The sequence below is a fragment of the Ctenopharyngodon idella genome, chromosome 15, assembly GCF_019924925.1.
Source record: "Ctenopharyngodon idella isolate HZGC_01 chromosome 15, HZGC01, whole genome shotgun sequence".
NCBI classification, from domain to species: domain Eukaryota; kingdom Metazoa; phylum Chordata; class Actinopteri; order Cypriniformes; family Xenocyprididae; genus Ctenopharyngodon; species Ctenopharyngodon idella.
Genome location: NC_067234.1, coordinates 37597804 through 37741982, shown reverse-complemented (window position 1 = coordinate 37741982; position 144179 = coordinate 37597804). Strand labels below are relative to the sequence as shown.

Sequence of the window (144179 nt, the reverse complement as noted above, 5' to 3'; positions counted from 1 at the left end):
TATAAAGTTATGTTAGCAACTACCAAATCAAACATCCAGGCCAGTTGCATAAACTTAGCCATTATGTTAAGACGAGTATTACCAGTTAGCAGTTAGTTAGGGGGAATCAGTCTTACTTTTATGAACAGTCTTAAAGAAAAAAAATTGGATGACTAACTTGAAAGACTAGTCTTAGCAGTTTATGCATTAATCACATCCATCATTGTATCTGCACAAAAATAGTAAATCATGACACACACTCTTTTACTTTAATCGTGGAATGTTTCCCACATTTGTATTAGACCAGAAGAAGGAGAGAGAGAGACAGAGATAGAGGACTTTCATAGAGACCTTACAGCTATAATGCATTAGAAATATCTGCTCACTGCATTAAAAATACAGCCCTGTCAGCATGTAGCTTTACATTAACACAGAAAAGCCATCCATCGCCCTGCCTTTTTATCTAAAACAGCCTAATGTTTCAGTCTAATGGGGAACTGGCAAAGAGTCACATGCATAAATAAAGAACGAGAGATAAACACAGAGAGAATGTTTTTATTGCTCACAGGCTTCTCATTCGAAGCTTGGATGAGTTTTCTCCAAAACTTCCTCAGGAGAAATAAAAAGGCTGAAATTATTCTCCATTTTTTTGTCATTCTTGTCTAGGAAACATACCTGAGATATTGAAGAGATCTCGTTAGAGATTTTCTGTCATATGGCGAGAGAGATATCAATGTATAAAATATTGTAGAACAAAAATACTTAATTCAGAACACGTCATGCTAATTTCTATGTGCTTTATCTAATTAGTCGTTACAGAACATAAAACATTTGAGCCTGAAGGATTTATGAATTTCATCACTGTATTACAGGATTTAGAATCTAAACAATGACACACACACACAGACACACACACTCTCTCTCTCACACACACACAGCGCGTCACGGCGATGTAATTAGTGGCATTTGCAGAATGAGCTGATTATGTTAAACGGTGTTTAATGCTTTGGATGGAATGATTGCGTCTCCAGTAATTATGGTCAAACGGTTTATTACTGAACATTACTGTCACACACACACACACACACACACAGTGAAACAGAGGAGAGCAAACAGTTCATCAGGGAATAAAAACACTAAACAGAATTTAGGTGTATTCATATTTATGCATCAAAAAATTCTAACAGGTTTGCATTTTGACGTATTTTAATAGAGTGAAATAAACAGTTGTTATATTTTCATTCAGTCTCTCTCTGGCCCTTAGAATAAAACAGGCTAATTGCTGTGTACCAGTATAGAGTGCAACAGTCAGGTTCTGTAAGCAAAAACTCCATTCATTTTCTCCATAAGGAAATTGATTTTGAACAATAACTTATAAATCTTTAAAGACAGCCCTACTGTGAGCTACGAGGTTGTTAATTGATGGTATTTGCTTCATTTGAAGCCGTCAGCCCGCAATATTTCAGCTTATTTTTAAAATAATTGTGTTTAACAACGGAATTCATGGTGAAAAACTACATTACCCATGATGCTGTAAAGAAATTCCACCAATCAGAGAGGCAAAAAAGAAAAAGCTCTTTAGCGCCGCCTACTCCCATGAAGCACTGCAAATGACGTAATCGAGATAAAAAAATACTGAAATGTTTGTGTTAATATGCAAATTTTGCAATAAACTTAAAATATATTGTTTCTATACATATAATCAACAATTCTAAATGATTAGTTTTCCATTGCTCCATAGTTTTTAACTCGATTATGCTGTTCTCAATGTTTCATTGGATTGGAGTCAAAATACCCCACAGATCATTTATTATAGCTTGTCAAATTTGCCCCTATTTGGGTGTGAGCAAAAACACGCCGTTTTTGTGTGTGTCCCTTTAAATGCAAACGACCCCCTTTTTCAGAAGAGGTCGGAGCTTTAACAGCTCGCTTCGGTTGCTCAACAACAACAAAGCTGGACAATCTCACGCAGCCAAAAAAGACGAAAATATACTCAAAATACTGAAATGTTTGTGTATATGTTTTGCAATAAACTTAAAATATATTGTTTCTATACATATAATCAACATTTCTACATATAAACAGTCATTTTTAACTCGATTATGCTGTTCGCAATGTTTCATGGGATTGTAGTTCTTTCCCCTCACTAAAGACGTTAAGTTCACAGTCTTGAATTTTTGTCTTTTTGTCTGATTTTAAAAAACTTTTTTGCTTCCAATCAAAGTTTGTAGTTTTGTGATTTACATCGTAGCTGATTAGACTGGTTCATGGCTTATAATACTTTAACAAGAACTATTTTAAATGAATTAAAAAAATACTACACTGTTCCTCATTAGAGCGGGTCAGATTACAGCATATTGAATATGTATTGATATATAAATGTGGGTGGACATATGTTAATGAGATGTTCCACTTGTTAGTCCAATCACCTATCTATCTATCTATCTATCTATCTATCTGTCTGTCATTTAAAGATTAGATTCTTATTTAAGGATATCATCCTCTTGAAGGCAAGAAGCAGAACAATACAATGTATTTGTGATGTAATGGAATCTAAGACCCTTGTGCGACTCTAGTCTTGTGTGTTTGATAACGCTGAGTGTATTTTGTCAAGTGCTCCTCCAGATCTCTCGTGCTCGGTGTGTAAAGAGCAGTGAACACTCTGTAGGGACCCTGTGTATCTGAACGCAACTTCTTTTCTCTCTGTTCTTCCCTCCATCCGTACAAAGAGAGAGAGGGAGAGAGAGAGAGAGGTAGGCGGGGCAGTTCGAGGCTTTCTGCAGTAGGACGCTCTCTGAATAAAGAACAGATCTCTCTCTCACACACCGACGTGTGTCCTATTGTAGCACAGTGTGTGTGTGTGTGTGTGTGTGTGTTGGTCTGAGCGCAGAGACTCTGTCTGCATTCAGAGGGACTCTTTATCTGTCTTCTTAATTCAGTTAGAGTGCAGCGCACAAACTCGTTACACACTCTGCTTTAATTAACTGAAGCAGATAAGAGACTGAGCGCGCGAGCATTGTTCCTCAGTTTTGTTCTGTCATCTCTCCGAAGTTTGTGTGATAAAGATCATTCATCCACTGATTCTTCAGCACAACAAAAGATGAGAAAAGCCTCACGCAGACACAAACACACACAGACAGATCAAAGCGCTGATGCTTTCTGATGCTGCAGGGTTTTGAAGGAAATCCACTGTCACAGGATTCCCTCTCCTTCCTCGTCATCTTTCCTTTTATCTTGTTGTACAGTATGTCAAATTATCCCATTTTTTGTTACATTTGATGAGTAAAAAATGGGGATTTATATTTTCTGATAGTTTCAGCTGTAAAACCATGCATTACAGTGATCTTACCATGGTTAAATAAGTAAAATGTGGTCAATTAAATTACAGTAAAATACAGTCTTTAATTACTTTTTGCTTTAATAAAACTGCTGCAGTAGTAAAGAGATACAAACAACACTATTTTGACCATTTTATTGTTTTTAAAATGTCAAATATATCAACACCTTTGAATATCACATTTTTTGAATTCTATATTAATGTATATACTATACTATATTATTATTATAAATAATATAGTATAGTATATTACTATATTATACTACTAATATTATAATATATTATTATTAATAATAACATTATATTATTAATAGATACTATATTATTAATAATAATATTTTATTAACTATTTATTACGCACTGTTTTTTAATAATTTTGCTTTTGCTGCCATTTTATCAGTGTTATTTTAGTATTATTTATATATTATATTTTCATTAATATTTTGAATTTGATTTAATTTTTTATTTTCATTTTAGTTGATTTTTTAGTAATTTTGTTATGTACTTATATAATTTTCATAATTTTTTTAAACTTTTTGTTTTAATTTGTTTTTATTTCAGAAATGATAAGAGATTTAGAAATGGTAAGAGATAAAAGATGTTGCCTTGGTAACTAACTGAAATAATTTTATTGTATTTCAATTACCAAAAATATTTTTAATAGTTTTAGCTTTAGATTTAGTTCATGAAAACAACACTGTGTTTTATAAGTCACGAGAGGTCATAAGTCACAATGTTTTTATCTGTCGTTAAGTACAGAGTGAAGTTTTGTTTAATTAATAATACTAAGAAATTCTACAAAATATGTCTCTAATCAGCTGCAAATATCCATAATGAATCTACCTGGAGATGAAAGAGATATAATAATCTATTCCATATAACCAGGAGCCAAAAACAGATCCATTAACACATACACCATTGGTGTTATACGAGAGGTGTTGGTTGAAAACAGTGAGAGATGAAGAGAAGATGATTAGTGTGTGTTCAGAGTCTGTTGATTTCTGTCAAAAGGCTTTTTGTTGTTCCTCTTCATGGAATAGTGTTCTATTGTAAGTTCATTAAATGCAATTTGCTTGTTTGTTTTTTTAACTTGAATCAAACCCAAAAGAAACATTCCTTTAATTCTTATGAATCTTTTGGCAGCTCTATTATATTGTACGGGTGGTATAAACTGGTTGATATTCAGCAAGCATGCAGCGTCTGACGACGGTTCTGACTGATGAGTTGTGATTTGTGCGGTGGATTTCATCAGGAAAAGGCCTGAACTCTTTTGACAGTGAAGCTCTTTATTATGGTGTTTAAACTTCTGCAATGGCATCAGCTCTGTTCCAAAACCTGGTGAATGTAGAGCAATAATAATTATTAAATATAAGGTTAAAATATAGCTGCGAGCAGCAATTATTGGGATTCAAGCACGCGCTTTAAGGCCTTTAAGCACATGTGTAAAGAGGTATTATATTTTATTTTGCAAGCATGTTACCACCTAGGACTAGTTCGCCAAAGTTGGTTTTTTTTAAAATTTCCTCCAATATTTAAAGAACGATTTGATGGACAGAGGCGGTCCTAGAGGCAAAGTTGCTCAGAATGAGGAGTTCTACAATGTGGTACGAATGTCGTGGGCATGTGCGGAAAATCGCACGACACACGACCCTTTACGCACGTGAAAAATGTGAAGGCGCCCCCCGGTGGCCGATTTCTTTCGAATTTCTCACAGGCCACTAGGGCTGTGAGTCAAACAGGCCCAGAGAGTTTCGTTCCGATCAGCCTCCGTTAACCTTGTCCGTCAGCCACTCAAATTTCATTGGCCGATTGTGGACATGTTTTTTGAGATGCGTCAATGTCCTCATAGACCAGGGGTCGGCAAGTAAGTTTGGCATTGTGCCAAAAAAAATTCAGCCACTAGATGGCAGGCCAAAACATAGTCAAAGGATAATTTAAGAAATTAATTGATGAAAAATGCAACTATAATTGCCTGTGACAGACTGTTACAGTGTCTTTTGTAACTGGTATTGAGCTGTTTCTCTGTGTTACTCTGTCGAAGTTGTCACTGTTTCCAAAGAATACAAAGAAACTGGACGCGAGCAGCGCGACGCGACACGTCAAAAGACAATAAAACCCATTCTAATCAGTGATATTATTGTCTACAATGGATGCGACGTGACACAACAAATTCCCGACAGTAAACGGATTCCCCGTTCTATTTCTGATGTAGTCCAAGTGCTTTGCAACGGTCAGTTTGTCGATTTCAGTACAGCTTTTAGCTGTTGCGGCACGGCGCAACGCAACGCGAAAAAAGTCGCGTCTGGTGTAGACACGGTGATAATATTAGATGGCACCACGAGACGAAGATCTATTTCAGAACCAGCCGCTATCAAAATAATCTGGCTGCGGACACGGGCCAGATATTATTGCTGGCGGGCCAGTTTCGGCCTGCGGGCTGCCTGTTGCCGACCACTGACATAGACAGTCATGGCACCTCAGACCAAGACACTGCATGCCAATTTTCAAGTCAACTGTACTAACAGTGAAGTAGCTATAGCCATTTTCATGTTTTTTTTCCTGTTATAGCGCCACCAAGTGGCCAGTTGCCATGTCCTTTTTCACACGACCACAAAATGAGCTCTTACATAAGTGTGCTGAGTTTGGTGAAAATATCTTATTCCATTCACGAGTTATAGCCATTTTAGTAAAAGTGGCTCCACCCACTTCAAACGTTTTGGCAGCCCTTAGGGATCGTGAATCAGAATTTCAAGTTTTTTTTAGAGAACTACTGACAATCAGAATCCAGAGAATCTCACTTTGGTTTGGTTCCGATCGGGTCAAAAACTTCAAAATACCGAAAATTCCGCCACAACGACCAGTGAATCAAAATCCATTTCGTACTTTTCACCGCTGTAGCGCCCCCGTCAGGCCGATCCTTGCTGACGTTGTAGATGGTGTGAGTACTACCAGCCCTCAAATTTTTAAGTATCTACGACTAACAGTTTGTTCTGCCCAAAGTATTCATCTTTAAAAAATAACAGTAGTGTACATTTATAATTTTTCATGTCATCCAGGATGGATATCTTCACTGAGCTTGCCGCAGTGCATTCTGGGATTGCCTTCTGCATTGGAGAAATATGATGCTGCTTTATCATTTGGTGATAAGAATGCATCTTAGAAGGCAGCATGACGTCACTGTCTACCTTTCGGAACAGCCTTTGCATTTTAATTGCACCTACAAAGCCTTAAAAAGATGTCTAGGTAGGCAACTCACTGTGTGCAAGTGTGTGTAATGGATAGAAAGGGAAGCTGGACACACTTTAGCTGAACTGAGACAGACCTTCAAGGTCACTGCACCAACACACACTGTTGTGCATTTCTGCTTTCTCTCTCCAACACACACACACACACACACACTCAAGCAGATAGCTATACGTTCCCGCCTCTTTAACCGAAGTCCTGTCAGACAAACGATTATGCTAATAATGCTAGTTTTAACCAACCGCATTGTGTCCAGTCATGAAGATTTTGTTAATTACGAGCCAGCTTAAATGATGGACTGATGAATTATCTAATTAAGGCTGCAGAGCGACAGAAGACTCTGTGTATATGGGTTAAAGTACCTAGTCAGCATTTTTCCCGCCATCTGGCAGGAACACAGGTGAGATCTGATTAAATAAAGCTAATGTGATAACCACACACACACACACACACACACACACACCGAGCGCTTACGTCTTATTATTCATGTTAATCTAATCGAGTTTGGTTACTGTTGAGGGAAATTCTAAACAAACTCACTGTCTGACATGTATTTATCGCCCATCAGGACGTCATAAACCATACAAATCCACTCAATGGTCTCAATCAATAACACGCTGCGCGCGCGCACACACACACACACACACACACACACGTGTCTGAGTGCCTTCAAATGAGGTCCGAGCTCTCACCTTCCCGCCGTTTGTCAGATTTATCTCACGCGAGAAGCGACTCCATAAACGCGGGACAGAATTACGCCCCACCGCTGCGGTAAAGGACTGATATTTATCCGCGTGCGTGTGTGCGCGCGCGCGCTGCGGGTGAGCTTAGTTATCAAACCTCACATTAATACGACACCGCATCCTCAGCCTGATCATAAATCACACAGAGAAAATGATCTTGATATAGCATTGATGGGAAGATAAAGAGAATGTGCGCGCACGCACGCACGCACGCGCAGCTCTTGGTTCTGCAGTGCATGCAGTGTGTTTTCTTTAATCGCTGTTTATATTGCCTATAATGCAACAAAAGAGTAGGGTTAGGTCAGAAACATGCAAACTGTTGCGCTAATAAACCTCAGTACTCAAGGGGGCGATAGAGATTCCTTCAAACGTCTGTCATTAATATGTGTTGTCCAGATGTATATTCATCTCTCTATCTCTCTCTCTCTATATATATGCATCAAAATAATACAATATTAATATTTTTTATAAAATATTTCATAATTACTTGATTTCCAAGTAATGAATAATATATTTTTATGTAATTTATTTTATAATATAATCTCAAATTTCATAATTACTTGATTTCCAAGTAATTATTAATATATTTTTTATAGTATTTTTTATAATATAATCTCTAATTTCCTATTATTTCATTTCCAAGTAATGAATAATATATTTTTGTTATTTATTTTTATAATATAATCCAAAATTTCACAATTACTTCATATCCAAGTAACTAATATATTTTGTATTATTTTTATTTTGATAATTACTTAATTTTCAGGTAATTATTAATATATTTTATAGTATAATCTCTTATTTCCTAATTCCAAGTAATTATTGATATATTTTGTATTATTTATATATTTTTGTAATATAATTTCATATTTCATGACTTGATGTACTTATTAATATTTTTGTATTATTTTTTTATTTTAGAATATATTTCCATATTTCACAATTACTTGATTTCCAAATAATGATTAATATTTTTAAATTATTTATTTTTACAGTATAATCTCCTATTTCAGTTACTTTCCAAGTCAACAGGTCATAAGATAATTCTGAGCGCACACATTTTGAACCAATCACTTGAGCCGTAAATGTCATGTGACTAAAAACTTTGGTGCTGCAGGAAAAATTACATCTTAACATTTTAGCCTGCTGTTTAAAGCTGCTGTGTGTGATGTTCAGAAGTTCATCTAGTCTGTGCTTTGACTTCCTGAAGAATGAAACACTGTGACACTTTCAGAACACTGACCTGTTTGTCTGAGCAGCTTCTGACTCAACCAATGACAAGAGTTTGGGGGCGGGACTATCGGTTTGTCTAACCAGTGCAAGACAGGGGGCGGGATAGAAGAGGAGACACAAGTGTAATTTACTTCAGTAGTAGTGCATAAATTTCCCACTTCACCTGTAATTGTCTGGCTAAAGGCTTTGAGAGCTTTAACCACTGCACCACACAGGAAATAATTACAGACCAGACTGATCATGTGACTTCTGAGTGCTGCCATAAAACCTTCCACATACTGCATGTTAAAAGAGAAGGAACTCGTTTAAAGAAATGGCTGGATTCACTGTACAATCTTGTGCGTGTAAATGTCACAAAAAACACATCATTTGCCACCAAAAAAGACCAAATTAAAAAAAACACACACACACACACAAAGCCTTTAATGTATTATAACATTATTTTCATGACAATGAAGCTGTTGTGTGTGTGATGTTGCTCTTCATCAACAGTGAGACACACATTTCTTTGAGCGCCGCTCAGTCTTTCTCTCTGTGTCCGTGAGTTTGCAGTTGTTCAATGCCACACTGGGCGTCTTTGTCACCCGCCGTCTTTGATTATGATGTCGCCCCTGAGGAATCCCGTGGAATGTGGCGGAATGCTGTGGGAATCCAGGAATCATTCCAGAATGTCTGAGCATTAACTCTTTCAGGACAATAGAGAGAGAGAGGGAGAGGATGTTAGAACTAAATTTAAACATTTTATTTTATGGACAAAATTTTAAACACGTTAGAAGTGCTTGCACATGCGTAACTCACCACTACAATGCTAATGGTTGCTAGGGTGTTACTATGCAATTCTGAATGGTATTACAGTATGCATGTTGCATGGGTGTTCAAATTGGTTGCTATGCCATTGCAAGGTGGTTACTAGGATGTTCTGAGTGGTTTTAAGTGCATTGCAAGGTGCAATGCCATGGTGTTGCTAAGGTGTTTTAGGTGCATTGCTATGTGGTCACACAAATGTCCTGATTGTTTAGGTGTTCTGAGTAGTTTTCAGAGCATTGCTTAGTGGTTGCCAGGGTGTTGCTATAATGTTGCTAGAGAGTTCTTAGCTGCATTGCTATGGGGTCACTAAAATTTTCTGATTGCTAGGGTGTTCTGAGTGGTTTTCAGTGCATTGCTTAGTGGTTGCCAGGGTGTTACTATGATGTTGCTAGGGTGTTCTAAGTGGTTTTCAGTGTATTGCTTAGTCGTTGCCAGTGTGTTGCTATTATGTTGCTAGGGTGTTCTGAGTAGTTTACAGAGCATTTCTTAGTGGTTGCTAGGGTGTTGCTAGAGAGTTCTTAGGTGCATTGCTATGCAGGTACTGAAACTTTCTGGTTGCTAGGGTAATCTGAGTGGTTGCCAGGGTGTTGCTAAGTTGTTGGTAAGGGGTTGTTAGGTGCATTGCTATGCGGTTACTAAAATGTTCTGGTTGTTAGTGATCTCTGAGTGGTTTTCAGAGCATTGCTTAGTGGTTGCCAGGGTGTTGCTATGATGTTGCTAGAGTGTTCTGAGTGGTTTTCAGAGCATTGCTTAGTGGTTGCCAGGGTGTTGCTATAATGTTGCTAGAGAGTTCTTAGCTGCATTGCTATGGGGTCACTAAAATTGTCTGATTGCTAGGGTGTTCTGAGTGGTTTTCAGTGCATTGCTTAGTGGTTGCCAGGGTGTTACTATGATGTTGCTAGGGTGTTCTAAGTGGTTTTCAGTGTATTGCTTAGTCGTTGCCAGTGTGTTGCTATTATGTTGCTAGGGTGTTCTGAGTAGTTTACAGAGCATTTCTTAGTGGTTGCTAGGGTGTTGCTAGAGAGTTCTTAGGTGCATTGCTATGCAGGTACTGAAACTTTCTGGTTGCTAGGGTAATCTGAGTGGTTGCCAGGGTGTTGCTAAGTTGTTGGTAAGGGGTTGTTAGGTGCATTGCTATGCGGTTACTAAAATGTTCTGGTTGTTAGTGATCTCTGAGTGGTTTTCAGAGCATTGCTTAGTGGTTGCCAGGGTGTTGCTATGATGTTGCTAGAGTGTTCTGAGTGGTTTTAGGAGCATTGCTTTGTGGTTGCCAAGGTGTTGTTATGATGTTGCTAAGGTGTTTTAGGTGCATTGCTATGCGGTTACTAAAATGCTCTGGTTGTTAGGGTGTTCTGAGTGGTTTTTAGAGCATTGCTTAGTGGTTGCCAGGGTGTTGCTATGAGGCTGATAAGGTGCTTTTAGGTGCATTGCTATGCGGTTACTAAAATGTTCTGGTTGCTCGGATGTTCTGAGTGGTTTTTAGAGCATTGCTTAGTGGTTGCCAAGGTGTTGCTAAGGTATTTTTAGGTGCATTGCTATGTGGTTACTAAAATGTTCTGGTTGCTAAGATGTTCTGAGTGGTTTTCAGCGCGTTGCTTAGTGGTTGCCAAGGTGTTGCTATGATGTTGCTAGAGTGTTCTGGGAGGTTTTCAGAGCATTACTTAGTGGTTGCCAGGGTGTTGCTATGATGTTGCTAAGGTGTTTCTGAGTGCATTGCTATGTGGTTACTTAAATGTTCTGGTTGCTAGACTGTTTTTAGTGGTCGCTAGGCTCAAGTAAAAAGAGACACGATTTGAGAATCATTCATGTCTGCAACACAAACACCGGGACGTTTAATACTTAGTGCTGAAACTGTAAGTATGAGCAAACACCACATAAAATTACACATGCAACTCTTAGATAAAACACTCATTTGATGTGTTGTCCGTTAGTGTAGCCGTGCAATCGTGCGTTTAGCGCAAAGGGAGAATATAAACAGGCAGTTTGCTGTACAAACACATTTAGGTAAACACATAGTGTATATATTTGTGTATGTGTGTGTGTGTGTTAGTGTGTGTGTGAGAAACACAAAGACATGAAGATAAACATCAGGATGTACGCTAGAGTTTCTGTGTCAACACTGTGTACACTTGCCCTGGTTACCCACAACACCTCTCACACACACACACACACACACACACACAGCGTCCCTCAGGAGGTAAATCAGGACACACCCTCCGTCAGCTGAGGTCAGGACAGGACCAGGTCAGATAAAGCGGGCACAGTCTGGATCAGACCAGCTTTCTTACTCTCACTCAGGCCTAGACCTGAATTCTGTTTTTTCTCCACACTTGGCAGAAATGCATGTGAGAGCCTGTCAAGTCCTTTGCCCTCGTTATTATGCATGCATGATATAATCTCTTTTGTCCTCCTGAAATCTATACTGGGATTCAGATTAAATGTTTAAACATTGACACTTTATGAATCCAAACTGTCTAATCTAATAGTTAATGATAATGCTGCCATTGTTTCATTTAGTAAGATACATTTGAATTATATGAGTTTTATGCTTTATGGGAATGTTTACAGAACCAAAACAATAACATTTTGTGCATCCAAAATTCTTGGACTTAAATATTCTCAAAAGAAAAAGAAAAAAAACACATTTTAATAGGTTGAATCTGAGAGTATGATGCACATTTAATCTGCTGTGTTCAAGTCTTCTTGGGAAATTCCTGTAGTGTAGATAATTACAAGTTTGGAAATTGCAAGTACTTTTACCCAGATGACATCAGACATAATGTGCAGTATAAAACATACTGTATCCCACAATGCAGTGTGCTCAACTTGACCTTCCATTTCCAGTGACAAATGAGCAGTAGTAATATCAACTGTGATTTTAATATTAATGTAGCATATTGCTACATTTACCATTGCAAATAGGCTACTATTTAAAGTCCCCCTGTAGTCAATAATTTTATCCCTTAAAACTCATCTATGATCACCAAAAAAAAAAAAAAAAAAAAAAAAAAAGTGAAAACATTTTTTTTCATGCCTTAAAATAGCTTGAATGTAACGCTACATTTAATATACCCGCCGGATCAATGAATATGCAAATTAGCCCCGCCTCCACTCAGTCGCACAAGCTCAGAGATCCACTCGGTCAACTTACTAATGTAAACACTGCACAATGGTATCACTCTTTACAAAGTCGGACACGTAACGGTAATTAATATGATTAGCCTTTAGCTTGACTACGTTATCAAACAGCTAATAATGTGTTGCTAATGTTACACAAACCATGTTCCCGTTCGCCATGTCAGAGTCAGACAGCTGTCTTCTAACAATCAGTATCTTTAGAAATGCTTTGAACAACTCAGAACGTCGGTGGAGAAAGACATATAGTTCATCATAACATCGTAATATACATAATACACCAATCATATTGCTACATGCTAGTTCACTGTTAATGATATGCTAAAGTCCGCCGGCACATTAACGTGATTGGTTACAAGGTAGTTTGTGACGTCACAAACACCAGCGATTTCAAATCGCGGGTTTGAGACTGTCTTTTTCACTGCAGTTTTAAGGAGAAAATACTCAGCAATGGTTTTGACATATGAATTTGCACATGGTTTGTTTTAAAGCATATTAAAAACACCACATAGACATATCAAACAACATTAAAAACTTGATTTTCACGTATACAGTGAAGAAAGTAGCAAGTTATTATTTCATAGCAACTACAGCCCATAATTCAGATCCCAGAGAGCGGAAATATCCTCATCTGATAAGGGCTTCCGTCAAGGTGCAATTGTTCCTCGGGAAGCCCTTAAAAGTGTGCAAAAGCACTTATTAAACTATTTTTCTCTGTATTGTAGGCTACTTTGTATTTCAACACAAGTCTCAAAGCCGATCATGTCATGGCCTGCAGTTTGCAAGTGTGAATCCTGTGCGTTTGTTTCTCCTCAGGGAAAGTCCTCAAAACTTTCCTCGCGGCGAAACAAACAGGAAAAGAGTGGCAGCGTTACGCACCAGGGGAAAGTATTCCACCAAACAGTAAGTAAAACGCGCCCCACGGGCGTTATTTCCTCGTCCTGACTGGATGAAGGGGGTCCAGCCCTCCTGGGCTTCCTTTCTTTCTCCTTCCATCTCTCAGCAGCTCGATCAGCCGATCTTTCAGCAGGAGTCTGATGTGTGAACTCTGGGAGTCCATCAGCACCGCGCGCGTTATTGTTGGCCACTTTTCCAACAGGACACTCTTCGCGCGTCCTCGAGTTTCAGTGAATGTTCAAGGAATGGAAAGTATTCTGCTGGAATTATAAGCTCGAGGTCAAACGGGACAGAAGCAGATAAAGTTGAAGTCTTTGGATTCCGGGACTTGGTTTATATGAACCTGTTCTCTGGATCCGTGGACGCGTTGCGCAGCGGTGGAAACTCCGGGTTCATGTCGCTCTCCTGGATCATGGATCAGCGGACGGTTCGGTTCCAAATCATGTGGCTGCTCGTGTGCTCCCTCATCGCGGTGCTTAGCGGTGAACATTACCCCACACAGGCCCAGGTGATGTCCTCCAAAGCGCTGAGGGCTTCAAACACACGCAGCAATGGTGAGTTTTGTGACTTCAAAAGTAGTAGAAACGCCTGCGTGTCACAAAGCAAGTGTCATCTGAGCTCAAATGCTGTAATTTTTGAAGTCCTTTAATAAACATTTGGTGTTTTTGGTGCATGTATGAAGTCAAGTTCACACAGGTGTCCTAGTTAGCAGGTGTAGTTGATCACATTAACACACACAAAGTGGCTTTTTGCCTTTGTTTTAAACCCTAAATCGATTGTTTTTGCCGAATGTTTAACTTCTAAAAAATGCTTGTGTTGTCTGTCTTTACAATATGACATTTGTGTTTTGTTATCTAATCAATGCAATGACTAGTGCCTGCTGATATACTCAGACAAGTGGCATTAGTTCAGCTCGCATGGCTCTTGCTTTGATGTTTTGTGATCTTCTCACGAATGACATTCAGGCATTCTGGAGTGCGAAAGCGTCCTGTGGTCACTGTGGATGTGAAAGTTACTCAGTTTGAGTTCGTGTTGTGATCAGCTCGAGCTTGTTTGGACAGGTCTACAGCTCTCTGATCTTCTCTGTTCATGTCACATGCATGATTTCAACAGCTTTGTTCCTCTCTGCACTGATATAACCTGTAAATCTTAACCTGTTCTTGTATTTCTGGAGCTCAAACAGTCGAGCATGATGCAAGGTCAAGGGTTCGATTCCCAGGGATTGAGTGAACTGATAGAAATGTGTAGCTTGAATGCGGTGTAAATTGGTTTTGATGCATTAGTTTATACAAACTGTCATCAATAATGTGGTGATGTTAAATACTTAGGAGACTTTTGAGGTCAGCTGTGTGTGTGTGTGTGTGTGTGTGTTCTTCAACAGGTGTGTGACACCTGTAATGAATGTCTGAATGTCCTCTGGGGATATTAGGGTAGTTGATAAATAGGCTACCATGGATTTTTCAAACATTAAGATCTTTACTATTTGGAATTTTGGAATTCTGCATTTTATTTTGGAATTTTGAATTTATTTTGGAATCTTTGACTCTATTTTTAGTCATTCATGGTTAATTTAAATAGTCTTGCAGTGCGACAGGTGAATTATTTCAAGCATAAATATTCATTTTAGTCTCTGAATTAGTGTTAGATACTATTATTGTAAGTTTTTTTTTTTTTTTTTTAAATGTAATTTTTATTTTTGTGTTTTTCGTATTTATCTTAATTTGAGTTAATGTTTTAGCAATTTTAGTTTTTTTGTCATTTTTAAAGTGTCTAATTTTTTTTTAATTAACTTTAGTTTTAGATATTTTAGCACATTGTTAAACTAAATGAAAATGAGATGTTGCTCCAGCAACTAGCTGAAATGTAATAAGTTTTTTTTGTTATTTTATTTCAGTTAATGTTTATTTTATTTCAAATAACAAAACTTTTTATGGTTTTAGTGTGTGTGTGTGTGTGTGTGTGTGTGTGTGTGTGTGTGTGTGTGTGTGCGTGTTTGATCATTTATGACAGAACTGTTTAGCAGTGAACGGGGTGGGTGTGTGTGTGTGTGTGTACATGTACAACTATCTTTGTGAGGACCGGTTTGAGTTTTAAACCATCTGAGTGTAGTGAGGACATTTTGGCCATTCCTTCCTTTCTGAGAGCTTTTAAAGGCCTGTTTGAGGGTAAAGACTTGGTTTTAGGGATCAGGTTATAATCGGGTTAAGGGTTGGTTTAGGGTAAGGGTTCAGGTGAGGCACTTAGTTGTGATGGGTAGGGTTAGAGTAAGGAGCTAGAGATGTGTCAGTGAATGTCCTCACAAAGACAGATGTACAAGAATGAGTGTAAAACAGCTGAAATATAGTTATTTTAGGGCAGTGAGTCACAGGGTGTCCTGGACCCACACCCAGCCATCAGTGTTGAGGAATCTGGTGTGGGATTCCCCACAAAACACACACACACACACACACACACGCACGCGCACACACACACACACACACACACGCACACACATCTTCCTGTTGCATTGTGTGTGTGTCTGTGTGCAGGTGGGCTTCTGTCTCTGAGTTTGTGTGTTTTTATATTGACAAAAAAATGTCTTTAATGTTTGAAGGTGTTTCCATCTAGTCGTTTGTGAGCGACAGCCTGTTTCTGCTTCAGAAAGTGAGACACATTCTGCCATTTTTATACACAAACAGGAAGATGCATCTTTACTCAGCAAATTTTTGTCTGTGTATCTCTCACACAGCTGTCTGCTAGCACACATTATTTCATCATCTCTCTGTGTGTGTGTGTGTGTGTGTGTGTGTGTGTGTGTGTGGAATCCATGAGAAACTGAAACCTTGACAGACACACTATGACAGACCCCTCAGCTGCAGATCTGTGTGTTTAAAGAGTCTTGATGTTGTTTTTGTCTCTACTAGAACAGGTTTTCCTGCTTGAATGTTCATTATTTTCCTCATGTTCTCCATTGTTGCAGCTCCCCGCCCCTTACCATAACCACCAGTTTCAACACATTACTAACTAACTCAACCAGGCCCCGCCCCTTTATACTGTGTACGAATTATTTAAATGAGGAATATTGTGACATGTTCGTTCCCGGAAGAGAAGCAGCGCTGTGTGTGTGTGTGTGTGTGTGTGTGTGAGAGTGTGTGAGTGTGTGTGTGAAATATTGAGCAGCAGTGGTTCATGTCTCAGGTTTGGCATGTTTCAGCAGTGGGTGTTTCATCTCCATTAGCTCAGTGTTTCCCTCATGAAGTCAGACATCTGTGAGCTGCTTGTCTGTGTGATGACACACGCCTCTGATTCTCATTATATCTGTGATTTTTAAAGCATGCAAATGACTTTATGGCTTCTTATCCTAGAAACAATGGTGTGATGAGTATACACAAGTGTATCAGGAAAAAATAGATCAAGCTCTGCAGATTTTAAATGCCATACTTCCTACATACTCCAAACTGTCTGCTTCAGCACTTTATTTGACAAAAATAAAAATGCAATGTATTGCTGTAAAGGAATTGTTGCATTTCCATTTGAGTAAAATTTTAAAGGTGGATTAAATTGTTAGTTTAATTAAAATGGTAAGTTTTATAAATTAATTTGATTACCACATTTTTTGATGATGGATTTATATTAAATCGTAAAATACAGAATCCAGAAAAATTTCAAACAGAATTTGTGGGAAAATAAATTGGAATTTGTGAAAAAATTACATCAGTTTTCTTAGGGCCCTTATATGGATAAAACTGTATTAAAATAATAGATTGGTAATTAAATTAATTCATAAAACTTTACCACAGTTTTTGGTGGTAAATCTGTATAAAATAGTAAAAACAGAATCTAGAAAAATTAAAACAATTTCTGATTAAAATAAAATGAAATTTGTGACAAAATTAAAAGTTTTCAAAGTCCCTAATATTGTTAAAAGTTTATTAAATTATCAAAATATTAAAGTTTTATGAATTCAATTGATTACCACAGTTTTTGACAATAAATCTGTGTAAAATCGTAAAATAGAATCTTGAAAAATTAAAACAGAATTTTTTTTATAGGGCCCTAATATTGTTAAACATTTATTAAGTTATTATTATAATTAATTGATTCAGTTATTAAAATGGTAATTTTTTATGAATTAATTTAATTACCACTGTTTTTGTTGGTAAATATACAGGATATTTAATTATAAAACACAGAATGCTGAAAAAAATGAAAACAAGATTTGTGGAAAAATGTCATGAGGCCTTATTTTTTAAAATGATTTATAATTAAATTAACATTTAACAATGTAATAAATTAACAATGTAATACATTATTATTGAAGTTTGATTAATTCAATTTATTAGACATGATTTTTGATGATTAAAACTTAAAGAAGAATCCAGACAGAAAACACAAAATTTGGGAAAAATTAAAAGCGATTAAAACAGAGTTTATAGAGCCCTAATAAGTTGTTTTATTGCTGTCAAGAAGAAAACCATCCATTATTATTCCCATTTATTGCAGGGGCAGTTGCTCCATGTTTGCTTCATCGTTGCCTTTTTAATCAGTCAAATGCAATTGAACTAAAACACAAGGGGTCAAGGTTTAGGTGTGTGTGTGTGTAAGTGACACGAAGCACAGAAACTGGCCATATAAAGAGAGATCAGATGTCAGAACAGATGTGTTTAGTGGATGTGAGTGTGTTCAGTATCTTGTGTTAATAAGAGCTGGCTGGAGTGTTAAAGGCTTCATTTTCATGACGCTGCAGTTGAAGCCTAATTGATTTACTTCCTCACAAGTGGTGCCCTGGATTTTGTGTGTGTGTGTGTGTGTCTATTGTCAACACTCTCCAGATACTAATAAGAAGGATCTGATCAGGGATGCAAAATAATACAGACATATGCTTCATTATCTCAGTTAAACATGTGTTCGCTGCACCAGAGGCTTGTTTCCTGCGTGTCACGTGTTTTTATTTTTGAACTGTATGTTTGTGCTGTTCAACATCAGCGTGTTGTGAGGAATAATATCAGCCAGTTAAACTCTTTCCTTTGCCAAATCCTCCCAGGAACATACGGCGCTTGTGTTTGGCATAATATAGTTAATGCAGGAAAGTGAAAACATTTTACAAAGTGATTCAAAGTCAGTAACAAACCCAGTACAGTCAAACAGCTTATTTAAAAAAGTAAACAGACTTCAGAACAGCAAAATAACAATTATGTACTCGAAATTAACAAAAGGTAAGGCTTTATTTATTGCATAAATTTATTGTTTGATTAAATCAAGAATTATTTTTGTAACGCATAAGCCCTTTGGTTCTCATTACCATAATTAAAAAAAATAATCTAATTACTGTTGTTTTCAAGTACATTGCATTCTATTCAGTGCAGAAATGCCTTATTTTTTTTGTAATTTTACCATAAACATTTGTATGGAAGCTTGTTTCCACCACTAAATAAAAAAATACAAAAGTTAATTGTGACTTTATCTCACAATTCTGACTTTTTTTTTTCTCGCAATTGCGAGTTTGCATCTCACAATTTTGACTTATCTCAGAATTGTGCGTTATAAAGTCAGAATTGCGAGAATTAAAAAGTCAGAATTGCACGAAATAAAGTCAGAATTGCACGAAATAAAGTCAGAATTGCACAAAATAAAGTCAGAATTGCGAGAATTAAAAAGTCAGAATTGTGAGTTATAAAGTCAGGATTGTGAGTTATAAAGTCAGGATTGTGAGTTATAAAGTCAGGATTGCGTAATATAAAGTCAGGATTGCGCGTTATAAAGTCAGGATTGCGCGTTATAAAGTCAGGATTGCGAGAATTAAAAAGTCAGAATTGCGAGTTATAAAGTCAGGATTGCGTGATATAAAGTCAGAATTGCGCGTTATAAAGTCAGAATTACGAGTTATAAAGTCAGGATTGCACGAAATAAAATCAGAATTGCACGATATATAGTCAGAATTGCACAAAAATAAAGTCAGGATTGCATGAAATAAAGTCAGAATTGTGAGTTATAAAGTCAGAATTGCACGATATAAAGTCAGAATTGTGTGTTTTAAAGTCGCAATTCTGACAATTGCGAGTTTTTACCTCACAATTCTGACATTATATCGTGCAATTCTGAGAAAAAAAGTCAAAATTATGAGAGAAAAAGTTGCAATTACCTTTTTATTTTTTATTTCATAGCAGAAACAAGCTTCCATACATTTGGGGTGAAATGTGTTTGATTCCATGAAAATAGTCACAGTGAAAAAAAAAAAAAAAAAAAAAAAAAAGGCTTTTTTTTTTTTTTTTTTTTTTTGCAGATTTAGCTTTGCATGTAGTAATGACTCATCATAAAATATATTTTTAAATAGAATGTACTGGTACTGCAGGCACGAGTCTGTTAATGATGTCGTTCAACTGTTCTGTTTAATCTCCACAGTAAATTCTAATGGAACATTTGGTTGCCATGGGTACAAGAACAAAAGTTCCAATATAATATTAGTACACTAATATACTGAGATGATTGTGCTGATATAACGTGTGTTTAGTGTGACTCTAGATGTCCAGGAATAGATTCTGCTTTGGGTTCCAACTGTGTAACAGTTTCAGCATGATCTCTCACTCAAGCACAGAGCAGCACGCGAGGTGAGAGAAACTAGAAATAGATGCGCACACACACACACACACACACACACACACACTCGTCTCGTCCTCAGGGTGGGAGTCTGAGTGTGTCTCGATGCTTCTCTAAGTTCAGCTGAAACCGTCTGACAGCAGGGTCACACCGATGCGTCATAAAGTTTTATGCCTCCGGTTGACCTCTGACCTCTATCTGTCAATAGAAACACATGCTTTCTGAACTCCTGTCCTAGGAAATTCTTCATGTCTTATAATGGATTTAACTGTAGAGGAATGTGCGGGGTGTATTTCACCCCAAAATCAAAAGGAAGAAATAAAAAAATTTTACATAATCAAAATGGTCCTGAAATAGCCATTTTGTTTATGAAAAAATATTAATTTATTTGTGAAATGTTTTTTTTTATTATTATTCTATTAATTAATTATTTTTTTTATTTGTTTTAATATATATATATATATATATAATATATATATATATATATATATATATATATATATATATTAAATAAATAAATAATTTTTATTTCAATAATAGTAAGGTGTGAAATATGACCTGGGCATGTTTTTACTGAATCAGCCAATGATTAATAAAAAATATATATTTTGCATAATTTTAATGATCCTGAAATAGTCATTTTGTTTATAAAAATATTTATTTATTTATTTAATTTTTTTATTTTTTATTATTTGTTTAATTTATTTTTAAAATTAAGTAAATAAATAAATTGTATTAATTCATGTACTTATTTGTTTGTTTGCTTGCTTTTTAAAAAAATATGACCTGGGCATGTTTTTATTAAATAAGCCCATGAGTAATAATAATAATAATAATAAACATACATTTTGCAAAATTTTAGTGGTCCTGAAATAGTAATTTTGTTTATGAAAAATAGTTATTTAATTAAATATTTTTTATTTATTTATTTTTAAATAAAATAAATCATTAATTTACAACTAATTTAATATAATTAATTTAATAATTTGTTTGTTTGTTTAACTATGACCTGGATATGTTTTTATTGAATCAACCCATAAGTAAAGGTGGAAAAATAACATTTTTGTTCTTTCTCGGCTTTTACAGTCGATTGTTTAATCTGGTTCACCTCTGGAAACTGATGTGCTATTGTTGAAATATTGAGGGAAAGAAACACAGAGACACAACGTGTGAATTTCATGAACTGGACAGCTGTAAAATTTACTGTTTAGTTATTGTTAAACAGTGAAATGTTTTTTTTACCAGCAGATTCTCATTTCACACTCATGGATAGGCTTTTTATGTTTTCCCTACAACCACTGATGTTCATAGTCATGTTATTGATTGAATGTTTTTTTTTTTTATGGAACCATTTATTTGTGATAAACCCGCCCCTAAAAGACACATTAAAACACAGTGAACTGTGATTGATTACTTTACATGTCAATCAGACAGTCTCTTTCTAAGTAGGCAGCTCTTGACCAGAAAAACCTTCACTGTCGGCCAGACACACACACACACACACACACACACACACACAGTCAGCCATTATTCAGGATCTCACACACGAATGCTCACACATGAATGCATGTCTAGATTTGTTGTAATTTTTCCGTTTATCAGCGATGTAGAAATGTGTCTGTACAAATCAATTCAACAGGCTGTTATGCACGCGCACATTTTTACATGCTGTGTCATGAGATTAGTATATTATTTATTCAGACTATAATAAAAGACTCATTTATCACAGACCAAATTCTTTTGACTAAATTTTAAGGCAGAGTTGCGATAAATTTTGAAAGGGAAGGCAACTCCATAATGCACTGCAACAAGCTCAGTAAAAGTAATCCATCCACGATAAAAACTCGGGCGGACAAAAGCTAGAGACATTATCAAATATACTTGTAAAGAGAATCCTTAAGCGAATCAGAAGTAAATTGGGTTATTGTCCTGAAGAGAATCTGAAGTGAATTCAGATCACTTCCCAAAGAGCATTTTCCCCAAGAGAATCAAAAGTGAATTGGGTTAATGTCCTGAAGAGAATCAGAAGTGAATTCAGATCACTTCCCAAAGAGCATTTTCCCCAGTAAAATCAAAAGTGAACTCTGTTCTTTTCCTGAAGAGAATCCAGAAGTGAGTTGGGTTATTTTCCTGAAGAGAATATGAAGTGAATTCAGATCACTTCTCAAAGAGCATTTTCCCCAAGAGAATCAAAAGTGAATTAGGTTATTTTCCTGAAGAGAAATCACTTCCAAAATAGCATCAAAAGTAAATTCACGCTTCCTGAACAGAATTAAAAGTGAATTAAGTTATAAGACAATCAAAGAAAACTCAATTCACTTCTGGATTGGAAGAGGATCTAAAGTGACTTGTTTTTCTGAATAAAATAAAATAAAATAAAATAAAATAAATAAATAAAAAATAAATAACCAAGTGAATTGGGTTAGTTTACTGAAAAGAATAAGAAAATAATTCAGATAACTTCCCAAACAGTAAATTCAGTTCGCTTTGGATTTGAGAAGAATCAAAAGTGATTTCAGTTCTTTGTCTAAAAAAAAAAAAAAGAAGGAAATTAGAAGGGGAAACCATTCCCAACAACAATTCAGATTACTTCCCAAAGAGCATCATAAGTAAATTCAGTTCACTTCCTGAAAATAATTTATAATTATTCTTTTTGTGTGTGTGTGAACTTAATCAGAAACGAATTTGTTTGCTTTGGATCAAAAGTGGTTCTTTTCCTCAAGAGAATTTTATGCTTATTAGATTGTGTTAATTGTGCGTTCTAAATCAATCACTCACAAGGTTCAGTTTCCATTGGGATTCTGTCTTAGAAGTATGTACTGTAGGCAGCGAGGAAGCTCACTAAGTTTTGGAACATAACCTACTTTATTCTGTCATGGGCGTTTACTCTGATGAATTTAGCTCTTCACAATCACAGACAACAGCTCAAACTTTAACACAGCAAACTTTAAGAGCTTTTACAACTCTGTGTGTGTGATGAGTGTGTATTTACAGTGTGTATTTGTTCTCAGAAAGTTGAAGCAAATTGGTGTTAAGGAAGTACAGTGTGTGTGTGAGAGAGAGATAGATGAGGCTGTTAAAGCTCAAAGCTGCTAGACTGTCTGTCAGTATCACACTTACAGAAGTGACACAAGCGAGTAGTGTGTGTGTGTGTGTGTGTGTTTGTGAGCTAGAGTGGCCTTATTCCTGTGTGTGTTAAGTTCATTTAAAAGCTCATTGGTCAGCAGGTTGTCATGGTGATGGATGGTGGCCCTGTTCCTGCAGTATAGCCATAATCACAAGTGTTTGCTGCATGCATGGATCAGTAATCACTGTGTGTGTGTGTGTGTGTGTGTGTGTGTGTGTGTGTGTGTGTGTGTGTGTGTGTGTGTGCGTGCGTGCGTGCTATGGTGGTCATGATTCAAGGAGCTTTTAGAAATGAAAACATCATTGTGGCTGCATCATTTTGACATTGGATCAGGTCATCGCCAATGTCATCACTTTCGATTAGTGTATCATGAATTCTTTAGCTTTCTTTAAAACGATCAAATGTGCTCATTGGTCTAATTTAAAGATTCATGAACTGTCACATTGAATGATCTTTGATTTCCTGTTGCATAACTTCTGCTATTTTTAATATTTTACCTTTTGTGGGCTAAAAGCGTGTCTGTTTCTGTAGACCTGTCGTCCCCCTTTTTCTGTCTTACTTCTCTTGTTGCTTATGTTTGTATGTGTTTGTTCTGTCAGAGATTCTGTGGTTCATTTCAACTCAGTTCAGATATTAGGATCAAAATCCAACAGTGAATTGATTGTTTTCCTGAAGAGAATCTGAAGGGATTTCAGATTGTTACTTCAGATGTAAATCAGATGTAAATTCAGTTTACCTTTCTGAAAAGAGTCAAAAGTGAGTCATGTTCTTTTCCCCAAGAGAATCAAAAGTGAACTCTGTTCTTTTCCTGATGAGAATAAGAAGTGAATTCAGATCACTTCTCATTTTCCCCAAGAAAATCAAAAGTGAACTCTGTTCTTTTCATGAAGAGAATCAGAAGTGAATTGGGTTATTGTCCTAAAGAGAATACAAAGTGAATTCAGATCACTTCCCAAAGAGGAAAATCAAAAGTGAATTCTGTTCTCTTAAATATTTAACAGTTTAACAAGCTAGGGCTTTAGAATAAAAAGTGAATTCTGTTCTTTTCCTGAAGAGAATCAAAAGTGAATTCTGTTCTTTTCCTGAAGAGAATCAAAAGTGAATTCAGATCACTTCCCAAAGAGCATTTTTCCCAGGAAAATCAAAAGTGAATTCTGTTCTTTTCCTGAAGAGAATACGAAGTGAATTCACTTCCAAAATGCCATCAAAAGTAAATTCATATTGCTTCCTGAACAGAATTAAAAGTGAATTAAGTTAGAAGAGAATCAAAGCAAACTCAGTTCGCTTCTGGATCTGAAGTGAATTGGGTTAGTTTACTGAAAAGAATAAGAAATGAATTCAGATAACTTCCCAAAGGGTAAATTCAGTTCACTTCCTGAACAGAATTAGCAGTGAATAATTTTTTTTGTGAAGACAATCAGATTAAATTCAGTTTGCTTTGAATTTGAGAAGAATCAAAAGTGATTTCAGTTCTTTGTTTAAAGAAAAAAAAACAAGGAAATTAGAAGGGAAACCAGGTTACTTTCCTGAAGAGAATCAGAAGTGAATTCAGATCACTTCCCATATTGCATCATAAGTAAATTCAGTTAATTTCCTGAACAGAATTAAAGTGAAATGTTTTTTTTTTTTTTTTGTATGTGTGAATCAGAAGCTTTGGATCAAAAGTGGTTCTTTTCCTCAAGAGAATAAGAAGTGAGTTAGTCTATTTTCCTGTAGAGAATTAGATTTATTTTCTGAGCTGAATTTATCCTGTTCTCCAAACTGAACTGGGATGAACTGAAATGGGACAGATTCTGACCTTTGTATGTGTTGTATTTGTTTATATCTGTGTGTGTTTGTTTGTCTCCGAGAGTAAACGCACTAACCTGTCCAAGTTGTGACCAGTAACAGACAGCAATCGCCTCACAGACTTGTACCGGAAGGAAGAGGTCATAATGGTCAAGAGCGGAGGTCACGTCCAGAGCCCGCGCTTCCCCAGCTCATACCCTCGCAACCTGCTGTTGTCATGGAAACTGCTCTCGCCTGTCCACACACGAATCCTGCTGGAATTCGACGCTCAGTTTGGACTGGAAGAGGCGGAGAATGGAGTCTGCAGGTGAGGGCGGAGCTTCGGACTGATGAGTTCATGAATACTTAATTAGATCTAAAAGTTTTAAATGGAGGCGGAGAATGGAGCCGGCAGTTGAGGGCGGAGCTTTGGGCTGATGAGTTCATGAATAATTAATTGGCGTTTAAGAGTTTTAAGTGGGGGGTGGAGATTGGAGTCTGCAGGTGAGGGCGGAGCTTCAGACTGAGGAGTTCATGAATACTTAGATCTAAAAGTTTTAAGTGGAGGCGGAGAATGGAGCCTGCAGGTGAGGGTGGAGCTTTCAACTGATGAGTTCATGAATATGTAATTAGATCTAAAAGTTTTAAGTGAAGGTGGAGAATGGAGCCTGCAGGTGAGGGCGGAGCTTCAGAATGGATGAGTACACGAATAATGAATTTTAAGGGGTGTTGAGAAAGTGTCACTTTCACTCTTTGGGTTGGTCTAGATGGTAAATATTTAAAGGTTTAACAAGCTTTAACAGTTTAACCTAAAGCCCTAGCTCTAAAATCTGATTAATTCATAGGATCGTTGATCCTGGACGTGGTTAAATCATGTTGTGACATGTGGTAGAGAATAACAGGGTTAGGTTTTAGATTCCTGTGGTTTTGATTCTGCATTTCTGGACTAGAAATAATGGCCTGAAGAGTTAAAACGTGATATGAATATTTAATGAGCGGAAAGCCAATCAGAGCGAGTATCTGACCACAGCGTGTGTGGAGTGAGTCTCGGGTTACGAGTTTGTCCTTGAGGTTAGAGGGTTTTACTGTGGATCTGATACTTTACAAAGACCCCCGGGACATCAGGACTAAAAATAAAGCAGGAAAAAACTGAGATGAGAGATGAAGTGAATTTAGAGGATGAGAAAGGGACAAGAAGTCAAAGAGGGGAAAGAAACTAAGAATATAAAAAGAATATAAATAACTAAGAAAATAAGAAAGATATACATTTCTGTGTAAAATCTAATAATTTATATGATATAAATAAAAAAGCATAATGTCATTGTCATCACATTCCCAATCACTGCATTAGGAATAAGACTATTAAAAATCATTTTCTTTAATTGAAATGAAGCTGAAATAAAATAAAATATAAATATCAAATGAAAAACTTGAAATATATATATAAAATATTATTATTATTATTATTTTAAATGTAGCCTTGGCAACTAACTGAACAGTATCAGCTCTTTTCTCACAGTGTCTGAAATGGTTCATTCGAAGTTCCGGTCTCTCTAAACCCCACCTTTCTGAGAGCCTGCTCTGCTCTGATTGGTCAGATGGCTCAGTCTGTTGTGATTGGTGGACCGCTTACAGTGCGTGTCGGAAACCAAATGCCCATTACCATATCTGTACTTCAGCTCTTCCTCAGCACTTTTCAGGCCTCAGCTACAACTACAGAATCAATTCTTTCTTTTGAGACAATAGCTTTATTTCTTGTGCACTTTGATATTTAAAACTTTGCAGAACTTTTAAACAGCTCTATTACACACTACATGAAAGCGAATATTGAAAAAAGCACTTTAAAATAGTTCTTTAAAAAAAACAAAAAAAAACAACAACAACTGCACACCTGTTTGAACAGCTGTATATCCTTTACCTGTGCATGTGATGTACTGACAGGCGTGTGTGTGTGTGTGTGTGTGTTTTGCAGGTATGATTATGTGGAAGTGGAGGATATTTCAGAAACCAGCACAATCATCTGGGGCCGCTGGTGCGGTCAAAGATCTCCATCACGGATCACATCCAAAACAAACCTCATCAAAATCACCTTCAAATCGGACGATTACTTCGTAGCAAAACCAGGATTCAAAATCTGCTATTCGCTGTTGGTGAGTGTCTGTTTAATCTCCTGTGCGGAACATTTGCATCATTTCACACGTTAAATCATGTGTTTTTGTTTTAAATACACTACTGTTCAAAAGTTTGGGGTCAGTAAGATTTTTATGAAAGAAATTAATACTTTTATTCAGCAAGGGTGCTTTAAATTGATCAAAAGTGACAGTAAAAACATTTATAATGGTACAAAAGATTCTATTTCAAACTTTGTAGTCATCAAAGAATCCCGAAAAATAAAATGTATCATGTTTCCACAAAAATATGAACTGTTTTAAACATCATAAAAGTTTCTTGAGCATCAAATCATCATATCAGAATGATTTCTGAAGGATCATGTGACACTGAAGACTGGAGTAATGATGCTGAAAATTCAGCTTTGATCACAGGAATAAATTACACTTTACTATATATTCACATAGAAAACAGTTATTTTAAACTGTAAAAATAATTCACAATTTTTACTGTTTTACTTTTGATCAAATAAATGCAGCCTTCTTTCAAAAACATTAAATAATCTTTTGAATGGTAGTGTATATATGACATTTTTTTTGTGCTCAATATACTGTAGCATGGCCTCCAGTGTCTTGTTGCTTTAAATAAAAATATTACACACAAAAATTTCATTAACTTAATTTTATTAAGTGTCTTCCCAGTGGATCTAGTAGTGTCATAAACTAAAGTTAATCGTTGGTCTAGTTTTATATCAGATGTATTTACTGTATCTGTTGTGCAAAGCGGATGCAGCGGATGCTGGAATGATAGCAGATGGATGGAGAAATATTTTACAACATTCACTGGGACTAAAGCCATCCTGCTTTACGACTGCCTCATGGCTTTTTCTCCACACAGGCCAAATCAGCAATAATGTGGTGCTAGCTGTTAGCATAAATATGCAATATGTTTTCTGTGTCTGTAAAACTGCAAATTTGTACATTTCAATTTGAGCTCATACTGGGAAACAGAATTAAAACAGACACCTGCACTGGACATAAACAAGATGAAATCACAGTTAATGGACAATAAAGCGACAAAAAAACCTTGGTGTAGGAACAAAACTTGCTCAAAACTTGCTAGTAAATTTGACAATTAAAGATTACAAGTTTTGAAGTAGAAATCCTGAAATAGTATTTTCTTGCTCCAATAATCTTAAAGTCTCTTCTTACCTGAAATGCTCTTTTACCTTAGATGAACTCAGAAAAGTGTGGCTTAATTAAGACGTCTGTTTCTGAGGCAGAATAAGAGAGAGACCGTATAAACAAAGAGAGAGACGACAGAGAGAAATGAGGTGTGAGCCACACTGTTCGGTGTGAACCTGTGAGTGTTTTACTGCGGTAAAAACACTGATGTAATGTGAAGAGATCTGAGAGTTTAGTTCTGTGTCTTTATCACATGCACATGGAGAAGGTCTATAACGAGAAATGACAGCTAACGATGTGTTTTGTCATTGTTCTTGTTAAACTCACGCTCGTTAAGGCCCTTGGTGTCGGTTAATGACACAAACAGATGTGGAGAGCTTTTCTGCAGGGAAGATGATGTGCTCTTTTCTCCAAATGTCGTTTGATGTGCTCGTAAAATTCGGTGGGTTTTCTTTGGGGATTAGCGGATGTTTGTAAATCATAATTGTGCCTTTTTGTTCAAGATCTTTAATTGTAATTGGAGAGTTTTCCTTGAATGTTTTAGGATGTGCATCTTTGATGTTCTTTGCCGTAAACTAATGATTTTAGTTCTTATGTTTGTTTATTTCTATTCTGTTGAAGGCATGTTGACCTCAATTGAGAACTTTTTTAGCCATGAAATGAATTCAGTATCCGTGTGATCCATGTAATAATTCACTAATCTAATTCACATATTTCATTTTACTGTATAAAAGTGATATTTAATATTTAGAAATTGAACCTAAAGTTACATTTTTAGCTTCAGTGATATAATGAATAATGCATGGACATATTTCTGAGTATGCAGCGGGAAATAATGATGCGTTAACATTGAAATTTAATTGATTCATGGAAATAATTGTAGGGATTACATGTGTGATTATTAAGTGTGTGTAAATTAAACTATTGCCATAAAACGTCACATAATTAGCATTAGAATATGAGAATTTTTACACGAGTTCAAAAAATGTTCTGCTCACCATCAAAAAAACACTAAAAACAGTATTATTGTAATATTATTACAGTTTAAAATAACTGTTTTCTATTTAAATATATTTCAATAAAGCAATAAGCCCCAACAAACCATGGTTTACAGTGAATTTAAATTCAATATATAATTTAAATATAAATTATCTGTAAACCGCGTCTTCACGGGGCTTATTGCTTTTATAAAACAGCTGCCAAATAATACAAATAACTTTTTAAAAGCCGAAAAATGTGTATTAATGCAACTTTAATGAAGTCAAATTATTTAAAGCCTTCCTTCCGCTGGAAAAAATAGTCCCTGACCGTGAACAGCAGCAGAAGTTACATTTATCATGCCATTAGATGGCGGCAAAGATTGTCTTTTTGAGCGAGTCACTCAGTCAAAGACTTTTATATTGAAATTTGTTGTGAACACAGAACAAGACGCAAATGACAAATGCTTTGACTAGCGCTGGCAGTGTCAGCAGGGCGCGGGAAACCCCGTTAACCTGTTAAAGGGACAAGATCGCAGCAGACATTCAAACGGATTTTTATTATAAACATAGGACTGACCTGAAGGAAAATGCTAAATCTGAATGCAGGTAATACACTCGGTCACTCGATATCTCTCTCACAATACTCTTCTACATAATACAGTAAGCTTTGCGAACAATATCAATTGAGAACAGACATATGTTTACGTTGCTAAGAGTGGTTGCTAAGGGTGTTGTGCAGCGATACACAGAACCGTTGGGTGAAGCGGTCATGGCCGTGTTTTATCGTGAATAAAACCAAAGACTTTATATATAGAAAGACGGTGCACTCGTATTATTATGAATAGGAGAAAGTGCAACGCGCAAAATGGCGGAATAAGTCCTGCTTTCTAAATAAGAGCCGATCGCCGATTGGTAAAGTCATCGTGTCACTGCAGCTGTGGTTAGAAGATCCGGTTCCTATAGAAACAGTCAGACTCGCGCCTTAGGACTGCGCATGCGCATTAGCTTGATCCAGCCTTGAAAAATTCCGTTTTTTTTGTTGTTGTCATGATTAGAGAGTTTAGAAACATTTGAGACCGCTGTTGTCAGATTTCATTGGTAATTTCAAATATGAAATTTAATTTAATTTGTTTCAAAGATGGCCGCCGTGTGAAATGACTTGTCTTAAAGGGACTTTGATAAAACACAGCTATTGACCAATCAGAATCAAGGACTGGAACTAACCGTTTTATAAAGTGTAATTTATTCACGTGTTGCTCTAAAATTTCGTTTTTTAAGCATTGTTTGCTATGGTAATGTGTTTTTCCTCCTCCCACATGGTCATGGTTGCCAGTGGAAATCGTTTCAGAGGTGGAGCAAGTTATTATATTTTGATGAAAGATTATTCAGAAAAACATGCACTGATGAATCCTGCACAATAAGACCAGGAACATATGAAGAAAGTAAACGGAGTGGCTTCTGACTCCACCGCGTCTTTAACCATCGCTGAACCCTGCAGCTGCTGGACTTCAGGTTCAGGGGTGACAGTTTGTTCGACCTGGATCCGTCGTGTGTAATTCCCTGAATCTGCGGTATTCCTGACATTTCCACATTCCCGCTCTGCTCCGGACATCTCTGCTGAACACGAGCAGAAGGTCTCGCTGTGTGTGTGTGTGTGTGTGTGTGTGTGTGTGTGTGTGTGTGTGTGTGTGTGTGCATGAGACATCAGAGGCCCATACAGACGTTATCTCTGATGGGAAACATCATCATAACAGACCGCCCACGACCTCTGATCTCCTTCTATTGTTTGCATTGCCACAGGAGCAGATTTATGTAACAAGAGTGGCAGCACAGGGAAGTGTGTGTGTGTGTGTGTGTGTGTGTGTGTGTTCTTAGCATATGGAGATTTTAAAGTAAAGGTTACAATGTAAACAGAGAAAAATAGAGAACAAGTAAGTCTTCAGACTAAGGTTATTATGCTTTTTGCACGTGTATTTTAATACTTTTTTTTAATTGCTTAATTTGCTTATAGTTTTTTATTTCACTTTTATATCTTTAAATGTTTTCAGTAAATTCAATGTAATATGTTTTTGTTCAATAATATTTTTTATATAGTGTTTTGTATTTTGAGGGAATTTTATACTAAGCAATATTTATGCAATTATTATGATCCATTTGTTTCCACATTTTTACAAAATTTTTAAAAATTTTTCCCCCCCAGTCATTTCTATTTTTGACCGTATTTTTTCAGGACCATTTAACCATCTCGAATCATGTCCACAATTTTTTGTGTGTGTGTGTTAACATGGCAAGTGCCACAGAAGTCACCAAGTGTCATACCATTCTGATAAAGTAAACAAAATGGTCCAAAGTGATCAAATAGCACCAAGAGGGTTAAATACACTATATTGCCAAAAGTTTTGGGATGCCTGCCTTTACGTGCACATGAACTTTAATGACATCCCATTCTTAATCCGTAGGGTTTATTATGGAGTTGGCCCACCCTTTGCAGCTATAACAGCCTCAACTCTTCTGGGAAGGCTTTCCACAAGGTTTAGGAGTGTGTTTATGGGAATTTTTGACCATTCTTCTATAAGTGCATTTGTGAGGTCAGGCGCTGATGTTGACGAGAAGGCCTGGCTCAGTCTCCGCTCTAATTCATCCCAAAGGTGTTCTATCGGGTGGAGGTCAGGACTCTGTTCAGACCAGTCAAGTTCCTCCACACCAAACTCACTCATCCATGTCTTTATGGACCTTGCTTTGTGCACTGGTGCGCAGTCATGTTGGAACAGGAAGGGGCCATAGCCAAACTGTTCCCGCAAGGTTGAGAGCATGAAATTGTCCAAAATGTCTTGGTACGCTGACTCATTAAGAGTTCCTTTCACTGGAACTAAGGGGCCAAGCCCAACCCCTGAAAAACAACCCCACACCATAATCCCCCCTCCACCAAACTTTACACTTGGCACAATACAGTCAGGCAAGTACCGTTCTCCTGGCAACCGCCAAACCCAGACTCGTCCATCGGATTGGCAGACAGAGAAGCGTGATTGGTCACTCCAGAGAACACGTCTCCACTGCTCTAGAGTCCAGTGGCAGTGTGCTTTACACCACTGCATCCGACGCTTTGCATCGCACTCGGTGATGTAAGGCTTGGATGCAGCTGCTCGGCCATAGAAACCCATTCCATGAAGCTCTCTACGCACTGTTCTTGAGCTAATCTGAAAGCCACACGAAGTTTGAAGGTCTGTAGCTATTGACTCTGCAGAAAGTTGTATGTATTTCATTTTAGTTCATTTTTCAATCAGTTTTTTTTGTATTAATCGCACATCAAATTTGACAGAAAAATGAAAAAAGCATCAAATAGACATTACAAAAAGTTGCTTTAACAGCCATGATTTTTTTATTTTCAGAAGCTGCATCTGAATTGGTATTATATATATATATATATATATATAATATATATATATTATAATTTTTTTTTTTAAAATCTTTTTTATGTTTGTGAATTGTTATATTTATGTTTAAAACGACATTAGGATGAGTAAATGTAAATAAACAATTAATTTTTTGGCAAACTATCCACAAAATATGAAATTATTTTTTTAATGAAGTGATACTCTAAATAAGCAACTAAAACTGCCAGTAGGTGGCAGTAAATGTCTAAATGAGTAAGTCATTGAGTCATTAATTTGATTCATTCAAACGGCTGATTCGTTCCAGAATGAAATAAACGGGTGTGTTCGTCTTGCGTTGCTGTGCAGAACGATCGGTGTACGACAAAGTACCGCAAGAGCGATTAGAGAGCATGTGTCTGGTCTTTAATCGCTCTCGTGGTACTTTGATGTCATACACTGATCGGTCTACGCAGCGTCGCTTCAAGTCGACCACACCTGGGTTGTGTTTAAGTCCAATTTTTAATGCCCTTCCCTCGCTAACTTCCCTTCATCTCGTTCACTCGGATATACATCATTGCTTACGTTGCATGAGTGCCCACTACTGGCGAAATGTTGCATGTTGCATTGTGGGATATGCCTGAAGTGAACATATTGAGTAGACTTGCTCCCTTGGTCAAAATCAAAGAGCCGAGGGTCTTTCCAAATACACTTCCCTCGCCCACTTGACAAAGTTTAAGTTTAGTTTTGTTCTGAACACACTCTGTATATTCTGTCCATCTCTCTCTCTTCATTACTGATGTGTAACAGTGGACTTAGATTGATGGTCTTGTTAATTCAGGTTGTATAATGTTCACCTTTAGTGTTGACGTTTACCCGCTGGTTTTAAATGTCAGCGCTGTGATGTCTGTAGCTCCGCCCCCTCAGCCGGTGATATCATGAGTGATGGATCTAATCTGAGCGTTGGCTGAATGTGATGGTGTTTGTGCTGCTGCATGTCAAGAGTGCTTGAAGACAGGATTTATCAGAGCAGATAATGACTTTCCCAGAGTTCCCCCGGCACTGATGCTGAATGAATAAGAAAATTTGTGTAAGAAAATTAATGAAACTGAAAACAAAAGTTTGAATTCTCTATGTTTTTCAGGACAGCTCACCTCTTGCATCTCTGACCAACTGGGAAGCGGTTACAATGACGTCAGTAAGTGTTTACTAACTCAATAGGTTATGTTTAGCGTTATTGTAATTTACAGAATTTTTTTACAGAAATTTCTTCAGTAAATCTCAGATGTTTAGCAGGATGTTCATGCTGCTCTTTGGTGCAGAAAGTCAGTGTTTTACATCCGTCATCTCACGTCTGTGTCCCTCTAGGATCTGGGGGGGATTTCTGGGACAGGACACCCCGCTGTCTGCGGCCGCGCTGGACAGCGATATCGCCAGTGTCAGCACGGTGGAAGAGTTACTGAGACACCTGAATCCGTTCACCTGGCAGGAAGACCTGGAGCAACTGTACACACAGACACACTACTACAGACCACGAGCTTACCACACCGACCGCAAACACAAGCGTGAGTCACACACACACACACACACACACACTACAAACACACTACAAACCACGAGCTTATCACACCAACCACAAACACAAGCTTGAGTCTCTCACACACACACATACAGACACGCACACACACCACAAGCTTGCCACAAAATGTCAAACACATTGTCAGATAACTTCATAAATCTAATTTTGAGAACAAAATTTGAATTTATTGATTTGGAGTAAATTAGATGATCCTGAGAAATTAAGTATTGTTCCATCAAGGTCCATAAATTAAAGTTAATCTATTTTATATAATTTATGATTAATTGATTTGTTTATTGATTTAGAGTAAATTAAAGGATTCTGGGAAACGAAGTATTCTTCCGCCTTGGTCCATAAATTAAAGTTCATTTATTTTATCTTTGAAAGTAATTAATTTATTGATTTGGAGTAAAATTAGAGGATTCTAGAAAACTATACACACACACACACACACACACACACATAATACATTATTATTGGAGTATTACTTAAAACAAAGCAGTGATATACATTTTCTTTAATTCATTCGAAATGAATTTAAGGGGGAACTATTATGCCACTTGTTTCAAGAAGTCTCTGGTGTCTCCAGAATGTATCTGTGAGTTTCAGCTCAAAATACCCCACAGATCATTTATTATACCATGTTATAAATACCCATTTTTGAGTGGAAGGAAAAACATGCTGTTTTCGTGCATGTATTTTTAAATGCAAATGAGCTGCTGCTCCCCACCCCGCTTTCCAGAAGAGGGCGGAGCCTGTACAACTTGTGCCTCGGATACTCTGCCAAACACTAACAAAGCATGCATACAGAAAGCTGTCTATCAGATGGCACGTCCTGTGAGTATTAAACTAAGTTCTCTTTCACGGCATATTGCTCTTAACCTTGTGTATATTTGACAGTTTGTCAAAAACACAGTTGGATTTGTCTGTGAATGTAAACATTAGAGAAAGAAGTCACGTGTATATTAGATATCTGTGTATTAAAGTGACAGCAGCGTAATATACAGTATCTACTGCTGTTAATATGAATCGAACAACAAAAGAAAACCAGTTAATTACTCACTGCTCCTGACTGAATAACTTTAGTAGAGAATACATTTCTTACTTGAATGTTGCTGTTAAATGCTCTGGAGAGGAGATAAACATGGCGGACTGTGTCCAGCTCACTCAGGGGAGGAGCTAAGCTAATAGGGCGGAGTCTATTGCCAGTCGTGGGCGGGGCTTCTGAAATCTGGAACCGCTTGTTTGAAGAGACTGTTTATGATTTATGGAGATTATAAGAAAAGTAGTGGCTGTATTTTTACCATTATAGGCTGATTGTTTACACACACATCTGTGTTCAAACACTTTATAAAAGTGAATTTTGCATAATCGGTCCCCTTTAAGGCAGTAGAAACACTGTATTCTATGCACATCCTGTTCAGGAATTGAATTATAATTATAAAAGCATTCACAATTCATTTCTGTATGGCACACACACACATACACACACACACACGCACACAAACAGCACAGAGACAGGCGCCGTTAACCATTCACTGAGTTTTTATGAGGCAGACGGAGGTGATTTCCTCCCGTCTCCTCATTTATACCTCCCTTCCTCTCTGTCCATCCAGAAGATTGCGATTATGTGAGTCATAAGTGAGAAAAAAAAACTAAAACAGCACACTGGAATGTTGTTCACAATGTACACACACACACACACACACACACAATGACCTTGCAGCCCTGACAAAGTTAAAACATTGTAGGTTTTGAGTAACTTTGCCAAGAGGAAAGTATGTGTGTTAGGGTTTGCACGACTACTTGTTTTCATTACTCCACAAAGTAGTCATCAGGATGTAGTTTGCTGTGGTTTAGCAGTCTCTTGGTAAACTCATCCATCTCGGTCTCTTTCCTCCTCAGTTGATCTCGACCGTCTCTACGATGACGTGAAGCAGTACAGCTGCACTCCGCGCAATTTCTCGGTGAATCTCCGCGAGGAGCTGAAGGTGACCAACGCCGTGTTTTTCCCACGATGCCTCCTGGTGCAGCGCTGTGGGGGAAACTGCGCCTGTGGCACCGACAACTGGAACTCCTGCAGCTGCAGTGCCGGAAAAACCGTGAAGAAACTACACGAGGTATCCCACAATGCACTGTTTGATAAATGACTGTTTTCAAACAGGTTTCCCCAAACACTCCCTCCATCTGCCATTTGCCAGTCAAAAATGTAGTACCGCCCCCAAACTTACTTCATTGGTTGAGTCCAGTGGTGGACGAAGAAATCAAGTCACCTTTATAGCACTTTATACAGTAGAAATTGTTTTACAGCATCAACAGGAAAGTAACAGAATCAATGATGCAAACTTCATCAAATATGAAACTGATTCAATTCAGCTGTAAAGCAAGATGATAGTTTCATTATTCAGTTCAATAAATCGTTTTTTTCGCTCCATCAGTCGTGTGTGCGCTCAAGCTCTGGAGACATCGCGGTTCTTGGCTTATTTTGAATCAGATATGAAGATTCACACCGACTGGACCATTGAATCAGTTGTTGACTCAAGTCAGATTCGCAAATGAATCTTTCAGTGCGATTCACGAACTGATTCAACAGGTTCACTGAAAAGAATCATCTCGTTCATGAATCGGACCTCGCTCTTGCATGTCCGAGGGGGTGCCGATTTCTTTAATTCAAAATATTGTGGGACAATATGTTTTTATGAGTAAAAAGTACAATATTATGCTTTGGAATGTAAAGTAAACGTTTCCTAAAATATAAATACTTGGTAGCACTTAATTTTACAGTGTCCTTGTCACACGTTACATGTACTTATTATAGTAATAACATTAAATTATGCATAATTACATGCAACTAAAGCTAAAACAAGTCCTAATCCTAATTTATATTAACATGTTGTTAATTAATATTACTCCTGTAATTAATTGTATACTTACACTAACAAAACAACTCTAAAAAAAAAAAAAAAGTACAGATACTGGAGAGTATAGTAAAGTAAAAATACTACTCAGGCGTTAGCATGTCAGGCTGCTCAAACTGACTGTTTTACTCTTCAACATGAAGTTTTGAGCTCTCGTTTCTGTTTGTACTGCAGTATGATAGAAATGACACATCTACTATTGCAGGCATGAAATGTTGAAGTGTGTCAAAAGTGGCGTTAGTTTTTTTCTGTGGAGTCTGAGCAAGTAAAGTGTGTGTTCCTCTCTGTCCTTATCAGCTCCAAACACACACACACACACACACACACACACACACACACTGCATACTGTACAATGTGTGCTGAATCTCTAGTGTATCTCTCCATCCACTTGCTTTCCATTATCCTATAGCTCTCACACACACACTTTATTTTCCCTGACTGTCTTCACTTATTTTTGTCGTCTGCTGCTGTTTTCCTTTCATCAGTTGTGACCAATGTGACATTTGTTGTTCTGAGAGATTATCAGCAAATGACAGATGAAATCCACTGAGACACACAGCAGTGTTTCATCTGAACTGATGACAGCAGTGAAGTGTGCCGTCTGTCTGTCCGTCTGTCTGTCTCTCTGTCCATCTGTACTGTCTGTCTGTTTATATAATATAAAAACATAATTTCTATTCGAATTAGAATATTGATTCAGTAGCGGTGCAGGAATGTTGGATGTCAAAAAGAAAACTGTGATTGCGTGACAATTTGTTGACAGGTCCCGTATTGAAACCTGAATAATGTTTGCTGCACATCAGCAGTCAGCTATTCTGTTTTAACTCTATTAGCTTAATACATTGTAAACAAATTGTTAAAGGAGGCCTATAATGCCCCTTTCACAAGATGTAATATAAGTCTCTGGTGTCTCCAGAATGTGTCTGTGAAGTTTCAGCTCAAAATACCCCACAGATCATTTATTATAGCTTGACAAATTTGCCCCTATTTGGGTGTGACCAAAAACACGCCATTTTGTGTGTGTCCCTTTAAATGCAAATGAGCTGCTGCTCCAGAAGAGGGCGGAGCTTTAACAGCTCAAGCTTCGGTTGTTCAACAGCAACAAAGCTGGAGAATCTCACGCAGCCAAAATGAGGATTGTCAGTAACGGAGTTCAGCCTTACATTGTTCAAACCGGAGTCGACACTGATGGAGAGACTCAGGAAGAAGTTACAACTTTTAGAATGAAACTGGACGTTTCTGAATGGTCAGTGGATAAATTTATGTAGTTGCTGTGGAGTTGATTCAACTCATCCACTAGCATGTGCCGTCATGTTAATCTTTTGTGCAAATCCAGCGTTGAATTGACCCTCGTTTGTGAAGCAGTCCGGCGTAAAATGACGGTAACAACACTCTACTACAACAACTCTTCCTCTTCTCTAAAGCAGCCCAACATGGCCACACCCCCTTTGTTGTGTGTTCTCGGGGGCGGAGTTTATGTAAATTTTAGGGTTTCTGATGTCACCAACCTGGGAAGATGCTTGTTGTAGTCCCTACCAGTCGTTTGTTGTAGTCCTTATAAAGCGATTTCTGTAAAAGAAAATATCTCTCTTTACATTGAACTTTGAGGGTCGTAACTTTGCAGATGTTGTTTATGCTCAAACAGCAACATTACACACTAACTAAAGTTAAAAAAGTGAAATCATAATCAAGGACCCCTTTAACACAATCAGACACAGAGACTTTAATAAAATTTCAACCTGAACCTAGTCTGACCCAGTTTAGTGTTGATGATCTGAGTGAAGCCTCATGGGATATTCGAAGCGTTCTGGGTGTTGTAGTTGCTGTAAACACCAGGCTGACATCAGCATGACCCGGTGATTGACAGCTGTCACAGAGCTGTCAGGAAACGTTCATTGTGCTGCTGTCGTGTAGAATAACAGACTGTTACCCACGGCAACATCTGCTAAATGTGATTGGCTCCGGCTGTCAGTGCTGACTAATGCGAGACCACCACAGCTACACACACACACGATATATGAGCTTCAGTACAGAACATCCGGAGGTTAAAGGTCAAGGACAGATATCGATTGGTAAGCAAATCAATGAAGACAAATCGAACAATAAATCTCTTTTACTTCCTGCCGTGATCAAACTAACAAACATCAAGGCTCCAGAAACACCTGCATCAGTTTGGTTTAGTTATTTTGATAAGGAATAAATATTGTGACACACCTGGAACATTATATACAGTGACTGTAGTTTACAGCATGTGTTGCCTCTTAACAATTAGCACAGAAAATAATTTAGATTTGTATTTTTAGAAAGCAGAAGTCATAGTTACAGTAATGCATCTAAACCAGGTCTGCATTATGAAGGATTGAAAAGCACAATCTGAAGATATATATATATATATATTACAGTCGGCATGAAATGCAAATGAATCGATTTTCTAAATGCATGTTATAGATCTTGTTGTGAAAGACCTATCTGTGCATGTTTTTTAAACAATAATTATTAATCAGTGTCATAACTGGATCATCAGACTTCTCTCCGCAGGACTTCTCCAATCATTTAGTCTTCTTAAACCCCAGCCTTTGGATTCTAATAATGTATTAATAAATGTTTACCTTAACGAAGATTAATAAATCATTTAGGAGAAATTTTCATTGTTCATGTTAATTGATGGAGCTGGAAATGGAAGTTGTCATTTATGCCACAAAATAATGTTGATGACCACAGATTTTTTTTGACTTATCCTTTTTATTTATTGCTGTTGAATATATATTTAATATTTAGAGGCCAAGCACCTATTGTAATCGTTAGCATTCTTATTTTTCTTCTTCTGCTCTGGGAGTCTATGGCAGCCCATAGAACCGCTTGTGGGAAAGTTAAGAAATTTGGCACACTGATAGAGGACAGTCTGAACTGTCACCATAGCAAATTTGGAGTCTCTAACTCAATCCCTCTAGCGCCACCACCTGTCCAAATTTGCACTCATGTTTATGCTGACTTTTGAACCATAAGGGCTAGAAACAAAATTCTTTTTTTTTTTTTTTTGTCTGATTCCTTGGGGATTCGAAATGTCGTCATTTTTCATCATAACTTTTCCGCCATTTCGAATTCCTTATAGATGAGTTGTCCGATTTTTGCGAAAATTGAACCACATCATCCTCAGACAATGCCGGCAAAAAGTTATGGAATTCAAGTCGATGAGTTGCTCATAACTTCTGAATAATTTGCCCAAAAATAAGAAAAGTTAGATTCAGGGCAACATGCCGAGTCCAGTGATATCCAATTTCCCATGTCTGCCATTTTGTGCGTTGGCCATTTTGAATTTTGTAGAAAAATTCTGTAATTTACGAAGGCATAAACATATAGTTACGAAATTCGGTATGGGTCATCAGCACGATGCCCTGAAGGACTCTGAGAAGTTTCGTACCAGCGCCAACTAGTGGTGAAATTTTTTTACATGCTTATATCTTCGGATGTGTTTGACTTATTTTCATGGGAGTCATCTCCTTAGACTCCTGAATCCTTGCCGAGTCCAACGATACCAAACATGCTAGGTTTCGCCTTATGATTTGTGTAACGTTGTGATTTAGCATTTAAACAACTTTCGCAAATATCTTCGAAACCGTTATTCTGATCGAGATGAAACCATGGTAGGAAAATCGGAAACATAGGTTGTTGGCTATATTTTAATGCCCAAATGTCAATTTTAATAGTGGCAAAAAAATGCAATCAAAGTCGTGCATGGGTTTTTTTTTTTTTTTTAATGTGCTCATATATATATATATATATATATATGTCTATAACGACTAAACAAAATAAGATATTTTCACCAAATTTGATGCACTTATGTATGGGCGCACTCGGAGGACACAAAAAAACTGACAGTTTTGTGCCTCTTGGTGGCGCTATAATAGAACAAAACATGAAATTGCCACTAACTGCAATACAGTGTTATGATGTAAATTGCTATATTCTATGAATGCATTGGTGTATCATTACAAAACTCAGTATTTGCCATCAGCACTCAAAAAGTTTCAAGACAGCGTCACCTTGTGGTCAAAAATTATAATGAAATTTTTTTTAAAAACTGTTAATAGCTTTTGATTAATTAAGCCTATTGTCATGAAACGGTCTCACCGAGAACAGAGATACCAATGTTGCCATAGTTGGCCAAGTTTCCTGTCCGCCATTTTGGTTTTCTTTAAAAACTTTTTTGAACTCCTCCTAAACCGTTTGTCCGATTTTCAACACATTCGAGTCAGATCCTCTTCGGACTGTGCCGACAATAAATTATGGATTTTGTGTCCCGAGATGAAACAAAAAGTTTTCGCATAGCTCCACAACAAATTTGAGGCATGATGCCAAAATGACTCAGAGGCTCTATCTTTACAATGCTTTGGCATACTGACACCAAACTTTGCATGTGTCTTTGTTACCTCACTCTGACCACACCACATCAGTTTGGTCACAGTGCCACCTATTGGTTTAAAGTATAAACCATTAAATCAAATTATTAGTGACTGGATTTGATTTCTCAGTTATTTTACTTAAAATGATCTTAATATGTCTTTAATTGCTCATTGTTGCAGTCGGTCTGATGCTCCCAGCTGTGCTGATATGACTTAAGCCTTCTTTGTGCTTGGCCCCTTAATTGCTGCTTGCAGCTATATATTTTTTTTTATTATAATTCATTTTTTATAATTTATTTTTGTATATTTTGTTTCTATATTTGATTTTTAAATATAGCTTTTATAGTTTAAAAAAAGATCTGTAAATATTTCATGTGTGTGTGTTGTCGTCAGGTGCTGAAGTTTTCCCCGGGTGCGAGTTTCTACAGGAAGAAAACACGTGCTCACTGGGTTCTGGAGGAGATTTACCTGCAGCATCATGAGAGATGTGACTGTGTGTGTCAGTCCAGACCGCCGCGATGAACACACACACACACACGCACTGTCACTGCACTCCATTCAGACGTATATCTTCAGGTCATGCCTCCATCTAAACACAAACCCTTTTGATAACATAAGACACACACAGCGTTGGGAGACTTTGATATGTAGCTTTCTCTGTTTCTGTTTTATTCTTGATGTTAAGTGTTATTGTGTCCAGTAAAGTTCTCACCAATGGAATGTAAATGAATATTAATGAGGCTTTTGCTCTCTGAGACCAATCAGAAGTCAGAGCTCCCTGAGGGGGCGGTTCCTCCTCCAATCTGATCTAATCCCGTGTTATTTATTAAAAGAAATGTCTTTGTCTTTTTATAACTGTGATCATGCTGTCGCATGTGGGTTTAGTTTTCATATTCTCTTTGTTGTCTGATCAAAGGTCTTATTGAAGTGAATCTCAAAAACATGTCCAGTTCACCCTAAAATGTAAAGAAAGATAAATAAAGAAGCCTTGTTTTAGGTCTGATTCTGTAAGTCTGTTTAGAAAATTTCTCATAATAATGACTTACCAACCATATCATGCTAATGAGAAACTTTAGCATGATATGGTTCAAAGTTGATCAAAGTTATAGCTTGGTATTTTATTAATTCGTCATTAAGTTTCAGTTTTATGTAGTAAAATTTAGGGGGAAAAATCTTTGATTCTGTGTCTCATAATGATGTGAAGCTGATAATAATGATGATAGTTTCTCATTAGATGTTTTCTCAGAATAATGACATCATCAATGCAATTAATGTAATAAAGTAATTTCAAGAAAGTTTCTCAATATGTTAAATCATTTTTACGAGAATGATTCTCAATACATATCATTAGAAAGTTGCTCATATTTATGATAGTCATTATTATGTGAAATTTTCTTGTCATTATTATGATTTAGAGAATCATTTTATTTACTCAACTGAGACAGAAACATTACTGTATTTTTTGACATTTTTATTCTCAAATTCTCATTACTCAATATTTTTACTGCAGCAGTAACAAAAATTTAGCAATTGTATTATTTAACTCAGCATGATGGAAGTACATCAATATTACCATTATGTATAAATATTTTTATAATTTAATCTTTTTTACATTCCAGCAACAATTTAAGATTTATCTTAATGATCCTAAAAATGGGATTTTCGTCTAGCAAAATTTGTATTTATTATTTTTGGTGTGAAATATCACCTGGACATGTTCTTTGTCAGATATCATGACATGAAAACACATGAGGTGTATATGACAGTGGTCTGTTGATGTTTCATCAGCCAACTAAAGCACTTCATTACACACAAACTATTATAATTGTCTTGCATAGCCTATTTATTGTGTGGACAGATGACATGATGTTCTCCGTCTTTTCTCTCGTGTGCGATGATCCGCTTCAGTAGCGGGCGGTCCCGGACTCTCCTTTATCTCCCTGTAAATCTGCGGGGTTCCTCTGTTCCCTGATCGGGCTTTAATTTACCGGCGGCGCGGCCCTGCGGGACTCGTTCATTCTGCTGTGGTTCAGCGGGAGCGCCGCGCCGCAGGGACGGATGTTGACGGTGTGGATTTAGCCTTTAATTACGAGGCTTTTAAAGCGCTTTTATTAAACTTCAAGACACGCAAAATGAAACCAATGATTCTCTCTCGTCTCTCAAAAGCAGTCTGTGGAGTAGAGTCCGTTTTGCACCATTGATTGAGTCGAATATGATGTCTGTAATTAGCCAGACCAGTTTTCCACATGTATTGTGTCATAAAAAGCACCAAAATAAACGAACTCTGTCATGTTTATCATGGTTGTGTTTGTCTCTTTGATATATAGAATATGGCTCCTTAAAAACAAGCAACAAAAGTTTATTTAAGGCAATTTCGCAGAGGCTAGCAATAGCAAGCTAGCTTTGAAAACATGAGATCCCACCCTCCCTTCGCAGCGCCCTTTAAAGCCACGCCTACTTCAAAACACATGAAATCTTGTTCCGGGGGTAAAATTCGCGTTTTTGGCTGGTAAAATTTGCATTCCAAGGGGTAAATATCATGTTATTTGGGGTCGCTTCAACCCGCAGACATGGAAAACAACAACCGCGGCAACAGTGTTAAAGTAGCCCAATTCCACGGGAAAACCGAGGACTTGGCAACACTGGCAGAGGTATGGAAATGCATATGTTGACAGGCAGGTAGGACATCATATCATTGCATTTAGTCCTTCAGTCAAATAATTTTTTGGTCCTGAGACTTCCACAGAAGATTTAGACCACTTCTAATATTTATAGCTATCAGGATGTGAAGAGAGCTTCAACTAGTATAACAAAAAAATTGCTTACCCTACCTTTAACTTGCGTTCGTTATCACGGAGCAGAACGATTGCGAGCGCCACCACACATCCGTAATTATGAGTGAGAAACGAATTTTTCTTTGCGTCCTAAATTCCGAGATGGGCCGTGGCGTGAGAAAACATGGCGGTAAACTGAGTTAAATGACATTATTATTTACAGTAAACTAGCTAAGTTGCATGTACAAAATATCATACTATTGTGCAATACATAACTATTCACCTTTATCAATTAAATAAAAACCTGCCAAAACACACCTGATGCAGTCTATATTCATCATTTTGTAGCATTTTGCTCAGACTAAAGTTATTTTATTGCACCTGACCAATGTTATTTTAGTATCGATTATAGTTTTTGTGAAGATTTTATTTTTTTATATTTTTTCAATTTAATTTTAGTCAAATCTTTAGTAATTTTGTTGTATTTTTTGTCATTTTTATTAGTTTTTAAAAGCTTATTTTATAAAACACCTTTGTTCCACTTAATCTTCACAACCCCTCACCCAGGCAGGCTCCGTGATGACTGGTTTCCCCACCCAGAATTACCTTCCTTTCTTTCTTTTTTTCAATCATTTTTCATATTTATCTTTTTGCTTCTCTCATACACTTCAAAGACACTTGAGAGACAGTACCTGTTAAGAAAAGTACAGGCTACAAGACACATGCAGTCCCATAGAAATGGAATTCTCTCCACTAATTCATTGACAACTCTGTCTGATGAATGAACATGCATTTCTCCCAGGACATTTTGTGTGTTAATACTGTTTGTATACTATATTGTATAGTGTTATGCATGCCTGATGATTAAACTACTGGTTAATGTAGCCCCATCTGTATGGTGTCTCCTATCAAAATAATCATCGTTTAATGACTCACACTTTGGTGGACATCACCATCTCATAGAATGCATTGTATGTTTGTTATATTTATTAGAGTATAAATAGACACAAACTTTCAGCTTACTCCAAAGGAATTTTCCCTCTTGAGAATTGCACCTTTCTCATTGGTCAAGCCAAAACTCAAAGGTGTGACCTCTGTGGAACTTAAAAGCCAACACAAAGTTCCCTCCTCTCGCTCTGGGTGTCTGTTCCTGATTGAGACCTCACCTGACCCAGAGCCTCATCAGCAAGCCATGCTCAACTTCCTGGACCACAGACTCGAATTAACAGCACAAGTCCGTATTCAACGCAGAAGACACTGATTACAACTTCAGCACCCTCGGACCGAACCATCAAGAATTTCTCTGGACTTTAACGTACCATCAATACAGATGGAGTTCATCCACCTAGAACAAGTTAGAACTTAAATAATTTAGTACAGAATAATTAACATAAGCACTTTCACAAACTTCATGTTTGCTATACTTGCCCCATTGACTTCCATTACATTCTTCATTACAGTCTCTATTATTTTCAGTGGTAATAAACACATCTCACGTGTTGATGTATTGAACTTTAAGGAATTCTTCAAGGAATTCATTAGAACAAACTTGTGCATCTGCTAATGAGTATAAAAGCATCTATTTTGACACGCAGGTTTTTCATCATCACAGCTCTGAGACATGAGAAGATGAGGGATATTACACTGTGAGTGTTTCCAGGCGGTGTGGCGTTTCTTTGGTTGCCGCAGACAGATGGAGAAAATGAGGTCAGGTGTGGGTGGAAGTGAAAGTCAGGTGACCTTTGACCTCTCAAGGGAACGCAGCGGGGGTGAAGACTGTCACATCACGGCTGCACGCTGCCACTCACACATTAAACTTTCATCTAAGACAGAAGAGCAGGTCGCCTCTCGGAGTTCATAGATTTGAACTCTAATTCCCCGTGAAACTGTGTGCGCGGCGAGTTTTCACTGGTTTACATCATTGTGTGTGTGAGCCAGAGAAAATGTGTGTTAGATTTCATCAGCGTTGCATCAACGTTGAAAATAACCAGAGATGGAGCGATAAAATGGTGAGTAAAGTGATGACACACTCACATCAGGCCCTGAGAGTGTGTGTCTCATGAGAGACATTAAACACACACACTGAACGAGAATCTGAGAGACACGTTTATGCTCAAGAATTCATTAAAATCATCATGAAACAGCATTTTACTTCTGTAATATGACGTATTTACAGGATGCAAGATATGCAAAGAGAAAAAGAAAATGAATCATGTTTTTTAAAGAAAAATCGAAAAATGAAATTAAATAGTAACATTTTTATACATTATGGTCATATTTATGCACTACTATCATGCTGATTTAAATAATAATAATAAAAAATAAAACATATTGTGGTTTATTTCCTAAGTGCATGTTATAGATCTTATCGCAAACAATTCATGTTTCATTTTTAAATGTTTTGACCTCGTAATTTTTAATCAAAATGAAAATGACAGACATCACTCAGGACTTCTTCAATCATTTACTCTGCTTAAACTCCGCCCCCACATTGAGTGCCACGCCCACATCTCAACATCCAACTGATGCATAAAAGCAAGTCTCTGCCCAACATTTTTTCTTTTTCGCTAATTTGTTACACTCAGATGTGTCACAATACAGAAGAAAAGATCTACTTCTGTTTCATCGCGATTTTAAAAATAAAGGTTCCAAAATGGGGTTTCGCATTTTTGGTTTTTGCATTTCATAAAAGTCCATTTTTTCTTAAGGTGTGGTCACATTTAATGTTCAGTGTTTGGTAAATTTTCGCGGGTTGAAATGCAGTTTTAATTTCAATAGGAATCCATGCAATTGGGAATTATATGAATTATTATATAAATAATAAAACATTAAAAATATGAACCTTCCGTCTTTAAAACAGTCTAGCATTACATGAGCGGAGACACACACAGTTAATTTTACTCATCTTTCCATCTGTTTGCGTCTTTCTCTGTTGATTTCTCCGTTTGACGTCTCATTTCTCATTTTCTTTCCATCTGTGATTGTTACATAAAGATCCTGCAGCAAAACATCCCAGGAATAATTCACTCCCAAATGACAGTTCTGATCATTTTCTCACTGTCATGTCATTTTAAACCTGTAGGACGTTCTATGAGAAACACGAATGGAGATGTTTAGCTTCCCATTCACTATGAAAAAGAGCAGCGTGAACATTCAGATAAATATCTTCTTTTGTGCTTCATGGAAAAAAGAAAGCCATTGGGGTTTGTAACAACATGACGGTGAGTAAACGTTCATTTTTGGCAGATTTATTTCTCTAAACCGAGCTCATCCTCACACTCCTCCAGGAGCGCTGTCGTGTCTGTGGTGTATTATAATGGGAGCTGCTCCGGGCGTCTGCTGACAGACAGCCATGAGAAAAATTAACTATGACAGGAAGAGGGAAATTAATGAAGAAAATCAATCAAAATCACCGCATACACACACACACACTTGGCCCGCAGGTCTCGGGTTTCCTAACGCACGGCATTCCTCTGTTCTGTTTCCTGTTTTGCAGTTTGATTGTGTGTGTGAGAGAACAAGAGACAGAGACGGTCACCTGCTCTCATAAATAACACACACACACACACACACACACACACACACACACACACACACACACACACACATTTATGTTCAAGTCCAAGTATCAGACAATCACAAACTTAAAAGTACAAAAAAGTACCTTTTTTTTTTTTTACATTTACCCTCGAACTACCATGTTTTTTTTTACATTTACCCTCGAACTACCATGTTTTTTTTTACATTTACCCTCGAACTACCATGTTTTTTTACATTTTCACTGTAAGTACCATGCTATTTTAATACATTTACCCTCGTACTACCATGTTTTTTTACATTTACCCTCGAACTACGATGTTTTTTTACATTTTCACTGTAAGTACCATGTTATTTTAATACATTTATCCTCGTACTACCATGTTTTTTTACATTTACCCTCGAACTACCATGTTTTTTTACATTTTCACTGTAAGTACCATGTTATTTTAATACATTTATCCTCGTACTACCATGTTTTTTTACATTTACCCTCAAACTACCATGTTTTTTCAATTTTCATTGGAACTACCATGTTTTTTAAATTTTCACTGGAACTACCATGTTTTTTTTGTTTGTTTTTTTTTCAGATTTACCCTCAAACTTCCATGTTTTTTTTTTTACATTTACCCTCGAACTACCATTTTTTTTACATTTACACTGGAACTAGCATGTTTTTTTTACATTTTTACTGGAGCTACCATGTTTTTTTTTGTACATTTACCCTCAAAACTACCATGTTTTTTTTACACTTTTACTGGAACTACCATGTTTTTTTTTTGTACATTTACCCTCGAAACTACCATGTTTTTTTTTACATTTTTACTGGAACTACCATGTTTTTTTTTTTTTTTCACATTTACCCTCAAACTTCCATGTTTTTTTTTTACATTTACCCTCGAACTACCATTTTTTTTTACATTTTTACTGGAACTACCATGTTTTTGTACATTTACACTGGAACTACCATGTTTGGTTTTTTTTTACATTTACCCTTGAGCTACCATGTTTTTTTACATTTTCACTGAATAACCATGGTTTTTTTTTGTTTTTTTCCCCCACATTTTCACTGGAACTACCATGTTTTTGTACATTTTCACTGGAACTACCATGTTTTTGTACATTTACACTGGAACTACCATGTTTTTTTTTTACATTTAGCCTCGAACTACCATGTTTTTTTTTCACTTACCATGTTAATAACATGTTTTTGTTGCATTTACCATGTAAATACCATATTTTTTGGACATTTACCATGGTAACACCATGTTTTTGTCATTTACAGTACCATGGTATTATCATGTTTTTTTGACATTATAGTAATACCTTGCTATCACTAAAGAACCATCATTGTACCATGGTATTTTTAATGATTTTTTTTACTGCTGTCCAGTTACAGGTGGACGCTGTTGCTGTGTGTGTGAGAGAGGATTAAAGGTCAGCGTTTTGATTTATGTTGCAGTTCAGATTTAAAATTGCACATAACCACCAGAATTCCGTATTCACACACAAACACACACACTGACCTTTGATGTGCGGATAAAAAGCCTCTCCATCTGAAAAGTCAAGAAGCTCCAAAACTCTGAGTGTGTGTTTGTGAAAAGCCTCCAGCAAAAGGGCAACTAATCAGATCGCACGACTCACCCTCAAGAAAAGAGACACGGAAACAGGATAATGTCAGTCTAAATGAGTGTGTGCGTGTGTGTGTTCTGACGTCACGGCGACTAGACACACACACACCTCAACACACTGCAGACCTCATATAAAACAGCAGTACTGTGATTCAGTGATGGTATCAGATGCTAAAAACCATGGTACTGTGTGATCGCCAGATTTTAAACACTACATTAGTATTTAAATCTGATGTTAACTTACAAAAAAGTCCCAAAAAGGATAATAGTATGTCCAAAAAATATGGTATTAGCATAGTACATGCCCCAAAAAACTAGAGAAGAGCCGTGACGCTCAGGAATGAATGAGGATGTTTCTGTTCCTCTGTAAAGGAAAAGGAGGATCAGAGGAGAAACATTTACCAGCATCTGCATCCTGATCTCACACACAGCACAGAGGTCAAAGGTCACGCATCATACCTGCTGCTGTACTGATCAACCCAGAGGGCAGGTGGCCTCTATAACATGAGTGTGGGTCAAAGGTCGTCACTGGAACCTGCTGACGTTCAGACAAACTGACAGATGAAAGTTGCATACTGCACAGTACAAACTACACACTCACTACTGCTGTTCTGAACAAGTATGTTGAACAGTATGCAAAAATAAAGGTTTCAATCAGTAGTACAGTATGTTACACTGTTGTCACATGACCTGCTTATTATACGAGAAATAAACCAATCAAATGAGTTAAGCAAGAGATTTTGCCGTGACATTAAAGTATTAAAATTGCACTGAAATTGAATGGAGAGAAAGAGAAGGATCTTGACGAAAAACTCTTTTATTTGATAATATAAATATCTGCATCAAGACTGAATAAAACTACAGTCTTACAGCAGCTTTAATGCAGCAGTCGTGACATAAACACCCCCAAATGAAGCCAAAGACTATTACAAAACATGTAGTGTGATGACAGAAAATGATTATAATATCTGTGTGGATCGCTCACATTGATTGTGGAAACGTCTCGGTGTGTGTGTGTGTGTTACTGCTGTTTGAGGAAGAGTGCCGCTCCGCTCTGGATCCACGTGTCATGATCTCCGGCACACGGCAGCTGCACGTTTGTCACCACACACAGACGCTCGGCACTGCTGTACACGGGCAGAGAGATGCGCTCGTCTGGAGAATAACTTCCCACAGCGCTCTGAAACACACACACACACTCTCTATAACCTTCAGCCAACACTGGAAACATCATAGAAATGTAACGATTACACAGCTCTCTGGAATACTTGATTCTGATTGGTCAGTCATGACATTCCAAGGTGTGTTATTCCCTGATAACAACGGTCATCAATAGAGTGAAACGGTCTAAAGTAAAAACTCCATTCATTTTCTCCATAAGGAAATTGATTTTGAACGATAACTTATAAACATTTAAAGACAGCTTTACTGTGAGCTACGAGGATGTACGAGTCGATGGTGTTTGCCCGTCAGCCCGCATTATTTCAGCTTAGCTTTTAAAATAATCGTGTTTAACAGTGGAATTCCAGGTGGAAAACTACATTACCCATAATGCTGTACAGAAAATTACCACAATCAGAGTCACAACAAGCTGCAAAATAGCTCTTTAGTTCCACCCACTCCCATGATGCACTGCGAATGACGTAATCGAGTCGATCTCCCTATGCTCTCAAAATACTGAAATATGTGTATATTAGTGCTTTCAAAATTAACGTGTTAACGCATGAGATTATTTTTTTCAGATTAACACGCTAAAAATATTTAACGCAATTAACACATCTTTTTTTTTCCGTCACCCTTTAGCTAGCGTTACATTATATGATCACACTATCATTCGTTCAAGTGCTATTAAACAATTCAAGCATGATAAGACGCAAAAAAGAACTTAAATCTGTACTAGAGCGCTGTCTGTGACAGTGCGAGTCATTCACGTGCACAGAATGCCGCTTCAGAAAGTGCGCCGGCCGCAATAGAGTTCTCTTTCATGCTTAAACTGACAAAAACACACAAAAGTATGCCAAAATGCCTATTTTGTCAGGTATGCTCATAAGCACAGTCTTAAAAGAGTTAAATAAAGTATTAAATGACTGTAAAAAGTTGTGAGGACACAAAGTGAGCTCTTAAAGTGACAGCAGCCTAATAAACCTGCTGCTGTCTGTCATTAATGTTAATCAAAGAACAAAATACAAAGAGAAAATCACTCACTGCTCGACTGAGTAACTTTTGTAGCTTTAATAAGGATTAATCTATATTTAATTTATGCAGTGAAGACTGTGAAGTGTTTGATAACTATTCAAATATTTCAAATATACTGTCTTTATGTTGTTTCTACATTAATTTGGAGATTAAAAGTGAAATTATTAGAAAATAAACATATAGTAAAAACTTTAATGTTAGATGCGATTAATTACAGAAAAATGTGTGATTAATTAGTTATTTTTTTAATCGATTGACAGCGTTATTGTACATATATGCATATTTTGCAATGAACTTAAAATAAATTGCTTTTATATATATATAATCAACATTTGTAAATGAGTCATTTTTTTTCATCGTTTTAACTTGTTCGCAATGCTTCATGGGATTGTAGTTCTTTCTATCACTAAAACCATACACAGTCTTGTATCTTTTTCTTTTTGTCTGATTTTCAAATCCTTTTTAGCTTCAAATCAAAGTTTGTAGTGTTGTGATTCACCTCATAGCTGATAAGCTTGATTTATGGCTTATAGCATTTTAACAAAGACTATTTTAAAATTAAAATGGGAAAAACGAAAAAAAAAACGAAAACTTCCAGAACCAGCACCGCTGAAAAGAGGGCGGGCACTAATGCACTCGATATCAATAACATACTTCCCGTCCGGGTATCTAAAGCTTGCTGCCATTTTGTATCTCTGTTACATTTATCAACTATATTGAAAATGAAATCGGAGGACTTCAGTATTAATAGTACTGTAATATTGTGTGTGTTACCTGTGGGATCCAGGCCATGTAACATGCAGGGACGGCAGACACACTGGGAGAGTCATGATGGCTTTCAGACAGATGGTTTCCATCGAAACTACAACCTTCCAACTGCAAACCACCAACCTAGAGAGAGAGAGAGAGAGAGAGAGAGAGAGAGAGAGAGAGAGAGAGAGAAGTTTAGTTAACATGGACCAGAGAAATTCAGTTTAATCATGTTAAACAAACACATTCTTCAGAGGAGAGAGTGTTTGTACCTTCACTTGTAGTTTGGCTTCAGTAATCTGACCCCTCCATGATGCAACAAACTTCAGACTGTCCATAGAGCAGCTCATCAACCTAAAACACACGGCATTTAACAAATCAAATAAAATCTATAATTTTACTCTAAACTTCATAAGTCACTTGCTTTGACTCTTTACTACTGTACCTTTAAGACTTCTGTATATGAACAACATCTGCTGACTGCTTTATTTTCACACACTGCTGTATGTCAGGTAGGTTACATCATTTTAGCTTAGTAAATGTGCAAGAGTTATGTTACCTCATGTTTTAGTGCAGCAGGTGTACGGTGGGTACATTCCTGCAAATGTAGTTTAGTAGATGTATGTGATAAATGATATCTCTAAATTCAGATTAGCAGGTTTAGGGGACTCAAGCTACCTCGGTTTAATTTAGCCTGTGTATGTGACGCAAGTTCCCACAAGTCTTTAGTTTAGCAGGATTATATCAGGCTATTTACCTCAAGTTTACTTTAGTAGGTGTATGTGTACAAGTAGGGATATAAACATTTTGGCCGATAACTGATAATTCTTTATATTTGAAAGCCGATAACCGATATATTGGCCGATAAATCTAAATCCAAATTTTGATATCATTTTTGAGAGCCTGATTATAAAAACAAAAGTCTCACCATTAAAATCCATGTCCCGAACACACAATTATAATGTTCTCTTTATAATATTATGTAGCTTATATGACAGACTTGCACTGTACATGTTGCACTTAACAGTATTTTCCTTTTTGAAGTGATTTCAATCATATTTCAAGCAATTCAAAACCATCATGGTGGATAATCCCACATCTGAAGTGTCTCAGCTGAAGGAAATCCATTTATTATTTATCGGCTTTAAAATATCGGCCAAATTTTGTTATCGGGCTGATACCGATAACATTAAAAATGAACATATATCGGCCGATGACCAAATACTCGTGCATCTCTATGCACAAGTTTAGCAAGTGTACATGACTTTAATGTACATCATCTAAGTTTATTGTCAGCAGTTATTTTGTGTTATAGTAGGTAAGCTAGCTCATTTATTTAAAATATTTACAATATATACAATTAAAAATATAAAAAATAAATATAATAAAATGTTTTAATTTAATGTTTTATTTTAAATTGTATATTTTAAATGTTTTAAATATTTTTAAAAATATTATATATATATATATAAATAAATTTAAACATTTAATTTTTTTTTTAATTTTATAATTTAGATATTTTACATATATGTATATTTCAATGCTTTAAATGTTATTTTTATTTTTAAATATTTTATATATTACTATTATATATTAGATTTTTCATTATAATACTATGTTTTTTTCACCATTGTGTTTGCAAGTACGTCACCTGGCGGTCTCTTGTCTCAGGGCGTTCAGGAAAGTGTCCGGGTGGAAAAGCTCTGACAGATCTAGCATCTCCGACAGCAGTCCACCCCTCTCAGCCCTCTCTACCCAGCCCTACACACACACACACACGGCAGTGAGTGGTCACAGAGATTAGCGTGTGTGATGACAGAAGTGATTTGAGTGCTGCTGGTGTCAGTTGTACAGTAACAATCGCTGCTTCTTTCTCAAATCGCTTCCCGCACCTGCTGCTTCTCCTCACAGGCCGAGATTTTCTGTGCGTTACGCTTCAGAGCGGCAGAGAATCTGATGCTGCGTCTTTCTAAAAACATCAGGAGACTGTATGTGTCCATCTCTACGTTTAACAGTAGCACGACTAAGACAACAACATACACTCTGATGAACAACAGTGCAATTGTGTGCCTAGAATAAACAGAACGTTATCATCCACTGGAGTGGACACGAATATATACAAGCGTTCAAAAGTCTGGGGTTGATAAGAATTGTTAATGTTTTTGAAAGAGTCTCTTCTGCTCACCAAGACTGCATTTATTTGATCAAAAATACAGTAAAAACAGTGAAATATTTTTACAATTTAAAACAGCTGTTTTCTATGTTTATATATATATCAAAGTGTAATGTATTCCTGTGATCAAAGCTGGATTTTCAGCATCATTACTCCAGTCTTCAGTGTCACATGATCCTTCAGAAATCATTCTGACATGATGATTTGCTGCTCAAGAAACATTTATGATTATTATCAATGTTGAAATCAGTTCATATTTTTGTGGAAACCGTGATACATTTTGTTTTTCAGGATTCTTTGATGAATAGAAAGTTCAAAAGAACAACATTTATTTGAAATAGAAACTTTAGTAACATAAAAGTCTTTACTGTCACTTTTGATCAATTTAATGCATCCCTGCTGAATTATGCATTGCTGTTTATTTCTGCAGGTGTGTGTTGAGATCTGTCCGTCTGTCTCTCGTGATCCGCGGTGAAATACAGCGCTACATTTACAGATTTGACTGATCTCTGTAAACAGCTGCTGTTGTAGAAATGTGACACACTGGAGCAGGTGGGCGTCATAACAGTGATGACGGATAACATCCAATTATCTGTTACAGGAGCGCAAATGAGGAATCTGTCCTGGGCTCGATTACAGTCGATCTCGGGGTGAGTTTCGGCACACGGACCTCGATGACCTTCATTTTGGTCAGTTTCAGTTTTATAATCATTTAAAGAGCCACATTTGATAAAATTATTATGTTGGTAAAGTTTTCTTGAACCAAAAACAATTCATTTAAGTTTTCAGTTTCATTTCAGACCCTTAAAGGTTAAGTATGTAAGATTTTTTATGTTAAAATATATTCTCTTAAAGGGGATCTATAATGCCCTTTTCACAAGATGTAATATAAGTCTCTGGTGTCTCCAGAATGTGTCTGTGAAGTTTCAGCTCAAAAAACCCCACAGATCATTTATTATAGCTTGTCAAATTTGCCTCTATTTGGGTGTGAGCAAAAACACGTCGTTTTTGTGCGTGTCCCTTTAAATGCAAATGAGCTGCTGCTCCAGAAGAGGGCGGAGCTTTAACAGCTCGCGCTTCGGTTGCTCAACAACAACAAAGCTGGAGAATCTCACGCAGCCAAAATGAGGATTGTCAGTAACGGTGTTCAGCCTTACATTGTTCAAACCGGAGTCGACACTGATGGAGAGACTCAGGAAGAAGTTACAACTTTTAGAATGAAACTGGACGTTTCTGAATGGTTAGTGGATAAATTTATGTAGTTGCTGTGGAGTTGATTCAACTCATCCACTAGCATGTGCCGTCATGTTAATCTTTTGTGCAAATCCAGCGTTGAATTGACCCTCGTTTGTGAAGCAGTCCGGCGTAAAATGACGGCATGGCAACAACACTCTACTACAACTCTTCCTCTTCTCTAAAGCAGCCCAACATGGCCTCACCCCCTTTGCTGTGTGTTCTCGGGGGCGGGGTTTATGTAAATTTTACGGGTTTGTGATGTCACTAACCCGGGAAGAAGCCCGTTGTAGTCCCTACCAGCCATTTGTTGTAGCGATTTCTGTAAAAGAAAATATCTCCCTTTGCATTAAACTTTGAGCGTCGTAACTTTGCAGATGTTGTTTATGTTCAAACAGCAACATTACACACTAACTAAAGTTAATAAAGTCAAATCATAATCAACCACCCCTTTAATATTGTATATTTGCATCAAGCAGAAGCTCCGACACTCTTTCACCTAAATTCTCCCTCTCAAGTTCCACGCCTCGTTCCTTCATGTTTACTAGATTATTTGCTCGCTCCTTCTCTCCGAGGCGTTTGGTTCAATGCCTGAGGGAGCAGCTAAAATCATCATCATCATCATCATCATCATCATCATCTCAGTTGAAGAAACACATTCATCATGAGGAGTGTTTCTGTCGGCTCGCTCCACAGGACTAATTACAGTCAAACTAACTCACATCACTAGCAGCAGAGAGTTCGGACCCGCGTGACAGGTGTTTTGCGGGCCGCGGTGGATCATATCCAGCTCACACACACTTGAGATCTCGTTTCAGGCTCTGATTGGACAAATGAGAGTCGATGACCCCATGACTACATCTCACGAAAAAAATGTGCATGGGTCACATTGTCAAAAATACAATAAAAATAAATCTTAATGGTTCTGTTTTCTCATTTCTGCCCAACAGATCAATGCTACCCAAATATATTTTTTGAGATTCATGTCTATAAAAAGACACTCACACAGCTCTATATACACACATCAGCAGATCACAAACACACCTGCTAACATTTACACGTTTAGTGTTTACAGTAGGTTGGAGTTTCAGTGGCTCTAACATCTAAACAAACAGAGCAGCAGCTCAAGTTCTCATAATCACACAAACACACACAATCACAATGTTACATGAAGACAGTCATGTGATTAATGTACATGATAATACACACGGTACTGTGTGTTCTGCTGTAATCAACTCTCCCTTAGGTGATGTTGATGTGCTAATGAATTATTCATGAGTCCTTGTCTGATATTTTTAATATTCACGTCACGTAGCTCCTCCCCCTTCCTACACTCAAGGTCAGTGTTTTAGTGTGTGATCTATCTATCTATCTCCATCCATCATCTACCTATCTATCTATCTATCGTTCTATCTGTCTGTCTGTCTATCGTTCTATCTATCTATCCATCCATCCATCCATCCATCTATCTCCATCCATCATCTACCTATCTATCTATCTATCTATCTATCTATCTATCTATCATTTTATCGTTCTATCATTCTATCTCCATCCATCCATTCATCAATCTATCAACCAAACTATCCATCCATCTATCTAGTTTTATCTATCTATCTATCATTTTATCATTCTATCTATCATGCTATCTATCTCATCCATCCATCCATCAATCTATCTATCTATTGACGTGAATCCATCCATCCATCCATCATCCATCCATCCATCCATCCATCCATCCATCCATCCGTCTATCTATCAACCAAACTATCCACCCATCCATCTATCTACCTATCTATCATTTTATCATTCTATCTATCATGCTATCTATCTCCATCCATCCATCCATCAATCTATCTATCTACTGACGTGAATCCATCCATCCATCCATCCATCATCCATCCATCTATCAACCAAACTATCCATCCATCCATCTATCTATCGTTTTATCTATCTATCTATCTATCTATCTATCTATCATTTTATCATTCTATCATGCTATCTATCCCCATCCATCAATCTATCTATTGACGTGAATCCATCCATCCATCATCCATCCATTCGTCTATCTATTAACCAAACTATCCATCCATCCATCCATCCATCCATCCATCCATCAACCTATCCATCCATCCATCCATCCATCCATCAACCAACCTATCCATCTATCCCTACATCAACCAACCTATCCATCCATCCATACATCAACCAAACTCTCCATCCATCCATCCATCCATCCATCCATCCATCCATCCATCCATCAACCAACCTATCCATCCATCCATACATCAACCAAACTCTCCATCCATCCATCCATCCATCAACCAACTTATCCATCCATCCATCCATCCATCAACGTGAATCCATCCATCCATCCTTCTGTCTATCTATAAACCAACCTATTTATCCATCCATCCATCCATCCATCTATCCATCTATCTATCCACAAGTCTAAAGGACACTATAGGAACAAATGTATGTTATTTTAACTTTATATCAGTTAATCACTACTCAAACAAGATTATTGAGTAAAATTAGTGGTTTTGGACATGAAAAATGATATATATTAAAAGCTGTAATGCACAGCCAGTTGTGGATTATCCCTTACATACACACACACACACACATAATATAATACAATATATATATACAATAATTGTACAACAGTAGTGGGTAATACCCAGTTAATGAGGCTTTATCGTAATAACAATAAATGTCAAAAAATAACTATGGTATTATGGTTAAGTTACTATGGTAAATGTTTTTGTGACTGCTTCACAGAATAGTTGTTAAATCAACAAACTACATTGTGGAATATGAGAATGGGAGCGCTGTGACCCAGTGTTATCAGCAACGGCATGCCATGAGCTTCAAGAGCTGGAATTTATGGTAGGGCTGCCATTCAGAAAGCACTTTTATCCAAAGCCAAAGCACAAAAGAGTGTAAAAGCACGGAAAAAGCCTTCATATAATGAGATGAGTCATCTCTGACACTGCGGCCTACATTCCGACGAGTTTACACTCGGAAAACAACGAGAGATGCTTCGACACACGGCGTCGGCTGGCAGCTGTTGAGCATGACGGGAGACCCGTGGCAGTGCGGGCAGACGTCTCGTGAGACTCATTAGGTCAGATGATCGCTCTGCATGGCCCTATTACAGCAGGAAAATATGTGGCCGATTTACAAGGCCAGGTGCATCCTGAAAAAACATGGCTCCTTCGTGGCATTCCCATATTTTAGGATCATAACGCTCCCATAGACACGGCTAAACAAACTCAAGAACACCTGGAGAAGGTCAAACACATTCCACAACCTCTGAATCAACACATTTAAACATCTGCCTGAGTATGTTTACCTGAATCGCGAGTGCTCGGAACACTACGGCTCGCAAATACTGCATCGGGTCTTCAGGGCCTTCCCATTTATTCTGCCAACTCAACGGACACTGAGAGAGACAGAGTGAGTAAGCTTTGGTAATTTAGCACTGTTTTGCTTAATAAAACTGTAAGTGATGCTGAAGTGGAGATTTCTGTCTTCTGGCCTTTATCTATTTGCATCTACAGATGCAAATAGATAAAATGCAATAAAATAAACATTTGAAAGTGTATTTTGATAGTTTTTTCCCACTAGTCTGAAACAACACTTAATGAAAAGCCTAATAACCCAAAATAACCTTAATTAAATAACGAACACTAAAATAATATGCAAGAGACAGGGTTTTGGTTCACTTTCTTTACTCTTACCTCTTGGTTCAGGAGTGCAGTGGCCAGCTTGTGTACGTCAGCAGTCATGAGAGACGTGCCTCGGATGACCTTACTGAGCGAGGCCAGCGATTGGTGAATGCTCTGGACCAATCGTATGCCATTAAACTGCTCCAGCTGGACGAATGAGAGAACGGGAGAGCCGGCGCCCTCGCTGGGCAGAGCCACCTTCTGATGGATCAATGAGGAACCCTGAGACAAGACAGAAAGAATAAATGCAAGAGCCAATCAGAGAGCGGCAGGAATCAATAACCAATCAGAACCTAGACTCAGCCCAGAAGGACACGCCCACAGAACATTTAATGCATATTGCACACAATACGGCTGGCGGAAATTGTCTGTCGTAGTCTGACTGGCTTTTCACAATTTCCAGGAGTGAGGCTGCACTGGTTTAAATCTGTGTGCTCGGAAATAAAATTGTGTTTTGCTGAGTTTCCAGGATACTCCAGCATTTTAAGCGGCACATTTCAGCTCTGATTGTTTTATGATATCTGTCACAATAGGCCGTTATTTTAACTTTTGAAAAACAAAACTGAACTGACAGAAAACCTACAGAAAAGTGCGGTTATTCATTTTACATGCAACATTAAAACATTGTACATGAGACAGAAAAAAAGTATAATAGGGCCCTATGAAATCCGTTCCATTTTCCATTTTTTTCAAAATTCTATTTTATTTTTTTCCAAATTTTGTTTTTTCCGTTTTAATTTTTATGGATTATGTTTATTTTTTTCTCGTTTTAATTTTTTGTACTCCATTTTAATGGTTAAATTAAATTTTAGTAATCAAAAAGCATGTCTAATTAATTAAAATCAAGTAAACTTATAAAATTTAACATCAATTTATTAAAAGTTTAACAAAAATTGTTGTGTTATGTTAAAAATGTTTTTTTTAGGGACCTATGAAATATGTTTTATTTTTTTCTCAAATTCTGTTTTATTTTTACCTAATTCTGTTTTCTGTTTTAAATTTTCTGGATTTCTGGATAATGGTTTAATTAAATTTTAATAATCATAAGGCACGTCTAAATAATTGAATTCATAAAAAACAACAAAATTCAAATGAAATTTCTATGAAATGTTTTCTATGAAAATTTTTTTTTTATTTTTTAATCATGACATTAAACAAACTTTTTTGTCAAAGTGCTGCACAACAGAGCTTTACTGTTAAAATTAAAACTTTTAAAAAATATTGTGATTATTCCTTTAAAAATCAAGTTTTAATAATAATTTATTATTATTATTACTGTTAGTATTATTATTTCATTGAGACATAGCTAAATTCTATTGTACAACAAAAATATATTTGTCACAATTTCTTCAAGTTAAACCGAACTTTTATTTTGACGAGTTGCCGTGAAGACCTTTGAGTTTCTGTGTGTTTATGATATGAAGATAGTTTTTTTAAAAATGAAACAGTAAAATGTTCATGAAGTGACTCTCAGAGCGGCTCTGGAGATGAAGTTCATGTGTTTTCTGCATCAGGAAAATCATAAGGCCCTAGTATAATAAATATATGATATAACATGTTAAAATGCTGATAAAATACCTGATTGAGACGCTTCCACAGGTTGAGTACGGGTGAGAGTGCATTAGACCAGATCTCTCTGTCGAATTTGGAGCCGGCTGCTACAGACCTGCTCAGAATCCTCAACTGAGAGATCACCTGCGCACACACACACACACACACACACACACACACCTGAGGTGATCTCATCATACACTATCCTCCTCCTCTCTGTGATTGTGGCAAACTGCAGTGAAGGGGTGGGCGACTCTTACACATGATAAATTGGTCTCATTACAAGAGCTAAACACACACAAGGAGTCTCTACAGCAGTGTGTGTGTGTGTGGATCAGTCTAAACCTGACAGTGACAAATAGGAGCGCAGTGTAACGGTCTGAATACACAAAGAGAATGTGCATGTGAAGTCAAGAAAGACCGACAGTGAGCTGAATGGGAGTGATTTGCGTATTTCATTCAGTATAAAGCAGGATATTCATTCAGCCACATAGAATACCTTAGCAACTGCATAGCCAGAGCTCCAGACTGCGACTAAACGGTCACATTTTGTGACCTTTTTCCTGCCGGTGTGACTAAATTTTGTTAGAGGTCGCACTGGTGCCACCACGTTGCCCAACTGATGAGAGCTGCCATTTCTGTTGCACATAATGCATATGAGAAACATCAAACGGCAAACAAAATGAAAGCGGAACGAAACCGAGTTACTCGTTTAAGCTGCGATGCGCGGACTTTTTATCAGCTTAGACAATAATAAACAGCGCACCGCAGCACGAAGTTTCTCAGTAAGAAACCGTCTGAATTCGCCGCAGAATATTTTTATAATGTTAAAAAATGAAGGAAAACTAATGCTTCGTGGCAAACAAATATTTATTTAAAAAAAAAAAAAGACATGAAATTACCACTATAACCAGTAGATGGCAGCAGATTGGCTTATTAGCCGTTTCCACTCCCTAATATATGGAAAAGTCGGAAAAATCATAGTCTCATGAAAAACAAAAACTTTTCTTCAAATTGTGACTGAATTACACAGAAAGCAAGTTAAGAGCGCTCATTTTATAATCACTGAAGCTGTCAGTCAGTTCATTATGGTACATTTAATAAGAGTAGAATATTTACATTTTTCCATATACAAATTAGTTTTTGCATGTTACTGTTGTCAATAAAAGTTTTTAAATAATTTTAGATAAAATAATTGTTTTTATCTGCGTCTCAATTCAAGCTCAGTGCTTTACTGTCAAATTTTTGGCTTTGGTTCTGTCGAAATGAAATGCTGCAACTTTTACATTTTGTATGCAAATACATGCAAGAAAGACGACCAATCACAATTCAGCATGCAAATGTAAAATGATGGTAATATTGCAAGTCGACAGGAGAATTAAAGTTTTCGCTCTTCTCAAAAATATCCTCACAAATACAGTAAAAACCACCTGAGAACATCTGGAGAGATTCTAGCTAGCTAAAAATGTTCATAAATTATGTAAAGAAAATCTAAAAATGTGAAAGTTTTCTGTTTAAAAAAAAAGAGTCATAGTCAGAAATACTGTGAGACAACCCTGCGTGTGTGAATGTACTTTGTCTGTCAGCGCATTATGATCTCCACCCCACAGGAAAGAACAACACACACACACACACACACACACCTTTGATGCTGAGGAATGTCCTGCTCAGCACAATGTTCTCAAAACACCTCTGACCCCTCATGACCTCTACAGAAGCACACACACACCTGTGAGCTGATGATTCTCTGTGAAGAGCGCTCGATGTTTGCAGGCAGGCCGAAGAAACTGGGTCTGTCGTCTTCGGGAAGAGCGTCCACCACCGCACGATAATCCTGCACACATAGCAGGGTGACTTTAATCCAATCATGCAAAGGATTATTTGTAGAATCAGTCCAAAAAGCATGCACAATTAGAAGATCTGGATTCTATATAGCACACACAGTATTCAAACTGGCATGCGGTTCACTGACCGCTATGCTGCAGGAGTTGGGAAGGTGTATCTGAGCCGGGAAAGCGTGTGTTTTCTTGACACGAGAGTGTGTGTGAGACTGCACGAGGAGTTGAGCGTTAAAGAACTGCTGTAGGTACGAGCGAAGGATCCGCAGGTCACACACGTTATCGATGCGGCCGCCATAGATGGCGTTTTCCAGGAGACCGTGCACGAATTCCCACTGAAACACCTTACCACCTGAAACACACAAACACACAAGGAAAATCATACAGTCAGACCGAGAACCAAAACTTGCCACATGTGCAAAGATAAAAACATAAACATACACACCTTCAAACAGACGGTCAATGATCTCAAAGCCGGCTCTCAGGTCTGACAGAGAGAACTCGTAGAACTTCGTCCAACCCTGAGCGACACAAACACAACTTCATATATTCAGCCTGTGCAACAGAAACTCACACTTGAAAAGTCTCTGAATCAAGATTAAGTATGGAGTCATGTTTCAAAAGCTAGACCACGGACAAAGTGATTAATCTTTTCTTTGGCTCTAAATTGTTCCCAGACTTTTCACAACAGGCATCATTTAATTTAAGCAAATGTATGAAAGAAACCCTTTTTAAATGTCTGCCATCTGATAATGTAAAAGCTACTGACGTCAAAGTACTGGTACTTCGATATCAAGTCGATAAAACATTAAAAGATATTTACAGTATTGTATCTGTGTGTGTGTGTGTGTGTATATATATATATATATATATCTACACACACACCGATCAGGCATAACATTATGACCACCTTCCTAATATTGTGTTGGATTCCCTTTTGCTGCCAAATCAGCCCTGACCCGTGGAGGCATGGACTCCACTAGACCCCTGAAGGTGTGCTGTGGTATCTGCACCAAGATGTTAGCAGCAGATCCTTTAAGTCCTGTAAGTTGCGAGGTGGAGCCTCCATGGATCGGACTTGTTTGTTCAGCTCATCTCACAGATGCTCGACTGAATTTCATCAGACCAGGCCACCTTCTTCCATTGCTCTGTGGTCCAGTTCTGATGCTCACGTGCCCACTGTTGGTGCTTTCGGCGGTGGACAGGGGTCAGCATGGGCACCCTGACTGGTCTGCGGCTATGCAGCGCCATACGCAACAAACTGAGATGCACTGTGTATTCTGACACCTTTCTATCAGAACCAGCATTAACTTCTTGAGCAATTTGAGCTGCAGTAGCTCGTCTGTTGGATCGGACCGCACGGGCCAGCCTTCGCTCCCCACGTGCATCAATGAGCCTTGGCCGCCCATGACCCTGTCCCCAGTTCACCACTGATCCTTCCTTGGAGCACTTGTGATAGATACTGACCACTGCAGACCGGGAACACCCCACAAGAGCTGCAGTTTTGGAGATGCTCTGACCCAGTCGTCTAGCCATCACAATTTGGCCCTTGTCAAACTCATTCAAATCCTTACGCTTGCCCATTTTTCCTGCTTCTAACACATCAACTTTGAGGACAAAATTTTCACTTGCTGTCTAATATATCCACCCACTAACAGGTGCCGTGATAAAGAGATAATCAGTGTTATTCACCTCACCTGTCAGTGCTCATAATGTTATGCCCGATCGGTGTATATATACAGTGCTCAGCGTAAATGAGTATACCCCCTTTGGAAAGAAACATTTTAAACAATATCTCAATGAACACAAAAACAATTTCCAAAATGTTGACAAGACTAAGATTAATATAACATCTGCTTAACTTATAACATGAAAGTAAGGTTAATAATATAACTTAGATTACACATTTGTCAGTTTTACTCAAATTAGGGTGATGCAAAAATGAGTACACCCCACAACAAAAACTACCACATCTAGTACTTTGTAAGGCCTCCATGTTTTTAATGACAGCACCAAGTCTTCTAGGCATGGAATGAACAAGTTGGTGACATTTTGCAACATCTATCTTTTTCCATTCTTCAAGAATGACCTCTTTTAGAGACTGGATGCTGGATGGAGAGTGATGCTCAACTTGTCTCTTCAGAATTCCCCATAGGTGTTCGATTGGGTTCAGATCAGGAGTCACTGAATCACTTTCACCCTGTTCTTCTTCAGAAATGCAACAGTGGCCTTAGATGTGTGTTTAGGATCATTGTCATGTTGGAAAAGTGCACGACGACCAAGGGCACGGAGTGATGGTAGCATCTTCTCTTTCAGTATAGAGCAGCACATCTGTGAATTCATTATGCCATCAATGAAATGCAGCTCCCCGACACCAGCAGCACTCATGCAGCCCCACATAAGGACACTGCCACAACCATGTTTCACCGTAGGCACCATGCATTTTTCTTTGTATTCCTCTCCTTTGCGACGCCATACAGTTTTGAAGCCATCAGTTCCAAAAACATTTATCTTGGTCTCATCACTCCAGAGTATAGAGTCCCAGTAGTCTTCATCTTCGTCAACATGGGCCCTGGAAAACTCTAGGCGGGATTTTTTGTGCCTGAGCTTTAGGAGAGGCTTCTTTCGTGGACGGCACCCATGCATGCCATTCCTCTGCAGTGTATGCCATATTGTGTCATGGGAAATAGTCAGCCCAGTTTGGCTTTCTACTTCTTTAGATAACTGCAGTGAAGTTGCATGCCGATTTTCTTCAACCCTTCTCATCAGAAGACGCTCCTGTCGAGGTGGTAACTTCCGTGGATGACCTGGACGTCTCTGTGAGATGGTTGCACTTCCATCTTTTTAAATTTTTGTACTACTTTTGCTACAGTATTCTGACTGATAAGTAAAGCTTTGCTGAAGAAATTATTTGTGACATTTCTCTTCCACGTGGTGCCATTGCTGACAGCATGAAATGGGAAGGGGTTTTAACACCCTTTTATAGTCAACTGTCTGCTGGACACCTGTGTAATGAATAATTAGACTCACCTGTGGTTGAATTCTTGTTAAATTAGACATTTGTAGTCTAAAATTTAGCTTTGCTCCAGAGACTTTCAGTGGGGTGTACTCATTTTTGCATCACCCTAATTTGAGTAAAACTGAAAATTTTATTCTCTAAGTTATATTATTAATCTTACTTTCATGTTATAAGTTAAGCAGATGTTATATAAAACTTAGTCTTGTCAACATTTTGGAAATTGTTTTTGTGTTCATTGAGATATTGTTTAAAATGTTACTTTTCAAAGGGGGTGTACTCATTTACGCTGAGCACTGTATATAAATATATATATTTAAATAGTCTGTACGCTTAACAGTATATATATAAACATAAAATAGTAGTTTTGTTTGGCTATGGAGCAAGAAACATATTTTGCTTCACACAACCCATTTAAGAGACACTATCAGCCCAATGAATTGCTTTTCTCCTACACAGCTTATTAGATCCTGCCCACTTTAGGAGAGAGAGACCGATGGACTGAGCGAGACACATTATGAAAGAGAAAGGCAAAAGCATCAGCTAATTAAATGGAGCTCTTCAAAGGCCTGGCGTGCAGTAGTTTAATTCAGAATCTGAATTAATTACCCAAACAGATCCAAGAGCTCCTGTTTGACTTCCAGCGATTGTTTGAGGAAGAACTGCACATATGTACACTACTGATCAAAAGTTTGGAATAATTAATTTTTTTTTTATATATATGAAGAAGTCTCTTTTGCTCACCAAACAATACCACAAAAATACAATAAAAACAGTTACATATTATTACAATTTAAAATATCTGAATATATGTTAAACTGTAATTTATTCCTGTGATCAAAGCTGAATTTTCAGCATCATTACTCCAGTCTTCAGTGTCACATGATCCTTCAGAAATCATTCTAATATGATGATTTGCTGCTCAAGAAACATTTTTGATTATTATCAATGTTGAAAAGCAACACAAGCTGCTTCATATTGTTGTTGAAACTGGCTGCTGAAAATTCAGCTGTGATCACAGGAATAAATGACCTTTTAAAATATAATCATATAGAAAACAGTTATTTGAAATTGTAGTAATATTTCACAATATTATTGTTGTTACTGTATTTTTGATCAAATAAATGCAGCCTTGGTGAGCAGAAGAGACTATTTTCAAAAACATAAATTATTCGAAATTTTTGACCGGTAGTGTGTATATGTGGTCTGCAGTCATGTGACAGCGTACCTGAGGAATATAGTTGCGTCTCTCCTGACACACCGCGTGGAACCAGGCCAGGCAGAAGAGAGACTGAGCTCGAGTCAGGTGACCACCTTTACTGATCTGCTCTGCACTCCAGGATTCATACGTCCTCTTCAGGTTCTTCTTGAGCCCTGGAGGAGCCTGAACACACACACACACACACACACATTATTGGCAGGTCTGAGATGCATGTAATGTTCTGGTCTGAGATCTATGTAATGTTGCTGTTTGAGCTGAAACTTCACAGACACATTCTGGAGACACCAGAGACTTATATTACATCTTGTGAAAAGGGGCATTATAGATCCCCTTTAAGATCGAAGTGAGAATCGATTAAAATCGAGAAATCGATATTGTCAGCACACACTGACCTCATAGGTGACCTTCAGGCTGGACTGGAGCAGTATGGGAGTGAACTTCACATGGACCTCAGCAGTCAACCAGAGTCTGAAGCCAGCTTTGGGTTTCATACTGTTGATCTCCTGCACACACATACACACACATTAGATGTCTCACTATAATGAATTAAATCAATAAATGCAAAGCATCAAACCAATAACAATCTCTTCTGTGTGTGCTTTATAGGGATTCACTCTCTCACAGCCTCATCTGATTGACTCCAAACCCATTACAGATCTGCAGTGTTATGCTACACACACACACATTTTTAGAAGGAGCAGAGAAATGAAAACAAAAAGCAATTAAAGTATCTGCAAGTAATCTCATACACACAGATTCACTCTCACTTTACAACAACAATCATCTGAGCTATAATTAATTACACAGCACAGATAACAAGTGAAGACAGACAACAGACAGAGAGACAGAACTTCATAATGAAACAGACAGACAGACAGACAGAAAGTTCTAACCTTCTCCAACAGGGGGAGCCACGCCGTGACGAGGTGCAGGTTTTTCAAGCACAGCCATTCACCAGAGCGAACACACTCTCTGAGCGCCTGGAGAGCCACGTCAGCCTGACCCTGACCCATCGCCACCTTCATTTACACAAATTAATGCTTTTATTCAGTAAGGATGCATTAAAATGAACATAAGTTGACAGTAAAGACATTTATAATGTCACAAAAGATTTCTATTTCAAATAAATGCTGTTCTTTTGAACTTTCTATTCATCAAAGAATCTTGAAAAAAAAATCTAAAATATGAAGCAGCACAACTGTTTTCAACATTGATAATAATCAGAAATGTTTCTTGAGCATCAAATAAGCACATTAGAATGATTTCTGAAGGATCATGTGACACTGAAGACTGGAGTAATGATGCTGAAAATTCAGCTTTGATCACAGGAATAAATTACATTTTAACATAAATTTACAAAGGAAACAGTTTTAGTATTTAGTTTTAGTTACTTTAGTATTTCAACTTAAACTAAACGAAAATTTGAAATTTTGGTTTTAGTTTTAGTTAATGATAATAACCCTGTTTTCTATCAGGTGTATTTGTGTGTGTGAGTGTGCGTGTGTCGAACCTCATGGTAGTTTTCTCGGCCCACGGTCTGACTGGCGAGATCCAGGAGCTCCTGAGATGGATCTGCACCGGCAGAGATGATCAGTAAGATGGGCTCAGACTCCAGCGTCTCTCCGTACAGACGCTTCAGATTCAACGGGGGAGGAGACAGCTCCCTCATGCCTACACACACACACACACACACACACACACACGAGTAATGAGCATTAGTTCTAAATAAAGACTGACAAACTGAAGAAGACAGAGAGACTGACAAGTAGACAGATGTCAGCTGTAGACATGTCGTCCTCTAGGTAACCCCAGGTACAGACAGACTTTATTGATCCTGTGTGGGACACTGATGTGCATCAGCTGTCAGGTGACACTGTACACAGAAGATGATATTCAGATGCAGCGCGATCTATTGAAATGAGGCAGTTGGTGAGATCCAGCCCTCCACGAGAACAATATGAGCAGCCCAGTGTGATGAAGGAAGCTATTCATATAGTCAAAGTGCTTTACATTAACTTCATAAAGAGAAAGGAAAATATAAAAAATTATATACAAAAAAAATAAAAAATAAATAAATAAATAATATATATATATATATATATATATATATAAAAATATTATTATTTTTTAAATCATATAATAATAAGGAATAAAATAATAATAAAAAGTTAAAAAAAAATATTTTTATAAAAAATAATTATAACATATATATATATATATATATATATATATATACACACACACACACACACATATATACAGTATATATATAGATATAGATATAAATGTTTATTAGCATCACTGTTGTTATTTTTAACTTTTAACCAAAACTATTAAAAATATATTTCAGTAAAAATAATAAAATAAAAATATGGCATCTAATTGAAATAAAATACGTTTAAGTTGAAGTACCAAAATTATTAAAACTGTAAAATAAATAAATAAAGCCAAAAAAAAAATAAAATAATAATAATAATAAAAATGAAAAAGTACATAAAAAATTACTAAAACTTAAACTAATATTAAAATGAAAACTAAAAATATGAAAAAACAATTAAAAATATTAATTAATACTATAATAGAATTTATTAATAGTATTTATTAGAATTTATTAATCCATCTCAAACAACCAGTCCACCCCGTAACAGCCGTTCAATTCAATATTAAAGTTCAATTTAGTTGATATTAAAAGAATACATAAATAATGATACTATAATATATGGAAGTAAATTAATGTCAAATGTTTTTGAAATAAGAAAGCTTATTGAGTTGCACTAATCGAATAAAATATGCATTGCATTTTAATGCATTGTATTTTTAGGTTGTATTTTTAAACAGACTGAATATGTTGGAAGTGAAATCTGAAAAATAAATATGAATCTTTGAATTTTTAATAATGAAAATATGTGAATTTAATTGAAATATTCACAGCATAAATATACGACCATGTTGAATTTCAGCCCATAAAAACGCAAGCCCTAAAAATACAACACATTAAAATGCAAACATGGTTAATGCAATGCATATTCAATTAGTGCAATTCAACAAGCTTTTTATTTCAAAAACATTTGGCATTATTTTACTTCCATAATAACAGCTCCTATATCTATTAATGTAAATGAGCACATATCATAGACTTTGGCTGTTTTATATGAAGTTAACTATTATCACAACACTCTGACTCAAACCCTGAAAACTTTTTAAGAGAAAAAAAAAAATTATTAATAATTTTTCCGAATGAGGACATTCCCAAATTCCCTCTGAATAACTTCAGAGGACAGTTTTGTTTGTAAACTATAGCTACACACACACACACACACACACACACACACACACACTCAATGCGGCACATCGTTGTCATTCCAGTCGAGCTCTGCACTCTTGAGAGGGGACCGAATATCTTCAAGCGACCTTACGTTTCCATTTCCATAGCAACCACAAGAACAGGCCAGCGCACCGCTATTCTGTTCCGCAGAGCAGGTTTAACCTGGACAACAACACACACTCACACACTCACTATTCTGACCGGCCCGTAACAGCCGTTAAATGACTCTGTAGCTTAGCGTCGCTTATAAGAGGATTAGAAACAAAGATCCATTAGCATTTAGAGTCAGCATACACACAGTGACTCAGCGTCAGACATCAAACTCTGCGCTAACAGAGACACGGACGCCTCTCTCTCCCTCTCTCTCTCCCTCTCTCTCTCTCTCTCTGAGGAACGCCGTTAAGACTGTGGAAAGCATCCGAAAGCCTTTCAACTGGATCCAACGTGAACACCCGCCAATGAGAGTGAAATTTGGCTTTGGCAAGTGAATAAAAACAGAGTTAGCGGCCAGTTGGATGCTTTTAGGAACTGCAGCTTCAGAACAGGAGCGTGACCTTCAGTGACGTCAGACAGCAAATCAAACAGATACACGCAGACAACTGAAGAAAAGATCAGTGACTGCCATCAGGGGAAGAGGAAATACAAACTAAACTGCTCTAATTATAATAAATGAAGCCGTCTATACTGGACAAGCCAATCTGTGATTCATATTATGAAGAGTAAGCCAGAGTTTACTGCTTAAAAAAACCACGGTATTAATGCTACAGCAACATCTCTGCTGTAAAAAGTATGAAGATGAACTAAAATAAAATCTAAAATAAAATAAAATAAATGTTAATATATACAACCTAAAATTTTAAATGTTACAATAGGGTTAAAAATAAACTACAACAAAATAAAATACAATAAAATAAAATGTTAGTTTTTACAACTTGAAAAGTTAAATGTTATAATAAGGTTCATAATAAAAAATAAATTTATACAACCTAAAATTTTAAATGTTACAATAGGGTTAAAAAATAAAATAAAATAAAATACAATAAAATAAAATGTTAATTTATACAACTTGAAATGATAATGATACAACAGGGTTTAAAATAAAAAAATAAAAAAAATAAAATGTTAATTTATACAACTTGAAATGTTAAATGTTACAATAGGGTTAACAAATAAAATAAAATAAAATAAAAAAAATGTTAGTTTTTATAACTTGAAATGTTAAATGTTATAATAAGGTTCATAATAAAAAATAAACAAAAATAAATTTATACAACTTGAAATGTTAAATTATACAACAGGGTTAAAAATAAAATAAAATAAAATACAATAAAATAAAATAAAATAAAATAAAATAAAATAAAATAAAATGTTAGTTTTTACAACTTGAAATGTTAAATGTTATAATAAGATTCATACTAAAGTAAAAATTTAATTTATACAACTTAAAATGTTCATAATAAAAAAAATCTTACTATGACAAATGTATACAAATTGTTAAATGTTATAACTTGAAATAATAAATGTAATAAAATAAAATAAAGGATTTGTTGTCGTTCATTGTTATTTCACTACACCTAAAGCATTAACTAATCTTGACAAAAATGAACATTATTGTAAAGTGTTATGTAGCTGTTTAACTGTCGTGCCGTATGTATTTGGAGTCAGCGGAGGCCGAGGCTCAGAGTAATTCTTCAGGACGTGGCGGCAGCAGGGGAAAAGGTCTTCTGCTAGTCAGGACATACTTAAAGATTTAGTGAGTTCTGCTTTAACTCCTAATGACGCGGCATTAGAGCTAATGGCAGTGGAACGGACATTACTATTCATGAGGAATGTTATTATTTATTTTAGCCTTGTAATAATTATAGCTTCAGCGTAACCCTGCATGCAAACTCATTCGATCTAGAGTGACGCATCGTCTCCAGCCGAGGTGTTCTTCACATTTATAGCTCGTTTACCACGAGAAAGAAGGAAAAGACAGATAGGATCAGTGACAAAGTCAAAAACAGAGGAGAGAGGAACAGAAGGACCCCTGAGTGAAGGGTAATTGACACCGTAAGGTGTTTTGAGCGCTGAAGAACGTCCTGTAAGGTGTGTGTGTGTGTGTGTGTGAGCCTCGGGGGAGACACACTCAGTGTGTGTGTGTGTCGTCTCAGACCAGGACATGCTGAGCCTTCTGCAGGCTCTTTCAGGAGAAAACTGTGTCTGTGTTGTTTACAGGAAAATCTACAGTTCTGATTATCTCCACGGAAGCGAGACGGTGGTGGCTGGAAAACCATCAGGAGATCTGCCAGCCTCCATCAACTACACACACACACACACACACACACACACACCCTTTAGTCTCCATCAAGCACAGAGATCCAACCAAGCAGAACTATAAGAAACTCTTGCTAACTTGTAATATAATCCAGAGGCAGTTCTTAAACGAACAGCGCACTGTTTTATATTTTTGAAAGAGTCTCTTCTGCTCACCATGGCTGCATTTATTTGATCAAAAATACAGTAAAAACAGTGAAATATTTTCAATTTAAAATACCTGTTTTCTATGTGAATACATAGTAAACTGTAATTTATATCCTGTGATCAAAGCTGAATTTTCAGCATCATTACTCCAGTCTTCAGTGTCACATGATCCTTCAGAAATCATTCTGATATGATGATTTGCTGCTCAAGAAACATGAATGATTATTATCAGTTGAAAACAGCTGTGCTGCTTCAAAGTTTTGTGAAGACTGTGATACATTTTATTATTCAGGATTCTTTGATGAACAGAACGTAGGGCTGCACGAATATGACAAAAACCATAATTGTCGATTATTAGCTTGAAATTGTAATTGCGATTATTAATTACGATTATCACAATTTATAATGAATGATGTTTTGAATAGCTTAATACCATTGTTTGAAGTAACTGCATGTCATAGTTTTATATAAAAATAAAAAACAAGCTGAAAACAAATTTTTTTTAATTGTTTTTATTACTTTTTCCTGGTTGCATTTGCACCGCCAGCAGGAACTCTGAAGTGACGTAAACTGCGGTTGTTGTGACTTTTATTTTGATGCCGCTGAGAACAGCTCAGCCAGATTCTCCATCTTCATTAGTTTACGATCTGTTTAACAGTCCTGTCTACTACATGATTAGATAGAACTGTTATACAAAGAAAGCAGACAGTACATGAAAAGTATTAGCTTTTGCCGTATGGTTCTGAGCAGAAATACATAATCGTTTGGCTTGGTCCGCTCAAAGTCAAACCTTAGCGTTAGGTTGAGAGGTCCAACTATCACTGTTTTCCATGTCTGTAGAGTTAGCTCATGGATATATGCTGCGTACACGGCTTTTTAAAAATGGCGGGTGCTGGTTCGACCAATCAGTGTACACTTACATCACTGGTAGTTCCTTATGTGCTGGGTTACTCTGAAGCAATGATGCAGAATAATGCAAGTGGATATTTTTTTTGAAATCGCACCTTTGAACAATTACGTAATCGTTGCATCCATAATCGTGATTAGAAATTCTATTAATTGTGCAGCCCTAATAGAAAGTAATTTCATTTGTTTGAAATGGAATCTTTTTTAACATTATAAATGTCTTCACTGTGACTTTTGATCAATTTAATGCATCCTTGATGAATAAAAGTATTCATTTCTTTCACAGACTGAAGTACTCAGTAACTTGCATTTAGAAACAGGTTATGTTCCAGGTGCTCACCCACTGCACTGTACAGTGAGAAGCGCTCGCATCCAGACAGTTATTGCAATGAGGTTTCGTCTGACATCATTACCACGATCAACTACATTAAACCGAGACCGCAGACAGGCTGACTCTTATCAGCACTCAGACAATAGATGAGTGCCGATCGCATAGCAAATACTGTTAAAAATATATCCCAGTCTCCCTATAGTCCTCCCTCTCTCTTCCTGCACCAAAATCAATAGTGTTTGTAAAAATGAATTACAGAGTACACTGGAAACGCTAATCACAGACTAACCAATGGTTCGCCCTTGGACTAAATGTCTTGCATACTAAACCACAGTCGCTGGCAAGCAAGCCATTTTATTTGCTAATTAGGCAATTAATTTTACTGAATGTGGCTGCGGAACCGCTGGTGAAGGCAAAGCTGCTGTATTATCAGTAACGAGACCCGTGTGTGTGAGAGAGAGAGACAGGGAGAGTGTTTGGAAATGAGAAGGCTGCAGTTCACACTGATGATTTGTGCTGTTTCCAGGACTCTAAGGTTACACATCACCCACCATGACCCCAAAACAGAGGGTTTTATGCCAGCTGTCGGTGGGTTTGGGTATCATCAGCCCAGCACTGAAAACAAATGGTCCAAGATATCTATCAGAAGCAAATTATCGGGTTCAAGCGCTTTAAGGCCTTTAAGCACAGGCGTAAAAAGGTATAATGTTTTAATTAGCAAACCTGTAACCATCTCGATCATAGATGGAATAGACCATTTAGAGCAAATACAGGCAATTTACCATAGGAAATATATGGTTTATAAAGCTTTTTAAAGGTTATCGAGGTTGAGCCAAAACATAGGACTAGTTAGAGTTGGTTTTTGAAATAGTATCCAATGTTTAACGAATGATTCGGTGGACAGTGGCGGTTCTAGAGGCAAAGTTGTTCAGAATGAGGAGTTCTACCATGTGGTGTGAATGTCGTGCGCAAAAAAATCACGCGACACATGATCCTTTACGCGCCGTGAAAAATGCGAAGGCGCCCCCCGGTGACCGATTTCTTTCTAATTTCTCACAGCCTCTAGGGCCGTGAGTCAAACAGGCCCAGCAAGTTTCATTCCGATCAGCCTCCGTTAACCTCGTCTGATAGCTGCTCAAACTTCAGTGGCTGATGGCGGATGTTTTTTGAGATACGTCAATGTCCTCATAGACAGTCATGGCCCCTCGGACGAAGACACTGCATGCCAATTTTCAAGTCAATCTTACTAACGGTGAAGTAGTTATAGCCATTTTCAATTTTTTTCCTGTTATAGCGCCACCATGTGGCCAGTCGCTGCATCTTTTTTCACATGACCACAGAATGAGCTCTTACATAGGTGTACCAAGTTTGGTGAAAATATCTCATTCCGTTCATGAGTTATAGCATTTTAGTAAAAGTAGCTCCACCCCCTTCGAAAGTTTGGCGCCCCTTAGCGACCGTGAATCAGAATTTCAACTTTTTTTGATAACTATTGGCAATCAGACACCAGAGAATCTCACTGCACTGGTTTGGTTCCGATTGGGTCAAAAACCTAGGACTAGTTCGCAAAAGTAGGTTTTTGAAAAATTCAAAATACCCGTAAATTTTGCCTATGTTAGCCTACGCTTAACGGTTTAAAAGTTATGAGCCATTTCGTACTTTTGACTGCTGTAGCGCCCCCATCAGGCCGATACTTGGTGACGTTGTAGACGGTGTGAGTACTACCAGCCCTCAAAGTTTCAAGTCTCTACGACTTACAGTTTGGTCTGCCCGATCACTTTTAGGGAAGAATGCTGATGGTTGGAAATTTTTACAATTATAATAGAGTTTCAGTGCTACGCTTTGAACCCCTAATAATGTACACACCTTTTGTTGTATTATTTTTTATCTATTTCTATCCGTGATCTTCAAGACTGGAGAAACAGTGTAAAATCTGATCGATCAGCACAAACAGGTAATGGAGTGAATCAGGGCTTTGGCTCAGGATGTATTCAATTCAATATTGAAATGTACAAATTGCCAAATCGATCAGAACAACCTCATCTACTGTCTGAATTCAGAGTCTCTCCTGATGGACGGTTGCTGCCTGTCATCATGATCTAAACTAAAACTGTAACATTATTAAATGAACAAATCTTTACAAACATTATTTAGACAGCTTAAGTGTTAACGCACAAGCCTACGAATAAAAATCAGCTCTACAGAGCTTTGGTCTCACAACTGATGAATTAAAAGAGAAAAGTGGAGGACTTTAAAAACACATTCCTGTCAAGAGTTCAATTGGTAGTTCTCTCATAAATTTCAGTAAGTGAGGCAAACTGCTGTTTAAGGACATGAGATATAAAGTCCAAGCATGAATCAATAATTGTAAAATAACACCATTTCTATCATCAAATTCCTCAAAACCAAGAGCTGAACAGAGACGTGAGCAGCTCCCTCTGCTGGAGGACTCTCACACTGACCCTCACGACTGAACCATCACAACTCTTCTCCATCACTGCTGTACTTCTCATATCATTAGTTTTATGTGCGCTTCACGCTACAGTTCCACCTGTGCTCATCAACGTAACTGCTGTAATTCACTGGAATCGTTAGACATGCTAATAAAACACACACAGACTCCAATAAAAGAACAAATTAACTGGAATAAATCTAGAGAAGATGAAGAGGGAGAAAAAGAAACTTCATACAGATGAAACATTTGAGTCCTTGAGAAACCAAGAGGAACAGAGACAGAGAAGCTGAATCATCTATCTATCTATCTATCTATCTATCTATCTATCTATCTATCTATCTGTCTATCTATCCGTCCGTCAGTCAGTCAGTCTGTCCGTCCATCCATCCGTCCATGCAGACAGTATTATAAGACTAATTGTGCATGTTTGTGTCCTCAGGTTTTTCAGTATTAGGGCATGTTGTGTGTATGTGTGTGTGTGTGTGTCTGTGCACGTGTGTGTGTGTGTGTGTGTGTGTTGCAGGTAAAAGAGATGAATGTTGTGTTTGCTCAGGTTTTAATTGTGTCTCATTGGAAGTGGCCCTAGAGAGCATCAATCAGCACTAATTGTGTGTGTGTGGTTTCACACTTGGCTGATTTGAGAAAGTTATAATAAGCTGATGACTAAACCTAAATCAATAGCCTTGTATCGACCACACACACACACACACACACACACACAGAGAGAGAGAGAGCTGTACGTGAGGTATTTATAATATATCTGAAGGTTGAGTTCACTCTGTGAATCATAATTAAACTCCAGAGACACAAACTGATGACAAAGAGTGAGAGTCAGCCATCAGATACTGTATTATACATGCATGACTCTGATCTGTGTGTGTGAGTGTGTGTGTGTGTGTCGTCTCTCTTCACTTACCCAAAGCTTGAGAGGCAAATGCTGCCATCGCACTCTGTAACCGATCCGGCCGTAACGCCTGAACCACCAACACCTGAGAAAGAAACAGAGAAATAAAGAGTCAGTTTCATCTGAGTACTCTGATTGGTGCATACTGTTGATTGACAGCTGACCTGCTGAAAGAGGGAGATCTTTTTGGCAATGGGAGGCGGGATTTCCTGTTCGCAGCAGGAACTGCGTGAGAATGTGAGCCACAGGTCTGCGTCGTTCAGACAGAGAGACTGATACAACACTGGAAACGTGCTCTGGAGAGAGACATGGAGAGAACTTTTCATTTATTCATCCAAAATCTGTAGCATTCCGTGTTATACTGTAAATTCCATTTTTATGACTGGTTTCCGCATCACGGAAATCATAGGCCCTTATTACCTTGAGCAGAGCCACAGCCATCAGCCTCTCTTGATCAATCCAAGACGGAAACTGTTCCCGCAGAGACTTCTGGGAGTCCTGAAGAAAGAGAGAGAATTTATTTGACTGAGGAGAGGAGATGAGTGTTATTTCATCGAGAAAAATGTGGAGAGATTCATACCGTCTTCCGAACCATGTCTCCAACGATCAGGCCAATGAACACGTCCCATTCCTGCAGTCATCAGAGCGCCACAAACACACAAGAGTGATTCAGTTTTATTGTGCTTTACTGGCAGGAATAATAACAGCACATTTGTCTTGTCAGAGCCGCTGCTGTAGACGACCCAAAATAGAAACGTTATCATTCATTCAGGAATCCTTCTGAGAGTTTAGTGCTCCAAGGGTGTTCAAACACCCACACGATTTCATTCCTTAATGACAACGATTTAACTGTGTCTATTAAACCTTTGACAACTATGATCACAGTGAACATTTAGATCTGCGTTCTGATCCAGAGAGAGCAGTTGTCATGAATAGATATAAAACAGCTTCACAAACAGTCTTTCAACCACACAGTATCGTTATTTCTGTCTTACAATCATTCAAATGACCACACAAGTACTGGGATAAAAGTTTATAGTTTGGATATAAACACTGATGTCTACGGTAGAGATCAAAATATAGCAAATCCCCTTTTGAAAATAACTTGATGCTTCAAATACAGACTGAATGAATTACATCGTTACACCAGTAGGTGGCGACAAGTGAATGTTAAAAAATGTATTTGTCACTGAATCAATCATTCAAGAGGTTCATTCAAAAACGCTGATTCATCCAGTAATGAAATAAGTGAAGGCTTTATGAGCGAGTCACTGAATCATTCAATAAAGAGGATCATTCAAAATGCTGATTCATCCAGTAATGCAATAAGTGAAGGCTTTTTGAGTCATTGAATCATTCATTCAAGAGATTCATTTAAAAATGCTGATTCATACAGTAATGATATAAGTGAAGTCTTTATGAGTGAGTCATTGAATCATTCAATAAAGAGGATCATTCAAAAATGCTGATTCATCCAGTAATGCAATAAGTGAAGGCTTTTTGAGTCATTGAATCATTCATTTAAGAGATTTGTTTTAAAATGCTGATTCATCCAGTAATGAAATAAGTGAAGGCTTTATGAGTGAGTCATTGAATCATTCAATAAAGAGGTTCATTCAAAAATGCTGATTCATCCAGTAATGAAATAAGTGAAGGCTTTTTGAGTCATTGAATCATTCATTCAAGAGATTTGTTTAAAAACGCATATTCATCCAGTAATGAAATAAGTGAAGGCTTTATGAGTGAGTCATTGAATCATTCATTCAAGAGATTCATTTAAAAACGCTGATTCATCCAGTGATGAAATTAGTGAAGTCTTTATGAGTGAGTCATTGAATCATTCATTCAAACTGATTAAATATTTTTAAATAGACAGCAAATCTATTTAAAATCTGCAGCAAATTAAAATTTTGTCAGAACCTCTAGTAAATCATGTTATTTTGTTTAGTCGTCTGTTCAGAATCGTGGGAGAATCGTGATCTCTGTTTCAAGCAAAAAAATTACGATTCTCAATTTATCCAGAATCGTGCAGTGCTACACACACACACACACACACACTTACGTTCTCCTGGAACAGTTCTGGGTTCATTCCCTTCACAAAGTGCAGCGCAAACATCAACTGATCCGCCTGTAAACGGACACACAGATTCATCATTTTAGATGAGAATATTCAGATTCCCAGTGACTGCATGAACTGATAAAATGTATACCTTAAATGCAATATAAATCGCTTTAGATAAAAGCGTCTGTCAAATGCATAAATGAATAAATGTGACACATTGCCAGTGCTGGAGGGCCGTTCGCACTTTTCCACTAAAGAAAAGCAGGTTCTGTCAACATGCTGAACACATTCAGTCAGCGGACAAATACTACTAATTTTGTTGGGCTGCATCAAATCAAAAATGATTTCATTTACAAATATATACTCATAAATGAGATAATTGCCATGCATTTTTAAGTGGGTGGGGTCATCGTTAAGGGAACATAACGAGGGCTCTGATTGGTGCTGGGCGTTTTAGGTGGGCGGGGTCGTTTCAGTGGGAACATAATGCGGGATTCAGTGTGTGTACTACCTTGAAGAGTGAGCGGCAGATGTACTCGTACACCATGTTCTTCAGACTGATCTCCAGCGTGGAGATCCTCACATCGGTGCTCTCGCTTTCCTGCATCACACACACACAGTTAGCTTCACTAATGCATTATTTTGTCAGTGCATGTGTGTGTGAAGTGTGTTTCCACGTCACCTGTTCGGTCTGCAGCGCTCTGTGGAAGAGTCGCAGGAACGACACCAGACTGAACCTGTACATGTTATTAATCTTGGACAGATCCGTGATCACAAAGTACATCTTACTGGCGGTCTCGGCTAGCGGCAGGTACGCGTCTCTTTCCTACAGACACATGGACACAGACTGATGTTACACTGGTGCCACCTGCTGTTTCATTCATTCCTGGTATCTTTGTCATAATCACACTCTTCCCAGCATCACCTGGTCGAGTGACGTCTGCAGGCGGTGGGATTCAGTCAGCGACTGGTGGATCAGAGCGCTGCTTGCTTTGGTCTGGTTCAGAGACTCGATCAGCTCCTTATTCTCCAGGATATTCCCTTGAGCCGTTGCCAGAGTCTACACACACACACACACACACACACACACACACACACACATACACACACTGTTTGTTGCGTATTTGGAGAAAAACATCTAGTAAAGCCGGGGTTTTCAAACTGGTGTCCAGGGACCCACAAGGGAGTGGAAACGTTAAGAGAAATTCACTGTAAAAAATGTAAAAATATATAAATAATAAAATATTAAACTAATTAAATTTTAATAAAAAAAAAATATATATAAATTTTTTTTAAAAAATATTATAATTAATTATTATAAGAATAATAATATTAAAATAATATTTTTATTTAAATAAATAATTAATATAAAAAATATTTTAAACAAATAAATAAATTGAAATAAAAAATTATTAAAATAAAATTGTATTATAATTAATAATAATAATAATAATTTTATTTAAATAAATAAGAAATATAAAAAATATATTATTAAAATTATTTTTATTATAATTAATTATTATAAGAATAATAATATTAAAATAATAATTTTATTTAAATAAGAAATATAAAAAATATTTAAAAAATAAATAAATAATTGAAATAAATTAAAATATTATTAAAATAAAATTGTATTATAATTAATTAAATAAATAAATAAATAATTGAGTAAAATAATAAATGAATGAAATCTGATTTAAATAAATGATAAATACATTTTATTAAAATAATAAATTAACGGAATTTGATTTAAATAAATGAATAGATTAAAATAAATAATATTTGATTTAAATAAATAAATAATGTATCTAACAGTACTATAGTGTTTAAAAAAAGGAATGATTTAAACTACATATTTTCCAAATAGTATTTTACACATATTTATAATATTAATTTTTCACAGTATTAATGTCTTTATACATATAAAAAACTTTATACATACAAAATGCTGACTTTTAAATTTTAGGATGAAAAGGTGATCATATCTGGGGATCCTAAAAGATTGAAAATCCCTGCAGTATACTTTAGAATATCACGTGTAGAGGAGCATGCTGGGATTGTTGCTTCAGTACCTCCAGCAGCGACTCCTCCAGCTGAGCGAGCTGTATCTTCTTCTCCTCTTCCTGTTGTAGGAGCTTCGTTTTTTCGCTCTCCAGCTCTGGTTTCTCCTGCTGGATGGTCAACGCTAGCAGCTAAACACACACACACACACACACACACACACACACACACACACACAATAATGATGATCTTTATGGAGTCGGAGCAGTTAATAAGTGGCTTGTCATAAGTGAGTGTGTGTGTGTTACCTGTCCCCGTAGTCCTGCTCTCGTGGTGGTGAAGTTCACCTCAGTGATGAGAGACGCAGCGTCAGGTGGGATGAAGGGGCTGGGGTTACGGGTCGCCAGAAACAGACGGAAATCCTCATTATAGTCGATGACTTTGTCTCCGATCTGAACCACGTATCGCGGCCCTGCCACACACACACACACACACACACACACACACACATAAAAGAGCAGAATGAATCATGTTCATAATGAAGTACTAGTATACTGCTAACTGAAAAACAGTATGCAGTAACGTTTTAAATGCAGTATGTTACTGTGCTGGCACATGACCTTATTATATTGTATTATATTCCAATATATTCCAGGAACTGAAATAAAATATATATATATTAGATGAAAAAACTTAAAAACAAAAATTATATATTATAATTATATATTCTGTGCATAACACAAATCCATGTACTCAGCACAGTATGTAGTGCATACTGCTGAAAAACAAGTAGTAGTACGAAAATAGTGCGAATGAATGCAGCCGAGATTGGTGTGGAATCCCTTCTTATAAGAGGAGGATTTGTGGGGTTGCCAAATTGAACACGACACTGTGTGTGTGTGTGTGTGTGTGTGTTGTCTCTCCTGTATGTCTGCAATGCAGTAGTCTGTACACACACTTTAATTTCCCTCTCTCTTTCTCTCCTCATCCAAGCGCTGAAAAGCTCTTCGTTTATCTGCCTCCCGCCGGTCCCTGATAGACTCAGCCATATCTGCTCCACACACACACACACACACACACACACACACACACAGCAGCATATGGAGGAGGCTTCAGAGATGCCTGCGGGTCTTATTTCATACATACAGCTGAGACAGGAGGATAAACACACTACAGGAGAGTTGTGTGTGTGTGTGTGTGTGTGTGTGTGTGTGTGTGTCTTAGAAGCGTCTAACTCCACATTCTAACCATGTGTGATGCCACACGTTTAAAGCCTCAAATAATTTTTCAGTCTTTACTGAAAGTAAACTGACAAAAATCACAGCGAATCAGAATACAAAGTTTGGGGTCAGTAAGTTTATAAAGACATTAGTATAGTAGATATGAACATCTGTTACAATGGTAGACGTTGTAAACAGACTATGTTGTCACAATTATTAATATGGGACTACTGTTATAAACTTCTTGTATTGTATATGTAAAATGAGCAGTATAATTGCAACAAAAACAAAAAAGTGGAGATAAGGTTAGAAAGCATGAAGCCTGCGGTGTTAGAATGCCAGTCTGTCAGGCAAGTCCAAAGCAATACGCAAACCATAGAAACGTGCTAAGGCAATGGTAAATGAATGACTTTCGAGTGTACGACACCTGACGTAAAATAAAGATTTGAGCTTAGGATAGCAGATACCGATCAGTTAAAAAATGCTTAATTGGCCCTGATACTGACCCTTGAGATCGGCCTAAGACATCTCTAGTGTCTAGCTAACACACACTCACTGTACTCACCCTGTGCGATAAGATCTCGCCGCAGCAGCGGGTACAGGACGGGCTCCACGCCATCCATCTCCTGAACGATAAGAGTTTTACCGAAGCGCACGGATAACTCCAACACCGTCATGAAGTTAGCATCCTGAGACAGAACCAATCAGATAAAGTCAAATAAACATACATGTGCGATTTGTACTAAATGTACTAAAATAACTAAAACTAAAATAAAAATTTATATAAAGTATATAGACATATTAAAAAATCTTAAAATGACAAAAAACACAAAATTACAGTATTACAGTTGACATACGGCCCAGACACGTGTATTTTTACCTGTTGGTTTATGACCTCCAGACGATGTGCTTTCAGATGAGTTCGCAACCACTCTGTCGCACGAGAGGATGGATCGATCAAGAACGGACAAGAAGCACTCTAGAGAAGAAAAGAGGAGAGGAGAGGAAGAGGAGGAGGGGAGGAGAGCAGAGGAGGAGAGTAGAGGAGGGAAGGAGAGGAGGAGAGCAGAGAAGGGGAAGAGAGCAGAGGATGAGAGGAGAGGAGGAGGGGGGAGAGGAGGAAGAGAGCAGAGGAGGGGAGGAGAGGAGAGGAGGAGAGTAGAGGAGGAGAGCAGAGGAGAGGAGGAGAGTAGAGAAGGGGAAGAGAGCAGAGGATGAGAGGTGAGGAGGAGGGGGGAGAGGATGAGGAGAGTAGAGGAGGGGAGGAGAGGAGAGGAGGAGAGTAGAGGAGGAGAGCAGAGGAGAGGAGGAGAGTAGAGAAGGGGAAGAGAGCAGAGGATGAGAGCAGAGGAGGAAGAGAGCAGAGGAGGAAGAGATCAGAGGAGGGGAGGAGAGCAGAGGAGGAGAGGAGAGGAGAGGAGGAGGAGAGCAGAGGAGGAGAGGAGAGCAGAGGAGGAGAGGAGAGGAGGAGAAGAGCAGAAGAGAGGAGAGGAGGAGGAGAGCAGAGAAGGAGAGGAGAGGAGGAGGGGGCAGAGGAGAAGAGGAGAGGAGAGCAGAGGAGGAGAGGAGAGGAGGAGGGGGGCAGAGAAGGAGAGGAGGAGGAAAGGAGGAGGAGAGCAGAGGAGGAGAGGAGGAGGAAAGGAGGAGGAGAGCAGAGGAGGAGAGGAGGAGGAAAGGAGGAGAGGAGAGGAGGAGAAGAGCAGAAGAGAGGAGAGGAGGAGAGCAGAGAAGGAGAGGAGAGGAGGAGGAGACCAGAGGAGGAGGAAAGGAGGAGGAGAACAGAGGAGGAGAGGAGGAGGGGAGCAGAGGAGGAGAGGAGAGGAGGAGAGCAGAGAAGGAGAGGAGAGGAGAGGAGAGGAGAGGAGAGGAGAGGAGGAGGAGAGCAGAGAATGAGAGGAGAGGAGGAGGAGAGGAGAGGAGGAGGGGAGAGGAGGAGGAAAGCAGAGAAGGAGAGGAGAGGAGGAGGAGGAGGAGAGGAGAGGAGGAGAGGAGCAGAGGAGGAGAGGAGAGCAGAGGAGGACGGGAGGAGAGCAGAGGAGGAGAGGAGAGCAAAGGAGAAAAAGAGAGAAGGAGAAGAGAGGAGAGGAGGAGTGGAGGAGAGGAGAGGAGAAGACCAGAGGAGGAGAGCAGAGCAAAGGAGAAAAAGAGAGAAGGAGAGGAGAGGAGGAGGAGAGCAGAGGAGGAGTGGAGGAGAGGAGAAGGGAAAAAGAGAGGATTATATTTAATAATGACATTATAAGGGGCCGTTCACACAGAATACGTTCTTCCATTCCACTGCGCTACTTTTCCATTATTTTTTCTATGTAAACACACGCTAGACAGACGTGTTTGACCTTTGCACTCAGCGTCTCACTCATGACACGGCGCGCTCGCAAATGCGCCGCTCAAGTTAAAATCAGTTCAACTTTTAAAAGACGCCTCGCAAGTTTTCCCCAATCCACTGCCCGCATCTCACGTTTTTCAAAGCAAAAATGCATTCTGTGTGAAGCAGCCCTGACTCCTGTATAACCAGATCAGGAACAGCTCATATTTCACCCCGAACCATGAGAATCTGGAGGAAAAATGTGTCATAAAAATAATGTCAGAATTCATCAAATCTTAAAACAGGCTTCATTTTCTTTATGCAAAATATATATTTTAATGTTGATTTCACAGTGAAGTATGAGCCAGACGTGTTCCTGACAGGTTTCGTCAGATTCTATTTCCTGCATGTGTTCCTTCATTTCACTTGTTCTCTATGGCAACATGAGGTAGGTCACCATAGAAACCAGACTCCATAAGAACACTAATTATAAACTTCTCACACACGTGTCAAAGGGTTCAGTCAGTTCAGATGAGATCATACATCCCAAACAAATCTGCTATACTAGACATTAAACAAGGTTAAAAAATAATGTATTAGTTAACAAGATATTCACACCAGAGGTTTTATTAAGGCCTGTTCACACAGTGAAACTTTACTTGCAATCAAGTGAAATTTTTTCCATTATTTTGGTCAATTTTTGCAATATAAACTTGGATTTTGTGGCGCTTTGCCTCATCTCTCCTGGTGTGAACAGGCCTGTAGGTGTAGGGTGAGTTAGGACTAGTTGATAGTATAGTATAGTTTGGGAAGTCAACACTTCTAAGTAAACGTGTTCAATCTTACCCTTGATCTAAGTTCATTCATCTGATGTCGGCATGCGGACAGACATGAATAAGTGAACACTGGGCATTATGGGAACATAGATGAACAGAGCGGTCTATGTGTGTGTTACCTGCAGGATGACCAGAGCGTTCTCCATCGACAGGTCGTCAGACGGCAACCCTTCACCCTTCCAGATCAGCTGCTCACTCTCAGAACACAGGAAGTGACGCAAATCAAACTCTGCCAATCAGAGGACATGGCTGTTAAAGCCTCGGCCAATCAGAAGAGCTAAAAATTGTGTCAAACGAAATTATTAATGTTTCCAAAGTCAGATGCTGTGTGTTTACTGATTGAGTGATGCATTCCTGTTCAATGACAATGTTGGTAACTAAAACTAAAAACTAAAACAATTGTGTAGTCTACGCAAAATATGTTTTACACGTGACAGCACAAGTGTGATGATTTTCACTATGTTAACTCATGAAACTGAATGTGTGTGTGTGTGTGTGTGTGTGTGTGTGTGTGTGTGTGTGTGTGTGTGTGTTACTCTGTAGTCCTGAGCTGCTCATCCAGTCGTCTAGGCTGCTGCGCCGCTGGTCTTCAGGAGCCGCAGGCAGATACGTGATGAAAGCAGCAGATAGTTGAGCTCTCTTAGGAAGAGTGTCCAGCTCTTCACTGATCTCATCCACCTACACACACACACACACGTTTGTTTCAGAACATTGCATAGACTATTGATTTTATATCAGGCTAAAGGATTAGTTCACTTCAGAATTCAAATTCCCTGATAATTTACTCACCCCCATGTCATCCAAGATGTTCATGTCTTTCTTTCTTCAGTCGAAAAGAAATTTCTGAGGAAAACTTTCCAGGATTTTTCTCCATATAGTGGACTTCACTGGGGTTCAACGGGTTGAAGGTCCAAATGTCAGTTTCAGTGCAGCTTCAAAGGGCTCTACACGATCCCAGACGAGGAATAAGGGTCTTATCTAGAGAAACCATCGGCCATTTTCTAAAAAAAATACAAATTATATACTTTTTAACCACAAATGCTCATCTTGCACTGCTCTGCTATGTGCCACGCATTACATAATCACATTGGAAAGGTCACGCGTGACGTAGGCGGAAGTACCGATCCAGTGTTTACAAAGCGAACGTGCAAAGACTAAGCCAAATGCCCTTTACAAAAAAAAGGTAAAACAACGATGTCAGACGATTTTGAAGCTGGAGGAGAAAATGAAATGGAGTTTTTCGCTCTACTGTGGTACTTCCGCCTACGCCATGTGACCTTTCCAACATGATAACGTAATGTGTGGCGCATCACAGAGCAGTGCAAGATGAGCATTTGTGGATAAAAAGTATATAATTTTTTTTTTTTTTTTTAGAAAATTACCAATGGTTTCTCTAGATAAGACTCTTATTCCTCGTCTGGGATCATGTAGAGCTCTTTGAAGCTGCACTGAAACTGACATTTGGACCTTCAACCCGTTGAACCCCAGTGAAGTCCACTATATGGAGAAAAATCCTGGAATGTTTTCCTCAAAAACCTTAATTTATTTTCGACTGAAGAAAGAAAGACATGAACATCTTGGATGACATGGAGGTGAGTAAATTATCAGGAAATTTGAATTCTGAAGTGAACTAATCCTTTAATGATATTTTCTATGGCCTAACCGAACCTCTTTCCCTAAACTTAGCCATCACAGAATCATGTGCAAAACACTAGATTTAAATAAAAACATGTTTTTATAAGCCAGTAAAATGTCCTCACATAAAATTTCACAATATAAGTGACAACATTTGGCCTTCACAAGTATAGTGTGTGTATATATATATATATATATATATATATATAGGTTTGTACCTGTACACACACAGTTTTATGGGGACTTTCCATAGACATAATGATTTTTATACTGTATAAACTGTATATTCTCTCCTCTAATCCTAACCCTACCCATCACAAAAAACTTTCTGCATTTTTACATTTTCAGAACACATATAATATGATTTATTAGCTGTTTTCCTCATGGGGACCAAAAAATGTCCCCACAAGGTTAAAGATTTTTGATATTACTTTCCTTATGGGGACATTTTGTCCACAACGTAGGGTATACCTGAACCCCACACACACACACACACACACACACACACACACCTGTGCGGTCCAGCGCGTGTGCTCTCCGTCCAGCTGCTGCAGGAGTTTCTCTGCTGCGCTGATGGTCTCTTGCGCTCTGCTCACCTCAGACTCCAGTTTCGCTGCTTCAGTCGTACGACACTGAAACCTGGACACCAGAGACGAGATGTCGTACACACACAAAAACTAGTGAACTGCCTACATCAGGGGTGTCCAAACTAGGTCCTGGAGGGCCACTGTCCTGCAGAGTTTAGTTCCAACCCCAGTTAAACACACCTGAACCAGCTAATCAAGATTTTTAGGCCTGCAGGAAATTTCCAGGCAGGTGTGTTGTGGTAAGTTGGAGCTAAACTCTGCAGGACAGTGGCCCTCCAGGACCGAGTTTGGACACCCCTGGCCTAGTCAGAAAATCTAATTAGAAATCTTACTTAGAAATCAAATTAGAAGTGGACTATTTTTGTGTTTTGATATTAATGCTAATATCAAAATCTATTGGAATCAACTATGAGTCAAGTGTCCCATGAGTCTTACTTCTCCTTCAGCTCCAGAACTTTCTCTCCCACAGAGTTCAGCTCCTTTTCCAGCCTGTTCTTGCGGTTCTCTGTCTTGCGGAGGTTTCTGGCAGAAAACAGAGACATTGTGTCAGAAACAATCCGTCTGTAAAAGTCCAGAATGCTTTGCTGATGTGTGTACTGACTCCATCAGTCCGGCGTGCTCCGTCTCGAGCGGCTGGATCCTCTCTAGCACGTGTGAGTACTGAACGTTGGCCTTCACCCAGGCGGCCAGAGGAGCGGCGGCAGCACTCGCACGCTTGGCGTTCTGCAGCACAAGAATGACTGACGATTAGTTGATTGTTCACTTGTAAAACTTTAATTACATTTGCATACAATTAAATGTTTTTTGACAATATTTGTGAGATTGTAAGAAATGTCAGTTCAGTTTCCATGTACAATATGAAATGGTGTCTCTGACCTTGGGGTCAAACGATGCCTTGTTTCTGTGCAGAAGCTCTTCGACGCTCTGTCGGATTTCATGAGTGATGTTGCGTGCGTCAAACGTGACAATGTCTTCCCTCACTCCTCGCTTGGCTAAGAAACTGCATTCATAAACACTCCATTAGCGCTTCAATTATTCAACTAATTTAACATTTTAACCAAACGCAAATGACCTAATGTCTCCACACGCCTATTTGCAATGAAAATGCACTAAATTAAAATCATTAATTAGTCTAGATTCATTTAGCCTGAAGAGTGTGAAGGTGTAATAAGCAATATGACAGTTTAATTTCCCGGGAAGAGATAAACACCATAAATAAAGGCAGAATTCATTCTGTTATGGCCGTTAAAGGGTAATAATATAAAGCATGAATAATGACAGAGCGGCTTCCGCTCACATCCCCGTCTGTCTCTCTCACCTCTTCATGCTGACCCAGGACGTGTCAAATGTTCCCATGAGTCTCAGCACCCCCTCCAGAATGTCTCTGATGACATCGGGCGGCATGCGCAGCGAGCGGATCTCGGACAGCGACTCCGGTTTGATGTTCCCTACTGCCTGCTTTGCCTCGTCGACCAGGGGCTGAGCACACACACACACACACACACACACACACACACACGCACGCACACAATACAATTTTATGTGAGTTTTTAGAGCATCTCCGTAACACTGGACATAAGATCAGGACACATTTATGTGATCAGGACTGTTATTAACATTAATGAAAACTAAATACAGTTGACAAACATAAGAAACATGTTTGTTAACTGAAATAAAAATAAAAATTAACATAATCTGATCAACTAAAATACACTTTCATGACGCCAAGACTAAAATAAAAATGACCACAAATTAATTTTAGCTTTAGATAAACAGTATATTAACTAAACTAAAACTGTCAAAGTGAAAGCTAATGAAAACTACATTAAAAGGACAAATTCAAAATAATAAAACAGAACTAAAATCTAAATTAAAAATTCAATATTACATACTAAAAATATTTTAAAAGGTTTTAAAAAATAGTATAATCTCGTTGGATCAGGGCAGATATATTCAGATGATCAGGACTGGTATTATCAACAGAGAAACTGAAATAAAAGTTAAAATTAAAATAATTATAACCTGCCTTAAAAATTAAAATGCCACAAGTGATAGCTAGCTCACCCTGATAAATTTATCATTGTTAAAGTTCATTTAAATTATATCAGTTACAGAGCGCATTAACTTTGACAGACCTAAAATACTAAAACTAAAATAAAAGCTAAATTTAATGAAAAACAATAAAAATAAAAGTGATATAGTCAACACTAATGAAAACTAAATTAAAAGTACAAATTGAAAATATAACAGAAAATATAAATTAAAATTAAAAATAAATTATTATTATTTATCATTAAAATATTAAATATTATATTAAACATTTAAAAATATATTATATTATTATAAATATTAGAAAGTTCAACATTTAAAAAAACTAGATGTTTTTGTTAATATTTTTAATTAAATTATATTTTTATGTTGTCTGTTTTCACTTCAATTTTAGTTAAAGTTTTAGTCATTTTGTTTTGTATTTTTGTCATTTTCTTAAAAAAATCTTTATATAGTTTTATTTATTATTTTTATTTTATTTCCTTTTATTTATTTTAGTACTTCAAGTTAAACTAAACGAAAAAGAGAAATGTTGTCTTGATGGACTAGCTAAAATAAATTTTTATATTTTATTTTATTTCAGTTTCAATTAAAGAAAATCTTTCAAGTGCTGTTTAACAATAATAACCCAAGCTCAGGTCAAGCAGACAGGTGTGCTCACCTGAACCTCTCTGAGCTCCTCGTCTATTTTCTTCTTCCGCTCTTCAATCTTGGATACTTCCTGTGCCATCCTCTCTTTGATCTTCTCCATCTCCGTCTTCTGGTCACTGGCGTTCTGAAGCGCACCACACGTTAATACCCTCGAACAGCTTCACACTGCGTGTTTATACACACACGTGCCTCAAACACAAACCTGCATTGACACAGTGATCTCCTGCAGGGCGGCATCCGCCTCGGCCTGTTTGGTCTTCAGTAAGCTGCTCTGCTCGGCCGCCCGCCTCTTCAACTCATCCACCAATGCCTTCGCTTCATTCAGCTTGGCCACACCCGCCTGCAGTCACACGGGAACCCAAACATTAGCATACGGGCTCATTATAAATTCAAGCTCCTGTCTCCATCACTGAAGCTGTTCACCTGTAGATGCTGTTGTTTGTGGGTCAGCTCTTTCCTTTTGGAGCTGTATATGGACTGGTACACCTGCAGGAAGCTCAGGTATTGACTAGGCGTGGCTCCGAATTCCCGACACGACTCATGGATCGCCAGGAAGGACCGATAGAGCTCTGAATGCACGGATGCTGAAAGACAACCAATCAGAGAGCAGTTTAACATCCACGTGCAGCTATAAGTTCACACGCTTTTCTTCAACATCATACCAGATTTCTTCTTCTTCTTCTGTTTTTCTCCATTTTTCTCATCCTCTCCTTCCATCCTTGACAGCAGCATCTCTGGGATCTAAAAAAAAATGAGTCACATGACCAAAATGAATTAATAAATACAGATGTGGCTCAAACGACAACACTGATACCGTTTCTCTGTTCACCTTCTTCATGCTGCTGTCGGACCAGCCCTCCATCCACTGCACTGAGCACTTCCTGTAGAGGGCGGGGTTACTCTCACAGTTAATGGTGAAGTGCTCATTAGTGCAGTCCATGATCAAAACCACATGGAGGTTCTGCTGAACGCCTGCACAAACACACACAAACAACTGTTATTTATATATTAGGGGTGTAACGGTACATGTATTCATCCCGTACGATACAGACGTCACAGTTCGGTTTATATAGTCAGACGACGAATACAGTCAGTCGCAGGCGATCCATACTCCAATCCAGAAGGGGGCGTGCATGGTAATGCAACGCTGTATGCTAACCACCACAACAGGAACAAGCACAGAATAAAAGGAACAGCGCATGCACGTTTATTTTGTACTTTTATAACACGAGATGCTTTTCAGTTTTGTAGCTGATTGTGACCAAATACCTTTTGTTTTTTATCAGCTCTGCAAAAAAAATACGACCTAAGAGTGTGTTCTGTTGACTGTTTAGTGCTTAATACACTATAAGAGGCTGTACTGTACTAACTAGGGGACTAAAAGCTGCTAGGTGAAACAAATTTGTTCCTTTGTCTGGTAAAACTTTAGTTTAGGGTCCACTTATCAATATTAACTAGTTGCTTATTATCATGCATATTACTAGGATATTGGCTGTTTATTTGTACTTATAAAGCACATATTAAAGCCTTATTCTACGTGACCATATTCTACATCCCATAATTCAACCCAATACCTAAACTTAACAACTACCTTACTAACTAATAATAAGCAGTAATTAGGGGTTTATTGAGGCAAAAGTTGTAGTTAATAGTAAGTTAATAGTGAGAATTGGACCCTAAACTAAAATGTGACCATTTTTCCTATTGAATTGTACCCAAAACCAAAGTACGCAACGAACCACGGCTTCTGTGAACAGTTACACCCCTATTATATACTATTATTGTGTTTATTAATATTTTGAATTAGCTTTTCTTTTCATAATTTCAGTTCAAGTAATTTCGTAATTTTTAATTTTATTAATTTTATTTTATTATTTATTAGTAAATTTTTATTTTATTTTTATTTCAATTTTAGTTTTAGTCATTTTAATCCTTCAGCTTAAACTTACTTTAGTTATTTCAGTTGCGAAATTTTTAAAGTTTTTCACCTAATATTTATATTTTATTCTATTTCAGCTTTATTCCAATCAACAAAATAATTTCTAATAGTTTTAGTTTTAGTTAATGATATCAATACTCGCAAACACACACACACACACACACATATGATGAAAGTATTATGTTTTAGTGCTTGTTTTTAGAAAGACAAAAGATTTTAGCAGATTCATGCATTTAAAAGTCTTTCCCTCCTGAGAAAATCGATCAAAATACTTGACATCTTGCACTTGTGTGCAAATGTTTGTCCAATAAAATGCTCTCTAGGATGAGAACATCATCCTAGAGAGCATAACAAAAACAATTAGAAAATTGAGAAAAGCGATGTCTCAATGTAGTAAATGTATAAAATAAATAAAATCTTTAACAGAATTATAAAAGATGAAGACTGAAGATGTACTGAAGATGTATTATGAATAAAGAATAATATATGGCTAATGTCCCCCATCTAAACATTTACATGTATGCATTTTTCAAGATGCTTTTAGTGACTTGTATTGGGGAACAGAGATGTTGCAATGTGAAATGCATCAACACAGAAAAGCAAAATTTGCTTGTGAAGACATTTTATGGAATGTCAAAACAAGCAATTGTGTGTGTGAGAGTTCTTACGTTGGGAGAAATAGTTGAGAACCGGACCGGTAAACCCATCCTGCGACGCCTGATCTTTCAGAGATGACAGTAGAGGCTCCAGCTCTTCAGTGGAGTACAAACCTGGAACTTCACCTGTTACGAACATCAAATATGATGACTAATGATACAGCAAAGTATTTTGATTGGCAATACACTGTGAGGTCTGAACTGACCTGACGACAACAGACTATTGACCATCTCCAGGAAGGCCGGATGAACAAACTGATGATCTTCTAACAACAAAACCACCTGCTGGCCGTCCACAGCGGCAGACTGCATGACCTACAGAGAGAGGAAGAAAGTCTGAACGAGCGACTTGTGTTGTTAGCTTGCAGAGAGTCAGCATGGACTGAGACTCACAGTTTTGAGGTCAGATTTGAAGTGTTTCAGCGAGTACGAGCGGGAGATTTTAGGAGTGAAGAGAGATGCCCCGTGCATGTGGCTGACTACGCATGTAGCCGTGCGCCGGCCGACGCCGCTACGTCCCGCTAGCAGCAAAGACCCGCCCGGAGAGCTCAGCACACGGTCCACTCGAGACATGTAGTCCAGAACCTCCGGAAACAACAGGATGTCCAACTCACGGTTATCACGGCCGTACAGAACTATTCCCTGATGAGACACAAAACAAGATAATATGCTCAAAACAAATTACATTAAAAATATTTTTTTTACATTTAGCAGATGCTTTTATCCAAAGAGATTTGCAAATGAGGAATTTACTTAATAATTAGATAATGCACTTAAATCTTGAAAATCTGGAGTGACTGACTATGAACGTGTTATAATTTTATTTCTTTTCTTACCTTGTGTATAATCTCTCTGAGGTCACTGGCGTTGAGACGTCCGAGCGGTTTTCCATGCGGTGGGAGGGGCTGACCAGGGGAACGACCCTCATGAGACGCGGCCCATGTTACAAAGTACGTATCTGTGGTAAATCACAACACAAATGAACAAAGGATCCAATCAAATCTGCATTTATTTGATTAAAAATACAGCAAAAATAATAATAATGTGAAATATTATTACAATTTAAAACAGCTGTTTTCTATGTGAATATATGTTAAAATAAAATTATTTCATGTGATGCAAAGCTGAATTTTCAGCATCATTACTCCAGTCTTCAGTGTCACATGATCCTTCAGAAATCATTCTAATATACTGATTTGATGCTCAAGAAATAATTCTGATTATTATCAGTGTTGAAAACAGTTGTGCTGCTTCATATGTTTGTGTTTTCAGGATAAATAGAAAGCTTTGTTACATTATAAATGTCTTTACTGTCCCTTTTGATCAATTTAATGCATCCTTAATGAATGTGAACAGTAGTGTAACAGTGAGTGTGTGACCTGTCATGTTGTCAAGTGCATCCGAGCCCCAGTCGCCCCTGATGACAGAGGACAGGATGTTATCAAACACATTCAGATCTTTAGAGGACACGATCCGGTCCCTGAACAGACGCCGGGCTTCATACGCCACCGCCTCGAGGACTGAATCTACGGCAGATTTACCTGTGCACACAAACACACACAAAAAACATGTTTTGTAGCATGGTGAGAACCTCACAGATGTCTATAGTTCATGAATTGAACACTAACTATAACCAGTACACCCAAATCCAAACCCTTACAGACACCTTTTAGCAAGTCAACATTTGAAATAATAGTCATTAAATAGGCTAATGGCTCCAAAACCTAGTCAGCTGCCTACCTAGACAACATTTTAGGGCATCAAATATGTACTTCTGACAGGACTGTTGCTGCCTTATAAGATACCTCATTTTGGCCACAATTTAAGGCAGCATAAATCAATCTCAGGTGTCAGTTTTGGGACGTGTTAGTGAATTAGCGCTGGTTTAATGAATATATTGAGTTCACCTGCGCTCAGGTCGTATCGCAGCAGATTCAGGACCCACTGTGTGAGCAAACACGGGGTGAACAGGTAATGACTGTGATCATCTACGGAGAATTTAGCCTTCACCTGAAACACAAACACATACCAGTCAAAACTTACACTATCATACAGAAGTTTGGAGTCTCTTTTTGAAAGAAATTAATACTTTTATTTATCAGGGATGCATTAAATTGATCAAAAGTGTCAGTAAAAGACATTTATATTGCTACGAAAGATTCTATTTAAAATAAATGCTGTTCTTTTGAACTTTATATTCATCAAAGAATCCTGAAAAAAAAAAAAAAAATGTATCATGGTTTCCACAAAAAATTTCCTGAGCAGCAAATCAGTATATTAGAATGATTTCTGAAGGATCATGTGACACTGAAGACTGGAGTAATGATGCTGAAAATTCAGCTTTGATCACAGGAACAAATTACATTTTAACATATATTCACATAGAAAACAGCTATTTTAAATTGAAATAATATTTCACTGTTTTTTACTGTATTTTTGATCAAATAAATGCAGCCTTGGTGAGCAGAAGAGACAAAAAAAATTGTACTGTATATCACATTCACAATGACATCAACAAAGACACTTTTAAATGCCCAATCACATCTGACCTGCTCGTAGACCTGCACCAAAGAGCCGGCGAGCTGGTGGATCTTCCCTGTAGAGCTCCAGGTTGGATCATTACCCAGAGTCCTCTGCAGCACAGGTTTTAGGTATGCGCTATAGATGGTCTGCAGCTGCTCTCTGTCTGGATAACTACAGGAGAGATGGATTAGTGTGTGTTGGAATTGGAAGAATCCAAAGAATTGGAAGATGTAAATTCCAAAGGAAAAATTCAGAGGAAAAAAGTCAGAATTGCAATTAATTCAGAATTCTGAGGGGAAAAATGTCAAATTTGTAAGATAAAAACTCTCAATTGTGAGGAAAAACAAGTCCAAATTGTGAGATATTCAGACTTTTTCCCCCTTACAATTGGCAATTTATATACAACAACTTGGTCTTGTTTTTCCTTGCAATTTTGAGTTTTTATCTCACAAATTTGACTGAATTGTGAGAAATTACCTTTTATTTATTTACCTTTTTAATTTCTTTATTCCATGGTGGAAACAAGCTGCCATTTAGATTCCATATCATTTAGATAGTGTGTGTGTATCAGTACTCACTCGATGGTGCAGATGCGTACAATCGAGGTGAAGCGTGACGTGAGCGGGTGCCGCCCCACAGCACCACCTGCTGACATCGAAGCCACGATCTGAATGTTCTCCAGCCCGACCCACTCCAGGTTCTCATCATAGAAGCCCTGATATGTCAAGACCTGTGGAAAAAAAAGACTGTGAAAAACTAAATCAGTGCAAGAAACCTTGATCTGCACTATAAAAAAAAATGTGTAGCATATGACCTGCTGCAGAAAGGCAATGAGGTTGCTGGTGCCCCACTTGTCGGGTTTGGGCAGGTTGATGTCTTTGAGGTACAGCACCAGCCTCTCGCAGTCTTTGGGACGGTACACGCGTCCCGTGTTGGAGCTGATGACCAAACACGTGTGCGAGAGTTTCTGCAGGACGTGACGGGAGGACGTCTGAGCGCTGCAGTGCACCACGGCCACCTGCGTAGAGCGAAGCTGGGCGAAAGCGCAGCGCAGGAGCATCCTGACACACACAGAGAGCATCGTCATTTTGTGCATGTGTATTTGTATAAAAAGGGTTCAACAAGCCCTGGTATGAATTTGTGTCATACCCTTTCCCGCATCCCTCCGGCCCCACCAGCAGGAACGGCTGCCTGTGATTGGACGAGAGCCACGGTGTGAAGAGGTCGAGTCCGCGCTGCATGTCAGTTGTGTGTATGACGGGGAGATTGTGTGGGTTACTGAGGTCATCCTCACACACACCTTCCCCTCGCTGCAGCTCATACGCACACAGACGGCCCGAAGCGGGGTCATAGTATGTGTCCAGAGGCTTTCGAGGGTCAGGTGGGCTTTCTCTGGCCCAACTCAGAACCTAAACACACATTCAGAACATGACAACACAACAGTGTTATTTCAGCATCATTGATATACCATTATAGTTTTTGTTAATAGTTTTAATTAGATGTTATTATTAGATTTTCAGAGGAACAGTGACACTAATGTTCGGTAATTAGTAAATTGCTGAGCCATTTCAAGCTTTGCTCTTTTGTTTTCTGCCTGCAGTAACTATGAGTGAAACGTCACTTCATCATTGTGTATCAGACATTGTCACCTTGTGGAATAAAGGTGAACTGCACTTATTCAGTCATCAAAGGGTTAAAAGGTACCGTAACAAAACCGCCTGTTTATTTCTACTGGTCAGAGAGAGGAAAATGGCTTTTTATGGTGCAAGAAACCTTGACTGACATTAAGAGTGGACAACATAAAATGTAGATTGTGACCCCTGACTGAATCACATCAAAGTTTCACTGCTTCTTTAAAACTCAAGTTTTAAATTACGACTGGTCATAAGTGTTAATCTAAGGGAGCGGCTCCTGAATTTATTGACAGGCGGTTGGCTGAGCAGGCATGAAATTACATTTCCCATAAATCAAGATGGCTCTGACCTCCTTGGCAAACTCCTGGTGGCATTTGAGCGTGAGGTTTCCTCCCAAACCACGGATGAGTCCAACGACAAACTGTCCTCTCTCTCTGACCCCTCTCAGATGGGACAAACCGTTCAGCACCGTCCCGACCAGACTGGTGTCCACCACAAAATCACTCTGCAGAGAGACAGATGGAGATGTTAATGATGCAGTGAATGCACTGGGTCAGAGTTAAAGGACTGTGTCACGGGACGGCACCTGCTTGAGAACCCAGTCCAGAGCTCTGTGGAAATAATCATTGAGCCAGTTCTCCAGATTCATCCTGTTGTCTTCATCCTCCCTCTTCAGCCACGACTTCACGAGAGCGCCGACGTCAGTGTCCTCATCACTGCAACACACATACAGTAGGCCACGTAAAATACTGAACTAATTGCTAAAAATGTAATAAAATTTTTTTTTTTTTAAAAATGTAAAAACAAACGATTGTTTATGTACAAAAAGAATTAAACTGAATTCAAATGTTTGTTTATTTATTAAAATAAGTTAAATTAAAATGCTTAAAAATGTAATGAAAAATGTAAATAAAATGTAAAAAAAAAATAAATAAATATAAAACAAATGTTTATTTATTAAAAGAATTAATCTGAATTAAAATGCTAAAAATGCAATAAAAAAAATGTAAATGAAAAATGTAAAAAAAAAATGTAAATGTAAAAACAAATGTTTATTTATTTATTATTAAAATAATTAAACTGAATTAAAATGCTAAAAAAATAAATGTAATGAAAAAATGTAAATGAAAAATGTAAAATAAATAAATGTAAAAACAAATTATTATTTATTTATTTATTAAAAGAATCTAACCAAATTAAATTGTTAAAAATAATGAAAAAAATGAAAAAGAAAAATGCAAAATAAATGTAAATATTAATAAAATAAATAAAAATAGATTTAAAAAAATGTAATGGGAAAAAATTTGGATGGAAAAAAACTGCAATGATATTTAAATAGACAGACGTGATTGGCTGCTTTTGGGGGCAATACATAAGCAAACTGACAGCTGATTGGCTGATTTAGGTTGTGTGAAGCTGTATGATTGGCTGTGCTGTGTTTAGAAGCGTTACCTGAGGAAGATCATGCCCATGCGGGAGATGGTGGCTGGTGAGGCACAGCTCAGATCGTGGGTCTCAAACAGGAAGTTGACATTGGGGCCGAACTGAATCCTCTCACCGCTGGGCATCGTGAGCAAGCGATTATCATCCAGCACAGAGTTTAATGACTCGATCCACTCTGGGTCAATGTCTCCATCGCATATAATCCATGAGCTCACCTCTGATAGGGAAAGAGAGGAATGGAGAGCACAATCAGACAAACTAAAATCTCAATTAAACTTACTTTCAAGTGTGTGTATTTGGTGTTTGCGGAGTGTGTTTGCTCTTTGAATGTGTTATCATGTGTATTTAATGTTTGTTTTTTTGAGTGTAAGGTAATTTTAGAGTAATGTGTATGTTAAGTGTTCATTATGCATGTTAATGTGTATTTAACATTCACTGAATGTGTTAATGTGTGTATTTTGTGTTTGTTTGGTGTGTTCATGTATGTAGTGTGTGTGTGTGTGTGTGTGTTTGTCCTCACCCTGTGGCTCTCGCACCACCTGTCGTGCGGAGGACGTCAGCACCCCGTCGGACCACTCTCGCGTGTCCATGTCGATGTGCCCCAGGAGCTGTTGCCGTGGCATGGCTTTAGGGTTCATGGTGTACTGTTTGACCACACGGCCCATCCTGCCTAGCGCCGCCCGCAGCATCCTCCACAGAGTGGACTTCCCTGCCCCACTGGGTCCGACCACCACCACACCCATCCGCTGCCGGAGCTGCTCATACAGCTCCAGAGCCTTCTTTATCTACACACACACACACACACACACACACACACACACACACACACACACACATTTCAAAATGACAGTCTTCGGGTAATTAGGGCCATATGATTTCTGTGGTGCGGAAAAGACTTGCAGAACCCAGTCATCAAAATGAAATTTACAGTATAATGTGGAACTTGGCAAATTATGGATGAATTAATGAAAAGTAGAGCTGTACACTGAATCAAACTGCGATATGGACTAATGTCTGTGAATACTGAAGCTCATATAAATCTGAAGTCTGCATGAATGAGCGGCGCAGTTTAATCTACTACACACACTGAAGCACGCGTGACGCTCGTGGTGTTTTTTAGTCTCACTATATGAACACATGATCTTCATCTTCAGAGCTGCTCTGAGAGTCCCTTCAGCAACATTTCATATGAGAAAACTATCATTAAATACACACAAACTCAAAGGTCTTCTGGACAACCTGTCAAAATAAAAGTTTGGTTCAACTTGAAGAAATGATGACAGAAATATATAACTGTTGTACAGTTGAATGTACAATATAATATGTATAGAAGCTTGTTTCCACCACTGAATAAAAAATAAAAATTATAATTGTGAGTTTATAACTCGCAATTCTGACTTCATTTCTCACAATTCTGACTTTATTTTTCACAATTCTGACTATTTTTCACAATTCTGACTTTATTTCTCGCAATTTTGAGTTTATAACTTGCAATTCTGACTTTGTTTTTCGCAATTCTGACTTTATTTCTTGCAATTTTGAGTTTATTACTCGCAATTCTCACTTTATTTCTCGCAATTTTGACTTTATAACTCGCAATTCTGATTTTATAACTGGCAATTCTGACTTTATTTCTCACAATTGCAAGTTGATATCACACAATTTAATTAAACCATTAAAATGGAATCCAGAAATATTAAGGTGTAAAAAATGGATTGGGAGAAAAAATTAAATGGATTTCATAGGACCCTAAAAATGCTATTTTTGTTAAACTTTTAATAAATTGTATAAGTTAAGTATAAGTTTAAATAGTATAAGTTTCATTATTTTAATTAATTAAACACGCTTCTTGATAACTAATTGTTTTTTTTTTTTTTGCTTTTATAAAGCTAAAAACATTCCAAGGAGTCATTAAGGGATAATCATATATTAACAATGACAAAATATACAGAAAGAAAATACAAATTCTTGATTACTAAAATTGAATTGAACCATTAAAATGAAAACTAGAAAAATTTAAATCGAAAAAAAAAAAAAAAATGAGGAGAAACAAAAATGGAACTTGGGAAAAAATAGAACAGATATCATAGGGCCCTAGGTAGGGTGTAGTATGCAGGGTGCATAGGCAGGTACCTGACTGGGTATGATCTCCAGCCGTGCCTCTTCATACACAGACAGCAGGGCGGATTTGAGCGTCTCATATTCCACGTCCTTAAAGTCGACTCCAGGAAACACGTCTCTGACCAGGGCATCAAACCGAGAGCTATCGGCGAACGTCAACTTTGACATGGTGTTTAACCTCAGAGCCTGAACCACTAACCAGCTCTCTTTCACTGCAGACAGACACAGAGATGGACGTGAATTGATCCTGGACAGTTTACTGATCGAGTTATGTGATTATGGATTCCAGTGAGAGTCACTCACTGGGGTTGTTGTTCAGTCTCTGTAACTGCAGTAAACTCCCACAGCCTCTCAGAACCGTCTTCAGCGCACGTAAACCCCAGTCATAGTGCTGCTGGGGCGTCAACAGCTCCCTGCACACAAACACACACATATTCACATGTCAAGTCATGCACAGACACACAGTGTTATATTACATAAACATTTGAGTTTCTACCTGGCCAGGTTGAATATAGCGACCAATTTTCGTCCAAGTGCCTTTCCTTCCTTAAATCCCTCTGAGTACAGGATGACCTCAGCGATGAGCTCGTTATCGGGACTCGTCATGGCAACCGGTCGGAAGAGCTGCTTTAGATTATCCGGCAACTTCTGCCGCCCTCCGTATCCTTTACCCGCCGGGTTCAGAGTAATAAAGACGCCCGAGTTTGGGTCCAACTCCACCTGAAAACATACACAGAATGTCTCATTGTCTCTTTTGTGTTGGTATGTGTAGGATCAGAACTGAAGCATGTGTGTTTGTGTCACCTCTTTATTGAGTAGCTGGCAGGTGGTGCGATGGTTTTTCAGTGAGTTCTGGATGGCTTGTATCTGCATGGAGACGGCGGAGAGCACGGCCTCTTCCAGGCGATTGAACTCATCAAAACAGCCCCACGCTCCACACTTCACCAGCCCGACGAAGATCCGCCCCATGGACTTCACATCTATACCCTAAAACACAGAGATATTACACACCTTCAAACATGAAACTGTTTAATGGCTGTAAAAATGCCTTATTAACTTTCCCAGTACTGGAAACACTTCTGTTATTCACAGTAATGTGGAGCTTAATGCATAGATTTTTTGCTAGCATCAATATAATACATGTATGAGTATGTGTTTGTGTGACTGTGTGTGTGTTGTGCGTGTGTGTGTGTGTGTTTGTGTGACTGTGTGTGTGTTGTGCGTGTGTGTGTGTGTTGTGTGTGAATGTGTATTGTGTTTGTGAGTGTGTTGTGTCTGTGTGTGTTGTGTGTGTCTATCTGTGTGTGTGTGTTGTGTGTGTCTGTGTGTTGTATGTTGTGTGTGTATCTGTGTGTTGTATGTTGTGTGTATGTTGCATGCGTGTGTCTGTGTGTTGTATGTTGTGTGTGTGTGAGTGTGTGTTGTGTGTCTATGTGTCTCTGTGTTTGTGTATATGTGTGTATATCTGTGTGTGTGTTGTGTGTGTGTTGTATGTATGTGTGTGTATATATGTGTGTGTGTTTGTGTGTCTGTGTGCTGTATTTTGTGTATGTTGCGTGTGTGTGTTGTATGTTGTGTGTGTGTTTATTTTATGTGTGTGTTGTATTTTGTGTGTGTGTGTGTGTGTGTACCTCATCACAGTTAAAGACCAGCACTTGTCTTCCAAACAATCCTCCCAGGGCTTTGACGGACTCAGTCTTGCCGGTTCCAGCAGGGCCGTACGGGTTCCCGCCCAAACCCATTTCCATGGCCTGTGTGAGTGTGAGATAGCACTTATCCGTGAGAGGCGTGTGCACCAGTTTAGGAGTGTTGCCCTGAAAGAAAGAGAGACAGAGTCAGTCCCTGTGAAGCAGCCTAAGGATCTGACTCTTCATGTGAGACTGAACCAGCATCCTTTGTGTTATGAGTGTCACTAACTCTACTATACCAAAGCTCTTGGCTCAATAACAAAACTTTGACTACGCTGATGTTACTTCATAACTTTCCACCATGTGTCATGCATATTAATGAGCTCATTTTGTTCATTTAGGCTGCTGTCTGACTATACTTTCTGAGCCGGTCACCTGACCCTCACCTGATACTCATAGGTGTAGCTGAACTCTGCGTCCACCATCTGTATGGAGCAGCGCTGCTCTGCGTTCAGGTAGAACCGCAGCTGTTTCTTCCAGATCCAGTCGTCAGTGGTGTGAATCTGAGCTTCTCTCAGACTCTGAACAACTGAGATGTTGTGGATCACGTCCAGAATCAGAGCCCTCAGCTTCAGCTGCAGAACTCTGGATTCTACAACACAAAACCATCAGAAACTGAGCATCAACGGCTAATGGCTGTTTTTGAACATTGAACGTGCACGCTGAAGTGTGTTAGTGTGTTAGGGTTTCATTTAAAGCAAGCAGTACTAATAATGAAGCCCTCAAACACACACACACACACACACACACACATCTAAAGTAAAGGTTTGATAGGGAGCAGAGGTGGAGAGACTGTAATGTGTTTTTATCAAACAGAGGCATATCAAGAACAGGCTTGAAGTGTTTGTAATTAGATCATTTAGGCCCTGCAGCAGCAGCAGTTTTTCCTGAGTGACTTATAATCAGAATTACCCATAATCACTGTTAACAGTGTGGCTCATCAGAAGCTCCATTTACTTAAATTTATAGTGAGTCTTATTGAAGCTTCAGTGAATAAACTCCTGAGCTCATAAAGGGACTACAGAGCTTTATGGATGTTCACGTCACTTTATTTGTTAGATTAATCTGACAATTAGCAAATGATGTAAATTTGCAGCCAGAGAATTAGAGGCTTTATTCCAGAATCACCTGCAGTGTGAAAAAAACCCTGAGATTTGTATTAAAGAAATTAAATTTCATAAAAATGTAATTTCATCTATTCAATTCATTTACTATATCAAAATGAGGACATACCATAGATGCTTATTTATTTTATATAAAGCCAATTATTATTATTTTGAGATTAATTAATATATGGAAATATGAAATTATGAAATTATTTATTACAGGCTTATTACTCTAAATAAGAAACTAAAACTGCCAGTAGGTGGCAGTAAATGTCATTGAGTCATTCATTCATTCATTCGATTCGTTCAAACAGCTGATTCATTCAGGAATGAAGTAAATGGCTCTCTTTATGAATGAGTCATTGAATCATTGATTCACCCGATTCATTCAAAACACGGATTCAGAAATGAAACGCCACTGTGTTTTGCTCGGAGACGAACAGTTCAGGTACAAGTCAATTCACCAACTTTTTTCTTTGTTCAAATCACACACTGAACGTGGGCTGGAGCTCTTAATTTTGAACTCTCAAAGTGATGACTTTAAATTTAAAATGTACAAAATTTGCAAAATGTACAAAACACCCACGAGATTGAATATTTGAATATAAAAAAAGTATAATGAGAATTACACTTTTTTATATTTAAATATAAATCATTCTGTCCACAAAGAATGATTTTTAAATAAATAATCACCATAAATTAATTATCACGATGTATAATGTATAATTTTTCCCATTATCATATTTTGATACTGGGACTGAGATTTGTTTGTATTATTAGGCTATAACAAGAATCGATTGTGCTTCATTGTCATGTAAAATAATGTTATAGTGCAAAAAAAGTCTTCTTTTCCTTGATGAAAAGTTCAATTTCTTTTTTTCTTTAATTTAATTTTGCATGTCTATTACTGGTTCAACTACTACTGTAACCTGAATTTCTATAATTTATAGGATTGTTAGAAGTGAAAAAGACATCATTGTGTTTATTAACCTCTTCTGAGAACACTTTCCAGCAGATTTGAGTAGCGTGAGGTATAAGCACACACATGTAGGCAGGTGTTCAGTACCTGCAGTGTCGTCCGTGTTGGTGTCCACACTGGTGTAGTTCTCCAGTTTGGCGGTGAGCTCCTGCTCCAGCTGATGGAGGCTCTGCTGGCGTATGGCGTTCTCCACATCCGCTGTGAACTGGATCTGCTCTGCCAGGCACAGAATCTGGAAACAGAGTCACTCCACAGTCACTTCAGCTGAACCGCAGAAACTCATGGGTGTTTCTGAAGAAACATGTGTGTGTGTTACCTGAGAAGGGTAGCGTGTGGGGTCCAAGTTTCCTTTCTTCCCAGCATTCACACACTCACACAGAAGATGCTTCAGGGTGTTTTTCATCTCTGTGGAAAGAGCGCTCAGCCAAACCTGACACAAATCCACAAATAAAAAGGAATATCAAATATAAAAGAATCAAATATATACACACACACACAGTAGTGGCCAAAAGTGATGTCTGGAGGGGATATTTGTTTTTAATGACCCTACAAATTTTATTCAAACTTCAAAATATGAGGAAAATATTTGATATATTTTAAATATTTTAAATATGAGGGAAGAACAAAACACTAAACTTGGTTAATGTATTTATCTGACAAAATTATTTGGCAAAAAAGACAGAGATCTGACCTCCACGTCGTTGGAGATGCTGATGGTGTTCTGGAGCGGCACCGTCTCTCCCTCCAGTGATTTCATAGCTGTGATGCTCTGAAAACTCTGATCAAACTCCACACTGCTGATGCCTTAAACACACAATCATCCACAGCTGTTTGTGTGATAACTGTGAACAGGTGTGTGTGTGTGTGTGTGTGTGTGTGTGTGTGTGTGTGTGTGTGTGTGTTACCTGCGAAGAGTTTCTTCAGGTGTGTGTGTATGACAGTAGGGTTTGTGGCCTGTCCGAGAATCTCCAGCAGATCGTCATCTCCAATGAAGTAAAACCGAGGGAATGCAGAACGCTTCTCCTGCATGGGTCACACAGGGGTCAAATGTCATTAAAATATTCACGAAAATCTGTGAAAATAATGAAAATCTAATATTTAAATGCTTATATTCATATTTAAATATTTATATATTAATATAAAAATGATATAAAATATATAACAGATATAATTTACATTAATCCTATATAATATACAAGAATTATTATTTCTACTGTCAGCAAAAACATGAAAAAGCAAAAAAAACATGTATTAAATGTATACATTTAAAATAAACTAGAAAAATAAAAAAGTAACTGTATATATATTTGTAGAGTCATAGCAAAAACATAAATACATGTAAAATAAACCATCGAAATAACAGAAACAAAAATAAGACACTATATTTAAATATGCGTATATACACACACACAAACATATATATATATATATATATATACACGTGTGTGTATGTATACTTTATATGCGTAATATATTTTTTCTACCGTCATAGCGAAAGCATGAAAAAAGTGAAAAAAGAATATATTATATTTTTTATTTTTTTTTTTACTTTCATACATATATATATACTTATTTATATTTAAATAAATATATATATATATATATATATATATGTTTTTTTTTTTTTTGCTGGTTATTTTTGTTCCTTTTTCACTTTTTTCATGCTTTCGCTATGATGGTAGAAAAAATATATTACACATATAAAGTATACATACACACACGTGTATATATATATATATATATATCTATATATCTATATATATATATATATATATATATACGCATATTTAAATATAGTGTCTTATTTTCGTTTCTGTTATTTAGATGGCTTATTTTACATGTATTTATTTTTTTGCAATGACTACAAATATGTCAGCAGGTAGAAATTACAATTATATCATTTACAATTATATATTATTTGAATTTAGGCTTTACCTCCAGGAATTCATTAAGGGATTTCTGGCAGCGCTGTAACTGGTCCAATATGGTGACGAGAGAGTTTCTGATTCCAGCTCGAGTCGCGAGAGACGTGACCCTGCTGTCCCTCTGAACGTCTGACATGATCGCCCTACACACAGACACAGGTGAGTGAATCTACACTCATCTCTCTCACACCGGTCCCTGCATCCCCTCCCCGCTGACCTGAAATCCTGGTCCACCCTCTGAAAGCGGGCCTGTTCCCGCGGCAACGCCCCACGGCCAAATATGGGCTCAAGGTAGACCCACTTCCTCTGGATGGTGTTGAGGTTCTGGAGGTACTCGTCGAGGTCGGCCAGTCGGGTTTCCCACAGCGACACTTTGTCCTGGAAGCGCAGGTAATAGGGCGAGTCTTTGAGCGACTGCAACAAGCAGCGGTTGTCGCCCACCTGGTTGACCATGTCCCTCCAGTCCTTGATGACGCGCAGAGAGCCGCCCTGACTGTCTGTGTAGTCCGTCAGGGTGAAACACGCACCGGCGCCCCACAATTCCAGCTCCCGCAGGGCCTCGCGGATGGTGACCTCCGCCTGGGCGCGACTGTTCAGATCCTGCTCACAGAGAGAGACATGATTACTGTGTGTTTATAGGGAATCAAACTGCAGAAAATGTGCCTAGAGGTCAGATTAATCTGACAAAAAATATTTCAGGTTTTAATTAGGATATGTTAAAGGGGTGATTGATTATGATTTGACTTTTTTAACTTTAGTTAGTATGAAAAAATTGCTGTTTGAGCATAAACAACGCTCAAAGTTCAGTGTGTGTGTGTGTGTGTGTGTGTGTGTACCTTGAGCTCCAGGGCTTTGTCTATGATGTTGTCGGACACTCGTAGCAGGTCTCTGAACTGCAGTCTCTCTAGTGTGGTTCCTCTGGGCAGAGAGATGAGCCGGAACAGATCCAGCCAGTGCTCCTGAGAGAGGTGCTCACCACGCACATACTTTAACACTGGAACTACGGACTAAAACACACACACACACTGCTGTAAAGCTACATCTTTAACACAACTGTGTTTTGCCCATCTACAATTAATATAGCAATAAATAAACAACAATCATATCAAGTCATATAATTTTAAGTAGCCCTATTTGGAAAGTAATTGTTTCTCATGGGGACATAAGGTATTTTCAGCATTAACCGAGGTTAGTCTGTGATTTCATTGCTGTCTGAATCCAGAAAGTCATGTTTTTCTCCCACCACCTGTTTAAAAATTCCCAGCCAAATTACCTACTGTTTTTTTTTTTTTTTGGACAGACACTAATGTCATGTGGTAATTAAACTGCTGTCAGAACCCACGTCTCTGAGTTTGTAAGAGAAGTCGTTTTGTAAATCCCTTTTTGACCACTGCTGAGCACTGTACGGTAATGTGCACGCATTTTAATTATGGACACTTTTATTACTGAAATGCTGGAAACTGTTTACATGAACAATATTACATCATCACTTGACTACAGTGAGTGTGAGCTGTCAAGAAGAAAAAGAGCACAAAATCACAAACTTTTGAAAAGATTATTATGGCATGCGATACATTTTTAAAATATTTATTATATAGCCTACATTTATATAAATCATGGCTTGCACACCAAATCATTTCAACAAGTAGTCCAACAAGCAGCCAGGTCAAATGTTTATCTTATATAAATAAAAGTTTGCCTTAACTTATTTCTGCTCATTTTTAAAATGGCATCCATCATTTTGAGAGATAAAACGCAAGGCAGAAAACCATTTAAATCACACTGCATCATTTTTAGTGTTTTTAACCCCTTAAATGTCACCATCCTGCCAGCAGGACGCTTGGTGCTGTCAAAAAGTCAAAATAAAATGTTGAGAATTAAGTCATTAAATTTCTCTTGTCATGTCCTCTATCAGCATGCAACACTGATCGAATAATTTCTCTAAATTTAACAAGTTTTTTTCTCAAAACACAACGACTTTATTCTCAAAATTTATTTTGTTTATTCTCGACATTTTATTTTGACTTTTTTCTCAAAATTTAACAGGTTTTTTTCTCGAAACATAACTTTATCCTCAAAATTTAATGCTTTTATTCTCAACATTTTATTTTTGACTTTTTTCTCCAAATTTAACGAGTTTTTTCTCTAAATACGACTTTATTCTTGAAATGTAATGATTTTATTCTCAACATTTTATTTGACTTTTTTCTCCAAATTTAACGAGTTTTTCTCGAAATTCGACTTTATTCTTGAAATGTAATGATTTTTTTCTCAACATTGTATTGCGACTTTCTTTTCCTCGAAATTTAACGAGTTTAATCTCACATTATAATGACTTTAATCTCGACATGGTTTTATTTTTTTTATTATTACTTGGCCCTAATCCTCTTCCGTATTATTTTAAGGTGATGTAGTTACATTGTAATTAATCAAATAAGTACTGAGTACTATTAATTAACTACATGCACTTACTATAGAGTTACTGTTAGGTTTGGTTTAGGGTTAGTTACTTGTAATTATGCATAATTTACTGTTATTTCTATAGTAAGTACAAGTATTAACGTGTAACTACGTCACTTTAAAATAACGTGTTACCAAAAGTAGTTGTTGGAAATAAAATCAATCTATTTTGAAACCAGCTGAGCTTCTGTCACACTACTGAAAATGCAGGCCTAGTGAAATTTGGAGAATCACTAATTTTAGCTTCAACACAGAGGAACAAACCCTCCAAATGACCTGAACATGACCCATCCTACATGTACAACAGAATTTCCACAGAATACTAGCAAATAACCAGAATAATCCATTCATGTGACCTTATATCTGTCCACTTCCTTCTGCAGTTTGACAGACATGCTGGTTTGCTCCTCCAGCTTCCTCAGTCGGTCGTGCCACGCGAACAAAAACTCCTCGAACACGTGGGTCTTACTCCTGCAGGGAAAACACACACAGATAATGCTCAACGCTGGATATATGCTTCAGACACAACAACTCTGAATGTCCATGAAGAGTTGTAGAAATTTCTGACAAGTTTCTGTGATTGAGACCTGAAGGAAATCCAGTCCTGCTCGGCGTTTTCATCCAGTCCCTGCTGAAACTCCTCATAAAGTTCCCACATCTCTGAACACTCCTGCAGATCCCTCAGCGTGTCTGAAGCCAGAGACATGTCAGGAGGGCTCAGATGAAAGTGTTCGCAGTCCTCCCTACGACACACACAACACACACGTTTACTATGGTAATCTCACAGGTGTTTATCTGCTTGCAAATGCAGGAGTAAAGTCACACACGTGAGTTTTTTGCGTGTGTTCTCCAGCTCGTCGAACTCGGCTCGTCTGTCTCGGATGTTCTGAACGCACCGCTGCAGAGCCTCGTGGTCACCTGACTCGATGATGTCATGCCCGGGTTTGAGCTGGTCCCAGCGGGCTCTGAACTTCTGCAGGTCCTGCAGGTAAACTTGCACCCGCGACTCGACGTTGCCTTTCATCACCTCCACCTGAGAAACACAGAATAGATTGTGTGTGTGCGTGTGTGTGTATGTCTACAGCCCCACTGTGAAACAATTCACAAAAATACAACGCAATGCCATTTGAGCTGCTCCTTTCAAATGAATCATTCTAACTCACTGAACTGACTCAGAATGACTCAAATGCAGACGTAATCTTAATAAAAACTGACTTCATGTTCATGACAGTTATTTTAGTATCATTGATAGACTATCAGTGTATTTATTAATGTTTTGAATTAGTTTTTATTTTCATATTTCCATTTTTATTTTCATTTCAGTTAAAGTTTTAGTAAGTTTGTTGTGTGTATTTTTTTTAAAATGTCTATTTTTTATTAATTTATATTTATATTATAATTTCAACTATATTAAATATTTTTAATTAGTTTTTATTATTATATTGTCCTTTTTTATTTTAGTTAAAATTTGGTTTAATTAGTTTTAAGGTTTTTTAAATGTATTAAATGTATTTATTTAATCTGTTTATTTTTTTATTTTTTTTATTTTAATGATTTAGTTTTAGTAATTTGAGAACTTCAATGAAAATTCTGAATATTTAATTTTGCCTTGGCAACTAACTGAAATAAAATAAGTATAAATAAAATAAAAAGTATAAAAAATGTTCTATATATATTTTATTTAATTTCTGTTAACATTTATATTCTTAGTTACAACAATAACACCACTGAAACTGTATTTTATGGTATTAAACAGACAAAAATGATGCAAAATTCTACTGGCTATTGTGGGGGGAAAAAAAATATTGTTATATTTTCCATTTTCATTTTAGTTAAAGTTTTAATAATTTTGTTTGTTTTTAAATATGTTTATTTAGTTTTTATTAATTTATATTTCAGTTTTTGTTTCATATTAAATATTTTTAATTTGTTTTTATTATAATATTTTCCTTTTTTTTTTTAGTAAAAGTTTTGGTTTAATTAGTTTTGGGGAGTTTTATTAAATTAAATGTTTAATCTTTTAGGTTTTTTATTTTTAATTTTAATGATTTAGTTTTAGTAATTTGAGTACTTCAACTCAATGAAAATACTGAAAATTTAATTTTGCCTTGACAACTAATTTAAATAAAATAAGTTATAGAAAAAACAACAACATTGAAACAGTATTTTAATGTATTAAATAAAAAATATTTTTATATTTTTCATTTTCATTTTAGTTAATGTTTTAGTCATTTTGTTGTATGTTTAAGTAGTTTTTATTAGTTTTCAATTCTAAATATGAATTTTTAATTTTTTAAATTTTTATTTCAGTTTGAGTTTCAGAAATTTGAGTACTTCAACTAAATTAAAATTTGAATTTGTGCCACGGCAACTAACTGAAATTAAATAAGTTGTTTTTTCTTTTATTTCTGTTAACATTCATTTAATTTAACATCATTTTTTAAAATATTTTTAGTTTTAGTAACAACACTGGTTCATGACATCTTGTAGGTAAAGACACACATATGAATTAAAAGAAAAAAAGGCAAATATGATTGCAAGATTCTACCGGTTATTATGGAAAAATATACGAAACAGTAGTGTGTGTGTATTAGTGTGTATATGTGGTGTGCGTTTGTACTTGTTCTTTAATCATGAGCTGATGACTCTCCATCACCAGCTCAAATTTGTCCCATTTGGCTCTGAGGGAGCTGATGGTGTCCAGACCTCCACCCGCCACGGAGCGCAACAGCCTGTTCTTCTCCTCCGCCTGCTGGAACTGAGGCAGAATCTGCACACAACGTCAAAACAACATCAGTACAACATTTACACACAAACACATCATTAACATCACATATCAGCACTGCAGAATATCTTTACATGCTGCCGGGATCTTGGCTAGAATAAGCTGCAACGTGGCTCATATTCAACTCTAGCCTCATGATACGAGTTTTCTTGAAGGAGAACATTTCCCACCCAACAGTGAGCTGAATGAGGTGTTGATGGTGATGTACCTCAGGTTTCTGGGCCTGTAATTGGCTGTGTTTGGTATTGGCCTCTCCAATCTCATCAATGCTCTCAGGACGCAAGGACAACGTCTCCATTGCACCACTCACGAAAGAGTCTATCACCTGAATGTGACCTGCATACACACACACACACACACACACACACACACACAGAACAGCAGTTTTACATAGGTGAACACACACAGTGCAGATACGACCAGTGGAGGGCAGTGTTGCACCATCTGATCTCCCAAACACCGTCATAGTCTGTCATAGCGTGTGCTTGTTGAGATCAGTGTTATTTTATACTATAATAGTACTTATTAATATTAGCTTTATTTTTATATATTTTTTAGTTTTTATTTTAGTGTAGGTTTTAGTAGTTTTGTTGTGTTTCTGTAATTGTACATATACACACATATACATATATTGTATATCTTTATTTTCTTTTAGTCATTTTAGTACTTCAAGTTAAACTTATATCAGTTAGTTGCTAAAGCAACATTTTTTATTTTATTTTACATTTTAAGTTTTTTATCTAATATTTATATATTTTTGTATATTATTTCAGCTTTATTTTAGTTTTAGTAATCAGAGTACTTTAACTAAATATACATTTGAAATCTTTTCATTATCATTATTTATCATTATATTTGTTAACATTTATTTAAATGTTTTTTATATTTTTAGTTTTCTATATTTCTGTTTAGCTTCCATTTATTTTTATTTCATGTAGTATTTTTTTATTTTAGCTATTTTTTTTTTTTTTTTTTTTTTTTTTTTTTGAATATTTCAAGTAAAATAAAATTTTAAATTCTGCCTGGCAACAAACTGAAATAAAATAATTTAAATTAGTTTATATTTCATTTTATTTGTTAACATTTCTTTAAATGTTTTTATATTTTTAGTTTTCTATATTTCTATTTAGCTTCCATTTATTTTTATTTCATGTAGTATTTTTTATTTTAGCTTTATTTTTTTTATATATTTTTTTTTATTTGAATATTTCAACAAAATTTTTTGACTACAGTTTGCCTTGGCAACTAACTGAAATTACTAAAAATACATTTTATTTTTATTTCAGTTCTTTTTTTTAGTACTTCAACTTAAACTTTGATTATTTCAGTTGCCAAGGAATCATTTTCAAGTTTCAAGTTTTACATCTATTATTTACATTTTATTTTACATTAGCTTTATTTCAATTTTTAATAGTTTTAGTTAGCAATAACAACACTGTTTTGAATTCATGCTGTGTCTTTCAGACACCGTGAGCGCTCTACAGTGTGTGTTGAACATCTGATCTCACCCAGGATGGATCTCCTCAGGGACGTCAGCAGAGCGTCAAACAACCTCTGGATGAGATCGTCCACGGCCACTCTGACAGGCTCACAGTTCACCGTGATGCAGTCGACCTTCTCTGTGCTACACACACACACACTGTTAAATGCAGCACAACTTAGTCAAACACACAGTACACATGATCACACACACACGGGCAGATACCTGGGCAGCCGCTCTGCCTCTTTTCCTTTGGCTTTGAGAGCTTTGAAGTTTCTCTCCCAGTCCTGGACACTGTGAAGGTGTTTCTCCACCAGAACATCTATATCCACCTGCCCCAGAACCACCCAGTCCTGAACACAGACACACAGGGAAACAGTTTTATAAATGACATCAAATAACCCCCTATGAAAACATCTCAGGAGGCTTGATGTTATAGATCACATGCACCATTCACCCACGCTCGAGTTTCTTACACCAATTTTCTTTTATCTTGCAGGATTTTAGTTACAAACCCTCTCGTCTGTTATGAGCTATGTTAAAAATTAAATCCATTAACACTGGGTCTTAGGGATGCACCAATATGAAAATTTTGGCCGGTAACCGATAATTTTTTATATTTGAAATCCGATAACCGATATATTGGCTAATAAATCTAAATCAAGATTTTTTGACAGCCTGATCATAAAAACAAAAGTTTCACCATTAAAATCCACATCCCAATCACACAATTATAATGTTCTCATTATAATTTTATGTAGTCTATATGACAGACTTGTGGTGTAAATTAACTGTATTTTCCTTTTTGAAGTGATTTCAATCATATTTCAAGCAATTTAAAACCATCATGGCGGACAGTGCGCATATGAAGTGTCTCATCCATACATTACTGTTCGACTTTAATTTATCGATCAAATTTTCTTATCAGGCCGATAATGTTATCATTAAAAATTAACATATATCGGCCGATACCGATATGGTGGCTGATATATCGTGCATCCTTAGTCTTAACCGGTTGGAAATGCTAAATGTAAAAAGTAACGTGACTAACCATTTATTAATTGTATTAACCATTTATTTATGTTTAGTTAAGACAGCTAAAATAGGTTCAAAGATAATCATTAATTATCCTAATTGTGCTATTTTAGTATTATTTATATACTATAGTAATATTTATTAATATTTTGAATTAGCTTTTATTTTTATATTTCAAGTTTTTATTTTAGTATTTTTGTTGTGTGCTTATGTCGTTTTTACTAATATCTCTACTTAGCTTTAAATCATTTCAGTTTACGTTTTAGTAAGTTTAGTACTTCAACTTAAACTTATTTTATTTCAGACAACTTTCAAGTTCCTAATTTTGAAAGGTTTTTTTTATCTAATATTTATATTTTATGTTATTTCAGCTTTATTTTAGTTAACAAAAATTATTTTTTAGTATATTTAGTCTTAGTTAACAATACCCACACTGCTCCAAATAAGAGTAAAACTACCAAAGACACATTCAGAAACTTAAAATCAGCTGATGTTTTTTGTTTTTGACCAGTTCCAGTTTTTGTGCAATAATAAATGTTGCTACTGCATTGGGTTCGGCATTAAAACCATTCGAGTTTATTTTTAAAAGGGTCAAAAGTTAAAGAAACCTATTCATACAGGTACTAAACTCATATATTGTAGATTATGCGCTGATTATGTGTTATTTTGGAACATGCTGGAATTCTCAAACTTTAGAGTACAAACCTTCCCTTCTGTTATTAGCCACATAAAAAACTCCAATCGAGCAAAACTGAACCATTCGGACCTTTATACAAATCTTTTATTAGGTCGCTTTCTTAGGAAGTGATGAAATGAGCAAAACGCTGAGCTGTCATTTCAGATTTAGAATGAACACGCTACTTAAATTTGCATACAGTTTCTGACTCGTAGATCGTGTAAGTTAATGAAACTACGATGACGGATCAGTGAACAGAGAGTTTTATACAGATAATCAAAGCAGCACCTGCCCACTGACCGGACATCTGCTGTTAGTAGATGCACAAATCTCAGACAGAACGATTTGGACGAGGTTTCCCAGCCATGCTGCTAAAGAGGAAGCACTCGGCCTGTTTCCCCTCTGTGTGGGCGGCAGAAATCAGAAGTGAGTTTGTGTGCGAGTGGGCCGGGATTCCCCTTAACAGTATTAAAGAAGCATAAGGACCTTTGACATATAGTGTCGTCTAAACCACAATTGAAAGCAAACAATATTTCAAGAATGGAAGTTTGTAAATGCTAAAACACAATAGATGCTAATATATCATTGTTATATCGTTAAAAAAAAACTAGTGCACTGATCTAGACAGCATTTTGTGCATCATAGATGCATTCAACATGTCTAGGTAGGCAGTTCACTGTGTTTTTAGCTACAGGTAATGTCTAATAAACAGTAGATCTAGTTGGACGTGTGTGTGGGTGGGTGTTTACGGTGTTTTCTAGAACATCACTTTAAAAGTGACCTCAGTTCATAACCTTTACGTGCTGAAACTCCCTTCATGTTTTAATATTCTAATATGATTGGAATCCACCATGCATGCATTAATTGTCCAGAGCTTTATTTATAATCAACATTTCCTTTAACTTACAATTTTAAGAGAAATGTATGTATGTGCAATGTATTCTGGGATTGCTTTATCCTTGAAGTATATACGGTAACGTTGAAAAGTTTGTGGTGGATTTTATAATGTTTTCGAAAGAAGCGTCTTCCGCTCACCAAGGCTGCGTTTAATTGATCAAAAATACAGTAAAAACAGTGAAATATTATTACAATTTAAAATAGCTGTTTTCTATGTGAATATATAGTAAAATGTAATTTATTCCTGTGATCAAGGCTGAATTTTCAGCATCATTACTCCAGTCTTCAGTGTCACATGATTCTTCAGAAATCATTCTAATGCGATGATTTGATGCTCAAGAAACATTTATGATTATTATCAATGTTGAAAACAGTTCATTTCTGTGGAAACTGTGACACATTTTATTTTTCAGGATTCTTTGATGAATAGAAAGTTCAAAAGAACAGCATTTATTTGAAATAGAATCTTTTGTAACATTATAAATGTCTGTACTGTCATTTCTGATCAATTTAATGCATCCTTGATAAACAAAAGTATTAAGTTTACTGACCCCAAACTTTTGAACGGTACTGTATCTGAGGTTGCCTTTGTTTCTGGTCAAAATCAGCTAAAATCTTTTACAAATTTTGCTGCATATTAAAGTCCTTGATTATGATTTCACTTTTTTAACTTTAGTTAAAACAACATCTGCAAAGTTACGACGCTCAAAGTTCAATGCAAAGGAAGATATTTTCTTTTAAGGACTACAACAAATGGCTGGTAGGGACTACAATGAGCTTCTTCTCGGGTTAGTGACATCACAAACCCTAAAATTTACATAAACCCCGCCCCCGAGAACACACAACAAAGGGGGTGTGGCCATGTTGGGCTGCTTTAGAGAAGAGGAAGAGTTGTTGTAGTAGAGCAGTGGTCTCAAACTGTGGTCTCATTTATGGCCCCCCCCCTCCACCTCCACCCGGCCCGCAACTGATCTCAAAAATAAATCATAATCCGGCCTACTAAATTATTATTAGTATTATTATTATTCTCTAGTTGCTACCTGTCTGATATGCAAAGAAAAAGTCACAGTTCTAAGGAGCCATTCACATATCGCGTCACATAAGCAGCCGCGCCGCTTTCTCCTTCTTTCCAAAGCTCTTTCGCTCCTGTGGCGTCTGTCATTGCTATGCAACCATGAGCTGTGCTCTCCACGATGACGAGGAAGTTTCAGCAAAAGAAAAATTGATTTCTAGTCCTTGCATTAGCTCTACTACTTGATGTACGCCCTGTACAGCTATGATCAGCTGAGCTTTCAATGTTTTGTTACGGAAAGGCCGAAGCTCATCGGTTGGTCCTAGTCACATGACCTGCGGTGTGCTTGCGGCATTCTGAAAAGTTGAGATGTTTTGACATAATCGCGCTTGAAAAAATGAGCGCACCGCACCGCATGTGCGTCGCTTCTATTAGGAGCGCACTTGCCTAAATTACAGTAAAAGCATTCGCGCAAGTCGAGAGCGTCGATTTAAACCACTGAAACCCGTCCGATGCTACCAATAAACATTTCCGATACTCAAACTGCATCTTGGACACATGTGGCTCAGCTGTGTGAGCAGAAGCACCGCCAGGTGTCTGGCAAGAAATAGAATAATGTACAAATGTATTCAGGGATTGCATTTGTTCAGTACAATGCTGTTCAGTGCAAGATGTTGATGTTATTTAAGCTAAAATAAAGTAAGGGAAAATATTTGCACTAACTGTTAAAAAATAATACTGTATGTAACAATGATAGAGACACTGCTGTTTACATTTTTTGTTAAGTATGGCAAAAATATTTTAGAAATGAAATTTGAAGTAAATGAGAAATAATGCAAAGGAAAGTAAATTTTCAGAAATTTTGCGCTTTCTTGTGCTTGAATGTTAAAATGGCCCTCCTATGAGGTGTGAATCACAGCAACAGCCCCCAGCCAATTTGAGTTTGAGACCCCTGGTTGAGTGTCGTTGACATGCCATCATTTCACGCCAGACTGCTTCACAAACGAGGGTCAATTCAACACTGGATTTGCACAAAAGATTAACATGACGGCACATGCTAGTGGATGAGTTGAATCAACTCCACAGCAACTACATAAATTTATGCACTAACCATTCAGAAACGTCCAGTTTCATTCTAAAAGTTGTAACTTCTTCCTGAGTCTCTCCATCAGTGTCGACTCCGGTTTGAACAATGTAAGGCTGAACACCGTTACTGACAATCCTCATTTTGGCTGCGTGAGATTCTCCAGCTTTGTTGTTGTTGAGCAACCAAAGCACAAGCTGTTAAAGCTCCGCCCTCTTCTGGAGCAGCAGCTCATTTGCATTTAAAGGGACACACACAAAAACGGCGTGTTTTTGCTCACACCCAAATAGGGGCAAATTTGACAAGCTATAATAAATGATCTGTGGGGTATTTTGAGCTGAAACTTCACAGACACATTCTGGAGACACCAGAGACTTATATTACATCTTGTGAAAAGGGGCATAATAGGTCCACTTTAATGGAACGGGTGTATCATTGGAGTATCAATGACATTAACTAGTCAGACAGCTCACTAGAGTTTGAAACGCAGTTACCTTAAACTTGTCCAGCACTTGTGTGAGTCGACTGAAGAGGAGTTCAGCTTTGCTGAAGATGGTCAGGAAGCCGCTGGAGTTGTGTTCGATCATGCAGGTGAATATGGGCTCCTCTCCCGTCTCGCTCACACCTTTAAACTGGTTCGGGATGCAGATGAACCTTTTCATCTCACGGTAGTATTTTGCCCTGACCTCTTCGAACGCCGGACGGAACTGCAGCCGCCCCTGCCTGAAGAAAAACACAAGATATTAAACAATAGTTTTTGTGAGGAAATGATTGGGTGAGTTTTTAAGTGAACTAGACCCTTAAAACACATAAAGAGGAGAGAGGGGCTCTTACTTGAAGATGAGGTCAATGTTAATCTCCGGCAGGTTCTTGTTGAGGGCCTCCAGTCCCACCTGATACTGATGCTCCAGAGCTTTATACAGCTGATGGTTCCAGTGCTGACGCCAGGCCCTCATGTCTCCTGTACGAAAACCCTGAACACATACACACACATCCAGGCACATTTAAGGCCGCTGATAAAAGTGAGCTGCCTACATAGACAGCATTTTAGGCACCATTATGTCACCTAACAAGGCATATGAGGTTCCATTTCTGTTAGGATCCTGCTTTAGAAGGTAGATGCTTGGGCTGGGCAAATTAGGGGGAAAAATCTATGTTTTTCTAATGAAAATCATAAACATTTTTAATGTTTAAAATTAAAAAAAAGCTTCAGTTTTGCCAAAATTTGTGTGATTATATATCAATATGACTATAGCTAGATGGATTAATGTTTGAAAATTAAGAAATTAAGACAGCTATAAAAAATATAACCATACAGTTGTACTGTAAAATCATATTATTATTATTATTATTATTATATTATTTTACTTAAAAACTAGAAATTTTATTTTTTATTTTGTTTAATATTTTATTTAAAATTATTATTATTAATATAATTAACATAAATATTTATTATTACTATTTTATAGTCATATTTATATACAATCACAAACTTTTTGGCCAAATTGTGCAACCCTACAAACAAGCAGAGCAAACCTGGAGCTTTTTTATTTAAACATTTTTTAATTATTATTATTATTAGTATTATTATTATATAAAATATTAAACAAAAACACTGTAAAATAAGACATTAACCCTCGGTTTCACAGACAAGACTTAAGCTCGTCCCACACTAAAATGCATGTTTGAGCTGTTTTAACTGAAAGAAACTTGTGCTGACAAGTCTAAAAATATGTCAGTGCTTTTGTTTTGTCTCAAGATGCACACCAGTAATGTTTTTTTCTAAGACACGTTTATAAAAGCTACTTAAATACCCTAATTGAAATAAGGCCTAATCCTGGCTTAGCCTAAGCCCTGTCTGTGAAACCGGACCTTAATGTTTAAGAAAAATAATAATAATCATAAAAAAAAAATAATAATCATTTTATTTTACAGTTGTAAAATTACAATACTAATATTTAAGGGAAGACTGTTGGTGCATGTTGTGTTCCCAAATTAAATTATTATTATTATTATTATTATCAATATGTATTATTACTATTTTTATAGTTACATTTATATATAATCACAATTTTTGGCCAAATTGTGCAGCCCTACAACAGGTTTTTTCCTGGGTCAAAAATGGTCTTTGGTGGTGGCTGACAGACACGGTCATCCACACAAACAGTATTAAGTACCCGACCCACGTGATCTGTGAGCCCAATACTGACAATAAATTACCTGCCACTCTCACTGTACTCCTTTCTTGCCCTCTTTGCAAAAAAATCTGTGATTTCATAGCTTTGTAAGAGAAGATGCTTCTTTGCTAGACCTGATAACTATTTTGGTACATATATTAATAATTAATAATCAACATTAAAAAGTTTATTTTAACTAATAGTCTAATTTTCTACCATATACAATTGAAAGCACCTAGCTAACAACAACTTGCTGTGTTCTGGTTTCACCTCACTCCAGTCTGAACTGACTGATTTTATAGGTAGGCCTAATTTACTACACATTGTCATTTAAATAATCTGAAAATACTGTTGATTAAAGGCTAAATCTTACTAACCACTCTTGCTAAATGGGGTACGTTCTCATTTCAGAGGTGTTCTGAGTAGATGATTTGTTATAGCTTCACAGATTCAGACAGTGACGTCTTGTGAGTTCAGTGTTGGACAGGGTAGCGTCTCCCAAAAGCACTGTAAGGCTAAGTTGATCGCAGCTCCATTGGTGGCTATGGTTCTATATTCAACTTAGCTTTTGTGTACTATGCTTTTGTGAAACGCTACCCTGATCAGTTGTTTTAACTATTCATTAACCCTAAACAGGGCCACGTGACGTGGGTGATACAAACATTTGAGAGGCTGTGGGGAGAGTCAGGGAAAGTTTGGGTCTGATTTCTTGGTTTCATGTTGAGAGGGTGTTTGTTGTGAATATTTAGATATATTGACTTTGTTCATAATTTTTTTGTTTAGCTTACGGGCAGCATTTAAAAACAGCATGACCCCCTGTAGTGGGACATCTACTAACCTTCTGATAAAAGTTGATATATTTCACATATTTACAATATTTGGAGGGGACTTGCATGTTTAAAAAGTTGTTGTTGAGTGTTAGCTTATTACGTTCATGTTGAAATTTTATGAATTTAATTTTTACATTTTTCATAATTAGCCTGTAAATGTCTGTATCACCCATGTCACATTGCCTGTTTGGGGGTATAAATCAGTTGAAAACAGAATGCATGTTTGGCAATGCGTATTACAACATTATAGCCAATTTTTTTTAAACATTTATTCTCTCATAACTTAAACTAATCATTCTTTATAAAAATTCTGTTGAACAATAAGTATAATGCCTATTTATGAATATATTGTATAATGCTGTATAATATTTAATACACAAATTTCTAGGGCCTATAAATTATCATTACGACCAAAACTTTGCCGAAAACTTGTTTTACACAATCTACTTCATGTCTTCTGCCCTCTGATTGATAATTCAGACTTTTATCAAGTAAAGTCCTTTTTGCTCAGAAATCTTTAATGATTTTTATAAAGTAAATGTAAGATAAACATTTACTGTACTAAAGTAACTTGGGTTTACTTGATTATTCATACATTATTTTTTAATGTTAAATATTACAAATTCTTTTGACATTTTTTTCATGTTAATATAAATGTCAAATATGACACAACAGACTTTTGGGGAATATTTATTTGTCCATCTCCCAATTATTATTGATTTGCAATGAATTGCATATATATGCCATAAAAGCCTGATGTGTGTGTGTGTGTGTGTGTGTGTGTGTGTGTGTGTGTGTGTGTGTGTGAAATATGATACTCAACAACAACAACAAAAAACACATGCAAACTTGTATATATACTATATGCATGCATATGTGTTTTTTGTTGTGTATCATACTTATACATCAGGCTTTTCATTGCAATTCATTGCAAATCAATAATAATTGGGAGATGGACAAATAAATGTTCCCCAAAAGTCTGTTGTGTCATATTTGACATTTACATTAACATGAAAAAAATGTCAAAAGAATTTTTAATTTTTAACATTAAAAAATGGTGTATGAATAATCAAGTAAACCCAAGTTGCTTCAATAAATGTTTATCTTACATTTACTTTATAAAAATCATTAAGGATTTCTGTGCAGAAAAGACTTTACTTAATAAAAAAAAGTCTGAATTATCAATCAGAGGGCAGAAGGCATGAAGGATATTGTGTACAACAGGTTTTCCTCAAAGTTTTGGTCATATTGATAATTTATAGGCCCTAGAAATTTGTGTATTAAATATTATACAGCATTATATAATATATTCATAAATAGGCATTATACTTATTGTTCAACAGAATTTTACAAAGAATGTTTAGTTTAAATTATGAGAGAATAAATGGTTTTAAAAATGTTGTAACATGCATTGCCAAACATGTATTCTGTTTTCAACGGATTTATACCTCCAAACCGGGCAACGTGACGTGGGTGATACAGACATTAAAATCAAAAATAAAAGTCATGTTTTTAAAAAAAATCATGGAATTGTATTATTTGTGTCCTAAGAAGATGGAAAATAGCAATAAATTAATTTTCTGATGTCTCTTTATGGTCTTGCCCTTTTTAGGGTTAAAATGAATCGGTTCAAATGAGTTAATAGGTCGCGAATCGGACATTAGCAGACGTAGACTTCTTGTGTGCAAATCCCGGCAGTTAGGACATCGCAAACGATTTGTCAACACAGAAAACACTTCATCACTGGATAGGATTTTTTTTCGTTTATTGAAAGTGCGTTATTATGTCAGCTGCACGTGCAGAACGCCTGTCAGAGAAGATGAGGTGACGTTCTTATGAGCATTATTCACACACTAGGGTTGGGAACCGAGAACCGGTTCTCATCCAGAACTGGGAGTGTTTTTTGAAAAGAACCAGAACCATGCAAGATTTCTAAGTTTCGGTTCCAAAAACGGTTCTGGTGTGATGAGTGGGCGAAGTGCAAGGAGCGTATCCTTTAATAGAGACGTCTGACCTCATGAATATTATAGCAATGAATACACTGAAAATCCCTCACGCTACTCATATGCGTCAGATATCAATGCAGAGAGAGAGAGAGAGAGAGAGAGAGAGAGAGAGAGAGAGGTGTCCAAAGCTGCACAATTAAACTTTAAAAGATCACATTCTCGATTTCATCACCCACATGATCTAATTCCGAAATGACAATGACTCACCCATGTATATTAAACCTTTGACAAAAATAAAATCGCGACATTCAAATCAGCGTTTGCGCTGCCGTTGATCTGAAGAGAGTTGTCATGTTTAGATATAAACAGCTTCACAAACAATCTTTTCAAACACACAGTATCATTATTTCTGTGTGACAAATATTCCAATTATAACAGAAGTATAAAAAAGTTTATTATTCAGATAGAAACGCTGATGTTACCGAAATATCAAAATATAATAAATTACCTTCTGAAAGTAACTGGACTTCAAATAACGACTGTATCGATTGCCATTGTTACGCCAAGTCTTTATGAATCCAACTTACAAAAATATTGTTTCACCTGTCTGGATCTTACATGTGTGTTCAAGCATCTTATCTAATTTGTGGTAAAACTTTACAATAAGGTTCATTTATGAACTAACCATGAGCAATACATTTGTTAATGTTAGTTAATAAAAATACAGCCGTTCATAGTTTGTTCATGTTACTTCACAGTGCATTAACTGTTAACTAATACGACTCTTGATTTTAATAATGTATAAGTAAATGTTGAAATTAACATTAACAAAGATTAACATGCTGTAGAAATGCAGTTCATTATTAGTTCATGTTAATATAGGCCTAGTTAACTGATGTTAACTAATGAACCTTATTGTAAAGTGTTAGCGAATATGAGATTAGCAGTCTGTTAAATTCATTTTACAAGAATAATAAACAAAAAGGGCTGTTTGAGTCGAGTATTGTGCATTTTTCCCTTACTACTTTATTTTATTAGTTGTTTAATTATTTTAAAGGAACCGGAACCGGAATCGTTAGGCAGAACCGGAATCGGAACCAGAACCGGAAAATTTCTTACGATTCCCAACCCTAATTCACACCCAGCGGTAATTCAGGAAAAGTTCTCTGAATGCGCCACGTGAAACATGGATTCGGTCTTCCGAACTTTTAGCATCGTGCCAGTTGTTTTAGATATGTGCAAGAGAGAGAGAGAGAGCGAGAGAGAGAAAAAAGACAGTGATTAGTTTGAAGACAGAGAGTGCGCTCGCATGAGGGAAGAGCTCTCTTCTCGTTCTCTCCGTTCTCTTAACATGCGCCCTGTCACAAGCGCAGCAGTTATAAGCATCACTCATAAATCACGATAACTGATCAAATAAGGCTTTGGCGGGACAAAAATTCATTTTGGCGGCCACCAAAGAATTTTCAATGTAGGAAAAACCCTGTACAAACAAGCAGAGCAAACCTGGAGCTTTTTTATTTAAACATTTTAAAATTATTATTATTAATATATAAAATATTAAACTGTAAAATAATAAATTGATTATTTAATAAAAAATAAAATAATAATAATAATTTTATCTTACAGCAGTAAAATTACAATACTAATATTTAAGGGAAGATTGTTGATGCATGTTGTGTTCCCAAATGCAGAATAAAAGTGACCCAAACTGCAGATTCAAAGATGAGTTTGTGTGGAGTATCATTTCCTGTGAACCAAGCCGCTCTGCAGACAGCGAGGCAGTTCACTACAGAGACAGTATTTGAGCAGACAAGAAGAATCATGATCACCTGAGACTCCAGTGTGGCAAATCCAGTCCTGAGATCCTGAAGACCATCTTTCCATCTTTGCTGCTGACGCAGGAGATCCACTCCCATCAGACACACCACCTATAAAACACACACACAAAACTAAAGCCAGTCCAGACCAGCTCTTCTATGTTCATTTGTGCCTTGATGCGCCAAACGTGCATGTTCAAGGTCAGGACAAAGGCCTGAGGAAGAGGAGAGAGCAACATCACCTTGTCAGTGAAGTCGGTGTGCCACTTCCTGAGTTTGCGGTTCTCCGTGGAGAGTCTCTCTGCGGCACTCTGCAGTTTACCGATGTACTGCTCCAGCTCTTTAGGATTCTCCCACGTGATCTGGAGTTTTCCACCTTCTTCGCGAGACTGAGACCGCGGGTTCTGCCGCAAATAAATATTGTACAACAAACAGACACATGATGTAGTATGTACAGTCTTTGTGTGACCAGTTTATATATTATATATATATATATATTATGACACTCAAAACACTGCCTCATTTATAATGCAAAAAAAGATTTCAAATAAATGCTGTTTTTTTTTACTTTCTATTCATCAAAGAATCCTGAAAAATAAAATATCACAGTTTCCACAAAAATATGAACCATCACAACTGTTTTCAACATTGATAATAGTCAGAAATGTTTCTTGAGCAGCAAATCATCATATAGAATAATTTCTGAAGGATCATGTGACACTGAAGACTGGAGTAATGATGCTGAAAATTCAGCTTTGATCACAGGAATAAGTTACACTTTACTATATATTCACATAGAAAACAGATATTTTAAATTGTAATAATATTTCACTGTTTTATTGAGTTTTTGATCAAATAAAAATGCAGCTTTGGTGAGCAGAAGAGACATCTCTCAAAAACATAAAAATACTATAAATACAGTTTCATGGCAGCAGGAAATGTTCTCAGCACAGAAGGGTTACCTTGATGACCTGCTCAAAGGCCAGAGCACAGCCGAGCATCATGGGTCGTTGAGAAGGTATCATCTGCTGATCGATGGTGTTGTAGAAATGCGCCACCTGTTAAACACACAAACACACGTCTACATACAACGCAATATTTGACCTAAGAATACAGTATGGGGGGAGCTAAACTTCAAGCGAATTAAAATGTAAAGTTGTTAAACTACAGTCAAGACAACAAAACAAAACAAGGTCAGCATTGTTTAACTGAATAACTATAAGATTATATAACTGACTTCAGAGCAGTAATTATCTGGCGTGAATTATATTGAGTGTTGACTCAAATGATTCAGTGATTCATTTCATTGATATGAATAAACTGATTCACAAAAATAACTTCCTAATGCTACCTGAGAGAGAGAATATTCTAGAATATTCTAGAATTGGGTTAGCAGTCATATTGGTACTTTTAGCAAGCGTACAGTGCAAAAGCACCTCCAGTCCGTATGTCTGTGTGTTCACACACCTGTTTGAGGATGATGGCCTGTCGGTAGAACTTCTCTGCGGTGTTTGCCGCCTGCTGGATCTTCGCAGGGATGGTGAAGCCCAGAGCGGAGAGCTGCCGCACCTCTCTGAGTAAACTCACCAGCCGGTCCGAGTACTGGATCTTCAGTTTACCATCCATGTGATCCAACTCCATGACACGATTGCTGGCCTGCAAACTACACACATACAGGACAGATTTATGGTGGTGCTCCTGTCACAATTTGTTTTGAAAATGTCAATACAAACATGCTAAAACCTCGATGAAGAAACTTCAACCAACATATTAAAGTGTCGAATGAGTGAGCCCAGGTTATTTGTATGGTAAAAGTATATGTCTACATGTTTGTTGTTTGTGTGTGTGTTAACCTGATTCCAGATTTGGGATCGGAGAGTCCTGACAGCAGGTCTCTGGTCCAGTCCTCAAACTGCTCCTGCTCGTACGATCTCAGCTGCTCCTGCAGCTCATCAGAGAAACGGACCAGAGGCCGAAATCCAGACAGATCAGAGAGCAACGCGTCTGCCATCTTCAGAGAGTCCTCCACCTACACACACAGATTTTATTTTTATAACTAGTGACCAATTCAAGTCCTTTACCACAATTAATGCTCTTAAGTTCATTTAAGGCAAGACACCACAGGTGAACAGGGTAAAACTTTCAAGAAATTAAATGAATAAAATAAACAGCACAATGTTACTTTGAGAGAGCAAACATACATCTGTGTTGCGTTTTATTTTCTTTGTTTTTTAGTCATTTATGTAGTTGTCATTTAATTTATCATTTAATCATTTATTCATATTATTATTATTATTTGATTTATATCATTCATCATTTTGTGATAAGCAGTAATCTTCCATTGTTTTTGCGGTGGTATAATAACTCTTTGGTCAGATGAAGTCTGAGCATCGAGACAAAAAAAAAAAAAAACGCAACTAAGATTATTCAATAAACTGTGCTCTTTTTATTATCATCACTTCATCTCCTGCTTCTGCTCTTCCCTGGCTTTCTCAGTCAAACTCTCAGGCTGATAGAAGACTTGTATCTTCTGGTAGGGATTCGAAGTTCGGGGTTGGATCTAATATATGTGGAGAAGATCCATCCGATAAATCAGAAAATACTGTCAACAGCCAGAAAACAAATACATGTCATGATGTTTTAGGTATAAAATGTTGCATAAAATCAGGCAAATGATATTTAAACAAACCCCTCTGTAAAACCCTTCAGAATATAGATAGGAATAAAACTGTAAAGTTTGATGTATGTAAAGCTGCTGTAAAGGAGAAAAAGATCACAGCCTTTAAAGATATGCATTGTAATTGAAATCTACAGATGCAAATAGATAAAATGGAATACAATATATTTTGGATGATTTCTTTCCACTTGTCTGCAAGAAGACAAGCTATGGAAGCAAAATTTAGCTTTCTGGCCAAATTTGTCCATTGACCTCTATCCACCATCATGGCCTCCTAATCATCCCCATAAACTGACTGGCTTCATCACTCGGTCTCCTCTCCACCAATAAGCTGGTGTGTGGTGGACGTTCTGACACAATATGGCTGACGTCACATCGTCCAGGTGAATGCTGCACATTGGTGGTAGTTGAGGAGATTCCCCCTTCCATATGTAAAGCGCTTTGAGTACCCAGAAAAGCACTATATAAATGTAACAAATTATTATTATTATTATTAATAAAATAGACCAAAATCTCAAAACTGACCAGTGCCTGAAAGAAAACGGTTCTGCCTGTAGTGTCTTGTCTTAAATGGCTCATTTAAATGTTGTCTCTTAATTAACGTAAGCTCATGAAATTCTTCCGTGTGTACGCACCTTGAGCAGCAGCTGTCTGACCCACACGATATTGTTGACGACCTCAGGAAGGTTTCTTCCTGCTAGAGGACCGGTTTTCTCTCCTGGAGCGCCGTGACAACGGCTCTCAAAATCTGCCCGCAGTCCTGCACAACAACACAGCTAGCATGAAAACCTCTCTAATGTATTTCTCTCCTCATAGTAAGGCAATTCTGGATCTAGATGTGAAACTTTAGTTATGTATTAAACTCTAGCGAGCTTCGTAACGTAGACGGTCCTGATGTAGACATGCTGACTTTTACAAAACCTCATTTTAGCCAAAATGAGTGTTTAAAATCAGTCATTTATGTGGTTTAGGGTGCGTTCACACTTGGCATGTTTGGTTCGATTAAAACGAACCCTGGTGCGATTGCTCTGTTAGTGCAGTTCATTTGAGCATGTGTGAACGCTGCCATCCGAACCCTGGTGCGCACCAAACAAGCGGACCGAGACCGCTGAAAAGATCGGTCTCGGTCCGCTTTCAGCTGAACTCTGGTGCGGTTCGAATGATATATGGACGCAACATTGACCAAAGACATGTAAACTAACCAAAAACAGGAAGATGAGACCCTAAAAAGAACACGCATATCGTTTTTTCTCGTCATAGTCTCAAGTTTGCCCATCACAGGCATCAGACGCGCGTCTCCACGCAGCAGATCGTTTGTGTGTGTGACGAAAGGATTCCCGCCGCTGTTTTGACTCCTTTACACATTTTATAAGCTCTTCACGAGTTCCCAGCTGGCCAAAATACCATCATATGCAGGCTACACACATACAACGAGCGCATTTACCTCAGCACACAGTTTTGGATGTTCTGTAAGTTCCGTCTCAAAATAGGCAATAAGTCATAAAATCTGACCAATCAGGTTGTGAATGTATCCCTATGACTTTAGGTTCAGTATCTTTTGGTTCGGTGATAAAATTGCCAATCTGAATGCTTATCAGACCAGGACTAAATGTTTGTTTTTTTCTTTTTTGGTCCGGACCAAATGAACCAAACAAACCTAACTACAAGTGTGAACGCACCCTTAGTTTTAGTTAGGATGCTGCCTTAGAAGTTAGCTCCCTATGTAGGCAGTGAACCAGTTTTGTATTGCTCAGTGTGTGTGATCTGACCCTTGTTGTAGTCCAGCAATCGTGTGAGGAGCGTTTCTCTCTCAGGCTGCAGTTCTTTGCTCATTGTGGGTCGTTTGATCAGATCTCTGTGTTTCTGAAATGCCTGCAGCAGCTGAAACGAAGATAAGAAAACAACAATGTACAGCTGTGTGCATCTGTGTGTGAGTTTATTATAAATCTGATGTCAAACATAAAGCTCACAGACAGTCTCTTTTTGTCTAAGTTGGTGGCTCTTGGCTAGAATAAGCTGTGATATAGATAAAAAGCCAAACGTCTGGACACACAGGACTAGTGTGAGTGTGTGTACCTGCTGCGGACTGTCCTGTGCATCTATTATGAAGGTCTTGAGCTTTCCAGCTGCTTCCTGTTCTGCTGGAGTGATGAGTCGATCAAACTGAGACACTGCAGCTCTCCATAAGGGCTAAACGCACACACATAAACATACATACAGCTGAGTGATATAGTGATATATCATATGTTTATGCTGATGGTGCTGGAAACACAATAGTGCAGATAGCGTACCTCAGTGTAAGGGTTGTAGTGTATCGGGTTGAGTCCCGTGAAAGGCTGATACACACGTGCAGCTGAAACCTGCTGTTTCCCTCCAGATAACAAACGCTGAAGTTTCTCACACACAGATCGCACCTGCACCACCTGAAACATACACGTCATGTGACAATGCACCAGATTATACTGCAAAGATTGATAGGTGTGCGGTCCGACCTCCTCCAATCGCTGGCCGAGGCTCTGCAGCCCCTGTGGGCGGTGCTTCTCTCCGCTCCACGGATGAGGCGAGTAGCGTTTCCACACCTGACCAGTCAGGTGTTCACAGGCCGCCACCCACTGCTCACAGACAGCCACGCCCCCTTTAAGCCCCTCCCTGACTGTGAAATAAGGATCCTCCCATAAGCGTAGTGCATTCAACTTCCTCTGTACGAACCTGCCGAGAGCTCCGCCTGTGAACACATGTACATCAGGAACGTCATTAGTACTTTCACAAATGTATTCTCATTATTACTTATCAAGGCTTGATGTGCACCTATGACATCCATGAGTCTGATCATGCGTGTCTCGGGGTAGGGGGCGTGCTCATTCTGTTTCCACACGTCATCTACTGTCTCACGTGTGCTCTCAATCAGGTCCAGTACCTCCACCAGACTGAAACTATCCAGATTACTGTAGTCCTGAAACAAACACTGTTTGATTACAGGCATTCTTCAAAATATCTTTTGTTGTGTTCAACAGAAGCAAGAAACTCATACAGGTTTGGAACAACTTGAGGGTGAGTAAATGATGACAACTTTCACAAGCCACCTTAATACTACTACATAGCATCAAAACTCTTGACGTGTGTGTATGTACCTTCTCAATGGTGGTGATGAGCTCAGAGAAGTGTGCGGCTCGCTCTCTCTCGCTGTTCTGCTGTCCAGAGCGACTGACATCGGCCCAGAAGCAGAACTCATCCAGAGGGGTCGTGATACCTGCACACATCAGCATGTGGACTTTATTCACATGGAATTTAAATGTATAAAAACACAAGCTGGGAGAACTTACTCAACACATCTGACTCTGAATGACTCCGTTTCCCAGAATCCTTTGGTGCTGAGTGTCTAAGCACAGAGCCCAGCCCGACCTCAAGATCCATGAGCAGAGACTGAAGCTTTGAGTCGAACGACTGACTCCATTTATCATCCTGCAGAGAGCAGAAAACATATTATAAAAACCTAACAGCAAATTCACATGAACGTGAAACACATCCCATGAGGCTGACCTGCAGCAGGACGGGGCCGTAGACCTGTCGCAGGGCCTGGTACAGAGTGCTGATGGGAGACTCCAGCATGGAGGACACCAGGACGGATCGGTGCAGGTTGTCCTCGGACACCACACACGGATGAGGTTTGAAGAACACAAGAACCCTGCCGTCACCCTCCATACTCTCCAGCTGCATAAACACAACATGAGCTTCTGCTTTCGCTTTTCTGAGAATTTGGTAGCTGAATATGGAGCTGGGTGTATAAAATAATGTTGATTACTGTGAATATTGATGTGTGTTTTATTTAGCCATTAGGTTTCCTGAAGATTGTGCCTCTAATATAAATCGGTAGCGATCATCCTACATGAAAATGAATCACTGAATTAGTGTTTTGAACTGATTCATTGTCATGAAACGCCTCCATTGAAGTCTTGAGTTTCTTCCAGGAATGAACACGTCACAATATTCCTCATTTAAATAATTCATACACAGAATTAAGAGGCGGGGCGTGGTTGAGTTAGTTATGGTAAGGGGCGGGACATTTCCCAAACAACCACCAATCACAACACACTGCTCCAGCCGACCAATCAGAGCACTCTGTGCTTTTCAGAAGGAGGGGCTTCATAGAGACAGGAACTAAACAGAGTGTTACTGACAGACTGGGAATAGAGGAGCTGCAACAATGAAGAATATGAGGAAAATAATCAACATTCAAGCATGAAAACCTGCCCAAAATCAAGACTTTGTAAAATAGCCTAATAAGTCCTCTTGAAATAACAAAAAAACACGTCAAACAGTCCATGTCAATGAATCAGTTCAAAACACTAATTAAATAAAGATTTGCTTACATAGGACCCTATGAAATCTGTTTTATTTTCTCCCAAATTCCATTTAATTTTTTTCTGGATTCTGTTTTTTTTTTATTCAGTTTTTACAAAAAATTTTGAACTCCATTTTAATGGTTAAATTAAATTTTAGTAATCAAAAAGCATGTCTAATTAACTGAAATCATGAAACTTATACAATTTATTAAAGGTTTAACAGAATAAAACATTATTTTAATTTATCTTTTAATCACATGACATTAAACAAACTTTGTCAAACAAAGTGCTGCACAACAGAGCTTTACTGTTCAAATTAAAACATAGAAGAAAAATTGTGATTATTCCTTTAAAAATAAAGTTTTAATAATAATTTATTAGTAGTAGTATTAGTGTTAGTATAATTATTCCATTGAGACGTAGCTAAAATTTACTATACAACAGTAATATATTTCTGTCACAATTTAAACCAAACTTTTATTTTGATGGGTTGCAGTGAAGAGCTTTGAGTTTCTGTGTTTATATGAAGTTTTTCTCAAATGAAACAGTAAAAAGTTCATGAAGTGACTCTCAGAGCGGCTCTGGAGATGAAGTTCATGTGTTCATGTCCTCATATAGACGCAGAGACTGAAAACAACACGACCGTCACGCGTGCTTCAGTGTGTGTGTGTGTGTGTGTGTGTGTGTGTGTGTTTGTGTGTGCAGGGTAAATGAAACCGCGCGTCTGCGCCATTCATTTATTCACACAGAACATACAGGATTCATATTAAAATAGTAATTTTGCAGTTTAATATTCAGGATTCATATTTAAATAGTCATTTTGCAAATTAATATAAGGATTCATATTTAAATAGTCATTTTGCAAATTAATATTCAGGATTCATGTTTAAATAGTCATTTTGTGGTTTAATATTCAGGATTCATATTTAAATAGTCATTTTGCAAATTAATATTCAGGATTCATGTTTAAATAGTCATTTTGTGGTTTAATATTCAGGATTCATATTTAAATAGTCATTTTGCAAATTAATATTCAGGATTCATATTTAAATAGTCATTTTGCGGTTTAATATTCAGGATTCATATTCAAATAGTCATTTTGCGGTTTAATATTCAGGATTCATATTTAAATAGTCATTTTGCGGATTAATATTCAGGATTCATGTTTAAATAGTCATTTTGCGGTTTAATATTCAGGATTCATGTTTAAATAGTCATTTTGCGGTTTAATATTCAGGATTCATATTTAAATAGTCATTTTGCAAATTAATATTCAGGATTCATATTTAAATAGTCATTTTGCAAATTAATATTCAGGATTCATGTTTAAATAGTCATTTTGCGGTTTAATATTCAGGATTCATATTTAAATAGTCATTTTGCAAATTAATATTCAGGATTCATATTTAAATAGTCATTTTGCAAATTAATATTCAGGATTCATGTTTAAATAGTCATTTTGCGGTTTAATATTCAGGATTCATATTTAAATAGTCATTTTGCGGTTTAATATTCAGGATTCATATTTAAATAGTCATTTTGCGGTTTAATATTCAGGATTCATATTTAAATAGTCATTTTGCGGATTAATATTCAGGATTCATATTTAAATAGTCATTTTGCAGTTTTTTTTTTATTCATCAAAAATCTGACAAATTCCGTGACATTCCACGTTATACAGTCAATTCCGTTTTTTATGACTGGATTCCGTGATTCTGTCCGCGTTTTCTGCATCACAGAAATCATAGGGCCCTACTGACACTCAAACACTCAGAAGTGTTCACTGAAGCGTACATTAAAAATATATTTTTAATTTGTTTTACCCATTCATTTAAAAAATGTATTAAAAAGATCATGTAGTAAACTATGTAAGACTATGGTGTTATATTGGTGCATATATAATTAAATGCTTAAATATTATTCTTTCTTTTGTTCAACCTTAATGATGCCTTGATGTTTTAAATGTAATGAATCCTCTTGATTAAATTAGATGTTTTTTAATGAAATTATTCTGATTAGGTGGGGGAAAAAAAATCACCCTTTCAAGCAATTTCAGAGCAAATGCAGAGAATCAAGAAACGCACTTACATCAAGTCATTTGGTAAATGCTTTTGACTTACAAATGAAAAATAATGAGATTATCTGAGTGGTGTCGCACCTTGTTGGAGAAGTGCAGCTCATCTGCGTGTCTGGTGACGGCGAGCAGAAACTCATTCCCATCATCTAGGAAGTTATCGAGAGGACGGCAGGAGGAGAGAGACGCCGGTGTGTCCAGAGAGAAGTAGTTTCCCGCCGTGGTCAGGATGAAGAGTTTACGAGGGTCGTCTGTCCCAGGCGGCATCTTTCACCTGTTCAAACATCATATGAATTAGCAACAGAAAAACAAAATAGATATTGAAGAAATCATACAGTCAGCCATTTTTCTCCCAATTACAATCTATGTAATAAAGCAGTGCTGTTTATGACAGCATAAAAACAGAGATCAAATAATGCATATATGACTGACAGACACCCGTCAATATTAATTCCTGTGATACTTTGATTTTATTTACAGCACAAAATGTCACAATTGTTTTTAAAAAAAAAAAAAAAATAAGCATCAATATTTAAAGCAAACTTCTGCAGCCACAGGCGTATTTATGCATTTGGAGTAAATTTTCATAGGTTTAACAAACACGTGACATCTGGAGTCAAGATTAATTCAGTTTAATACATGTACTGCTGTCACACAAACACGACAAGCAAATGCGCACTTATTACTTGTATAATGAACAAATTCACAAATATAAAGCCTGAAGAATATCGTGGGGACAGTAAATAAAGGGAAATGAGCGTCTTACGGCTTACTGAAGTCAGACTCTAACAGTTTGATCAGTTCTGCTGAAGGATTAGCACGCTAGGCTACGCTAACCACTCTATCTCTTACATGAAGTGAATTTACTCCTGCAAGATAAAATAACGAGCTTCTGTTACGCGGAACGCAGAAGGTTGTGAAGGACACGCTTTGTGTTCGGTTTTAAACGCATCTTCGACAGCAAATCCGTGTCATTTGTCGGGTGGATGTGCAGGAGCAGCTTGAGGGAATGTTGTGGCGCATTAGCGGTGAAGCTGGCGCGGTCTCCGTGGCAACTACGGCCATATCGTTACGTAACGGGTGTCGTGAATGCCAAGCGCGTACGTGTGTAAAAGCGCGTACTAGATTCAGGACTCAAGAGTCCAAATAAAGAAAGAAAAAAAAAAAGAAAGACAGAAAGAAAGACGTTATTGCTTTTTTTCTCTCTTTATTGCTTTATTCGTGATTAACATTTACAATCTATCTATCTATCTATCTATCTATCTATCTGACAGTCAGTCCATCCACCCATCCGTCCATCTATCTATCTACGGTTCTATCTATCTATCTATCTATCTATCTATCTATCTATCTATCTATCTATCTACGGTTCTATCTATCTATCTATCTATCTATCTATCTATCTATATATGGTTCTATCTATCTATCTATCTATCTATCGTTCTATCTATCTATCTGACAGTCAGTCCATCCACCCATCCGTCCATCCATCCAACAGTCTATCTATCTATCTACGGTTCTATCTATCTATCTATCTATCTATATATGGTTCTATCTATCTATCTATCTATCTATCTATCTATCTATCGTTCTATCTATCGTTCTATCTATCGTTCTATCTATCTATCTGACAGTCAGTCCATCCACCCATCCGTCCATCCATCCAACAGTCTATCTATCTATCTATCTATCTATCTACAGTTCTATCTATCTATCTATCTATCTATCTATCTATCTATCTATCTACGGTTCTATCTATCTATCTATCTATATATGGTTCTATCTATCTATCTATCTATCTATCGTTCTATCTATCGTTCTATCTATCTATCTGACAGTCAGTCCATCCACCCATCCGTCCATCCATCCAACAGTCTATCTATCTATCTATCTATCTATCTATCTATCTACGGTTCTATCTATCTATCTATCTATCTATCTATCTATCTACGGTTCTATCTATCTATCTATATATGGTTCTATCTATCTATCTATCTATCTACGGTTCTATCTATCTATCTATCTATCTATCTATATATGGTTCTATCTATCTATCTATCTATCTATCTATCTATCTATCGTTCTATCTATCGTTCTATCTATCTATCTGACAGTCAGTCCATCCACCCATCCGTCCATCCATCCAACAGTCTATCTATCTATCTATCTATCTATCTATCTATCTATCTATCTACGGTTCTATCTATCTATCTATCTATCTATCTATCTATCTATCTACGGTTCTATCTATCTATCTATCTATCTACGGTTCTATCTATCTATCTATCTATCTATCTATCTATCTATATATGGTTCTATCTATCTATCTGACAGTCGGTCCATCCACCCATCCATCCATCCATCCAACAGTCTATCTATCTATCTATCTACGGTTCTATCTATCTATCTATCTATATATGGTTCTATCTGTCTATCGTTCTATCTATCGTTCTATCTATCTATCTATCTATATATATATATATATATATATATATTCTATCTGTCTATCTATCTGACAGTCAGTCCATCCACCCATCCGTCCATCCATCCAACAGTCTATCTATCTATCTATCTATCGTTCTATCTATATATCGTTCTATCTATATATCTATCTCTCTGACAGTCAGTCCATCCACCCATCCGCCATCCATCCATCCAACAGTCTATCTATCTATCTATATATGGTTCTATCTATCTATCTATCTGACAGTCGGTCCATCCACCCATCCATCCATCCATCCAACAGTCTATCTATCTATCTATCTACGGTTCTATCTATCTATCTATCTATCTATCTATCTATATATGGTTCTATCTGTCTATCGTTCTATCTATCGTTCTATCTATCTATCTATCTATATATATATATATATATATATATATTCTATCTGTCTATCTATCTGACAGTCAGTCCATCCACCCATCCGTCCATCCATCCAACAGTCTATCTATCTATCTATCTATCGTTCTATCTATATATCGTTCTATCTATATATCTATCTCTCTGACAGTCAGTCCATCCACCCATCCGCCATCCATCCATCCAACAGTCTATCTATCTATCTATATATGGTTCTATAGTTCTATCTATGTATCTATCTATCGTTCTATCTATCTATCGTTCTATATATATATATATATATATATATATTTATATATATATATATATATATATATATTGTTCTATCTATCTATCTATCTGACAGTCAGTCCATCCATCCATCCTTCCATCCATCCATCCATTTAACAGTCTATCTATCTATCTATCTATCTATCTATCTATCTATCTATCTATCTATCTATCTATCGGTCTATCTATCGGTCTATCTATCGCTCTATCTATCAATCTATCTATCGTTCTATCTATGTATCTATCTATCGCTCTATCTATCGCTCTATCTATCTATCTATCTATCTATCTATCTATCTATCTATCTATCCTGCTGAGAAATTAGTCTGAAATAAGTAAACAATGTTCAGAAGCTTCTGATAATTTTATTTCAATATTATATCAGTTTATTATATCAGTAGCTTGCCTGTCAATCATAGCAGACTAAGACAAATCCGTAGTAGAGAAGAACATGAATTCTGCGTAAACATGTGTTAAGGGTCTCAATCCGAACTTCACAACCCCTCAAACAGCCCTTGAGTACTCAGATGCTTTGACAGTATTGTAATACGTTAGTCACGCCAGTAGAGCCGTGTCGACTCTGTCCCTGCGAGAGAGACGGAGAGAAATAAAAACAGCACTGATGAGAGAGAGAGAGTAACGAAGGAGCGAGTGAGACGGAGAGATGGAGGGAAAGCTGCATTAATGGGCTTATTGTAATATGGGAAAATACCTCAGAGACACACAAACCCAAAGAACAGCTGCAGCACGCTGGAAACTCTGTGTGTGTGTGTGTGTGTGTTGAGAGGCAGTAATTCCCAGTATAACAGTCGTATTTGACCCCAGACAAGCCCTCCATAATAATGCGAGGATGTTGAACAGTGTGTGTGTGTGTGTGTGTGTGTGTGTGTGTGTGTGTGTGTGTGTGTGTGTGTGTTTCTACACAGCTGCAGGGCTCATAACCTCCAGTCTGAGCGCACAGGAATTAGACTCCAGGAAAGAGCCAAATGGACGTAAAATAAAGCACAATCACCCCACCGGGGAAAACACACACACACACACACACTTTCAACACCACGCATTCCACGGATCTGGACAAGCGCGGCGGAGGAGTTGGCTGACAGGCTGGGAGTTTTTACCGGAGAGGGGGAAATGTCAGCCATGTTAGTGCTGTACGTTACAGTTCCTGTGAGTTAGTGGCCGCAGGAGAACTGAACACACTCCAAAACACACACACACACACACAATCACACACACACACACTACACAGCCGCAACCACAGCTAATCTACAGTCAACTAACAACCTCAACCCACTTTAGAAATCTGTTTCCAGGAACAAAACTCACTAGTAAGTGAACTCATTAAGAAAACATGCAGCTAATAAATGTCAAGACAAAATACCCACAGAAAAAATGACTGTATTCATCTATATATATATATATATATATATATATATATATATATATATATATATATATATACATGGTACTGAATTATATCCAGATTCATGACTTATTTATTTACATTGCAAGACACTTCCAGGAATGGTTTAGTACTACCGTGGTACTGTACATGGCCAAAAAAACATGGAATTGCCATTATATCATGTCTAAAACAAAAGATGGCATTACCAGAGTAGTTTTTGGTACTTTTTTGTTAGAACACAATGACCTAATATATAAAACAATACATTCAAAATTAAAGAGAGAATTGTAAATATGTATTCAACTCACTAAAATACAAGTTACAGTGACAGCTAAAGGCAATTCTAATCTGATGGAAAATATATCAGGAGAAAAAAACAACTGAAGTGGTGCTACCAAACAATGGAAACTGTTGTTGGACTGGACAGACTCATTAGAGTAGCAGCAGGTGGCGCTGTTGCATTAAATGGCAGGGCACATCAGTTTAGCTGGTAATATTCACTTCCCCTCGGTTTCACAGACAAGGATTAAGGACTAAAATGCATGTTTGAGCTGTTTTAACTGAAAGAAACTTGCACTGAGATATCTTAAAATATGCCAGTGTCATTGTTTTGTCTCAAGATGCACAACGGTAATGTTTTTTTCTAAGACACGTGTATAAAAGCCACTTAAAGGCACAATATGTAAGATTTTTGGATTAAAATATCCACTATAACAGTTATATATTTTGTTGACTTGTGTACTTACATTATCCCAGTTGTTTCCAAGAATGTTTAAATCCAGAGAATAATGAATTTTAACCAGGACACGGACCGTATCCGTGCGTCGCCTATCAATGACATCATACGCGTTACCCTTGATTTCCGGTTTTATTTTGTAGAAACCACATAAACACCAGAGACGCTTTAGTATATTATGTGTTTTATTAGACAAGGGAATAACTGTTTGGATACATTCATCAACAGAAAACTAATCATGTTATATAACTAAACACGTTTTGTCTTATTGTTTAAATCTCGTTTTCTGCCTAATATCGCCGAGCGAACGCACAGAGTAACGTTATAACATAATTTTCAACACACTCAAATGTATCTAATATGATAAACTGTGCTGTATTACCTCATATACGCTTGACAGGAAGAAGCAGAAGCAGCGACTGCGGCATAATAAAAGTCCCACTGCTCTCGAGCCGTGTGTCGCGCTCGTCTCTCATTAGCAATCGCTCCAGCGGCCTCGCTCAGCTCCAGCATCACTCGACCCTGCACTGCTTCATACTACAGTAACGTTAATAATCTCATCCATGAACATGATCTCCACCCGAGTCCCGTCGGATTCTTTTCCACCGACTGTGAGGTGAAGACGACATCTCCCATGATTCTGCTCTCAATTTCGGCGTTATCAAGCTACGCCTTTGGTTTGGATAGGTGACCTCTAGTGGTGTAAACTTACATATTGTGCCTTTAAATATCCTAATTGAACTAAGGCCTAATCCTGGCTTAATCTAAGCCCTGTTTGTGAAACGAGGCCTATACATACTGATCATAATGATTTTAACCAGTGTTGTTCTTCACTCTAAAAAATGACTGTAAAAAAAACTAAACAAATTTACACAGTAAAATACCATTGTAACAGTGATATACCATAAAAACAATGCATTCTGGGTAATATTTGTCATTTTAAGAAAAGAGGTCTATAGGCTATTTTCTCGAAAACGACAAATATTATTACCCAGAATGCATTGTAATATACAGAAGTAATATACTGTAAAACAATGCATTCTGGGTAATATTTTGTGATTTATTCGAGAAAGTAGCCTATAGTTGCATCTCATTTCAGAGGCTGCGTCCTCCGGAGGTTCCATTTGAAGGCTGCATACGTCATTAAGGATGTAACCGTAATAAAATTGACTATTATTCCTCGTGAGGTATAAAATACTTACTTAACAATCTAACGATTACTTTTCTTAAATGAGACCGCCTCTATGACGTATGCAGCCTTCAAATGCGGCCTCCGGAGGACGCAGCCTCCGAAATGAGATGCAGCTTATAGGTTACTTCCTCGAAAACAACTAATAATATTACCCAGAATGTATTGTTTTTACGATATATTACTGTTTCAATGGAAAATGGTATTTTACTGTGTAAATTTGTTTAGATTTTTGTACAGTTATTTTTTAGTGTTGTTAACTAAAACTAGAAGTAGTTTTCATCAATTAAAATAAAGTGTGACAATAAATTATAAATAGCAGATGAAAAACTTAAACTAAAAAAACGCAAGAGAAAAAAATTAGAAATGTTGGCCCGCCAACTAAATGAAATACACTTAAGTACTAAAATTGAAATAACAAATAAATGAAATAGAAAAAATGACAAAAACACAACAAAATTATTCAAACTAAAATTTAAATAAAATAAAATTATTATGAATTAATATTAATAGAATAATATAAAAATTTATATTAATAAATACTATAATGGTATATAAATAATACTAAAATAACACTGATCTTAACGAGACAAAATCAAATCTGGAACTACAACCAGAACAAAAACATAATCAAGGGTGTAAGTCAGGACTAATTTTAATAAAACTGAAATATCATTAAAGAAAAGTGCCACTTTAAAAAAAATATTGTTGGTTTAACTTAAAAAAGTAAGTTAAGTGGTTGCCTTAAAATTTTGAGTTCATTGAAATTAAATATTTGAGTTAATACAATGAAGGAGATCGGTTTAATAAATAGAAACTCATCTGAACCATATTAATTATCTAAGTTGATTTGACAAAAGAAAAAAAGTTGTGATAAATCATGAAAATAATTTTTTACAGTGTGCCAACTTGTCGTTGATTAGCAAATAAAATAAAATAATTTCAATTCAAATTTCAGTTGTAAAGATAAGCAAATGTTGTGTTTACATTAATACACTTACAGTGTCTGTAAGTCTACAGGGCAAGACCAGGATAAATGTTAAAATACACTGTTTTCAGAGTACATCATCAAAACATCAACATTTTACATGTTAAAATAAAAAATAAGCATGTTAAGCTGTAAAACCTGGAGGAATGATGTTAGTAATGCAAAACCAGGTGTTCATCCACCAAAAAAAGTAGTTCAACCGATTTAGACGCTTAACACATTTTTGTGGGGAAGAATCAATACAAGCACTTCACCTTTCTGCTTTCAAACCCCCATAGACTTCCACTGTAAGTGCATTAATGTAAATGTAATGATTTAGGTTTCATTTTACAAAGCTAGTCCAGATTGTTGTCTGACGTGAAGAGCGGAGAACAGTCGCTCTTTGTTGGTTTGTATAGTCTCCCTCGTAATGAGTGTTTACAGCTTGTTTCATATTTCTGTAACAAACCATAAACGGCTCCACAAAAAATTCCTCCGAACGCTCATTTTCCACCCGCTTTTACCTGCCGACATATTTGTTATATTTTCTCAGCATTTAAACATGTTTGGTTCAATCAAACCAGATGGATGTGTCCAATTCTCAGCCAGGCTAAACACGAGAAGCGACGGCGGCCAACTCTCTGTGTCGGTGTGTGAGTGATGGATGCTGGTGTGTGTTTCAGTGGAAGAGATCAGCCGTGTGTTTATCATATCTGACTGAGATCAGAGCTGTGTGTGTCTCATAGACCTTAATGTTTAAATAAACTCACACACACGCTGTAATTCACTTCATATCATCGCTTGGTCTTTTCCTCTCCTCTCCTCCCTCTCTGTTACACATCACATTTTTCCTTCTCCCTCCCCCCTTCATTAATCATGCTGTCGTCCGTGTGTTCTTTCAGTGTTTACATTAAACAGGACTATCACGGCCCGCAGGACGCCGCAGGAATTTAACCCTTCAGACACATCATTACCCAGAGACCTTTGCACACACACACAACACGTTTTCCATTCCATTTTTTACTTTGTTGCTACATTGTTTTTCAAAGCTCTAGACGGACGTCTTTAACTGATGCACTCGCGTCTCGCATCTTTTGCAGCGACACACCAAGTCCCCCCTGAGGAATCGGGTCTCCTTTAGGACCCAGGCGGTAATGCCTGATCAGAAATTGTTAGCGTGATGTCTTGACTAATTATAACCAATAGCTTCAGGTTATAATTAATCAAGACATAGTTGATTTCACAACCTATAGCTTCAGTTATATACTTGTATATGAACCATGTCATTTAAAATACATTGATTGTCATTATAACGCATTTTAAACGATATAAATCATAATGTGATTTTGCAGGAATTGTAATCAGGCGCTAAAAATACTACCTATTAAAAGTCTGTTAACCAACGGGATCACTTGGGGTCCTTAAGGAGACGCGATTCCTGGGGGGACTCGATTTCTCACCACAATGGCGATCTAAAAACGACGCACTTAAGTTAAAAGAAGTTCACTTTTTTGCTCTACTAACCTGCATTTCCCATTTTTAACTGTAAAAATTCATTCTGTGTGAAGCGGCCACAAGGGTTCATTCCACACGTTTTTGCAGTTTTAGAATGCCGTGTCATGTGCGAGACACGAGTACAATGGTCAAACGCGTCCATCTAGCGCATGTTTACATAGAAAAACAATGGAAAAGCAGTGCAGTGGAATAGAAAAGCACTGTCTGTGTCCGAAATCACCCCGTATACCCTTAAATAGGGCACGATTTGAGGGGACAGCCATTTGCAGTGGTGTCCTGTGGACATGCACAACCATTTTCAACACTGATAATAATCATAAATGTTTCCTGAACAGCAAATCATCATATCAGAATGATTTCTGAAGGATCATGTGACACTGAAGACTGGAGTAATGATGCTGAAAATTCAGCTTTGATCACAGGAATAAACTAGATAAAAAAAAGTTTGTTGACAAACTTTTATGTTGGCTTGAGAAAGCCTGATCAGAAAGTTTAAAAAGTTTTAAAAGCTTGAAGTTGGAAGGTTTTGAAGGCCATACAGTTCTTCAGAAAAACAGACTGATATTCTGGATGGTTGCTAGGGTGTTGCTATGCAGTGCTAGGGTATTCTGGTGGTTACTAGGAAGTTGCTAGGGTGTTGCTATTCAGTTGCTAGGGTACTCTGGGTAGTTGCCAGGTTGTTGCGATGTAATTGTTAGGGAATTCTGGGTGGATGCTTGGGTGTTGCTATGCAGTTGCTAGGGTATTCTGGGTGGTTGCTAGGGTGTTGTTATTCAGTTTCTAGGGTATTCTGGGTGGTTGCAAGAGTGTTGCTTTGCAACGTTAGGGTACTCAATGTGGTTGCTAGGGTATTGCTATGCTGCTGCTAGGTTATTCTGGTGTTACTAGGAGGTTGCTAGGGTGTTGCTATTCAGTTGCTAGGGTACTCAGGGTGGTTGCCAGGGTGTTGCTATGTGATTGTTAGGGTATTCTGGGTGGTTGCTAGGGTGTTGCTATGTGGTTGCTAGGAAGTTGTTATTCAGTTTCTAGGGTATTCTGGGTGGTTGCTGGGGTGTTGCTATGCGGTTGCTAGGGTACTCAATGTGGTTGCTAGGGTATTTCTATGCCGCTGTTAGGGTATTCTGGTGGTTACTAGGAGGTTGCTAGGGTGTTGCTATCAGTTGCTA

At 37.3% G+C, this 144179-nt stretch overlaps 2 protein-coding genes across 4 annotated transcripts; one reads left to right on the top strand and one right to left on the bottom strand.

Annotated features, from left to right (window-relative positions):
- The first annotated feature begins 13418 nt into the window (after positions 1–13418).
- Positions 13419–43684, top strand: pdgfd (platelet derived growth factor d). Its single transcript, XM_051861917.1, has 7 exons — positions 13419–13928; positions 24962–25172; positions 26817–26994; positions 33633–33682; positions 33857–34053; positions 35973–36187; positions 41782–43684. The coding sequence occupies exons 1-7, from the start codon at positions 13712–13714 to the stop codon at positions 41908–41910; spliced, it is 1197 nt and encodes a 398-aa protein (XP_051717877.1). The 5' UTR covers positions 13419–13711; the 3' UTR covers positions 41911–43684.
- Positions 43685–50131: 6447 nt separating this feature from the next.
- LOC127495144 (cytoplasmic dynein 2 heavy chain 1) lies at positions 50132–135118 on the bottom strand. Of its 3 annotated transcripts, none has more exons than XM_051861632.1 (90): positions 134838–135118; positions 134156–134345; positions 131195–131365; positions 130978–131116; positions 130786–130904; positions 130463–130607; positions 130147–130379; positions 129946–130077; positions 129731–129844; positions 129424–129535; positions 128290–128414; positions 126831–127006; positions 126445–126640; positions 125940–126035; positions 125220–125381; positions 124990–125088; positions 119042–119181; positions 118702–118930; positions 113729–113856; positions 113532–113647; positions 112232–112359; positions 111859–112008; positions 110066–110271; positions 109826–109981; positions 109595–109709; positions 107615–107785; positions 106996–107378; positions 106789–106921; positions 105759–105876; positions 105545–105657; positions 105170–105283; positions 104941–105085; positions 103155–103360; positions 102712–102894; positions 101885–102067; positions 101577–101800; positions 101384–101493; positions 101093–101292; positions 99480–99744; positions 98969–99176; positions 98103–98232; positions 97866–98021; positions 97032–97291; positions 96697–96943; positions 96461–96612; positions 95909–96053; positions 95267–95369; positions 94739–94900; positions 94196–94317; positions 93753–94001; positions 93566–93674; positions 93372–93485; positions 91594–91736; positions 91427–91505; positions 91188–91348; positions 90967–91104; positions 90775–90888; positions 89383–89543; positions 88941–89064; positions 88666–88787; positions 88500–88586; positions 87990–88116; positions 86379–86520; positions 85962–86071; positions 83585–83683; positions 83270–83393; positions 81793–81956; positions 81556–81675; positions 80409–80543; positions 80166–80309; positions 79995–80084; positions 79484–79549; positions 78002–78052; positions 77842–77919; positions 77586–77717; positions 77434–77506; positions 68548–68708; positions 67931–68056; positions 67430–67540; positions 67044–67199; positions 63245–63320; positions 62934–63151; positions 62691–62795; positions 60989–61105; positions 59423–59632; positions 59035–59124; positions 53928–54037; positions 52549–52630; positions 52301–52417; positions 50132–50510 (listed from the first exon to the last, which is right to left on the bottom strand). In XM_051861632.1, exons 2-90 carry the CDS (start codon positions 134336–134338, stop codon positions 50352–50354), a joined length of 12897 nt encoding a protein of 4298 aa, XP_051717592.1. In that variant the 5' UTR covers positions 134339–134345; positions 134838–135118; the 3' UTR covers positions 50132–50351. The 3 variants fall into 3 exon arrangements, with proteins under 3 accessions (XP_051717592.1, XP_051717593.1, XP_051717594.1); XM_051861633.1 differs by having other exon boundaries at positions 134845–135118; XM_051861634.1 differs by having other exon boundaries at positions 134924–135118.
- Between the last annotated feature and the right edge of the window lie 9061 nt (positions 135119–144179).

What these genes read in the sequence shown, in the direction of transcription:
- pdgfd (XM_051861917.1), top strand. Translation starts at nt 13,712, where the DNA reads ATGAACCTGTTCTCTGGATCCGTGGACGCGTTGCGCAGCGGTGGAAAC. An exon ending in AAATCTGCTATTCGCTGTTG is followed by an intron (nt 26,995 to 33,632) that starts GTGAGTGTCTGT and finishes TATGTTTTTCAG; the next exon opens with GACAGCTCACCTCTTGCATC. An exon ending in CACCGACCGCAAACACAAGC is followed by an intron (nt 34,054 to 35,972) that starts GTGAGTCACACA and finishes TTTCCTCCTCAG; the next exon opens with TTGATCTCGACCGTCTCTAC.
- LOC127495144 (XM_051861632.1), bottom strand. Translation starts at nt 134,338, where the DNA reads ATGCCGCCTGGGACAGACGACCCTCGTAAACTCTTCATCCTGACCACG. An exon ending in ACGCTCTGGTCATCCTGCAG is followed by an intron (nt 83,684 to 85,961) that starts GTAACACACACA and finishes TTTCTTCTCTAG; the next exon opens with AGTGCTTCTTGTCCGTTCTT. An exon ending in GCGAGATCTTATCGCACAGG is followed by an intron (nt 81,957 to 83,269) that starts GTGAGTACAGTG and finishes TGTGTGTGGCAG; the next exon opens with GGCCGCGATACGTGGTTCAG.